The sequence below is a fragment of the Callospermophilus lateralis genome, chromosome 10 (genome assembly GCF_048772815.1).
Source record: "Callospermophilus lateralis isolate mCalLat2 chromosome 10, mCalLat2.hap1, whole genome shotgun sequence".
NCBI classification, from domain to species: Eukaryota; Metazoa; Chordata; class Mammalia; order Rodentia; family Sciuridae; genus Callospermophilus; species Callospermophilus lateralis.
Genome location: NC_135314.1, coordinates 58,897,262 through 59,041,440, shown reverse-complemented (window position 1 = coordinate 59,041,440; position 144,179 = coordinate 58,897,262). Strand labels below are relative to the sequence as shown.

The window sequence follows — 144,179 nt, the reverse complement described above, 5'->3', positions numbered from 1 at the left end:
CTTACAGAGGTTGTACCCTAACCTTTCAGTATCTACTTTCACTTAGTCCCTCTCGGTTTCCCTACCAGTTCCCCAGAGCATCTTCTTCAGTTCTCTCCTTTCCTAGGTTGCAAAGGGACCATTTTAAGACATTGCTATTTATGTCACCCTCTTAATCCAGTACTTGTTCCATTTGTGTCAATGCTCATCTCTTCTTTATGTAAGACTTTACTGCTTAAATGCATTGAGTAGATTCATATTTTAGTAATTCATTTTCATATCTCAGTCTGTGTAATTTGTAAATGGAACATACATCAAGAATAACACTTTGGGGGCTGGGGCCTCGGCTCAGTGATAGAGCACTTGCCTCGCATGTATGAGGCCCTGGGCTCGATCCTCAGCACCACATAAAGATAAATGAATAGGGGGCTGGGGTTGTGGCTCAAGGGCAGAGCACTTGCCTAGCAGGTGCAAGGCCCTGGTTCAATCTTCAGCACCACATAAAAATAAATAAAATAAAGATATTATGCCAAACTACCACTAAAAAATAAATATTGGGGCTGGGGATGTGGCTCAAGTGGTAGCGCGCTCGCCTGGCATGAGTGCGGCCCGGGTTCAATCCTCAGCACCACATACAAACAAAAAGATGTTGTGTCCACCGAAAACCAAAAAAATAAAAATAAAAAAATTTTCTCTCTCTCTCTAAAAAATAAATAAATAAATATTAAAAATATACATATATAAGTAAATAAATAGGGCTAGGGATATAGTTCAGTTGGTTGAGTGTTTGTTTGCCTAGCATGCACAAGGCCCTGGTTCAATCCCCAGCACCATCACCAAAAATAAATAAATAAATTAATTAATAAAATAAAGGCACTGTGTCCATCTACAACTAAAAAATACATGTTAAAAAAAAATAACAACACATTGGTTTTTCCATGACTAAAGGGAAGTAACAAATCAATCTGAATACAAAACTGTGAATCAATTGAAATGAAGATGGCGGGACTGAATACCTGTCTCCCCTCTTAAGTTCATGTGTTGAAGACTTAATCCCCAATGTGATGGTATTTGGAGGTGAAGCCTCTAAGAGGCAACTAGGTTAAGATGAGGTCATGAGAATGAGGCCTCCTTGTTGGAATGAATACCGTTCTGAAAAGAACAGGAAATCTGGATCTCAATCTGTGTGCAGTGTGTGTGCACTTGTGTGTGTGTGTGTGTGTGCATGCATTTGCAGACCAAGGAAAGGCTGTGCAAGAACATAATCAGAAGACCACCCTCACCAAGAATCAACTGTGCTAGACCCTAATACTGAACTTCCCAAAAGCCTCCAGAACTGTGAAAATTAAATTCATGGGATTTTGTTACAGCAACCCAAGCACACAGACTAAGACAGAGGGTCTGCCACTTTTTTTTTTTTTTTTTTTTTTAAATACCAGGGATTGAACCCAGGGTCACTTTACCACTGAGCCATTTCCTCAGCCCTATCTATTTATTTTTCCATATTTTTTTTTTTTTTGTAGTTGTAGATGGATAGAATACCTTTATTTTATTTACTTATCTGTTTTTTATATGGTGCTGAGGATCAAACCCAGGGCCTTACAGGTGCTAGGCAAACACTCTAACCACTGAGCTACAACCCCAGCCCTCAGCCCTTTTTTAAAGTATATTTTATTTAGAGAGAGGTTCTCACTAAATTGCTTAGGGCCTCGACAAGTTTCTGAGGCTGGCTTTGAACTCATGATCCTCTGCCTCAGCCCCCCAAGCTGCTGGGATTACAGGTGCCCACGGGTCCTCTGCAGCCTCATGTGCAGCTAAGAACAATGAGCCCCTAAGAGCCCTAGGCCACCCCACAGAGAGTTCTTTAAACATATGTAGAGAGTCAGAACCACACCACAGGCCAGGGAGGGAACTGGACTGCAGAAATATAAAGGATCACTGGGACTACATCCTGCTGGCTCACCACAGAACAAGCACAAGCACAATGGGGCACTCAGGGACATAAGAGTAGCTCTGGCTAGGACAGTCCCAGAAGTCTTTGTGGAACAGGAGAAATCTACACTGGACTTCTGATGGCTAAATAGGAATCTACCAGGCAGACAAGGATGGAAGAAAGGCATTCTCAAAAAAGAACACAATACAAGTAAAGGTTCAGAGGAAGTGTCTGGAGAACTCAAAGCACTTTGAAGGTCTGTAGGATGAAGATATGTGAGAAATATCACTGAGTGAGGTTTTTTTCTCTCAAATTTATTGTGTTCACTAAAACCAATTTACTATGCATTTAAGTTGAAAGTCAGGACATCAAAGAGAAATCAAAACACACATGACATTTAAGAATAAACACTAAAGATAACATTGAAAAACTTATTTCCTGCTCCTAGGCTCCATAACTTTTGGGTCAAAGAGATGTGACACCATAGAGGCGCGAGTGTGCCTGCATTTCTTCACTTACCCGTCTGTGAGAAGAACATGCCCAGGCTAGCCCACTGGTCTCAGGAGAAGGATGAAAGACCCATGAAGCCAGCCACCGCCCAAATCAACGAACTGTATTATTATATGCAACTGAGAGACTTTTGTGGTCGGAAAAGAAAATCGGGTATGTTCACATAATGGAATACCACACATCAGTGAGAATGAACAAACTATAACCACAAACACCCATGTAAAAAGATCTTACAAAAATTATGTTAAGCAACAGAAGTCACGCACAAAAGAGTACACATAACGTAGCACCTCCAATTTGTAAAGTTCAAAAACCGGAAAAATATCATGAATTGTGTTAGAATCTTGAAGCAAGTTTAGTGACTGAAAGAAGCATGGAAACTTTTGGAATTCTAAGAAGATTGCATTTCTTCAACTGGGAGTGGTAGTATATGCCTATAATCCCAACTACTCAAGAAGCTGAGGCAGGAGAATTGCAAGTTTGAGGCCAGCCTGGACAATTAAGCAAGGTCCTATCACAAAATAAGATTTGTAAAAAGGGCTGGGGGTAAGTCAGTGGCAGAGCACCCCTGGGTTCATTCACCAGTGATAGGGGACAGATAAGTGCAACTGATGGGAACATGAGGTTAAGGGAATAATTCTATAAAATGGGCCCACTCTGCTGACCTCCACATGCTTTCTTTTCCAAGAAACCTGCAGCCCTGCCTAGCTTAAGTAGACAGGATATGTCACATTCCTCAGCAAACTACCTGGTATCTGCAGGAGAAATGCAGGCCTGAAATAATGTTGATAAGAGGTATCCAAGTTACCCAGAAGGGGGAGATTTTTATGACCCTTTTCTTAGAAAAATTTATGGTTAAGAATCCAATTAGAACTAATCAGTATGGGTCAAGGTGACCTAGAGTTGTCATGGCAGCAAGGACTTAAAAGTCTGATATCATCCTGCTGACAGTCAAAAATCAAGAGGCAGACCCGGGCAGGAAGCTTCTCAGGGATCCCCAATAAAACTAGAGTGCAGGGGAGGCCCACTGTCCCTCTCCTCTCTGAGAGGACCCACTCTCTCCCTTGAAAGTGTCTCCTTTCCCTTTTCCTATCCCTTCAATAAACTCATGCCTGTTACTCTGAGTGACATGTCTGAAATCTTTCTGATTTGATTGCAAGGATTGGGGTTGGGGCCGGGGTATGTATTCACACTGCCTCAATTTCCTGGAAGGCCCAAACCTGTAACATTAGTATCAAGAAAGAAAAAAAGATTCAATTTCTTAAATTATATGCAGGTTACAGAGGTATCTTCATTTTGTGAAACTTAACCAAGTACACGTCTGTTTTTATACTTTTCTATATATCCTTTGGAGCTAAAATAAAAACGTACTTGTAAAAATGAAAAAAAAAGGAAACACTTACTGAGGTCTGGAGATAAATAAGGACAGTTGTCAAGTTCTGCTTTTTTCATGGAGGCTTCATTAGTCAGAGTTTCTTCCTTCCCCAAAGCTATGGCCTTAAAGTTAGCCATGAAATCCTTTGCTTTGGGAATCTCTTGAATAGCACCCACAAAGTAGTTACTGGTGGCCCATCCAACCACCGTCAGGCATAAGGTAAAAAGCAACAGTAACCGTAACTTGTAGGAAAGGTGGAAATGCAGGTTGAAGCCCATGTCTTCAATTTTATGAGTGATATGTATCTTTCTGCTTTGATCCAGATGAGGAAGCTTCAAGTGAAATTTTTCCGATCTGACTGCAAACTAAGGACAACAAAAGATGCAATGGCTGCTTCTGCCCATTAGTTCTGCTCCAATGATCTCTAAAAGGCAATCACAAAAGACATGTTGCTTTGAATGGAAATCCTATCCTGAAATGATTCACTTCAGCACAAACTAAACCCATCCCCAATGGACTTTGACTATAGTATCAGATTTTAGAGGTTTATAGAAGGCTTCAAACATCTAGACATTACTGGATTATTGCCTAGGCTGCCACCCAAGAAGAGAAGGCACATCCAGATGTTATACAGAACAAAATGGTAAAAGACAGAAGGGGGAATGGCATCATTTCTGAGCTGGGGACAGCCTAAATTACAGCCCAAGTGGCTCTCTTCCTTAGCTGCCCCTTCCTGGCACAGCCTTTTGGGTTCACAAAATGTTAAAACTTGTATGGAAACATATTTGGACCCTGTTAGATCTCCCAAAGTCTCCTGTGTTGAAGGCTTGATCCCCAATGTAGCAATGTTCAGAGGTGTGGCCTCTGGGAATTTCTCTAAATACAATGTTATAAATGGAACCTCTAATTTCATCGGTAGATGAAATGGATCAATGGATTCATATTCGATGACATTATTGGGTGATGGTAGAAACCTTGGGAGGTGGGGTCAGGTTGGAGGAGATGGGTAACTGGGGGCATGCCCTAAAACGCTATATCTTGTACCCAGCCCCCTTCCCCTCTCAATAACGCTCCCCTTGCCATAGCTACCCCCTGCTTCCCAGCGGCCATGAGGTGAGCAGCTTTCTTCAGGCCCAGCTAATAGTCTGCAGCCTCTGAAATTGTGAGCCAAAATAAATATTTCTTCTGTTAAGTTGATTTTCTCAGGTCTTTTGTCACAGAAACAGAAAGCTAATACAAACTCAATAAGAAAATAAAGAAAAATACCAATGTTCTTTTGCCTTGTGAGCTAGAAAAGCATGGCCCTTAACAATAGGAAATGAATGTTATATTCTCAATGAGACACTGGAATAGGGTGTAACCCTCAGTGTAGAGTTGCATCTAAGGCAAGAAACCTAAGGGAGTCTCAACACAGGAGGTCAATAAGAAAAACAGATAGAACTACAATGTGGTATTTTAGATCAGGGGTTTGGATTTAGACAGAAACTATAGCTCTACTACATATCAGCCACATAATCTCGGGTCAGTCACTTAACCAAGCCCCAGTTTCCTTCCCTGTAACATGGGGATCAAAATAAAGAAATCTATCTAGAAAAACTATTTGTATTACATATTCCCATGGTCTGGATGTGGTTTGCTCCCCAGGGTTCATGTGTTAGAAACATAATCCCCAGTGTGACAATCTCGAGAGACAATGGGACCTTCAAGAAGGAGAACCAGACAAGAGTTGGTGAGATCACTGGGGGCACTGCCCTTGGAAGGGATTAGGTAGTTCTCATGGGACCCATTTCTCTAAACACAATGTTATAAATGTACCTTGAAAGAGCATGTTTACTCAGGAAGTAATTAAAAAAGTATGGCCTGTGTTTAGGCCCTATGAAGGCATCACAAGAAGCAAATGGTGAAGACAATAACAGCTAATGAGAAGAGCCATTGATTTGTGCATTTACTGGTACCATCATACACTGTGGTTAAATCACTTGTATAAATTCTCCATTCAACCTTGAGATATAAGTTTGTCTTATTTTATAGATGAGAAAACAAAGGTTTGGAGAGAATAATTAACTTCCCTAAGACCACATAAACTAATTAAGGGATAACGCTGGGGCTCGAGCTCAGGTGCTCAGTTCCAAAGGCCGTGCTCCTGCCACATCCTGAATTCACACGGACACTTTCTCTATTCTCCCCTGATGTCGAGGTGGGCCCCATACATACAATATGCAAGTTCCAGCAGTGGTTCCCCCTACCTCTCCACATCCTCCTGTCCCTTTCCTTCGATCAGTCTGTTCAGATGCCTTCCTAGAGGTTTCTCTTCCCTGCAGATGACAGTAAGTCATTAGGTTCCTGGGACAAATCAGACAACTTCTTATGCACTTAATCACAGGAAGCTTAAATACAGGGTTGGTTTTTTTTTGTTTGTTTTGTTTTCTTTTTTTTAATATAAAAACTTCTTGAGTAATTTGGCCCCAGGAACATTGGTTTTCTAAGAGCTATTTATGGAGACACAGTTCCCTGAAAGAATCATTGAGTTGAAGGAATTTATGATCATACTGTTACTGTTTTAGTCAGCTTTTTCACTGCTGTGATAAAAGGACCCAACCAGACAACTGTAGAGGAGGAAAGGTCTATTTAGGGGCTCACAGTTTTGGAGGTCCCCATCCATAGACAACAGACTCCATTCCTTGGGGCTCAAGGTGAGGCAGGATCATTATGGCAGAAGAGTGTGGCAGAGGGAACCAGCTCACATGATGACCAGAAAGCAGAGAGAGAGGTCTCCACTGGACAGATACAAAATATATATCCCATAGCCACGCCCCCAATGAACCATTTTTCTCTAGCCATACCCCACCTGCATCCAGTTACCACTCAGTTCATCCCATCAGGGATTAATTCACTGACTGGGTTAAGGCTATAACCCAATCATTTCTCCTCCAAACCCTGCACTGTCTCACACAGGAGCTTTTGGGGGACACCACATCCAAACCATAACAGTTACTATCATGTTAAAAGCAAGAAGGACCATAAAGAACACAGCTCCCTCATTTTGTAGAGGGGGAGGCATGGCTTAGAGATTGAAAAACCTATCCTAGGCAAAGAGTGTATCAGAAATGTCTACACCTTTTACCCAATTTTGCTATGAACTAAAAACTGTTTAAAAAAAAAATTTTAAACCTACCCTAAAAGTAAAGAGCTATGAATAATCATAAATTAATATTGCTGAACTGCAGGCTATGAAATTTGTTCAAAAACAAGGAACTTACTCTAAAAGCAAGGAGTCATTATGGGCAATTGTGGATCCTACTTCTTGAGACTACATCTGACCCCAGTTAAGAATAATCAGCTACCTCTTTTTATAAGCCTAAGTGTCCTTCACGAAACTAAATGTATGAAAAGCCAGCATGAAGGAAGTTCAAGAGCGAGATTGCCTTGGTTCCTGTGAGTAAACAGAGGTGCAAAGACACTGTCTCCCCAGAGAGATCTCCACCCTCCTCCCCTGCTTATGGGCTAAGCCACTGGGGGTTACCACTCAGTATGTTTCCCTATTCATAAAATGAACTCTCACTACAAGCCCCAGAGCTATTTTCTATAAACGTGGCTGTATAACCAATGTGATCCTGCAATTTGTACATGTGGGAAAAATAAGAATTCATACCCCATTTGAATCAAATGTATGATATATGATATGTCAAGATCATTGTAATGTTTTGAGCAACTAATTAAAAAAAAAAAAAAAAACTGTCCCGAATGTCAGGGGGAATCATGACTGCAGAGAAAAAAATTCAGGCAATATAAGTTATTTTAGGGCAATACTCACCACCCTTTTCCTCTCTAGAAGTCTGCCCTAGAGTTAGTTGGAAATCATCCTTCTTTTGCATTTTTTTGTCTTTCCTTCCCTTAATTCAGGCAGTCTTTTCTGAGTGCCTGCTGTCTTTAAGCACAGGGTAGGTACCAAGAGGACAGAGAAGGAAGCAGAGCATAGTTTTTTGTGCTAACAGTTTACTTCAATCTTTTCCAGATCAATCCATTTGTTTTCTAACTATGACAGCCCCATTCCCACTTGAAAGCACAGGGAATACATGAAACAAGACTGAAAAAATATTGAGAAGTACTGAAGGTACCGTAGGAGACAGGAAGGACACCAAGCGTCAACTCCACAAATATTTACTAAGAACTCATGCATCAGTGCAAAAGGGTGTGGTCTTCATTCAGCAACTGAGAGCACTGAAACCAGCATTCCAATGTCTATATCAATCTCATCAGTCTGCAGATACAGGGTGTCTGAGTGGGCATGATGGTCCAGGCACATGGTACTATTCCCCTGAGACTCCCTGGGGCACCAGTGCTACTCCGTTTACCCTTGCAGAATTCCTGGGAGCTGATTATTTGCACATTCATTGTCCTACCTTCCTTAGGCCTCTGGTGTTCCCTGTCCCAATTATAGCTCCTTAGAAGGCTTCTGAGTGATCACTGCCTGATCCTTATGCACCCCTTGGGCGGTGGACAGGATAGATATGGTGACAGCTATTTACATGTACAAGTCACTATACTCAAAAGACTGAGCTCCAGAGGGCCCTAACTAGAAACATTTAAGCAATAAAATAATGGTGGCACTGTATTGTAGCCCAAGAATAAAATGACCATTCATGAGACAGTACTAATACAAATTATCACAAAATAAATGAACAGGAAAGAAAGAGCAGCTGTTCCTTACAGGAAACTTTCAGTTAATAAGGAAGTGGGAAATGGAAAAAAAAAATCATGATTAGGCAAACATCACAATAATAACTATTGCAAACTGCAGACAAGACTCACCAATGTGTACTAAGGTTAAAGGAAGAAATTTTGAGGATCAGCAGAATTTGCTTATTCATAAAGTATCTCTCTTGGCTATTAACTACAAAGGGAAAGGCAGTAACTCTGTAGTGGAGAAACCCAACAATGTCACCTTAAGGAAGTGACTGAGGTTAAAATCACCAGTGGCAATACTTACTAATCCCGTGAACTGGTAATATGTCACACCAAGCAGAGAATATCACTTCTGTAGTATTTATGCCAAAACACATGGCTTCATAACAAGCATAAGAAAACATCAAACAAATATTCCACAAAATAACTAACTGGCATTCTTCAAAAAAGGAAAAATTATGAAAGACAAGGAAAAAAATCAGGAATTATTTCAGATTGGAGGAGATGAAGGAGAATTAAAAACTAAATGTGATGTAGGATACTCAAGGGACTATGGAAACAAAACGAAAAGAAAAAAAAAAGACACTTGTAGCAAAACTGTTGAACTTAAAATAAAGTCTATTGTTTAGTTAACAGTAGTGATAAATGTACCATGGTTATGTAAGAGGTTAATAATAGAGAATAATAGAGGAAGCTAAGTGAACACTGTGTCATTTTCCCAACTTTTAAGTACATCTAAAATGAGTTAAAAATAAAAAGTTAAAGGAGAATAAAGTCTGAGACAGAGTATATCCCAAGTCAATATAAGGGAGTATATTAACTTAATTCTCCAAAGAGAATCACTGTTTTTTGTATTCCTCATGCCTCAAACCAACATGATACATAGCAGGTGCTCAATTTGATAAATAATGAATGATTTTCTAGGAAATGTTAGTTGAAATATATTAAGGACACACCACAATTCCAGCCTAACTACTAAAAGAGATGACATAGTTAAAAAAAAAAAAAAAAAAAAAAAGAGGGAGGCAGGATAAAGTTAAATAGAGAAAGAAAAATTAATGGATATAAAATTCCATCTTCAGAAAAAATTTTAAATTAAAAAGTTTCACCCCAATACTAGCTCACTTTGGTTTACAAACACCAACCCTTTTCAAAGGGTAGTGGACCCCATCTCTGATAAACGGCACTCTCTGTCTTGCTCACCACCTTCTGACCCTCTGCCACTGTGTATTCAAATAGCCAGGTCTGGGACTCAGGAAAATGCAATTTTAACAAGCTCCTCAGGTGAATCCCCTAGGCAGTAAAGTTTGAGAACTATTGAAATAAGAGAAAGGACCTGGAAATAGAGCCTTCAGAAATGTTAATTTTCCTATATGTGAGAAAACCAAGACAGGTGAAAATGAGATTGATAAAATTCATTGAAATAGCTTTTGATTCTGTCATTTGGGAAATAACCAGAGGGGTTGACCTTGCTAAAATAACCAGAAATGGAAAAGAATCTGAATATTAACAATGGGGATCTGATGTAATTAATTATAGCATATCCACATGATAGAATACATGTTTTCATTAAAATGGCATTTGAAAGTACTTAAGTATAGGGGAAAATGCTAAGTGGGGGGAAAAAGAATATAAAAATGTATATAAAGTACAATTCCAATTCTGTAATCTATGTAGGTACATGTCTTCTATATAAAAAAATGCCATAAAGAATCACTAGTAAGTCATCTCTCAGTTATGAATTAGGGAAACTTGTTTCTTCTGTAACTTCTAATTTACCAGGGTTTTTATGACAAAAACATTTTTTTTTTCTGATAAAATGACTACATAGTTTTTCTTTAAAAATGTATTTAAAGATAACACATTAGAGGGATCACGACTTTTAGTTACAAAAGCTTGACAGCAATTCATTCATATAACCTTTAAGAAAACCTATTCTAAATGGGCCCAACAAGTCCCAATCTCAAAGAAAAACCTCAAAGGCTTTCAGTAAATTCAATACTAGAGAACCCTGTGGTCTTGGCTTGAAATGCTTATTCTTAGGCTCTAGATTTTTTTTTATTTTATTATTACTTGTTTTTTTTTTTCAAAGGTCTAAGTTGGGGCCAAGAAATCTATATTTTTAAAAGGAACTCAATTCATGTCTGAGACATGAAGGCAACTTTGAGAAACCATTGTTCATTAATGGCTTTTTTAAAAAGACTAGAAAACAACAACTGACTTGTTTTGGATGTTCCCATTCTGAATAACATATCTTCAAAGAAATAATCAGTTCTCAAATTATTTGCAGGCACCTTTGAATAAAGCACATAATATCAATAGCTCAGCTTAAAGTAGATACTAAATACTTATATAATCCCAGAGCTGGTTTGATTGCCCTCCCTACTCATTCCCCCTCAGGCTACAGAAGTGGCAGTTCAAAATTTCTCTTTAAGAGATGTTTTCAATCAGAGCAAAGCTACAGACCCCTCTCAAAAATGCATATATCAGGGACACAGAGTTTCTGCAACTTTATGGAGTTTCCAGTGTCCACAAAATCTAAACCTGCTCTACAAGCTCAAATTCAAAAACTATACCCAAACAAGCACTATCCCCTTCCCCTAGGGAGACATTCCAGTACTTCTGGCCACGTTCCAGAACAGTCCTCCACGCCCTCTTTTGAATACCAATTTCTCAACATGAACCCTGAATCCTATTCATTCCAATCTAAGATTTCTTGACCTTCTTGTATCATCATGTTCTTTTCCTTAAAAAAAAAAAAAAAAAGTAGCTGATTAATGATTAATGTTTAAAGGAGAAAAACCACGTCTCCTCAGCTCTCCAATTTCCACCTTCTTCCAGCTGCCATTCATCAAACAGCCAGATCCACCCGTGCCCTCAAGCCTTGATGTCCTCATCCCTCACCCACTCTAGAACACTTTGCAACAGAGCGCACACCCACCCTCCTTAAGGCCTTCCCTTGGCATACATCCCCCTGGGCCTTACCCCACCCCCAAGCCTGGAGTCAACGTAACTTATCTAAAGGAAAACAGAACAGCAAGAGGCACCCATCAACAGATACCGAATAGAACCCGACTGAGGGCAGAGGTCTCTGAAATCCTTTAAAATCCACGTGACAAACCCTTCCAGAGAAAGATCAGAACTTCTGCGCCTCTCGAAGGCCCCCAGGCTGAGATCAGTTTCCCCGGGAAAACGATGAGGAGGGGGTTCCCAGGTGAACACGCCCGCAGGGGCAAGAAGTGCTGATCGGCGATCCAGGAATCGCGATGCGGAGCCGCTGGGGCAGCTCCCTGGGTCTTTCCCTACCGGGCAGCATCCCACCTACCCTCCCGGGCCCGTAGCAGGGGCTGTGCGCTGCGGAATGCCGTTACCTGAGCCTCAGCCTCGCGCCAGGCTTGGCCTCCGCAGGCCCCTTGTCCGGTCCGCTGCTCCGGTAGACGCCGGACAGCCCCAGCAAAGCCAGGCCGCGCGCCCGCCCAGACCGAGACTGGGGACAGACCCAGTCCGCCACCCAGCAGTCGCTGCTCTACACCCTTCTCTCCGGGATGGCGCGCCCCAGAGCCAGCGGAGGCCGCGCGTACTCACAGATGTAGCAGCCACAGCGAGCACAGCCCAGGGGAAAGGGGAGGTGGCAAGGACCAGCCCCGGGGACCGCCCTCCCTCGCGGGAGGCGGCTCCCGAGTGCGCGCTCCGCCTCCCGCCCGCTCGACCTTGGGGGCGGGTCTGCCCACTGTTTCGCGGGTCTGGCGCTCCACCCGCGGCCACGCGGACCCCACCAGGGCGCTGGAGAGAGCGAGGGGAGGGAAATGTCCATCTCGGCCCTGGGTGATCGTAGAACCTGTGTCATAGTGGAGTAAGAGCTGGGCTCCCCAAATTGCATTCCCGCAAATGTCCACAAAGCCCAAGGAAGGGGATTGGAACCTTCCCCCTTTACAGAGTAGGAAACTGACCTTTCGAGATTAATAAACTTGCCTTCTATCACCCTGACTGGTTTCGGCCCCCTCACCTGCGAATCTACCAAATTTCCGGGCTTTTCTCCTTTTGTAGGAATATTAATATTAAATGAATATGTGTTTTTAAATCCTAATTTCTTTTGTTATAGAAAACCAAAACAGAGTTATGTTTATACTAAAGATTTGAATGAAACATTATAGTGGGTTCTGCTTAAACAGATAGAAAAGCCAGCTAGATTCTCCGGGGCATCCTTCCTAAGCACCCCACCCCACCCCAAAAGAAAACTGGAAAAAATTAGTGCTGCGGTCAATGTACCTAAGCGGGAGCCCTGGGACTATACTGAGGCCTCGTGTCAATAGTAGCACTTGACCTGGATTTGTATTAAGAGACTACTTCAATAAAGCCAAGACCTCTGGAGAGCCTAAACCCAAATCCCTAAATTCTGGGCAAAAACAATATAAACTCCCTCTAGAGGGCGCATTCTCATAGAATCAAGCCAATTTTTTTTTTTTTTTTTAATTAATAAGCCCCAAAAGCCATACATGACTGACAGCAGAATTTATACCCAACTGATTTAGATCCCCCAAAGAAAGTGAGACAAACTGGATGTAACATAGTTTATTTGAGCAAAGAACGATTGACAAATCAGGCAACACTGAAGGAGTATGGTGCAACAGGAGGCAGAAATCGCTTTTTGTGATCCAGCTTAGGGGGGAGGGGTGGGGAGCGTTGATACACGCTTGTCATTCCAGCCACTGGGGTGACTGAGGTAGGAAGATCACAAGTTCAAGACAAGCCTCAGCAGCTCAGCAAGACCCTGTCTCAAAATGAAAAATAAAAAGGACCCAAGATGTAACTCAGTGGTAAAGCACTCCTGGGTCCTGTTCCCATAAACCAAAAAAAAAAAAAAGACTGGACTTAGAAATGGTACAGTTTCCCTTCCACTATTCCATTTGTCCCAGCAGCCACAGGGTAGGCCAGATTTAAGGAGAGGGAAACATACTCCTATAGCTCAGGGAGAAGAATGTCAAAGTATTTGATGTTGTTCTGAATCTATGCTACAGGTATTTATTTCTAATTTTCTCCATAATATCTTTACAGCATCTTTTTCTCAATCCAACAGCACACATAAAGAAGTCTCTGTCGTGGGTGGAAGTGTGCCCTCTCACCCCCAGTTCATAGGTCAAAGTCATAACCCCCAGTACCTCAGATGTGTCTATATTTGGAGATAAGACATTGAAAGAGGTAAGAAAATATAAATAGAGTCATCAATGTGGGACCTATTCCAATATGACGGGTGACTTTATAAGAAGAGAAGATTAGGACACAGACAACACTGGCAGAGGAAGACCATATGAGGGCACAGCAAGAAGGTGGCTGCCTACAAGCCAAGGTTGCCTTAGATGAAACCAAAGCTGTTAGACACCTTCAGCTTGTACTTCCAGCCTCCAGAATTGCCAGAAAATGTTTAAGTCATTTTGGTATTTTATTATGACAGCACTAACATACGAGTAGTCTCCTTTAATCCGAAACAGTTTGTCATCTTTTCTTGGCTTTCATGACACTGATGTTTTTTAAGACTACAGACCGATTCTTTCATAGAATGTTCCATTTGGACTTGTCTTATTCTCACAATTAAATTCCAGTTATGTATTTAACTATGATAAAAATGATGTTATATCCTCAGAACATGTGTGATGCCAGTTTGCATTATCAGTGACCTCTAGAAGCGTTCATGCTTGCAACCCTGAACCACCAGGTAAACATCTGACTACTCTGAGACTACCATATAGTAGAAAGTCCATGTTAGCCATGTGAAGAACCTAGGTGAAAAAGAAAAGGAGATGCCCCAGCCACTTCCCAACTATTTCAATAATTGCCCACTAAGAGTCATTCTAGCAGAAGTTCCAGATATCATGGAGTAGAGAAGAGCCTCCCCTGCTCTGCCATACCTGAGTCCTGACCACAGAATCAAGAGATTCAAGAATAAGAAATTATTTTAAGACTCTAAGTATGGCAGTCATTTGATATACTGCAATAGTTAATCAAAACACATCACATATTAGATAATAACAGTCTAGCCACATTAAATGTCTTAAATTTGATCATTGTATTGTGGCTGTATGAGAGAATGTCTTTTTCTTAGCAGTTATTTAATGATGAAGTGTCTTGATGGTTTAATTCATATGACAGAAATAGAAAGGACAAATGTAGGAAAATGTTAACAATTGGTGGAGCTAAAATGTACAGTTTGTTCATTGAGTAATTTTTGCAACTTTTCTAAGGAACGAAATTTTTCAAAACAAAAAAATTGAAAAGGAGAAAAAAAGACCAAATCTCAAAAGTTGTAAAAAACAGTAAATGGACATCCCCTTCTGGTTATGATTAAATAACAGAAACCACACTTACCATACCACACGTACCACAACTAAGGCATCTTTAAACACACATCATGTCACACACACACACACACACAATGTAGATCAGTTTACAAGACATTTGATATCAGGTAACAAAGGATGGTGGTGATCTTGGAGAGACAGGAAGCAAACAAGGTAAGTACAATTTTCCAGCTTACTACCTTGAGGGAGATTCCAAACTGCAGCAGAGGGAGAGAAAACTGAGGCAGAGTCTCAAAGGCTCCCTGGATTGAGGAGACAGATCCTAGATTCCAAAAGACCAAGACAGAGTTCCCAGGATAAAATAACAGAGAACAAATAATAGGTGGGACAAATAGCAAGATGATGTACTCAAACCTAACCATATCACTAATTACATTAATCTAAAAGGATATAAGATTCCCAATTAAAAGGTAGAGAATATTGGAGTTTTAAAAAAAGCAAAATACCACTATATTCTTTTTAAAAAATTACACTTCAAATATTAAGATTATATATCAAATAGGATTAAAGTAAAAGAATGGGAAAATATATACCATGTTAACACTAGAGGATGAAACTAAATGGTAGGGTACATGTTTAGCATCTGCAAGGGCCTGAGTTCAATCCCTAGCATCAAAAACAAAAAAACATAGCTCAGGAGCTGAGGCAAGAGGATGGCAAGTTCAAAGCCAGCCTCAGCAAAAGTGAGGTACTAAGCAACTCAGAGAAACACTGTCTTTAAATAAAATACAAAATAGGGCTGGGGATGTGGCTCAATGGTTGAGAGCCTCTGAGTTCAATCCCTGGTCCCCAAAAAACAAACAAACAAAAACAACAACAAAAGAAACTAGATTAGCGACTTCAAAATCGACAAAATAAATTTCAGAGTAAAGAAAAAGGAATAAAGAAGATCATTTTATAATAATAAAAGAAGGGATCATATATTAAGAGAAAATAATTCGGGGCTGGGGATGTGGCTCAAGCGGTAGCGTACTCGCCTGGCATGTGTGCTGCCCGAGTTCGATCCTCAGCACCACATACAAACAAAGATGTTGTGTCCACCAAAAACTAAAAAATAAATAAATAAATATTAAAATTCTCTCTCTCCCTCTCTCTCAAAAAAATAGAAAATAATTCAAACATTTATAAACCTAATAATAAGAAAGCCTCAATATATATGAAGTAAAAATTGTTAGAACTGTGAAAAGAAATGGACAAATCCATGATTATAGTCAATATTACAGATTGGATGTGAGGTCTCCCCAATAAACTCATTTGATAGACAATACAAGAATGTCCAAAGATGAAATGATCAGAGTATGAAAGTTGTAACCTGATCAGTGGACCTACCCATTTGATGTATTAATAAATTTGTATGAATTACTGGGTGGTAACTGTTGACAGGCAGGGTATGGCTGGAGGAAGCATGTCACTAGGGGTCAGCCCTTGGGGATTATTATCTTGTTCATACAATTTTTAAAAATCTGTGTCATTGACTCAGCGTATTTCGAATTGTCATTTGAATTTCATTTAGTTAGCAGTGAGAATGATGAACGCATTTTCATAAAATAAAGATGTCTTTGCATTTCCTTATCTATCATTATTCCTTCTTATATTTTGCCCATTCTACTATTGGTTTATCTGTCTCCCTAATAGGATTCATGGTATTATAAGTGGCATTTTAAAATTTAAATTCCAAATTGTTTATAATTAGTATGTAGAAATTCAATTCATTTTTATATAATGATCTTGTGCCTTATAATGTTGCCAAACTCACTTATTTTGATAGCTTTTTATCTTTATTTCATTGGAATTTCTACAGAGACAATAAACTAATAAAGACAGTTTTTTCTTCTCAATCTGGATTCCTTTTATCCTTTTAAAAAATAATTTTTTTTAGTTTGATATTATGATGCATTATGCTGATTGATTTTTAAATGTTAAAACTCTCATTTTTGGAATGAATCTTGCTTGGTCATAATGTAATTTCCCTTTTAATTTGTTAAATTTGCATTTAGAAAATTTGCATCTATGTACAATATTGAATATTGGATAGAAGCAGTGACAAAAGGCATCCTTGTCTTGTTCTTGTCTTAGTAGGAAAGCATTCAGATTTTCATCATGAGCATGAGGTTAGTTGGAGATTTTTCATAGATGCTTTTTATCAGATTGAAGAAATTCTTTCACATTCTTAGTTTTTTTGAGAATTTTTAGCAGGAATAGATACTGGATTTTGTTAAATGCATTTGCTTCTTTTGTGCTCCTTTGTATAGGAGCATGTATATAACATATATAGCATGTATCAGAGCATTTATCGTATTTAAGGATATTGGATTGGTATCCTATCTTCTGAGCCAAACACCCTCTATTCTGTAGCAAATAATATTTGCATAAGCATGAACTATTAGTCATAAACTAATTTATTTTAATTGTCAAATCAATCAACAGATAAAATGCACAAAACTATTTATACATACAGGAAAAAATGCAAATGTCATAAACCCTAACATAAATATAGAAACAAGAGAAATTGGTGGGCTGATTGGGAGACTGGGGTGGAAGTCAGCAGGCTGGAAAAGGTGAAGAGTAATTTGGGTGTGCTGTTTTCTCATACTGCCTTGTAGGGAATCAAGGGTTACTATCTGTTATAACTTGAGTATAGTGTGTCCCTGCCAAATCTCATACTGTGGCTTGGTCCCCAGTGCAGCAGTGTTGGAAGGTGTAGCCTAATGGGAGGAGTTTGGGTCATGGGAGACAGAGTCCTCATGAATGGATTGATGCCTTTCTGAGTGAGTTCTCATTCTCACAGGACTGGATTAATTCTCATGCAACTGAAGTAGTTACCGGGAGAGTAGATTGTTAGAAAGGAAGGCTGCATCTCCCCCGTTTTACTTCTTTCTCAGGAACTCCCTTGCCTTTTCTTTTTTCTGCCAGGAGTTGAAGCAGCATGGGGCCCTCACTGAATGCATCTACCCCATCTCCCGACTTCTCAGCTTCCAGAACCAAAAGCCAAATAAATCTCTTCTTTTTATACCCAGTCTCAGGTATTGTATTATAGCAACAGAAAGCTGACTATGACACTCTCTGTATTGATAGAGCAGGAATTCAAAGTTTAATCACCGCATTAAAATTTATAATTATAACCAAAAGGAAAGTAGAGAAAAAAATATAATTTACCAAACACATAAAGAGGGAAGGAACTGGAGAGGTAGTGTAAATGAGCTATATTTCTCATCATTCTTAGCATGGAGTTAATAGACACTAAATAGATAATTCCAAGAAACAGTGGTGTAAGCATAGGAATTAAAATTTTAGTGCTAACCATCAAAAGAATTAAAAACAAAGAGTCTGAAGCAGGAATCTACCTTTTTTCTTTTTCCATTTAATGCTATTTTGTTACTTTAAAAAATTTTAAGCTGAACACATATATTACTTTTAAAATAAATATTCCATTTTTAATTTTATCATTTTAGTTTTGTTTAATTTTAGGTTTGAGACACATGAGGAAAGTATAATGTGTCTATTTTTAAAGTTTTATGGTCTGAACATTTATGTTTTCCAGATAAAGCTAAACCACTTCACAGCCTGTCTCTGCATGGTGCTATTTTCCAAAGAAATACTAACCCACATCCAAAAATAACAAAAAGACAATTTAAATCTTCTCTGCAGTGTCATGAAAACATCAAAAGGGGATTCCATTCATAATACATAACAAAACCTCTTCAAACCTTTTTCTCTGACCCTCTTTCAATATCTCACACCATATGGTAGCTGGGCCCAAATATCTTTCCTCCCTTTCTCCAAAATTTTACAAAACACATCCCACACTGTCTCTACTCCTCTACTCTCCCCCGCCACCCTCCATCCCCCTCCCCGCCTATTTTCTTCACTCTCTTCACTCTCTGCCCCTTTAAATATAAATCAAACTGCTCCTGGTGCCCATTCCATCCCTTACTACAAAGATCCTTCTTCTTACTCTGAGAAATTTGGCTCAGTGTAATAGTATTTCTAAAGAGAAGCCAAATTTGAATTTTAAGAAAGTCTTTCCCAAATAGATAAGACATTATCTGCTGGAATCTAGTTGCAAAACCAGAAGTTTGCTACTCTAAGAATCTTAAAGATAGGCACTGGATTTTATTCGTCTTCTCATTCACTGAGCTAACAAAGCTCACACATATAGTGATGCTTCACACACCACATGCACATTGAAATTGTCATTTTGAATGCAGTTTTTATGAGAGAGGATGTGGAGAAAAGAGGAAGGAAATGAATGTTGACTGAGTTTCTACTATGGAACAGGCACTGTGCCTGTACTGTGATGATATATCACTGTACCTTCTTTTCTCTATCAATAATTCTTAAATGAAGCAAGAAAGGTACACGTGGAAGAATACATCAAATTTAAAAAGGCTGCTATGTGATATTATTATTCTCTACTGTATGTGTAAACACACATAACATAAAACATTCTTATACACTTGACACATATAAACTAAGATGCTTTTACCAAGAGGGATATGTCCAAAATACTGTCTGAACTTTAAGTGTTGGGATGGAGGAGAATGATAAAAATTGTGGGGGGAGTTATGTGTAGTACCTATGTGTATTTATTTTTTTCCATATTTTATTAGTGCATTACATTATACATAATGATGGAATTCATTGTTACATATTTGTTCATGCACACAATGTAACAACCTAATTTGGTCTCTATCGTCCCCCAGTATTTCCCCTTTCCCTCTTCACCTCTCATTTCCTTCTCCCTTTTCCCTGCTCTATTGGTCTCCCTTCTGTTTTCAAGAGATTCCTTTCTTTCATATATGTATTTGTAATGCATGCACATTTTAAAAAATGCCCACTAGATGGCAAACCCACATCTCAAATGTCAGTGAGATCCCTCTTCTGGAAGTCTGGGACACTTCAATAATGCAAACCAAATTCCTGAAAGGCCAAGGTATCCAGTTTAGGGAGTATGCAAATTAACTTTATGATGATGGTCTTACTAAACAACATATAGCAATAGAAGCTACACTTATAGCTCCATTTCTAGACTCTGCCATGATGTATTTTTCATGTAAAATAGCAGTTTATGCAGATAAGTTAAATTCCCTTACTATACTATTTTGATTTCATGTCTTGGATTCAAAACTAATCATAGGACTAAAGGGAGTGACAAGGCCAGGATCTGACTCCAAGTCACTCCCGAAGCTGGGCATCCAACCAGGATGTTTTCTACTTCTCAGCAAGGTGAGAGGGAAGGAGCCAAGGAAGAATGTCGTGTTTTTCCCTGAAGTTTCCCACCTTCCTTCCTGCCACCAACATCACTGACAGATTTAGCTGATACTGAGATGCTGAAAATTCTCTGTGGCTCCCCACTACAAGACCCGTCATGCACTTAACTCTCTAGCACACATGTATCTGGCTCCTCTCTCAGCACCAGCTAGATATGACACCACTCTCTCCCACACCCAGCCACACTAACTTGCGTTCCTTTCCCTGAGCAAGTCCCAGTCTCACATTCTTCTGAGTCTCTAGAGGAAAACCTTCTCCCCTAGATCTATAGGAGAAGATCCACTGAAGTCTCCATGAGGGTCACTTCCTCTGAGAGGCCCTCCCTGACTCTTCCAGCAACTGGATACTCTAACACATGCATCATGCTCCTTATCTCATAAGGTGCTTGGCTTTCTTGCCACTGGAGCAAGTGCTCCATGAGGACATGGATGGTGTCTTTCCAACTTTGTTTCCCCAAGGCACCAAACCCAAGGCACCAAACCTCTGTGTGCCTGACACACAGAGGATGCTCTGTAAATTTATTGGCCAAGTCAACGAAAAAAATCCCGAGTAAATAGACTTCATAGACTCAAAAGTCTCAGTGTTCAGGCCTTGGAATATTTAAGGAAGATAAGGGAGATAACTAACCAAATTTCTGGTTTGACTGCATCCTAAGTAATTACATCACAACAATTCTATTTTCTGGTAGGAGGAGATGGAGGAACAGGGGCCAGAGCCAGAGAGGCCTATTCAGGGAGGCTTCAGGGCTTACAGTGGTTTCACAGAACTTTCTTTCTCTGGAGTCCCCCAAAAAAGGTTTTGATGTCCTTCAAAAGGTAAAGTACAGTAGTCCCCACTTATCCAGTTACCTATGGTCAATTACAGTATTAAAATATTAAGTGGGAAATCCCAGAAATAAACAATTTGTAAGTTTAAGTAATTTTGTGTATTGTTATATGGTTGGCCTATTTTATGTTGTTAATCTGTTATTATTCTTAATTTATATATTAAACTTCATCATAGGTATGTGTGCATAAGAAAAACATGGTTTATATAAGGTTTGATATTTTCCACAATTTCAGGCAACAACTGGGGGGCTTGAAATATATCTCCTGTGGATAAGGGTGGGGAGCTACTGTCTATGGGAAGAAATCCTTGACCTCCGCATCTCACCATACTCTACAATTAGGTGAGTCCCTGGCTGTTTATGTAGCAATTCTCCTTGACCTCCATTGGAACTCCATGCTAAAATGAGCATTTTTTTTTTTTTTTGTACAAAATTGCTTAACATCCATACCAGTTGGAGATATAAGTATTTCCTTGGGGAAGGAGATACCAAGAGACTTCTGAGAAAACTTAGGCTGTTTCCAATTTGATCATTAAAAAAGCAGGTTCCAGTGCAGGACCAGGGGTGGTTCTTTTCCTTAATTATGTTGGCTGTACTAACTTGGTAGGGCTGCCATAACAAAACACCACAAACTGGATGGTTTAAACAATGACAATTTATTGTCTCACAGTTCTAGATTTTTGAAGTTCAAAGTCAAGGTGTCCACAGGTTGGTTTCTTCTAAGGGCTGTGAGAAAAATCCATTACATGCCTCTTCCCAAGATTCTGAGGGTTACTGGTAATCTTTGGTGGCTCTTATCATGTAGAAGAATCACTCCAATTGCCTCCTCTTCACATGATATTCTCCATGTATAAGTGTCTGTGTACATAATACCCCACTTTATATGACATTAGAAGCCTATTCATATTATATTTGAGGACTTTTCTATTCTGGATTGATAGCATCTTAACTAATTACATCACAACCATTCTAGTTCCCAAATAAGACTACTTTCTGAGGAATTAGGGTGTTATGGTTTCGATATGAGGCATTCCCTAAAAGCTCCTGTGTTGCTGTAGGAGACAAAATGATTAGATTAACATTAATGATTATCAAGCCATCTAATCAGTGGATTAATACATTTGATGGATTAATAATTTGAATGGATGACTGGGTGGTAACTGCAGGCATGGCTGGAGGAAGTGGATTTACTGGAGGTATGCCTTCAGGATTACACATTTTGTCCCTGGTTCCTTGTATTTCCTCTCTGCTTCACATCTGTCATGAGCTGAGTAACTTTCCTCAACCATGCCTTTCATCCATACTGTTCTGTTCTCACCTCAGGCCCAGAGCAATGGAGTCAGCAGACTATGGATTGAACCTCTGAAACTGTGAGCCTAAAGTAAACTTTTCCTCCTCTAAATTGTTCTTGCTGATAGTTTGGTCACAGTAAAGCAAAGCTTACTAACACAGAAATTGGTACCAGGAGTGAGGTCATTGCTGTGACTAACCTTATTATAGGATTCAGAAACTTTTGGGACTAGTTTGCAGGAAGAATTTGGAAAAGTTTGGAGAGGCAGGCTGAAGAAAACTTAGAATGTTGTAAGTAGAGCTTAATGAGCAATTCTGGTGGGAGTTCAGATAACCAGAGTGCTGAGAGGAATGTAGACAGTAAAGGCTGTGCTCATGAGGTTTCAGAAGGGAACAGACGCTCTATTGGATATTGGTCTACAGTCCATTCATGTTACACTCTGGCAAAGAACTTGTTTACATTTTCTGAGGCTGAATTTAAAGGTGATGTACTAATTAATTTGGCAGAGGAAATTTCAAGGCAGCACAGTGTTCAAGAATTGGCATGACAGCCTTTAGCAGCTTCTCGCTAGTTTTACTGTGATAATCAGGAACAAAGAGTGGAAAGGAAAGATTTGTGAAAACTTGCAGTTTCACCAGAGAATAAGCACATGTGAAATTGGGACCAAGGAAAGCATGTTTGCTGAAGAAATTACCTCCACTACAGAAGTTAAACACTTTGCACAAGACAATGGCAGGGTATCTCAGGAATTGGCAAGACCACACCTGTGGCAGGCTCAATGGTGTAAAAGTGAAAACTCATTTCAGAGACTATGTGGGTGCCCTGATCACACAGGGGTGTCTAGGAAGTTATTTCCCCAAGGATTCAATTTACTGTGCTCAGCCACTCCAGTACTCAGAGGTTGCTACATCTATGTGCCAATGGAGTCTGGCTACTGCTTGAGCAGGTGGCAGACCTTGGCATCATACCATGGTGCCAGTTCTGTAGGAATGAAGGATGCTGAAGTTGGGCTGTGTTGGAGGCCTCCACTGAAAATTCACAGGCCTGAGAATACAGGAAAAGTGTGGCAGGGTCAGAATCCTTGCATGCAGCCCCTAAGAGGGTGCTGCATAAGGCTGTAAAGGTGAAGCCAAAGCTGGAATGAAGGACTACCCGCCCCCCAGATTAAGAGATGTCAATAACATGGAGCATCTGCTGAGGAAAGCTGCTGATTCAGAAGCTTCATAGTTCAGAAGCCTACATGAGAGAGAAGTCATGTGGGCTGCAACTGGCAAGGCCATGGGGCAGGGCTGCACAAGCTCTTTGGAGCTCACATCTCATCACCATATACCCCAGAGGCTGGGCATGGAGTTATGGGACATAATGTTTACCTGGCTGGGTATCAGTCTTGCTTTTGTTTCATCCCTTCTTTCTTTACTCCTATCTCTCTCTTTTGGAATTGTAATGCTTATTCTGTGCCATCATATATTAACATGTAACATTTCTTTTTTCTTTTTGACTAACACATAGAGGTTAGGTCTACAGCATATGAATTTTTGGGCAACACAATCCAACCCATAACTTTGGCCATTTTTTCCTAAAGAAAAAATGGGGGGTGGCTATTCTTTGGCATATGTTTTGAAGATGGAGCAGAATGTTTGCATTAGAACTGTCTGGGAAATTTGGGAAGTCATTTTAAGAGTAAATACAGGTGTTTTTGTCAACTTTTAGGCTGCTGTGGCTAAAGGACCCGACCAGAGCAATTATAGAGGAGAAAAAGTTTATTAGGGGCTCATGGTTTTATGGTTTCAGTCCATTGACAGTTGGCTCCATTCCCTGTGGCTCAAGTGAGGCTGAAAATCATGGTGGAAGAGTGTGGCGGAGGGAAGTAATTCACATGATGATCAAAAAGCTGAGAGAAAGATCTCCACTTGCCAGATACAAATATATATACCCCAAAGCCATGGGCCAATGCCCTACCTCCTCCAGCCACACCCCAGCTGCCTTCAGTTACCACTCAACTAATCCCATCAGCTGATTAATTCACTGATTGGGTTAAGGCTCTTACAACCCAATCATTTCCCCTCTAAACCTTCTTGCATTGTATTACACATGAGCTTTTGATGGACGCCTCACATCCAAACTCTAACACAAGCTTGCTCCTGTTTTCTAGAATGTTTTAAACCATCCCAAGGTAGATACCAATTGAAGAAGTTCTACTAGATACATAGAATAAGAACTAAAACCTGTGGCTACTATAACTTATCAAGTTCCATGAAATCAGGGAGACCCTCCCATGAAATCAAATTAATGTGCAACATATGGATATAAATATGAACATGGACAAACAGCATAGATATAGAGACATACATATACATGTATATACACTACCCCCCACACACACATACACACATACACACACACCTTACTTTGAAAAGGCATACACATAAATCAGCTTTTTTGTGTATTTAATGAGCTTCTTTTAGAATCAATATGAAGAATTAAATATTTATGTATTGAGTATTGCAGAAAATAGAATGTTCCCTAAAATATATGTGGGATTTTTCAAGTGTGATTTTTGATTACAAACTACAATCCCTTCCCCACTATTCCCAAACCCCTCAACCTTGTAAATATACATCCCAGAAGTATAATGAAAAATAAAACTACATTATCCCACTAACAAATGTTCATAATTTTAGGGATGAATTCAAATATTAATGGTAACTTTTATCTGTAGCCTGTTATAACTCGTATCAATTTCTGTATACTATGTGGTAGGAATGAAAGCAGATCCTGGGATTGCAGAGATGTAAGAAGAGTGTGAGCCACGATTAAAACTAGTTCCCAAAGAAACACAGAAAGAAATGTACCTTTCATGTCAGGAAACTGATTAAGAAAAGGCAGTCTTACCCTCTCTCCAGATTCCAAGCACTTAAATGTTAAAACAAATCATCTCAAGCCATGTTGGAACTGGGAAAGTTATAAATAAATAAAAGAAAATTAAATAAACTTAAAGTCCTGTAAATGTGTTTTATGTCGGACAAGGAACCAGGATGGGGAAAAGAGACACCAGAAAGTTGGATAAAGACAGGAAGAAACAGAAGGTTTGCTCTGTGAGAAAGTAATAAAAATCACTCTTGTTTACCTATCCAGCACTTACCTAGGTGTAGGCCAAGTACTGGGCATTTTCATTAGCTTATTTAATCCTCACAGCAATGTTATGAGGTAGATATTATCACCCCTACCCAGATGGTGGTGATACTGAAGTTCAGAGAGGTTAAGTAATTTGCCTGACCAAGGTCATGGAGCAAATAATAGGCTGATCCAGAGGTGGAACCCAGGGCAGTCTGAGCCCACAGCCCACGTGCCTAGAGCCAGGAGGAGCAGGTGGGGATGCACAAGCTTACAACAAGTACCTCTATAGCACCTGAGTGTCACCGAAAGGACCGAATAGGAAAACCAGGTATGCAGGGGAAGACCAGAATGTAAGGGGAGGAGCATGCTGAGGCAGATTAAGGGGCATCAAGCCTAACAACAACTGTGTATTGGGAAAACAATTTTGCTCAAGAGGGCTATTTATAGGGATGTTTTTCCTCAGCACTCCCTCCCCCCATCTCCTCCCTTTTGTGTTAAAAGGCGCCTGGCAGATTGGTAAAGGGTTACAGGCAGTGTACAGGAAACTATGGAACACAATGAACGGGGCGGGGACAGATCCCCACCCACCTAAGAACATGGGTTGCTACAGCTTTCAGAGACCCTGGAGGGAGACAGATGGAGCTCGGATCCCAGCTCTGCTCCTTCCATGCCTGTCTTTCCCCAAGCCAGAAAAAGGGCAATGTGCCCAAATTGGAGCAGAACAGAATAAAAAGGGAAACAGAGGTGGAGTGAGGCCCAAGGTTATTGAAATAAGTCATTTTCTACCCTGGGGGTTCCCGTGTTCTGTAAGGAATGAAGGATTTTTTTACCCAAAGGCTGTATCCAGTTTGGGAACTTCAAGATACATGGGGGGTGGGGGGTGTTTGTCTCAAACCCAGCTGCTGACAAGGACCTCAGAACCTATTGCTGGGTCCTCAGAACAGACCCTGCCAAATTGCTTGAGGCTGCTGCCGAGGAGATCAGCCCCTACATCTTTCCTTCTGGGCCACAAAAATAGAGGCCTCAAGGCAAATTCAGGCTTAGAGCTAAAGGCTAGACCCTGTGGAGATTCAAATGTGGGTATAATAGTAATCTAACCCAGGGCACATTCTCCCTCTGGCCTTGTGACTCGAGGAAGGAAGGATCCTGCTGCTGTTTGGCAGTGTCCGGAGCCCATGGTGGAGTGGGACAAGGGGTTCTTGTGCAGCCTGGTGTGTTCATCATTTCTGAAACACTAAAGTCTCATTTAATGCCACAACTGTGCATATGGATCAAATGTCTTTATGGTATTTGTTTGTTTGTTTTTAAACACTGTGTTCTAAAGGACACAGTGTTTTAAAAAAAAAAAAAAAAAAAAAAAAAAAAACCTCTTATTTTTGAACAATACAGTATTCCACACACACAAAAACTAGAGTATAATTAAAATATTGGTGGGGAAATTTTTATTTCTCAATTTCAAATACTATGTTCAGATGTCTCATTTCATCTCTAGTCCTACCCTCTCAATTTCTACTTGGCCCTGTATTTTATACCATGAAAGGACATTTCCTTCTGAAGGTCTGATATGGTCCTTGATGTGTAGAGAACTATGTTTTATCTTTCTCCAAAAGATAGTTTTTACCCTTACCAGCTCCCAAACTTACAAAGCTGGAGTTGACTTGGACTTACAATCTCTCTGACATCTAGTCTTTCAAATGAAAGTCTGAGCTTTTAAATTAGGAGGTGGCAGATCAATCAGTTGATGTTTGTTATAGAAAGTAAGACTTCATTTGTAACCAAGTCTTTCCTTTCTAATTATGCTCTTACCCTCCACCCCTGTTACCCCCAAATGACTGACTGGTGGTAAATTAACTAATTTATGTTCTCAGGGAGTGAAGCAGTGCCTCCAGTTTTTTTTTCCCCTGACTAAGGCAGTTTTGCAGCTTCCAGGAACTGAAATGAACTGAAATACACAATGTGAGGGAGAGAGCAGGGAGGGAGAGATGAATAGATATTGCAATAATGATTTGGTCTGTTCTTCAACATTCAGGCTGGGAGTGGTCATTTAAAGTCCCCTCTCCTCCATTCTTATCACGGCACTGCTCTGCCCTTGGAAGCTCTTTTAGAAGCAATGCTGGCTTTCATAGTCACAGAGATGGTGGAGCAATGGGAGGTCAGTCAGTTGGGTCAGGGTGGGAGACTGATTACAGTTCCCATCCTTCTCTTCCATCAATTTGGCCTCTCCTCTACTTGGACTTACAATCTCTCTGACATCTGATTAGGGATTGGTAATGTGGAGCTCCACATTCCCCATACCGTCTAAGGAAAAGTGTTCAACGTCATTTGGACATTTAGAAGCAAAAATTTGCAGTAAACCTGGATTAGAAACACACATATAGGGAAATGCAACAACAGAGTCTGGGATACAAAACTTCCTGGAGCCTTTTTGTTTTAGTTACCCTCATCCTCTACTGGCTTCAGAACCTCAGGGTATTGATAGCTGGGCTGAGGTCAGGCTCAAGGCCTGTCTGAAAGACACACCACTGGCACACCACATCAAAGTAGATACCACACAAGCACCTTTAAAACAGGGGCAGCTGTGGAGGTAGGAATGGAGAGGAAGTGGGGGAAGAAATATATTCAGCAAGAAAATGAGGTAACACTCCAGCATCCTAGAACTTGATATTCAGAACACACTCATGGCAGCCCATGGCCAAGGAATCATATATGAACATTTAAACAAATTATTAGGAGATGGGGGAGAATGCTAAAATTGTTGATAGTCAAGTCTATTTTTATGGGCAAACAGGGTAAAAGAAAAGTTAAGATCATGAGTGATATTAAAACGTCCCAATACCTGCTTTGTGTCTTCTATATCTATTTATTTATAGCAAAGGTGATTGCTAGCTAGCGTTCTGGGTGATGAAGGGAGCAGATGGTACACTTCAATAGGCATCTGTCCTCAACAGGTAGAAATAAGAGGGATTGTAAGCAACCACAGAATTCTTCGGTGGTTTCTCCCTGTGAGAAAAGTGCTTTCCTAGCAAGTCTGCACCATGACAATCGGCTGAGGGCATAATTTACAGTATCACCAAATAGCTTATTTTTCCTTAAGTTAACATTCTTACGCTATCTCCATATAACCTTGAGCCCTAGGAAATCTGCAGCCTGGTGGAAAAACCCTTTGGAACCCAAATCTGAATTTTTTCCACAGTCCCATAGAAGAATCTCCTTAGAGTAAGAAAGGAAAAAGAGAAATGAGAAAAGCAAAAAATAAGAGGAAGAAGGAAAGAGAAAGAAAAGTAGAAAAAAGGTTTCTAGGAGAAAGGTGAAATTCAAATTTGGCATCTGTCACAGGTCATGCTCAACATTGAGAGGGGACGGGGAACAAATGGGAAGGAGCACACTTTCCAGATCCCTAAGTGAGGTTGTCACTGTGTGATTTTATTATCTGAATTAATAGGCTGTGAATTCCTCACATCATAATGATCAAGGGTTAACAAACAGAGATTTTAAAAACCCACCAGTGCACATTTCTAATAAAATTTGTTCAATCAGAATAGGCACAATGAACACCTTGCCAGGGATTCAACGTTATCTCCACCCTGAACCCTTAACAACTTGAACCAACTTATTGTGAAGCAGGGACCAAAAGATCTCTGGGGGTGTTCCAAGTTAAAAAAGCCTCTGATGTTGGAGTCCTTTGGGGAAATTCTAAATAAAGCATGGAAGAATCTGATGGCTGATAAGGTTGCTAACTAGCCTTATGAGTTCACACAGGGAGCCCCATTTCCCCACAAACTACATCTGCTTGATTCAGTGGTGGTTAAGGGAACCTTATAAATAGTTAAAGTTACACTGTGAAGTATTTTGATAATTACTTATAAGTCATTATTCCCATATTTAGCTAATTGACTTTGCTATGAGAAAGGCCATATTTAATAAAAATTTTATGGAATTAAAAGTTGGTTCACATTTCATAGCATCTGTTGATTTGTTAGTATTATTCTCTCAGTGTAAACCTCCTAATTTTGGTAACTGTGCTTCTTATGTAAAATTAATATTTGAGGAAGCTGGGTGAAGGGTAGATGGGAATTCTTTGATGATTTTTTGAAAAAAAAAAAGAATTATAAACTAAAATTATTTCAAAATGAAAAGGTAAAAGAATATTTTTAAAGATTTAAAATGAAATTCACAGGCCTTAACAATTTATCCATAATTTGTGCCCTGGGGGTCTAGACCCAGGAAAAAAGTGCCATTCTGCCTCTCTCTCTTGCTGACAAAGTGATGAAATCCATCGTGGGTCAGATGAAGTAATACATGCTAAAGTAAACTCCTAAACAAATGTTAATAGTGATAATTATAGTCTCATTACAAAATTATTCTCTATAAATAAAAGGAAGAACAAGCCATTATATCAAATGCCCTACTGGATATTTTCCAAGCAGCTCACAAAATGCTTAAACGTTGTTGCTGCCTTGGCAATAGGAAAGAGGATGGAAGGATTTCAGTGAGCAGTCATATAATAGCAGTGCTCCAGGAGGATGTGTCAGGCCTTCAATACAGAGGGCAGAAGAAGTGCTCAGCAAAACGCACTAGGAATTATTCTAGTAACTGAGGAGTGAATGATCATCACTGAGTAGGCCTGGAAAAGAAGAACCTCAGCTGAGAGGCATCTTGAAGGACTCATGGGCCTAGGCAGGACTAGTTTGGTGGTGGGGCAGAAGGAAAGCAATGAGTCAATGGTTACGTGGATATGTCTCACCATGATTACTGGGATGATGCTGGTATCACTGAGACAGAAAAATGGAAGAAAGAAGAGACCATACAGAGGGGCACAAACTCAAGTGACTGCAGAGGCCAGGCAGGTGTAAAGAGGGGAAGACAGGCAGCAGAGGCTGCAAAACTGGAAGGCTCATCTCTCTAAAGAGGGTAGCCCAAAGGGAGTTGTAACAACCTGGCATCACCAATCCTTGCCATATAGAAATGCACTTGTGGTGTAACCATATCTTCCATTTTTGGAAGAGAAAGCAAAAATCCAGATCACTTATGCAAAAATCTCTTAACTCTTTAGTGCTGACAATTTTTTTTTTTTTAAATTAAAACATGGGCTGCACCAAGACAAACACATCTGTAAGCCAGATTTGGTAGGTAACTATCAGGTTGTGAGCTGACATAGAGAAAAGGTCAGGGGTTAAAGTTGACAAACTGTCATGGTGATATATAAGTGACTGTAAAGGGATTCAGTAACTAAAATACTATACATAAAGCTCTTGCCAGCAATCTGAGCTGCGAGATTGTCTCTACCCTTCAAGCCTATATATGGATTTGTATTCATACAGGAAGTTTAATCTAATCCTCAAATAGTTAAATCACAAGAATTTGAGTGCTTACTGTGTGCTGAGGACACAGAAGTCAAGGAATTTCAAGTCCAACTGGAGAAGGAAAAACATGTCCTCCTAAAACAACTTGGGACAAATCATGAAACAATCTGGGAGAATGCTCTCTCTACAATTTGCTAAAATCTCAGAGGCCCCTTAAATCCCAGATTCTTTCCCCCCAAAGCACTTCCATTTAGCACACTTTGCAATAAATTTGCTCCTGCACGTGTGGGGTGTGTATGTGTGTGAATCTGTAACCAGAAATCGGATTTCTGGGGCAGTGGTAACAAAGCTGAAGCTACTCTAGCCCAAGGGTATCCTTACTTCAGGGTGGACTGGGGAGCCAGCTAGGCTTGGGGCACCGGGAGGGATGGAAGTGGCCAGCGCAGACCAGCTGGCTGTCAGGTAGGTCTCTCTGCTGGAGTCCTGGTCTTTGTTTCTGTCATTGCTCTTTCGGTGTTTGAGGCGGAGAAAGGCAGGCACCGAAATAGAAAGTGTCAGAGATAGGACGACGGTGAGGAGTACACTCAAGCAGAACTTTCTGAGAGCCCCATCCCGCACCCTCCGTGCAGAAGGCCAGGGCACCTCCTCCTGTCCTCTTCAAAGAGCTGTGTTGGAGGGGCAGGAAGCGGCGGCCGGGCTGCGGGTCCTCCTAGGAGAGCGGTGATTTCCTCTGGGCCGCCCCGAGCTATCTCTAAAGTCGCAGAGCGGCCCGCAGGAGAGCGCATTCTCTCCCCCAACCGGTACTCCTCAACCCACCCACCTACTTCCTCCAGCTCCGTACACACACGAGCACGGAGCTGCCAAAAATTTCCACCCTCCGCCCCCCTCCCTAGCTAACTTCCTTCCAGCGTTTCCTGAGCTGGATGATCCTAGGATTTGTAAGACAGGAAAAAAAGGAAGGCGTGAGGGCGGGCGAGGGAGACAGGATGCTTGTTTTTCGCTTTACCGAAGCCGTCTGAAGGCAAGACAGTGGGCCCAGGGCAGAGACACACAGCAGCTCCGGGGCGGTCTCCGCGCCCCTCGCCAAAGCCGCCTTCACCGCGCTCGCCATCTCTCCTGGACACTTCGGAAGGCGAAGAGGAGAGCTCGCCTTCCCTCTGAAGCCGAGGAAAAGCAGCCGAAGACATCGCAGGCGCCTGTGAAAGTCCCTGCGACTCCAAGTGAGGAAGTGACACTCCCAAGCGAGCCGGCCCGCAGCTGCCAGCTCTGCACGGCCTCCGGCACCGCGGCCCTGGAGGCGCGCGGGGTGGATTTCAGGCTCTGCTGGCTCGGCCGCGCTCCCCGCCGCGCCCCGGGCTCGCAACCCCTCGGGGTCCATGCCCAGCGCCCGCGGCCCACGTCCTTCGGTTCGCCCATGCGGACCCCCAGCGCCGCGCTGCAGCCAGTGATCTAACCCCGGAGACCATCGTCCGCGCGGTGCCTAGCAGAGAGAGGGAGAGACGGAGGGGCAGCCTCTTTGGGACTAACTCATGAAGAACAAGGGTGCCAAGCAGAAGCTGAAACGAAAGGGGGCCGCCAGTGCGTTTGGCTGTGACCTGACGGAGTATCTGGAAAGCTCAGGACAAGATGGTAAAGTGCCTTCGCCTTTCCCCCCCACCCCACCCCTTCTTTTTGTTTGAGAGGGGGATGGATTCTCTTGAGGTGTGTTCGATTCAGTTTACAAGTTAATGTGTTCCAGGCTTGTGCGTTGGCTGAACTTTTTTTTTTTCCTTTTAAAATAAGAACATACATGATTCTTAAGGTGCACAGCGCTGCCACCTCGACGTGCAGAAGCAGTGTCAGTTTGTCTCCTACGAGCCGTTCATGGGCGGCGCTGCTTCAAAGTTTAGCTGGCCACCTCTGGGGGGTGGGGGTGGGAGCCGAAGAGGTCCTGATCCTAAACTTGGGATGCAGGAAAGGAGGGATGAGGCGTAGACATGTGCCAGTGAACAGTGGGCTTCCCTGGGTGCGCAATCGTGACCCCCTTAACTGTCCCTCCTGGGCTCTCCGATTTCATCCTCTCACGTCCTTTTTTATTAATGTGCTAGAAGGCCCTGTGATGAGGGTGGGGGTTGGGATCCTGGCTGGGGGAGTGGTTGCACAAACATTTTCTGAATTTCTGAGCTGAAGCCAAATATATAGAACCTCCCCGCATCCTTTGCCCAGCTACCCAGACCCTTTACCTCCTCTGGCTTTCAAATTAGCATTTGGTGTGTCAGGCAAGAAGTGTGTTGTTGAAAAGGTCCAAGGGCCTCAATTTTAAAATAGGGTAAGCCAGAGAAAAGGAGAGTGTTTCATTTTTCAAGGTTAGCTTGATAAAAAGTGTGTGGGGTGGGGGAGAGCGTCCCTGCCACTAGAGACAATTTAAACATTTGTTGGGGGATGGAGAAAGAAAACAATCTAGATGTAATACAATTACAGCATTTGAAGTTAGACCTTTTTTTTTTTTTAATCATAGGAAAGTTGGGGAAATTAAGCATTAAATGACTCCTTTTGTCAGGTTGACTGGCCCTGCACTTACCCATGACAAAAAGGCCTGTGTTTGGAAGCTTCAGTGAGATTATAGCCCACTATAGAGGTGATGTGTTTATACATGGATATAACAAAGGAAAAACTTAAGGGCTGTGTAGCTGTGCAGAATAAATGCCTCCAGGAAAATAATCTCAGAAACTATTCAATTTGTCCATATCAAATATGCATCTCAAAAACAGAGCCGAGCTTTTGTTTCACTTCCCCTTTTTTTGAAGACTCAGCACCCCTAGTAATTTGCAGTGGTGTGATATTCCTGTGGTATTCCAGAGCTCAGAGTCTGCTGTGTCATTAGGACAAATGGCTTAGTATTTTAGAGCTCAGGGAACCACAGGTTTCAAAACTGCCTCTTTTGAAATTGAGGCATAACTGAGTCAATTCATTTAATTCTCACCAACAATTTGGAAAGGTCAATTTGAAATAGCAATCACTTGGATTGAGCTTTTTTTGAGTGTGAGGGAATGCCAAGCATGCATCTTAACCACTATGGTCAGAAGCTTAGAATGAAATGTTTCCCTCCACCTGTTTTTGCAGTGGCCTCAGGTTAACTTCCAGCTATGCTAGGAGCACCTTCCATCATATGGGTGTTATTCTGACCCTTCCTCCACAGCTGTAAGAGTTCATAAGGGGCCTTGCCAGCCTGGCCACTTCTTACAAAGTCATTGATCATCAGATGACCCTGAACCCCAGTGTTCTGTGCAGATACCTTGGAGATACTCTTATGTGGCTTTCTTTTTTTTTTTTCTTTCATCTGCTTTATATTTTGGGAAACATTTTTTGCTTCTGCATGTTTCGTTTAGGAAAAAAAAAAAAAAGGAAAGGAAAGAAAGCAAGCAAGCTACTGCTTAATGGTGGGGAGGGGGAGTCAAAGTCATACGCCAGTGCTTCCCACCATGGTGGGGAGGAAAGGAAGCCTGGAGAGGTAAGGTCACACAGTTAATCATGAAGGATGCAAAGGGTCCTGACCTGTTAGGCGCCTTTCCCCTCCCTGCCTTCTATGTCTAAGCCAACATTCTCTTCTAATGATTTTTTTCCCCCTAAATTGAAAGCAGACAGCTCTGCCACAGGATCAGCAAACTTTCAAGACTGAACATACCTGAACACAGTTCATCTTTGAAATGAAAGGCAACTGACCCACTTAATGATCCACATTATTGGGCTAGATGGAAATTAAGCATGCATAAAAGCAGTTTATATAAATGAGAGTAATTAGTATTTCCTCTACCCCACAGTTAACACTAGTTGGATAGTTTTATTTTTGGCTATTGTGTAGCATCAAGAAAGTCAGTTCTAGTTATTTTCTCTAAAATAATGTAGCCTCCTCATGGACTTCCCCAAAACTCTGCTCCCCAGGAGGAAAAGCTGAGTTAAGCACTGCCCCCCTCCCCACCAGAGAAGAAGAGCATCTCAGAATGTTGTGGTGACAATGAGGGTGATAACCAAAACCTAGGAAGCTGCAGAGGACCTTTAAGACTGACATCACTGTCATTGAACTTTGGAGGTCAAGGGCAGGGCAAGAGACCTGGTTAGAGGCAGAGAAAAATGGATTCAAGTTTGGGATCACAAAGGCAGACAGGAAGAACAGAGAGATGAGGAAATAGACAGCCCCTGTGCTTGCATGGGAAGGAAAGCGCCACACTGGAGTGGAGGATGAAGCTGGTGACAATTAGCTGTGCACAGGTCATCTCGATGTGAGGAAGCTACACCCCTGAGTGGGAATTCCAGGAAGACATAGGCTGAGCACAAAGATGATTCTCAGTCACTCCTGTAACTTCTCAAGGCCCTGCCCTGCTACTTGCAATTGGACAGATCTGACAGAACAGGGTATATGGGTGACAAATAGGTGTTCAGCTTAGAATGGATGCTACTCAGGGCCAGTTGTCACCCTTAATCTTTGTGAAACTGATGAAGAACAGAAACTCCTTCCATTAGAGGTGCACGCACACACACACACATCCATATCATGTATACAATTTCTACAGGCATCCACAGAGATGCCAGTTTTCGTCCCTACTCTGATCATCTCCCGCAGCTTATAGGCCTCGTGTGAAGGTACAATAGCCCCCTTCTTTTTTTTTTTTTTTTTTTTAAACAGTTCCAAGGATCAAACCCAGCACCTTGCACGTGCTAGGTAAGTATTCTACCACTGAACCACATCCCCAGCCCAGTCTAGTTTCCCCTTTTGACTACTTTTCTCCAGCCTAGTAAAAACACCCTAGCATGGCATGCAGTGGCTCCTGACGGACTGGGCCAGAGCCTCTTTCACTTCCCCTCCAGCACAGTGGCTGCTGCCCCTGGCCCCCAGCTCTCCCCTGGGAACCAGCTAACAACTTTCTCTTCCTGTCTGGGATAGAAGGAGATCACTCTTTGCTGCTGTTGCTGAAAAAGAGGACAGCTTTCTTTTTCTTCTTTTTGACCACTGACTCTGAAGACCTTTGCTTGCAGCTGTTTATGAAAAACCCATCATGCTGTCACTTGTGGTCCAGAAGTTGTGGGAGAGGCCGAGGTGTGTCCATAATCATTCCCTACCTCTCCCCGATGAACCCAGAGTTCTGGGTCTTCCAACAGAGCTTAGAAATGAAGGGCCAAGAGCCAGGGGACAAGTAAGAGAAGATTAGGAGGAAAAGTATCTTCTTCCCTTTGCTGGCTTCACTTTAAAGGCTGAGGACTTTCTCACTCTTCTGCGCCATCTTTGTTCATCTTACTCTGGTAGAAAGTGATATTATTCTGGCTTGGTGGCTCTCCACTCTGGCCTAGTGGATCTCTGTGATTACAGTCACCTGGAGGACTTTAAAAAAAAACAAAACAAAACAAAAAAAAACGTTGATTCCCAGGTCTCCTCTCAGACCTATTAAATCAGAATCTCTCCCACATAATTTTGATATGTAGCCAGGGTAGAGTACTGCTGCCTGCGGCATGTGGGTTTACAGACCTTTTTCTCTTGGAGAAGTAGCCTTGGCCATTTAATTGCTCCCTCTGAGTTTAATGAGAATTGTGAACCTTTTTATTTCTGAGGATTTTTTTCTCCTTCTTACCAGGTTGAAGAAAAATGTATATAAATATGTATATTTATATAGGGTACATATGTATTTGATTTGAGGGATGATAGAAGGTCCATAACAAGTAAATAAATAACCAGTACAATTGTAATCTTAAACTTGATGAAAGTAAGCTCTAGTATTTTAAAGAACAAGGCTAAAAGCCAGTGGGAACTTTTAAGATGTAGCCATACTCCATTTTTGATGGTAAACGAGTTCCTCACTTTGTTTATTCCTTTATTTTGCAAATATTTATGAAGACACTGTGCTAGATTCAGCAGGAAAGAAAGAAAGATGGGCTCCAGACTTAAGAAATTTAGTTTCAGGGATGTGAACAAATCTTCAGAAACTAATGTCCCAGTTAACTTTGAAGTTAACTGACTGAAGGGGAACCTGGAGGAGAAAATGGGAAAGCTTTGATCTCTGATTAAATAAATGAGATACTCAAACATAAACAGAAGCTAAGTCTCAGCACAGGAGGTAAATATTTTTTCTGTTCAAGATAAGATTTAAAGCTAAATAGAGAGCAAGGGCAAGGGTATTCTCTTTGGCTTAGTTGCTTCCTTCCCAGCTTCTTGGCTGGCACATCACTATCACACCTTCCCTGGCTAATTCCACATCCTTTGGGTCTCAGCTTCAGAAGATTCTGGAAACTTTCCCTGATCCGCCCTTGCTGTGGGCTCCTATTTCGACTGCTAGAACCTTACAACCTGGGATAGAATTCCAACTTTCCTTGTTCCCGGCTGAGTCACCCTGGGGCAAGTGACTTACCCCTCTGGCCTCAGTTTCCTCTCTTGTGCAATGGCAATAACAGCATGGATATGAAAATAAATGAGTCAGTATAGGAAAAGCACTTATCAGAGGGCATATTCATGATAAGCTATTATCATAACACCTGGACTTGCTCCAGCACATTCACCGTAACTGAAGCTCCACTGACAGAAGGAAAGGAGTTGGTTAGATCCCCTAAAAGGGAAGGGAAGGAGGATTACTTGCCCCACTAAATGCAGAGGCCAGTTCCTGCAGGGATTTCCCAGAGTAACTGCGAGGTGAACTATCAGTATACGGTAACAGAGAAGCAGAATGTCAACCCGAAACAAAAGCGCCCTCAGAAACCTGAGAGTTGCAGCCAGCGGGGACCAAAGGAGAAGTCAAGTCCTGGGTGGGAAGCTGAGAAGACAGAGCAGCAACTTAGGAGGCTTGAGCTTCCCTTTGGACTCCCAGAGTGGCATCGGAATTTCCAAGAGAGAAGGGTAAGACTTTCAGCCGGGAGCAAACTGGATCACCCTGAGGGCGGGCTGCAGCTGGCTGTGTAAGTCTGGATATGACAAACAGCCCACACAGAGAATAGAAATGGCTACTTCCACCTACCCACATGCCTCCCTCCTGCCCACTCTTTAGACCTCTGCCAAGAGCCCTTGACCACAGGGACAGCCTCGCCCTTCCTCCTCTCCGACCCACCCACCCTGGCAGCCACCCAGCGCCTTCCACCTTCCAGAGGCCCCAGCATAGGTGTTGCTAAAGAAGCTCAATCCCCTGTCACACAGCCCTGCCCTAAATCCAAGAGAGCCATGTCCTGGGCAGGGGAGAGGCAGGGGTAGGGAGCACTGCTTTTAAACTGGGGCAGAGAAAGGGAAATGTATTGAAAACAGAAGTCCTTTCCCTATAGATGATGCTGGAAGTGGCAGACAAACTCTCCAGTGTCATCAGAGCTGTAGTTGTTGATGCATTCTTTTTATGATCCTCCCCCCCCCCCACCGCCTTAATTCATCTGTAGGCTAGCCTGGGAATATTTTCTGTTGGGAAAGGAAAACATTCTGAATTCCAGAATTTGATTGATCCAGACAGTTCTGAAGCACTTGCTGGGGACGCTTCTCAGGAATCCCCTCGCTACAGAAAGATTTCCTGGGATTTTCCGGCTGTGTGTGTGGCTTTGCAGCAGTGGGTGGGGCTGAAAGTTCCAAAACTCAGTGTGGGCATGAGAACCGTTAACCAACACACACTTCGCCTCTAGATATGGGAGCTAAATATTTCTGGAACAAAATAGTGATACGACCATCTGATTGGGACTTCTGATTGCTCACTCCTTCCAGAAGAGACTACTCAGTCTGAGCTGCCTACCCAGGCTGGCCTCTGAATCTCAGGACTCCAGTTCTTCCCAGAACACTTTCCTTCAGACCAAACTTGTTGCCCAGGGTCAGGGAGCTTCCCCCGCCCGCAACAACACCATAAATTGCTTGTCATGTATTTAAGCCAAACTTAGCAGTTCCTCAATTATCCCCATCCTTCAAATTAATTGTCTTTTTGCTTAATGGTACATATCCCACCCAGTTTTATCTCTCTCTCTCTCTCTCTCTAAGTTTTATTGATTTTATTTTTTTAAATACATGACAGCAGAATGCATTACAATTCTTATTACACATATAGAGTACAATTTTTCATATCTTTGTATATAGACTCTGTTCACGCCAATTCATGCCTTTGTACACGTACTTTATGGAATGTAATGGACATCATTATCCAACATACATGCATGAAGACTCGAATTGGGTGTCAACATACTTTATATATAAACAGATATAAAAAATTGTGGTATATATGTGTAATAAGAATTGTAATCCCACCCAGTTCTCAAAGCTGTTTCTCCCCATGCCCCAGTGCAAATGCTGTGCTTGGATTGAACTGGTCTGGGTGTTTCTCCCCCGCAGGGCTAACCTCAGGTACCAATGGAGATAGGGTCACAGCCTGCTAAAGCACTACACCTCCTGTCCCTCTAATCTTCCCTCTAGGCTGCAATTTTAGCTAAGGCTTAAAATTAAAAAAAAAAAAAAAAACTAGGAGAAAAAAAGGCTGCCTGTAATTCAGAGGAAAAGAAATACTGGTGCTAGATTTCCCCCCCCCTGCTCTGAGCAAGTTTTGATAGAGAAAGATGAGACCATCAGGTTGCTGAATGGTTGAAGGGAAAGAGAGAAAGGGGTGGTCTCCTGGAGGACAGAAGGGAACCAGAAGTGAAGGCTGAGACCTACATCAGACCTTGGTGGTATTTTTATTGGTAGTAAGGGTGACTGTCTGTGTTGTTTTCCATGTGCCAGTCCTTTTCATACTTAGTAATATTTCTGACATCTTTAATCATTAGTGATTTTAATCCTCTTTTTAAAGAGGAGAAAATTGAGGTCCAAGAAATTAAATTAAATAATTTACCAAGATGATGGAAATAAGAGAGGCAGGATTTCAACCTAGATATGTCAGATTCCCAAGGCTACAGTTGTAGGCAGAAATTATATCTCCCAGAATAGCATATTTCTTAATTTGGAACTTACTGTTTTGCCCCCCCCCCCAAAAAAAAAAAAAAACCTATAAGACATTTTCTCCCTTTGCTTTGTTTTTCCCTAGCTTAGGCCCAGGACATAGTCATAATGACAATTGACATTTGCATAGCACTTTGTCCTCTGTAAGGTGCTTTGTGCACATATACACCTATGTATGCCACAAGCCTTCCAGTGTGTCTGGATCTCCTCTTCCTTCCAGGTCCCTCTCTGTCCACTGCAGCAGAGTCCTCCTTCCTTCTGGGAACACCCATGGCCTGAGGGTTAGCAACACCCAGTTTGATCTCCATTCTAATTGCTGTTCTCTTGCTGATAGACAATGTGAGTAAGTGAGTAGGTGGCAAGCTCCCCGGAAAGCAGATGGTACTAGGCAGCTCCCACCTATTTGGTTGCTCATGGTACCTTCAGGGGGAGCCTGTGGCAGACACTCAGCGGTTGATTGATTGACCCTCTTTCCTCCTTCAGGAAACCAGTGTCAGAGCCTTCTAGGAAACTCAGGACAGGGACCTTGCCTGGGTGCCTTGTTATCAGGAATACAAGATTTAGTGGTCCCGTGGGGTTGACATCTACTCCTGAATAGAAATCAACCCAGGACCTGCCCGGAACTCCCCAGAAACATTGCTTTCTCCTAGTGCCTCAACAGTCACTCCTTGGTATGAACCACATTCTTGGCTGGTCCCCAGAACCAACTGAGTCTTTGGGATCAAGTCTCAGGCATTCTTTGTTCTAGTTCAAGCTTGACTGATGCATGCCAGGCCCTGGTACCACGCCCATGATCTGATGCTGGCCCAGAATGACTTTGGCGGTCCCCTTCCCCACCACCTCCCAAAGGGAGAGGGTTGAATGTCTCCTTCCCCTGAAAAGTAGAGCACAGTTCTGTTACAGATGCTAAAAAATATTTTAACATGTAAGCTAGGATTCTGGCAAACCATAATAAAATTCATAGCTTTGGTGAAAGGTCATTGAAATACAGTGTGTGATGGTGCATCTTTCTTTCCCTGGCTTAATCAGAAACTATCTTGTATGAGACCTTCAATTCAAGGCAGCAGGCATGTAATGGACTCTAATGCATTAGACCCTGTTTGGTTTATAGAGATGTCCTGAAGTTGCTCTTGGCCTAGAAGTTTCATGAGATGAGAAAATAACTTAAAAAGTACCCAGAAGAATGAAACAAGGGTTCTGGCAGAGGTATAAGGAGGGACTGCTGATGTGAGGTTGCTGAGTGAAAGAGAACCATCAGAACAGGTTGATGGTAGTAGGGGAAATCAGTAAAATGATAAAACCAGCATCATCTGACTGTGAGGAGTGACAGGTGTGCAGAGAGAGGTGGTTGGTTTCCAGAAGCTGCATGGTTCTGCCTGATACTTGGAATTGGCCACTCCTTCTTGCATCCTGGGGAGGACCCTGAAACGGGAAGATTGCTGAGGGTGATTGCCTGTGGCCAGACTGGGAGTGCAGAAGACCATGGCTGGAATGAAAGAAGCCTGTTTTCAGTGATGGGAGTAAAACTACCCTCAGGAGAGAGGGCAGAGCAACTGATAATAACAAGAATGGCCACTGGTTTGGCTGGTTGTGTTAGTGTCTGTGTCCTGCCCCAGCACAGAAGAATAAGAAATTCACTTAAAAGGCAAAACTTTTAAAATAAGCTAACTGATCACCCTCATTTTGTTTCTTAATTATACCAAGCTGTATGGAATAAATGTCCAAACTCAACCTCTTCTCTTTGTATATGTGGAAAGTTCTGTTTTTTTCCCCCTATTTTATAAATGAGGACCAACTCAGAGAGGTTAAGTAACTTACCAAATGTCTCCCAGCCAGGAAGTGGGAGAAGCAGGACTCAGATGTCTATTCCCTTTCCATGGCTGCTCTGGACCAAAGTAGCCATGGCTATGCATCCCATAAAACAAGGTCTGATATGCAGAGCTCCATTTTGTTGTGAGTTGCCAGGGTGATAAGTTCAGTAGGATTTAGTAAACTTTAATATAAAACCTCTGGCAATAGCATTCTCAACCCTGGTTTTTGAAAGGAAAACATTTAGGTTCCAAATGGCAGCATTCGAAACAGAGAGCATGCCCTATTACCATAAGTAGCCCCTTCCACCACTTCTTTCCCATCTGTTTCCTGCATGCTGAGTATTATTGGGAAACAATGATGTCAACTCTTCCATATAAATCTACACCTCCCTGCCGGCCCCTCCCCTACAATGCATATTTTTGTTCCTCTTTCTGGCTTTTGTCTTGCTGTTCTGTTAGGGATGCACGCTTTTGGCGTCAATAGTTGGCTTTCTTTTTAATAAGTTTTAGCTATTTAAGCTTCACTGTAGCCTTCAAAGTGCACATGCTTATTTGGGTCCATATTTGGGAAATCCTTTGTCGTTTGGCTAATAGCTAGAGCATGGGCCTGGGGTTGATGGAGAGCAACCATTTTGCTTTCTGGAAAAGCAAAGTGAAACGCAAGTCTCTGAATCACACTCAGAGCTGTGGACGTAATACCTACTGGGGAGCCCTGAATGCTATAGTTGGCCTAGGCATAGAGCCTGGGCCTGGAGGTCAGGAAAATACACCCATGGCGTAATCTGCAAGAGGCCTGTATTTCCCCATCTGAACCTTGACTTTCAAATGGGGCCTGGTTTCTACAATCCCTTGTCATTGCTGTCCTTAAGACAATTTGGTTTCAAAATGGAAGGGAGGAGAATCTCTGAGGACAGTGTGGGTTTGAATTCTGGACCCAAGAATTCTAGACCACGCTTAAGCTTTTGGGCAATTATTCTCAAACTTTTCCTTTCAAAAACCAGGGTTGAGAATTACAATATAATTCTTACTTTTAAATTTAAATTTTAAAATTAAATATTAGTCAAATTTATTACACTCTTAGAAATACTTCTCAAATTCCATTTTGGACTCCTTAAAACCAAATGAACGTCTAATAGAATTTTTCAAAGGGTGTTTGCATAGGTCCTGCAGTGTCTGGGTCCATGGGGAACATGTGACTCTATGAGTGGGCTAGAGTTTATGAGGCTGTTAGCTGTGAAGTGCAGCTGCCTGTCAGGATTCTGACGTCTAGTCCCTCAAAGATTCAGCTTTCGTAAGTCTGGGTGAAAGGCCACATTTTTCAAAGATAATGCTCCAGGCTCAATAATGGCATCCTTGGGCTACTGATCTCACAGGGAGATACCTGGTCCTAGGTCATAGAAAAAGCAATTCTATAAAGCCACATGACTTTCTTTTCCTCATTGTACTTTTTATATTGCCCCAAATGTCAAAAGTTAACATGGATTTTTACTTTTTAAATCAGAAAAAGAAATCTTTTAGTATTTATTGTGGGAATAGGATGTTTTAATTTGCTGAATTTTTGATAGAGCCCCTCTCTTTCCCTCCTTATTTGGGAGGAAATAATAAACCAGTCTGTGAGTTTGCTTTCCTGCATTAATACATGCAGTATAGTGATGTTAGTTAAGCTGTCTCTGAGAAGCAGGTTAACAAGGTGGTTAAGCATATGGCTTTTTGCTGATAGACTGCCTGGGTTCAAATCCCATGTGCTAGGTCTGTGACCATGCACCAGTTACCACACCTCTCTGTGCCTCAGTTTTCTCCTCTGTAAAGGGGTTATGATGTCAATGGGACCTAGGGTCATTGTGAGGATCACAGGAGCTACTGCACTCCCTAGGGTTTCGACAACTTCCTGTAAGTGTTAACTGTGGTTGTGTTTTCCTTGGTGACTGGAAATCTTATCCTGCTTCAGCCTCGTTACTGGGAATGTGGTTCCTGAGCTGGGCCGCAGATGGGGAAGTTGTGAGAGCTGAGAGCAAGTGTTCCAAGGCCTCTCTGTGTTCCCAGGGCCTTTTTTCCCATTTCCTCCTCTTGCTCTTCTTTCATCTCCCTTATATACACAAAATTATTTATTTTATTTAATTGGATGGATTTTAAAAAAGCTAGTTTCAAGATTCTTATCTGTTGATAAATATGTCTGGGGTGGAACTGTGGCAAACTTTCTAAATTTTACCTTTTTTTTTTAGTCATCAGAAAAAGGAAAGAATCTAAAATAAAAAGGAGGAGGGGTCATGATAAAAGGCTATAACTGTAGTGACAGCTGTCCAGCCTTCTAATTTCCATCTGTATTTCAGGAAAATTATAAATCTAAAAATTGAGCCTATTTCCATCATTGAGCGAATGGTGTGAGGCCTAGGCAGATGCCATTTCATATATGCCTGGCTGTTTGCCCTTTGACTGAAGTGGACTGAATGAGGTCACTCTGGCTTGAGAGGAAACCTAAGTGTGAATACCTACAAACCGTGCTCAGTCCTGGGCTGTACAAACAGAAGCTGGGGGTGGGGGACAGATCAAGGATCCATTCTGTACTCTTCTGGGGGTCCTATTATATATATGAAATGGAGTGTTATATTTTTTCTCTGTGCTACATTTTAAGTTTGTACACAGAAATACATTTATGAAGGTGATCAAACTCGTGACAGGTTATAAAATGCTACAGATGATAAGTGCAGTTACTAAGAATGTTTAGCAGGCAGGGACTTGACCATGCTGCCCTCTCTGGGCTTTTGTATTTGTTGCCCATTGTGTTAGCTACTTCTTGCTGTCATAACAAGTCATCATAAATGTCATAGCTTCAAACAACACAAACTTACAGTTCTGTGAATTAGGCGTTCAACACAGGTCTCACCAAAGTTAAGGGGCCAGCAGGGGAGTGTTCTTTTCTAGAGGATCTAGGGGAGAATTTCCATGCCTTTCCCAACTTCCAGAAGCCACCCGCATTCCTTGGCTGGAGGCCCCCTTCCTCTAACTTCAAAGCCTGCAACACTGCAGGACTCCCACTATTCTCCCCAAGTCGCCTCTCCTACTTAGCACAGCTGAGAAAGGCTCTCCACTTTCAAGGACACGTGTGATTAGATTTGGCCCACCGCCAGTATACTAGCCCCATCTCAAGGTCCTTAATCAAATCACATCTTCCTGCAAAGTCACAGGACTCAGGGGATTAAGGTGTGGACATCTTTGAAGGGCATTATTTTCCTTACCTCCTTCCAGAAAGTTATCGCACTAAGTGGATTTACTTGGTAATCTTTCAGGTCTTCCCCAATCCAGAGAGTTGGTGAGTACGTTATTTTAATCCAATTTGGTACCCTATCAGAAATACTCCTAGTGTAGCTCAGTGGTAGAGCACTTGCCTACCATTCGCAGGGCCCTGGGTTCAATCCCCAGTACTACACGCCCCTCCTTACCAAAAAAAGGAGGCTGGAAATGTTCTTTAAATTCCCTTTTGGGCTCCTGGAAACAAAACAGACAAACAAAAGCCCTATAAAGTCTAGGTCTGTGGAGAACATGTCATTGTCCTGAGCAAAGTTTATAGATTACAAGCTGTTAAGGGCCACCTATTAGTATTACGTGTTCAGCCCCTTGGCTACTGAGGAAGCCACAGAAGAGCTGGAACCATGCTCTTATTTATTGAGAATCTGCCTCCTGCCAAGTCTTGTGCATATGTTAACTCATGTGTCTCTAAAAACAGCCTTAGGAGGCAGGTATTATTTTTTTAATTGGCACATAATAATTTTACATATTTTTGAGGTACAGTGTGACATTTCAACACATGCCTACAATGTGTAACAATCACATCAGGGTCACTGGCATATCTATCACTCAAACATTTATTTCTTTGTGTTACAAACATTCAAAATCCTCTCTACTAGGGTTTTTTTTTTTTTTTTTGAGATATGCAATTAATTGTCATCAACCATAGTTACCCTACTGTGCTACTGAACATCAGAGATTATTCCTCTTCACCAACTGCATCCCTGTATCCTTAAGCATCCTCTCTCCAACCCCCACCCTTTGCAGCCTCTGGTAAACACTGTTCTACTCTCTACTGCTCTGAGATCACCTTTTACAGCTTCCACATGTGATTATACAGCATCTGTCTTCCAAGCCTGACATATTTCACTCAACATAATCCTTCAAGCTCATTCGTGTTGCCACAAATGACAGGATTTTTTTCTTTTTATGGGTAAATGATATTCCGATATGTATATACCTCATTTTCTTATCCATTCATTTGTTTGATGACATCTAGGTCAATCCTACATCTTAACTATTTTGAATAGTGTTTCAATACACATGGCACTGTAGATGACCTCTTTGACATACTGATTTGCTTTTCTTTGGGTTTATCCCCAGTAGTGGAGTTGCTGGGTCATAAAATAATTTTATCTCTAGTTCTTTGAGGAAACTCTGTACTGTTTTCCATCGTGACTGTACTAATTTACGTTCCCACCAACAGTTTGAGTTCCCCTTTCTCTGCATTCTCACCAGCATTTAAAAATTTTTTGTCTGTTTGATAATAGCCATTCTAATTAGGGTGGGATGATATTCTCATTGTGATTTTGATTTGCATTGCCCTAATGATTAGTAATATTGAACATTTTTCACATGCTTTTGGCTCTTTGCACATTTTCTTTTATCAGTTCAGATCATTTGACTTTTCCCACCAAGAGGTGCTTTACCACCAAGAGAGCTACACCACCAGCACATTTTATTATATTATCTTGAGATAGGGTCCTGCTAAGCTGCCCAGGCTGTCTGTAAACTTGCCATTCTCCTGTATCAGCCTCCAGAGTTGCTGGGACTATAAGTGTGCACTGCCACTTCCATCTTGCCCATGTTTTAATCAGATTATTTGTTTTGCTTTGCTATTGAGTTTTTGGAGCACCTTGTACAATCTGAATATTAGTCCCTCGTCAGCTGAATAGTTTGCAAATGTTTCTATAGGTTCTCAATCCACTACCTTGATTGTTTCCTTTGCTAAGCAGAAGTTTTTTAGTTTGATGCAATTCCTTTTGTCAATTTTTACTTTTGTTGTCTATCTTTTGGGGTCCTATCCAAGAAACCTTGACTCAGATCAATGTTCTGAAGCACTTCCTCTATGTTTTCTTCTAGCTGTTTCATAATTTGGGGTTTTATATTAAGTCTTTGATCCATTGTTTTGTTTTGTTGGTTCTAGGGATTGAACCCAGGAGCACTTTACCACCGAGCAACATCCCCAGTCCTTTTTACAATTTTTTCTTTTGACACAGGAACTCTCTGAGTTACTTAGGGCCTTGCTAAATTGCTGAAGCTGGCTTTGAACTTGCAATCCTCCTGCCTCAGCCTCCCCAGACACTGGGATTACAGGCGTGCACCACTACGCCCAGCGTCTTTGATCCATTTTGAGTTGGTTTATGTATGTGGTGAGAGATGGGGATCTAGTTTCATTCTTTTGCATTTGGATATCCAGTTTTTCCAGCACTATTTAGTAAAGAGATTGCCCTTGCTTTAATGTATGTTCTTAGTGCCTTTATTGAAAATCAGTTGGCTATAAATATGTGGATTTATTTCTGGGACCAATATTCTATTCCATTGGTCTATGTGTCTGTTTTATGTCAAACATGCTGTTTGGGCTATAATAGCTTGGTAGTATGTTTTGAAGTCAAGGATTATGATCGGAAGCAGGTATTATTATTGCCTCTATTTTCCAGATGAGAAAATAGAGCCTTAGAGAGGTAAAGTGATATGCCTAAGACCACAATAACTGCTTACAATCAAGGTTCACCAGGCCCTGTCTTGTTCCACCTCACTCCATGATCCCTTCCTAACTTGCCCTGTAGTCAAGCAGAGGAGGCCCTCACTTGAGAGGCTAACAGAGAACAAGCCATAACAGTGGGTAACTTAGTACCCTGCTGCACAGGGAACCCAGGCTCGTTGGTCCTAAGTGGTCAAAGAACAGACTGATTGACTTAACCTGAAGGGCTTCCCGAAGAGTAATCCATGATAATGTGAAAACATTTCAGAGTCACCCAGTGGTATGCAAGAAAGAAGATCTGGATCCCAGAAAACATTCTTAACCAAGGGATTCACCCCACAGGGAGTTCTTGTCTTGGTGACAGGGTTTAGAAATCTACCAATGAGAGAGAGAGAGGGCCCTTTGAATTAGATAATGCCTTGTAAATGCTCACATACTTGGGAAGATTAAAGGCACTCTCCATTGGTTTTATCTTAGAAGGAATTAGTCTAATCAGCTTCTTCTTCCCAACACTAAATTGGAGTTAACTGAAGAAATTGGATTTTTAAAGCAGAAAAGAGAGTTTGGAAAGACAGACACTTAGATGAAGTGGGTGGGCTTGTAGCATGTTGGAATCCAACAAGGCAAAAAGTGATCAAATGCAAGGGTTCAGAGGGAACCTAGACTCCCCACCCTCTGCCTTTAGCTCCCAGACACTCTGTACATTTAATGCCAGTATTACCCCTCCATTGGTCACTTAGCCCTATTCCCAGTGTTTCCACCCAAATGTGGACCTTCATTACCTCTCACCTCTACTGTTTCCTAGGTTGTTTCCTCCCTTGATAGAAAGAAAATCAGTTCCTTGAAGACTGAGGTCATTCTCTGTTTTTACTGCACTAAGTGTCTGCAGGGCTGGTTCCAGAAGGAACCAGCTTCTAAAGGTTGCCCTATGCCTCTACTCGGGGCCACCCACCTTTCTTTCCTTGGCTTCTATTCTCCTATTGCTTTCTCTCCTTTGGTTGCTGATCTCCTGTCTCTCTAAGAAGGACTCGGTAGTTTCCATAGGGCCACTTAAATGATCCAAGGTAATCCATCTCAAAATCTTTAACTGATCACATCTGCAAAGTCCTCTTACCATATAAGGCAGCATCCACAGATTCCAGGAATAAGGATGTAAACCTCTTTGGGGGAGGAGAGCATTACTCAACCTACCGCAATTTTTTTCTCCTGTAGCACGAGACTGGCTTCATGATATCATTAACTTGAGCAAAGGGAATGGTATGGTGATTGTGGGAGTGCAGCATGAGATGGACATTAGAGGCCACCAACATCTACTAAGACACTGGATCCACTGGGACTCAGGGATGAACAGGCATTTTCTGACCTTGTGGGGGAATCACAATTCCATGCAAGAGATGAATACATCCTCAACCAATTTTCACACCAACCACAATAGGAAGTAGATGACATCATTTCTGATTCAGAGGAGTTGAATCTTATGAGTAGAAGGCAAGTGGTCTCTTCCTGAAGAGAAGATACCCCAGACAGAGGGAACAGCACACACAAAGGTGTAGAGATATAAAACAGTATGCAGGATCGCCATTCTCAGAAGAGAACAGGGTGAAGGTGCCTACCAGCCTGGACTATGTTTATGGGAATATGTGGCTGTTGAATGACCCTTTAAAATCTTTCAGGGAAGCCAGGCACAGGGTGGCATACCTGTTATCCCAGTGACTGAGAAGGCTGGCTGAGGCAGGAGGATTGCGAGTTCAAAGCCAGCATTAACGACTTAGCTAGGCCCTAAACAACTTATGGAGACCCTGCTATCTCAACAACAACAAACAAACAAACAAAATATTTCAGGGAAAAGAGGGGTGAAGACAAATGTGTCCATTGAAATTCCAGATTGATAAAGGAAGCGAAATCTCAAAACAGCTACATTTAAAAATATCGTGTCCTTTTTTTTTCTTTTTTTTTTTTTATTATTGCTGTTGAGAAAAAAACTGAAACTGGGTCAAGGAATAAATTTCTTCAGGTGGAGGGAGGTTGACATGCCCAGAGCAACTATAAACCAGAGCTTCAAAGTATGTCATTTATTTATAATCTTAGGAAATTTCATCTCATTCTGTTTTGTGGATGACAACCAGGAGGATGTTTAACATTTCCAATCCAAGGTTTATTTGAGGTGAAAAACTGTCATGTTCCTTTCCACCTGCTTCCTGGTCATGCTTCTAGTGCATCTCATCTCTTTCTTCCAGCTTTCTCTTTATCTTCGTCGTTCCTCCAATTTGAGAAGCCCCAGAGCAGATAGCCCCAGTTCTACTCCAAGGTCGCACTTGAACTTGGCCTTCTATCCTCCTATTCCACCAGGATGACTGTCCCCACCTTGGAGTAGGGTCATTTCCCACCCTTCCAGGTCCCTGTCTCTTGGGAAACCTCAGGGTCCTTTGGAGGTAGGCCTTCCAATCCAGTGCCTTCCCTGGCTCCACCAGATTCCAGAGTGCCAAGAACTAAAAGTAATTCAGCCTTTACTTCTCTAGCCAACCGGCCCTTAAACTATTATTCCCCCCCACACACCCCCCTGCCATATGACTGAAAAACAGTCCAGAAGGGAGCAAGCCAAGGTATGAGGAAAACCACAGCCTAACAGGCTGCTCCTAGGCTTGTGTCCATTCTGGACAATGGTCTTCTCCATTAACACCCTTACCAGAGTAGCTCCTTTGGATATAGTTTAAGTGTCCGCCAGAGGCTTGATCTCCAGGGAGGTCACACTGGGAGGTGATGGGTCCCTTAAGAGGTGGGGTCTAACAGCAAATCCTTACATCAGCTGGGACTTGCCTGGGTGCTCTGGCTTCCTGGTTCTCTATGTGGTTTGGTCTCTTGCTCCCAGTCTAACTTTTTCCTTTATGCTGTAAGGTCCCCACCAGAGCTGAGCCTGTGTCTACACCATGCCCTTGAACCTCCAAAAGTGTACAGCTCACTTTTTTCTTTGCAAGGCTAGCCTGCCTCAGCGCCATCAGTGACACAAAACTAATGCAGCTCTCCTGGCCACTCTTTGTGGATACTGAGAGGAATGTCAAGAGTCAAGAAAAAAATAATAAAATATGCAGCTTTAATGAGGAGTAAATACCTGCTGCAGGTGCAAGCCATCCTTTTTCTCTTGTAAAAGTACAAAAGTAACTGTAAAATAAATACCAAATAATATGGAGATTTGTGAAGTCCTGTCCACGTTATTATAGCTCCACAGGTCAATTATCTGTCAGGGATGATTCATCTAGACCAGTTCTGTCCAGCAGAACTTTCAGTGGTAGAAATGTGCTCTGTATGTGTCATCCAAGGTAGCAGTCACTAGCCACGTGTGACTCTTGAGCCCTTGATGTGGCAGTGCCACTGAGAAGCTGAACTTTTCATTTTAATTAAGTTGAATGTACATAGTCATATTTGGCTACTGGCTACTGCATTAGATAGCATAGACCTGCCTCTGTTCTTATACTAAAAAAATACACAGTGGGTAATTAAAGTCATATCACACGTTTTGCAACACTTTCTTCAAATAACAATAGATCCCCAAGAACTAGCTGTTTTTTGTAATTATAGCTGTAACTTATTCCTTTTAACTGCATGCTTGAATGAATTAAGTGTTATTTTTCTCTCTTAAATCAGCTATCACATTCCTGTGGTTGAAAATATAAGAGATGCTAAAAAGTATAGTTTAAAAATCTCCTTCACCTCCCTGACACCAGCCTTTCTGGTCCTCTCCCCAGAAGAAATTACTGCTAATTTTCTTGGAAATCTTTCCAAAGATACTTTGGATATATGCAAGAAAATAGACATACTTCCCTAGACACTTCTCTTATTGTCTAAATATTGATAAATTATCTTTTATTGACTATGTTATATGAGCCATGCATCATTCATTGGTAATTTCTATTATCTATAACTTACTGAATATTAATAGAACTTCCCCTTGCCTATGATGAGAGTAGAATTTGCTAGCTCACATATTTCTAATTATAGTTTAAATTTGTGTTCCAGTATTTTTAAAAAATATTTTTAGTTGTAGATGGACATGTTATCTTTTTTTTTTTTTTTTAATATGGTGCTGAGAATTGAACTCAGTACCTCACACATGCTAGGCAAGCATTCTACCACTGAGCCACAACCCCAGTTCCTGTGTTCCAGTATTGATGAGATGTTTTCTGGTCAATTAGTATTCTGTCAGCTGAGGTATTGGTCCTGGGTTAAGGTGGAGGCTGAGAGCAGCGTACAGTTAGAAGTTGTTTGGCCCACATGCTGGCATATCCATGGCATCTTGATCACTGTGATTATCCAGACCAACCTGGCATAGACCACAGGGATCCGGGCAGAGTGGAAAAGCAGGTGAATGGAAATGGCCTAAACTAGAGAAGTGTACAAAGCTGAACATCTCTGTCTTTGCAAAAACAACAGCTAGGATCTACCTTAAAGTAGAATCAGAAAACAGTTGTATTGGTAGATTCTTAAAGTGAGCAAAAGGAGAATGTCTTAATAAGAACTTGCCATCAGTGTCACTCATTAAACCTTTCAATGACTTCTCAGCATGCATAAGACAAATGTACTCCATTCGTACCAATAAAAAATAGTTATATTGGTAGATTCTTACAGTGAATGTGAAGGGTATACAGCTTCACACTCAGATACCTCCCCTTCCTGCAAGCTATTTTCCCTCATCCCTCTGAGGAAGGGTGAAGTGCCCTTTCTGTGTGCTCTGTTTTGCTCTGCACTTGTCCAACCCTGCTCTTATCACACTGACTGGATACAACACCCATCCCTCCATTCCATCCCTACCTTATCCTAGACTGCAGGTAATCCAGGTCAGCTCCATGAGCTCAGGAACTGTGTAACAGTGTCTAGAAAAATAGTTATAAATATATGTTGAATGAAAGACTGAGTCCAGGGAAGGGTCATATGGTCTCAGGTCTGTGATGACACAGAATGGAAGAGTATGTTCTATGTGGATATTTTGCACACGTGTTCATCTGTCACGTATTTATGTGCATCACTGTGGAAACTGTGGAGGTGCAGGAAAAACCCACTGATTTGAGGCTTCATTCTGCAAATAATTGTTATGTGGTCCTAGGCAAATCAACACTGATTTTGAATCTTGTTTTCTTCATCTAAAACTGAGGATCAAGAATTAGATAAGATAATGTGTGCAAGAGGCTTTAAAACAAAAAGCAAATTAAAGGCCCTAAAGGCTGTCAAGTATGCTATGAATTTGATGCCTCCGTATAGACATCACCCCCTGCTATACTGGCAGGAAGTCAGGAGAGCTGCTCTCCCTAACATAACTCTTCTATACAACCTTGTTCCCCCTCCCCCCAGCCCTGCCAGCTTCAGCCATCTGCTATCAGCAAAGTTTCTTCTGGGCTTCAAGTGCATCATCCAGGTGCACAGCTGGGGCTCCCCACGGGGGCCCCCTTTCACACAGGGCCAGGATTATCCAGTGCCAAGGCAAACACAGAGATAAGTGAACTAGAAGCTGATATGACATCTTAGAGATGAAAGAATATTAGAAAATCTCTATCCAAACTTCTTATTTAAACCATGGTGAACCTGAGGCCCTGGAGGGTAAAGTCATTTGCCTGAGAAGATGCAGCTGGCCGGTGGTGTTTTCTGGCTGCCTGTTCATGTTGGCCAGAAAAAAATAGGTAAGTGTCTCAGAACCATGTAGCATCAGGGATCCCTGAGAGGGAAGGAGGGAAGAGGATTTGTAAGACTACCTCACAGCTTGAAATGAATATCCTTTTTATACAGCTAGTTACACGCATGACATGGTGGTCACTGTTACGGCTCATATACTAAAATTGGAACAATACAGAAAAGATTAGCACGGCCCCTGTGCAAGGATAATATGCAAATTAGTGAAGCTTTCCATATTTTAAAATAAATAAATACATATATTTATGGCATAGAAAGATATCCAGAACACATTAAGTAAAAAGAGTCCACAGAACTGCCTGTACAGTATAATTCCACTTTAACTACATATAAAAGGAGGCCTGGAAGGGTTGATTCATAAGCATTAACCAATAGTTTTCTCTGAATAGATGCTTCTTTCTTTCTTCTGCATACACTGATATGTTCCTGTGTTGTTTGAAATTCTTTTTGTAATAAGGAACATGTATAATGGTTATACTTTGAGGAAACAAAGATTTTTCATTTTATCAAAGCATGCATATTCTCTCAATTAGTCCAACTCTCTTTACTCTGATTTTGTTCTCATCAAACAAATTTTATCGTCTGCAGCTTGCTCTCTCCAATGAGGCCTCCATCTATAAAAAGCCCAGACCTGATTTTGAACTCCTATTTTTAAAAAACTATTAAATTGCCATCTGACTCCACAAAATCATCCCCTTTAAATTTAGCTGGAGAAAACAGCTTCCCCCTCAGTGAATGTAGCAAATTTGGGTTCCAATTATGCCAAGGAGAAGACAAAACCATGGCTTGTGATGACCCCACAAAGAGCCCTCTTCCCTCCTCCTCACTCCCCTGAGGTCCGTCTTAAGCATCAGCCTGATCCTCAGTGCTTACAGCCTTGGTAAAGAAGCCTTAAAAACCTTTGGCAGTGCATCCTCAAATCTCTGACATGGAAAGAAAAAGAGCTTTGGTTTGAGATTGTGCAAAAGCATAGCCAGCTGTCTGCTCTGGCCAAGGGCCAGCTGCCGACATTGGTAAGACTTGCACTATACCAACAGAGAGTGTGAAACGAATTTCACTTGGTTTGAAAAGTGAGGTCCAAGTTAATAGGATAGGGAACCTGCCAAAATATTGGGGTAGGAGAGAAAGGCGTGTACCTGACCCTTAGCACGTTCTTTACCAGACCATCTCATATGTTCTTCAATATCCTCTGAAGTAGATGAGGCAGGTAATTATTAGATCTACAATATAATGAGGTCACTGATGTCCCCCAAGGATAGAGAACTGGTAACACTAAATCTGTGACCTTTATTGACCATCGCATAGGATGGAAGGTCTGTGTACACACCGTGCATATTTAAAGCTCTGGACAGGAATCAGAAAACTCATGTTAGTCATAAGTGACCTTGAGGGAGTCTTTTCGTATTTCTCAGCTTTCATTTCCTTATCTTTGAAATGGGAGAGTGATATCTATCCAGCTCGTCTCAGGGGGTGGGGCTCTGAAAAGATAATGAGCACAAAAATGGCTGGGCTTTGAAAATAGTGCTTAGTTAAAGGAATATCAAGTATGATCAGTTTTTCAGTGCCGCACAGAGGGAAGCTTTTGAGAATAATTTTCTCTGTTTAAAAATGTTATCTTTTGTCAGAATAAACTGAACATGGCCCACAGCAATCCAATAAGCCCCAGCAATTTGGTTAGGAAGCCAAATCTATTTTCAAAGCCCCTGTCCTACTTAAGGTAAACTCAGCTCTGAAGATAAGTAATCGGGTTTCTAGGAAGGAGAGGAATCCCTGCTGGCTGTCTCTTCTCTCTGAAATCCCTGAGTTGGAGTGGACTTGATTTAGGAGCTCTTGACAAAATGGTTGCTAGGGGGCCCAGACTTTAATACTAAGAAATTGGTTTTGCCTGATTATTTTAAGGCATATTTATGTACCAATAACCTTAAATCTGTGCTATGCTATTCCCATAGCTAGGGTCTTAGAGAAGCCTTGGAGCCTAGGGTTCTATCCCCTGCTTCCGGAGAGCTCTGCTTCTTCAGTGCTGTTGGTTTTAATGCTTTGGATGACATTAATCTGAACAAAGGATTTTATGTTCAAAAAGATAAGTTTGAAAACCTGTGCTGCTCAAGTCTTCAGATCAGCAAACCTTTTTTTGTCTGAGGGTTACACCTGCCTAACCATGCACCTCCCAATCCCTCATGCCTTTGCTCTGCCTGGCCTCACCAATACCTCCTTTCTCAGATTGGCCACCTTTGGGCTTACCAGAACCCTTCCGCTGGGCAGTGCCTGTGGTTTGTTTTGGGTAAGACGTTTCGCAAAAACCCTGCAGCATATACACACACAGTTATTTGGCAAAAACGGGTCAGCCCTGATGTGTAATGTATCGCTTTATGCTTTCCATGATACATAAAGTTTTTGTTATCAATAGAAACAGTAAAGAAATAAGGCAGGACTATAAAACTGACATGAATACCACTGCTGTAGATTTCTGTGAATAGTTAGCCCTCCTGCCATCATGGATAAAAACGTTTCTCAGGTGAACACCAGCAACATCTGCTACTACAGATGCATCCTAATTAACGCGGGAGGAAAGGAAAGAAGAAAAGAAAGGAAGGAGGTTAGGAAGGAAGAATGGGGATCGGAAGCTGATACAGAGGAATATAACATAACGTTAGGATTTGGGAAGCGGTCAGCTAGGTGGAAGTCCTGCCCTTTGTAACGACGTTTGGTGTGACATGGAGTAAGATTCTTCTCTGAGCCTCAGTTTCTTTATCTGTAACATGAGGACAAAAACGTTAGCTCGATAGACCTCATTGGGATATTGAGAGGACCAGTTGAAAGTGGGCAGGGGAAAGGGGCTTGCAGATTTCAGTTGGGAGGGCATTACTGTTCCCAGCTGAAGGCTCTGTTGTCGTTTCCTTCACTGTTTTCTGAACAGATGGTCTGAAGGATTAGGGTCTTTCCCTCTTTCAATTTAATTTTGGAGCTTTGAACCTAAACCCAGCTGTTTCTACCGTTTCAAATGCTAGGTCTCAAAGGTTTTTCACTAAGTGAAAATTCAGTCAAAATACATTGTCCCCCTTAGAACTCTTGAATGTGTGGCAAGAATGACTTCAAGATGACATTGTTGACAGAAGAGTTATACTCTGATCTCTTCTGGAAACATCACACAATAACTTGAGTTTTGTCTTCTGTATAACTTTTTACTCCACAAATGCAGGAGTAAGAAGTACTTTGTCCTCATTTTAGGAAACTAAGGAAATATTTTACTTTCTTATCAAGTAATTTAGCCCAGTTTCATGGAACTAAAGAATTGACAGTTCTCCTCTTGACTGGTATAGAAATTTACAAATGATAGACTGAAGTTGCATATTTTACTTAGACTTTCTCTTTAAGATAACTAGGAATTTTTTTTTACCTTTGCATACTTCTATTAGAATACTGTAAAAGTCTTTCTTATAATTAGTTTAGAGTTAGACATTCAAATCTATGAAAACTCAAAAACTAAGTTCTGCTAGTGAGGAATGCAGTAATAATTTAAATATTTCTGGGACATTTTTGAGAAGTGGTAAAAACAAGCTAAACTACATTCCAGCATTAGATGGACATCCATCTCTTAGTCCAACGACCTGTGCATTTTTTTTCATGTACAGGTCAGATTGCTCCCAAAAAATGCCTTTTCAAAATAAGCACCGCTGCTGGTCTAATCTATCTTGGGACTCATTGTTAAGAATTCTTCCCTTCTGCTGCCTTCTTTGGGGCAATACCAAACAAACATTAACAACTGTGGAGCAGATGTTCTGAAGAGAGAGGATTCCAAAGCTGGGCTCAAACATATTCCCAATCAGAACGAGACGCCAGCCACAGAGATTAATCTTCTGGTATGGGTGTTATGAGATAAAAGCCCCTTCTGGATTTCATCACATATTTTTTAAAAAGTAGTCTTTAAAGAGCTGGTTGTGGTGTCTTTTCTTTCTTTCAGGACAAGGTCAGACAATTCTATTTTGTGAGACCAAGTGTCATAGAAATGCTTGTGTTGGTGTTATAATTTTAGGCAAAGTAAATAGCTGTGCTTTTTGTTCTGCTATTATAATTTTTAAATAAGATGATTTGTCTGCTACCTTCTTTGATTTGATTGTGGAAATAAGGTATTAAGGAATCACATTGTAGCACAAGACATCTTAAGAAGATAACCTTTCTCTGTATCCCATGAATTGTGGAATATCAAGTAAGACCGTTCTCATCCTCCCTCTTGGCTCCAACACAAAGTCATACCTCACCTAAATATTGTGCTCCTTTATCTTCATTTAACCAATAAGTATTAGGAGGAAGCCTAACATTTTCCTAGTGCTGACACATCCTGTCTCCTGGCTGTAGTAGCCTTTTCTTTCAAAAGCTTGAAAAGAACCCTGGGTGGGCAAGGTGCTGTAGTGCACACCTGTAATCCCAGCAGTTTAGGAGGCTGAGGCAGGAGGATGGAAAGTTCAATGCCAGCCTCAGCAATTAGTGAGGCCCTAAGCAACTTAGTGAGACCCTGACTCAAAATAAAATATAAAAAGGGATGGGGATGTGGCTCAGTGGTTAAATGAACCTGGGTTCAATCCACAGTATCGTAAGAAAAATTAATTTAAAAAAACAAACAAACAAACAAACAAAACCCTGTGTAGGTGGCCCTGCCCCCTCTAATCTCTTCCAGTGACTGGAAAAGAGGTTATGAGGTTAAGGAGACTGGACAGAGACGGTGTTAGAGATCTAGAGTGTTGATAGAAGAAGGCCATGAATCCAGGAAGGTCCAAAGTTTCCCATTTCATCCCCCATGAAAGGGTACAACTTTCAATAAGTGGGAGAGGGAAAGTGATAAAAAGCCCACATATGGTGAGATCAGCAAAAGAGGTGAGTCAGCAAGGCATCTCCCTTGGCAGGGGGAAAAAGGAGGGAAATTGAACTATAGAGACGTCCATAAGCCCAGACAGGACTTTCTGTAGATGGCTTGGTAAATTTTATATCCACCATCCAGAAAATCCTAGATTTCATTCCCAGAACAAGATCTTTGTCTTCTAACACAACACAGGTCCTCAATAGAATTCACACTCCATCCATTTCTCAAAGTACAGTTGTAGTGTTAGGTTACTCAGAGGATACTGCTGTGTTCTCCACTCTACTGGACCCTCATACAAGACTGGAAAATTCTCAAGTGGGGAAAACCTTGCTAATTAGTATATGTTCTCTACTGCTCATAAGGATCTTCAGGGGCACACAGCATGCTTCTGCAAAGGAAGAACAGGCCCAAGATATGGGGGCCACATGATTTTCAGGCCTCTTCCAACCCCCAGTGAACATAATCATCATCTTGATTGGGTTGGGATAAAAATCTTAGTGTCAGCCAGATGCAGTGGGGCACGCCTGTGATCCCAGCATCTCGGGAGGCTGAGACAGGAGGATCACCAGTTCAAAGCCAACCTCAGCAACTTAGTGAGGCTCTAAGCAACTCAGCAAGACCCTGTCTCTAGATAAAATATTTAAAAGGGCTGGGGATGTAGCTCAGTGGTAAAGTGCCCCTGGGTTCAATCTGTGGTAACCCCCCACTCCCCACCCCCCCCAAAAAAATCTTAGTATCAACAATGTCAGGCCAAATGTGAGCATGTTCAATTCATTTTCCACACTTACCTTTAAGATTAATAATCTGATAATTACAATATACTTATTGTGAAGATTTTTTTAGGCCTATAAATCCTAGCAACTTAGGAGACTGAGGCAAGAGAATCATAAGTCTGAAGCCAGCCTGGGCAATTTAAGGAGAACATGTCTCAAAATAAAATGAAAAGGACTAAAGATGAGTCACAGTGGCACAATGCTTGCTTAGCATGTACAAGGACCCGGGTTCTAACACCAGTACCACACACACACAAAAAAGAAAAAAACGTTTTTTCATGATGCTGTTACCTTACCCTTTACACCCTTATCTCCTTAAGTTCATGTTTCTTAATGTGTTCTTTGCCATTAAAAGTTCCATTCCAATCTTCTTCATGTCTACCCATGATTCAGTGTGACCTTGCCAATCAGGAATCAGCTTCCATTTCATCATCTCCTTTTTTATGTATTCTAGAGGGCAGATATCTTTTCCTCTTCTGGCCTACTCCTGGCTTGCCCTTCCCTTTCATTAATATCTTGTGAACATAAAATTTTACCCATCCCTTTAACTTCCAGGTACCCTTTTTTATTATAAAAAATTGTCCAGTTAATGGAAAAATTGCTTAGTTACATTTTCTTTCTTCTTTTATGCAGGCCTGGTGACTTCCAGCAGTTATTTATTTTTATGAACAATTTTTAAAATCGGTGTTTTAATATTTTAATTAATAATACATGCTTATCCTTAGTGTAGAGAAGCTGGAATATATATGTCAGAGAGAGAAAAAACATTTGAGTGTAATTCTATCACTCAAAGATGTAATGTTTTGGTAAATTTTCTTCCAGGGTTTTTTTTTTTTTTTTTCTTTTCTATGTGTATTTTCTACACAGTGTATTTAATATAATATATAATTTTGTATCTCACTTATTTCCCATTACAACCTAAGTCTATATTTGTTATCAAATCTTATAACAAATATAAATATCTTATCAAAACATTAAGGCCCTGTAATGTTTTATCATATAAATGTACCAGTTTATTGACCCCTCTGATATAAGACATTTATATTTATAATTCCTCTAATATCACAAGGAAGATCATAGTGAATATTTTGAGTCATATGAATCTTTTATTATAATAATTCTTTGGAGTAGCTTCTGGGACATAAAATTACTGGATTAAAAGGTGTATTATTAGTCAGGACTCTATTGATTGGGCTGAAGCAACTCAAACTAACATGAAAAGAAAAGGGGTTGATGATTATTAATATAATGAGGCTGGCAAAGCAAAGATGGGAGTCGGGTTTAGGGAGCTGGGACCAGAGACTGGAACTTTGACTTTTCTTTGTCTCTACAAATAGCATTTATCATGGAGACAAATGAAACTAGAGATAATGCAAAATAGAGTCAGTGCCTAATCTACAGAGACAACTGCTGTACCATGTTCTTCATCTTTATCTCCTCTTTAAGAGCCAAGATTTTGCTTATGAACTTGCCTTGCCTGATAGGAGCTTTCGCCCCCATTCCTCCTCGCGGCCCTTCCCTCAGAGCGCCAAGCTGGGCTCCCCGTGGGTGTGTGTGAGCTGTCCATGGGAACCCCCAGCAGGCCCCCACCCACGGCCCCGTCTTTGTTCCCACTCCTACAGTTCTGCCCAGCGATCTCCCACCCCAGCCTCCCAGGCGGGTGTTGAGAGGCCAACATTGAGGACAAAGGAATCTCTGATGGAGAAAGGGCTGGCTGGGAAGCGGAGGTGGGCGGGGGTTCTTTGGCCAAGGGCTCTTTTCACTCCGTTCCCTTCAAAAGCCCTCTTTGCTCCGAGGCCGTCCTGAGCCAGCTCCTCCTGTCGTTTGCTTGTTGACCTGGCTTCAAGTCAGGCCCTGCGAGGCTCCGAGTCAGGGGTGAGGGGAGAAGGGGACTTGCGCCCAACGATGCCCGAACCTCCTCCAGGTCCCGTTCCCAGACCCGCGCTGCGCTCCCGTGGCCTGTCTCCCGGGTGGGGACAACAAGTGCCCTTCCTTAACCTGCCCTGGGGTCTAGCTGAGCGCTCGCCCCGTCAGTCCCCAAGGGAGGCCACGTTAAGTTCGGACAACGTCAATGCCACATTCCAAAGAAAAAGGACCCCGCGCATCGCGACTTCCTCTCGCGCCACTCCGCCCACCGGTTTCTGATCCCCTTCTCGGCGTTGGGGACAGACACGCTGCGGTGGTGGGAAAGCCCTCGCGCCCCCGCGTGTCGCGGCTGCTTCCCGGCACGCCCTCTGGGACGTGTGAGTCACTGGGCGCCTGTGGAGAGGTGCTCGAGCCTGGCGGAGCCGGCATCGCTGCACAGCGCAGGGGTCCGGGGAGTGGGGAAGCCCCGGGGCCGCCAGAGGCCCTGCCTGTCGCCACATCAAGGACACAGGAGCGCGCGTGCGCCTCTCAAGCCCAGGACCTGGGTACAGGCCTGGCCCAGTCTTAGCAAGAAGGAAGAAAGTGCAGCAAAAGTGATAGTTCTTAAATTTTATTTTATTTCGCTTTCGTTTCTGTTTACCCCATCCAGGAGGAGGGGAAACCTGTCAAGTAACTGTAAAGGAAGAAAGGGGTGGGGGCGGGGGAGGGGGACACTTCATGACCTAAGGATATTGTTTTCATTGCTCCACAGGACAGAGCTGTGAACTGAGAGAGGGAGGCCAAAGGAAACGCCCGAGGTGGGGGACCCTGGGAGCTGGGGCTGGGGGCTAGGCCCTGGAGCTCACCAGCTGAGTCGCCTTGGGCAGCGCCTCTGAGCTTCAGGTTCTCAAGGCAAAATGAACAGCATCTTTAAAAACAAATGTTTGCTTCACTTTTGTGGCTCACTTCCTTTAAAAAGTAGGCAGGGATTCCTTTCATTGTCAAAGTCTTTACCTACAGTAAGATTTCTGTCTCCCCTCCTTGCATCTAAGTTGTATTTCTAGTTTATGCTCAAGCTGTTGACACTGTTTCCTCACTTCCTCTCCTCCTCTTTCCCTATCCCTCCTGTGAAATGGGAGGGAGGGTCCCTTCAGAGACTGAGGATACAGTCAGCCTGAAAGAGAAAAGTTAGCTGGAGGACTCCACCACTGTGAGATTTCTTTCTTCAGTTAGGATAGGTGGGGCTCCCGCCATCCTGCTTAATGACAAGGAATGAAATTTCCTTAAAGTCTGGTAGCCTAGCATTCAGTTATCTGTAGTTGTTTGCAATCCTAGGCAAAATTACTACTGTAGCTCTGTCCTCTCTTCTTTCTTTCCACTTTTTAGAATAGACTCTTATTTTTGGCCCCCGCCTGATCTCCAGGATCCCAAACATTGTCAGCTCACTTTAAACCCTCCCAGTCCTCTAGCATAGTGGCTCACAAATGCAGACCCATAGGAAAGGTAGGGCCATGTTATATATTTATCTGGTTATATTATCACAATTTTAAGGTTATAATTGTCCTTTCCTGAAAAGGACACTCCTTCATGCTGAGACCCGTGTTCTTCGTAGATTTATTTATTTTGAACTGTCCATTCTCTCATGAAATGAAGGTAGTTGTCATTGCTGTTGGTTGATTCCTTTCTCAGAAAAATTAAATGAGCCATTCTATGTGGATCCCCCAAAGCTTTTAAACCTGATCTGTGGAATCCAAAAGATGAGTACAGTTGCTCCACTCAACATCTGGTTCTTGTTGCCCCTCCCAAGGACATTTGTATCTATTTCTTAAAAAATAAATAAAAACCTGCCAGAAGAGAGCCTCAAAGAAATTTTAAGGATAGATGAAGGGAAAAAATGATTGGGCAGAGGAAACATACTTTATTTTCTCAATTTCTTGGTCTAGATTAAGGCAACAGAATTGTATCTATTCTTAGTTTCTAGTACTTAACATTGAGCATGACTTTTTTTATTTTGTGTTACTGGGGTTTGAACCAGGGGCGCTTTACCACTCAGCTACTTCTCCAGTCTTTTTTTATTTTGAGATAGGCCCTCACTAAGTTGCTGAGGATGGTTTGGAACTTTCAGTTCTCCTACCTCAACATCCCAAGTCACTGGGATTACAGGTGGGTATCACCAAGCCCAGTTTGAGCATGACTTTTAATGGACTATCCTTTTTAGTAAATTAAGAGCTTATTTTGAATAAGCCAGCGTTATTCAGTCTTTTTAGTGTGCAGATCAACAGAATGGCTAAATGAGAATGCTATACTTTTCCTTAAAAGATGAAAATTAGACCATGGGGGTAGGTGATAATTACTACTCCTCACTTTGGTAATAGCATAGTGTGGACTTTCATCTTAAATGAGGCCTCATTGGTTAGTGTAAAATTTAAATATCCTCAAGTCACAGAATCACTACCATCTAGTAATGGAGGGTGCAGCAAGTTGTGACTTTTTTGAGTCACATGTCAGCACAGATGCTACACAAGCTCTAGTCCTTCCTTTCGGTTGCTAAGACAAAAGTTTGCTTGGATTTGGAAAATAAGAGAAATTAAAATTTTTAAGTTTGAAATGAGTATCTTAGGACAACTGGACAGGAATCCATCCCAGCCTTCAGGCCCATGAATACTCTACTATTTTAAGAATGCTTTCACATGTGATCTCTGTTCATCTTCTCAAGACCCTGTGACTCCAGGAGGCAGACTGGAAAGATACTGTTGTTGCCCCTTTACAGAGAAGGTATTTAAGGCTTGCCCAAGGCCTTTCCAGAGGCCATATGCTGAGCTGGGAGTCTGCTCTGAGCTCACCTCCTCCCTCTGTCCCTGCTACCATCCTTTATTTTGTGAAGGCCTTGATAAGGCTGAGCCCAGAGCCTTGAGCCAGGAGAGGAGGGTGGAGTGGAAGGGAGATCAGCTTCTCCTGGTGCCATAGACCTAAGAATTCACCTCAAGGGGAAAAAAAGACTTGGCTTAAAGACAGGCTGTTGGACAGCTATGGCAGGTAGGGCAGGGAGAAGGATTTGAAGGAAATGAGAGAGGAGCTACTAGTAATTTTCAAACTGTGCTATCGTGTTAGAATCACCTGGGAAATTTTGAAAAAGTCTTGATTGCCATCTCATACTCGCATGGATTAAATTGGAATCTCAGAAGTAGAACAAGGTAAAGGAATTTTGAAAAGATCCCCTGGGTTTTATGATAAATGACCACATTTGGAAAAAAAAAAACCAGTTTCTCAGCTCTCAATGTTCACCTTGAATCACCTGTGGATCTTGTTGAAATTCAGGTTCTATCTAGTGTTGTCGGTTGGGAGGAAGCCTGCTAACTTGTTGAATCAGAAAAAGAAAATACTGGGTGCTGGGTGGTCAGGAAAAGCTTCACGAAAGAGGACAAGTTTGGGTGGGCTTCAAGGTCATATAAAAAAATTTGCCCCCAATACGAGGGATTAAATCCAGAGAGTTCTGCCACTAAGCTACATCCACAGCTCTTTTTATTTTATTTTGAGACATGTCTTGTTAAGTTGTCCAGGCTGTGATATTCCTGCCTCAGCTTCCCAAGTAACTAGGATTACAGTCATGCACCACCACTGCTGCCTGAGGTTGTATAAAATCCAATGCAAAAATGTGGGAAGAGCATTCTAGCCTGGGTGGTGGCACAGTCAGAGCCCAGGACGTCGGGGCATGCCAGGAGTGTTTCAGAGGACAATGGCTGTTTCAGTATAACTAAAGGGGAGAAGTTTTTCAGTGATCTGATCGGCCCAATTTAGCACTTGGCAGTTAACTGCCTATTGTTTGGGGTACAGATGTGTTCTTTCCTCTGCAAGATCCTGATGTTCAGAGGCCAGTGTTTTAGTGCATCTGACATGATGCTAAGCACTCAGCAGGGATTCAGAACGCAGCTGAGGGTTTGCATTTGCATCTGCTGTCCCCTCTGCCTGCTAGGTTCTGGCACTTTAGAGTCCCTGTCACCTTCTTAGTGAAGCTCCCACTATTTAATATTTAAAGGGACTTCACCTCCCTATTTAAATAGCAACACCCTCTTTCACTTCCCCTGTGTCTTCCACACACTTATTCCTGCTATAATCTTCTCTTGAGAGCTCGTCACCATCTCATATTTTTATCTTGTATATATTTCTCTTTATTATTATTTTCTTTTGAAGAAGGGTTTTCCTAAATTGCCCAGGTGAGTTGGGAAATTGTGATCCTCCTGCCTTGGCCTCCCACATTGCTGGAATTATAGTTGTATAGGTGTTTACCACTGCACATGACTCCTTTTTTCCCCCTATATTGGGTTTTGATTAAACCACTGATCCAATCTTTTTTTATTATTATTATTTTTTAATTTGAGACAGGATCTTGCTAAATTGCCCAGGCTGGCCTCAACTTTGTGATCCTGCCTCAGCTTCCCCAGTAGCTGGGGATTATAGGCATGTACCACCCCGTTATCTGTATGGTTTACACATGCATATGTATATGTATTTTTTTAATCTTGTTACTGCCTGTTTCCTCCATTAAAAGGCACCCCACATAATAAGAGAGGATTTGTTTATACTGTTCGTTGCTATTTTCCCAGTGCCTAGAACAATTTCAGACACTCCACAAACATTTGTTGAATGAATAAGTGAACTGAATTGAATGCATATACAGCTGGTGTTGCCAGCACAAGGGAATTCACCATTTAGAGGCAGGAGAAAAACAAAAACAAAAACAATCCATCTTGCTACTGTCCTATTGGAGAAGTGGAAAATATAACAGGATTTGGTCATTAGGTAGAAAAAATTTGAACTAAATTTGTAAAAGTAAATTACTCTCACCATGGACCAGAGATTTGCTTTTCAGTGCCCTCATGTTAGAAATCCAAGAAAAACATGAGCAATCAAAGAGATCATGTATCTAAAATTGCTGCTTGCATCAATGGCACACACTTATAATCCTGGCTACTTGGGAGGCTGAGGCAGGAGAGTTGCAGGTTTGAGGCCAGCTTTGGCAATTTAGCAAGACCCTGTCTCAAAATAAAGACCCTGTCTCAAAATAAAAAATAACAAGGGCTGGGGATGTAGCTGAGTGGTAAAGTGCCCCTGGGATTAATTCCTAGTACTACAAATAAAATAAATAAAAAATAAGATAAATTACTTCCAAAAAAATCATAAAACCATTGATGATTAGCTTAATATTGAAGTATTGTTAAATATAATTATGACTGGAGTGATAGGAAAGAGTAAAGTTCATGGCGTATAGCAGATTAGGTGCAAATGAAATCATAAGAAGGAGAAAACAAAATCTGAGAGGATATTTATGATGGTGAATTAACTAGTGGATTGTGGAATTTGGTGCTGGAAGTCATAATGCCTGACTCTCCTCTGTCACACAAACACCCAGTCCTGCCTCTGCTCCAGGGATGGGAAGCTCATTACCTCACAAAACAGAATATTCTATCTGAGAACAGTCTCATGTATTGGAGAGTTCTTCTTTCTATTGAGCAGTGAACAATATCATTAGTACTATTTCTAGGGTTATTTATTACCCACCACACATTTGAAATTTTGAAGATACACCTTTTCCTTCCTGCCTTCCCATCCTAATCCAAGCTCATGGCCCAAAACTCCAACTCTTCTTAGAGCAAAATAACCTCCGTTCCTGAGTTTTTCTGCAAAGGAAAATTTTCTGCATATTTTTTCTGCATTGGTTTAGGGTCCACTCACCTTCAAAGTTAGATCTCCTGATCACTTCAGACTCCTATGACATTCCAGGTTCCCTGTGCCCCTCTTTAACTGTATCCCCAAGAATGAGCATAATGCTCCAGGTGTGGACGAAGGAGTGTGGGATGGTATTCACCTTCCTCTTTCTAGATGCTTTACTTCTGTTAATGCAGCCTGGGATACATCAATGTCTTTGTCAGCCACTTTACATTTGAGACATAGAGTGCTTCCTGAGCTTTAGGGCTGGGTTATACCCTCAGAGATGAAAAAGTGATACTTAAAACTCAATTCACATTATATAGCAATGAAAATATAAAATATTAATAAGATATTTTAAATTTGAATGCATATTCTTATCTATACTAATTATCATAAAGATAAGTTTTGGGAAAAGACAGTGCTAGGTGAGAAAATTATTTCTGCTCCTTTCTAGTTAAGCAGCCATGCTTTCTGCAGCTTTGATTTCATTTATTAAAGGGGATAATAATACCCATGTTCCAGGATTGTTAGAGAAAAGAAATGAAACCATATAAGTAGGTATCTAGCGTATTTGTAGATAGTTTAAATTATAAGTCCCAGAAAAATCATCATCATTATGATGATTCCAGAACTACCTATCAATTAAATCATCCATGTTTGGACATCATAACATGATCATATAGGCACCTCATATACTCTGGAAGAGATTTAAAAACCCTACAGCAGCCGAGTGTGGTGGTGCATGCCTATAATCCTAGCGATTCCGGAGGCTGAGGCAGGAGGGTTACAAGTTCAAAACCAGTCTCAGGAACTTAGTGAGGCCCTGAGAAACTTAGTGAGATCTTGTCTCAAAATAAAAAATGTGATTCAGTGATTAAGCACCCGTAGGTTCAGTTCCCAGTACAAAAAAAAAAAAAAAAAAAAAATTAAAAAAACCCTACAGCAAGACAGTCTGTCTGAGAATATAAGCAAGTCCAGCATGCCCAGTCTGCAGAGGCTCCCCTAAACTCTGGGGTCCCTGCTACCTTTGTGCCTTTCAGATCATGGAGACAGATGGTCGCCAAGTTTGTCTTTCTTCACTGTTTAGCCACATGTCACCACAGCCTGCATCAACTCACTGGGATTACCTGATGTGCCATTGCATGACCAGAACCACATGCATGAGGTGCACAGGCACCTCCTAGACCTCCTGTATAGAGGGCCCTTGCAGCCTTAAAAGGGGTCATTCTGGAGTCACTGAAGCAAAACTAGAAAATTAAGAATATTTATCGCAATGGGCCTGTCCTTTCTTTTTAGGTCTGCAGAAGTTCTGGTCTCTTTGCAGTTCTTTCCCCTCCTTGTCCAGGCCCAGAACCCAGCAGCTATCTGCACCCTCCTTCCCCAGGGTCTCTGGGGACAAAGGCCTCTCACAGTGTTTTCCCACCCCCATCCAACTGTATCCAAGGCTACCATGGGGGAACTTGGGAACAGGACTTGGCCTTCAGACAGAGGATGCCCTGCGTGCCCGCTTACAGAGCTGGCGCTCATTCCCCTGTGCCCATGAAAGGACAGACTGTTCTGTGACTGAACCATGAGCATATTGAGTGGTGCGTCCATAGTGTCCTCACCGGAGCACTATCCAAGCCTCATTGTGTGAGTCCTCGGTGGTGCTGAGGAAGGGGGTCAATGAAAACCCTGTCTGGGTAAACAGATGAAGACACTGAGGGAGTCAAAGAGGAGAAGAGAAGGAGGCTGTGTCTATACAGAGTAGCTTTTCCGCTGCCATTCAGGACTCAGTGAGCCAGTCGCTTCATAAAACCAGGGGTGTGGTAGATATTTCCATGCAGTCGTCTGATTGTTAGAACTGATCTCATCTCTTCTGTCAGTACTGTGCTGAGGGCCTTCAGGGAACGAGCAAGCCACATTAGAAGGGAGGAGGTATACACAGGGAAAATGTCGGAGGTGGAATTTGCAGATTTACCCTTGTACCTCTCCAAATCTTCAGTGGATCAAGACATGGACTCCAGGCTACCCAGAGCAGCAGAGTCCTGGAGGGTAGTATGGCTAGTTCTAATCTTTGCCAAGAGGGCGATGCTCTCTGCCTGCTGCCTTACTAGGAATGACTATGCCTCTTACTTTCCATGCCAGTGGATGATAATCCCGTGACCCCGTGTGAGCACCCAGTGGTCTGTGTTGCCGTGGCCAGAAAATAGGGCAGGATGTGCCTGCCTTTGCTGGCATGAGACCCAGGACTCCTCACCCCTGCCCCTATGGCTTTTTAGGGTGGTTTTATGGTTGTTGACAGTGTGGATGTTTTCTTTTCATCATCAAATATGATCTTAAGTCACAGAATTCAGAAAACTGGATTCTAGGCCTAATTTAATGATGATCCTTGAGCAAATCACCCCTCTTGGAATCCCAGCTTACTTGTGGACACAATGGGGAAGGTGGAGATGGTCTTCAGGTGTCCGACAGCAAGAGCATCCCGTGGTTCTGAAGGGAGGATACTTGATTTTCTCTCTTTTGTCTTTTACCCACAACACTTAGAAGTCATTACTAAATGGACTCTGAAATGCTTTAAATAGGTTTTTGTGTACAAATATTATGCACAGAAACATCTCTGTGCTCTGTGTGTGCAATATATTTATAAAATATGTGCCTTTGAAAGCATTAAAAATAATTTCAACTGTGAAACTCTGGCCTGACCAGGGCACTTTAAAACTGCCCTCCTCCTCAATGGCTCCTTCAGATCCACCACGCTGCACATTCCTCAGGACGTGGCATGGCTGCTGGTGGGAGTAAGGTTGTTTATAATTTTTCAGATTAAAATGTCATTGGGTGCCCCTCTAAAACTGCTGACATGTTTTAAATGTCCTCTTCTGATGGTCTGCCCAGGGTCAAACAAGTCGAAGGATGTTTGGCTAGGACCATGGGGTCTGCGAATCTGTCTTTAGCCCCAGGGGCACCAGGATGAATAATTGGACATTGTTTCTGCCCTGAATCAGATTGCTGTAGCGCTCCATGCTTGAGATGAGATCTCTAATGTAATCGACACGGTTGTGTTTGCAGGGAAAAGAGGATCAGAATCCGTCCTTCAGTCAGTTTCCTTCTGTGTGACTGTAGGGTACTGCAGTTTTACGCAAATACGTTCTGAACTGTAGAACAATTTTAGAGAAAAGAATAAAATGGAAGGGGTTAGGTGAGATGATATTAACATTTTTTAGAGTTTAAATTTGAAAGTACCTTAAATTTTGGACAAAACTATTAAATGGAACCCTGATTCCATGTTGGATTTTAAGGGAGAGTCAGAGAAGGTATACATTCACTGACCTGGGAACTTATAAATATTCATTAATTCTATACAGGAATGAAAACTGTCATAAGCATTCTTAATATAATGACATTAGGAAAACAACTTTAGCCATGTACCCATGGCATATGCCTGTAATCTCAGCAACTCTGAGGGCAAGTTCAAAGCTGGCCTGGGCAACCTAATGAGACCCTGTCTCAAAACTTTAAAAATGAGCTGGGGATGTAGCCCAGTGGTAGAGCACCAGTACCTCACAAAGAAAAGCAAACAAACAAACAAAAACTCCTTTAATGCTCTAAATTAGCTATGTCTTCTGATTTTTATGTCTTCAGGAATAATTACCTTGAATAACCATTGTGAAAAACTTGAGATTTATAAAATATGATTCAATAAGGACAAAACAATTTTAACAGGATTATGAAAAACAGGGCTCTATTAAGGTTTAATTGATTCAGAAGGAAACTTATAGGGCAGCTAATCTTATCCAGTGCAGGAATCCTAGATCTGGGGACTCCACCGCCTTCTGCACCATTGACTGCAGGGACTATATGCTCGTCACCTCGTGAGACAGCCTGTTCTCCAGGGGGAAAAGCTGCATTTGATTGAGAGTGCTTTTGATTATTGTACCCCTGTCATTGCTGTCTTTGGAGTCACTGAGAATACATCTTCACCTGCTTCTGCTTGAAACCCTTCAGTATTTGAAAATAATTATCTCTTTGCCTTTAGCTTTTCTCTTTTCCAGATTAAATTCCCCCGCCTTTCAATCCTGCTCCAAATGAGATAGTCTTTAGCTTCTCTGGCCTCTTCTTGATCCTCCTTTGAAGTCTCTGTATTTTAAGATGAGCTTCTATGAGCTGCAGGCAATGCTCCAGATTTGTCTAATTGAAATAGAACACACAGGGATATCTCTCTCTCTCTCTCTCTCTCTCTCTCTCTCTCTCTCTCTCTCTCTCTCTCTCTCTCTCTCTCAAACACACACAACACTCACACACTTCCAGGCCCTCTATTCTTTCATGTGGTGTGACTGCATGCGTCTTTTTGGCAGCCTTGACCCCACTACTCTCTCCCATGGACAAGTAGCAGGCAATTACCATGGTCTTTGTCACTGACTTCCTGGCAATGCTAGACAGACAGTGATAATGAGAACCTCCCCTCCCCCGCCCATGCTAAGCACTGTACTTGACCTCTGGTGGCCTACTAGGTATCAACCTACTAGGTAGATTCTGTGCCTCCACTTTCCAGCTAAGAGCCCCAAGACTCAGTGAGGCTAACTAACTTGCCTAAATTCATATAGAAGCAGCCAGGGCCCTGGATAGGAGCCGGAGCTTTTTCTATAATCTACACTGCCCTGATCAAAGGCACTCTTTGGTCCACATGTTGGAAATACCAGACCAAAATAGCCCAACCCAGTCTTTCTGGTTCAAACCAGGAGTATTTGTTAGAAAGAATAATCATCCTTCCTTGAGGGACCAGTGAATTTTCATTAATATTACTATATCACTATGAGCCTGTCATCGATGTATCTATCCCCACCTTTGGGGAATTTATTTATGTTTTCTAGCTGTTGCAAGTTTCTGAAAGAAGGAAGAGTTATCAACTCCCATGAACATATCTCCCACAGTATAAAAGAGCATTTCTTAATATTTTATGTTATCTGGAGTCTGATCTACTGGGATGTGTGCATTCCGTTACCCTTACCATATTCTTTTTTAAATGCAATATCATTTTCTAAGTGTTTTCTTAATATAAACGACAGATGCTTACTTTAGAAACTACTTCTACTTCCTTATTATATTGGAGCTACGTCTAGCTTGTATTGCTGGCCACTTCATGGTCTTTGTCATGCTTGCGTCCTATCCTCCCTTCTTATCTTCACATGTGATCATCTGCACTGACAAGTGAGAAAATGAGTTTGGGAGGTGAGGGGACTTCTCCCATGACTCAAAGCAAGAAGAGGCAGAAGCAGGATAGAACCTAGCTCTGCCCCATTGTTCCCTCCTTTCTGTCAGGATGCCTTTTGTTTTAGGAGGACTTTTGACCATTACTTTTGACCATTGTCATTCATGACGAGTGTCTTAACTTTGTGAGAAATCAAGTACCCTGGAGTAAAATCGAAATAAGCTTCCAATTCTGCTTTATTGAACGTGGCAAATCCACACTATTGGGTGGAGGAAGCAATGCCTGGGAGATTTAAATGGCGCTGTCCCCCTCCTGCGTGGTCCTTGTTATCACCAACAGTCTTGTCAGAGTCCCTGGTCCATCCTGGCACCTGTGCACAGCGTCATAGAGGGTGAGACCTGGACATACCCTAGACAGTGCTTCAATGCCTTTAAAGAAGAGGAAGGATGGAGCCTGGGCCCTGTGCGGAGACTGCTGCCCAAGCGCAGTGAGGCTCATCGCCCTTCCTGCTGACCTCTTCGCCAGTGTCCCTGACACTTCGTCTCCCAGCTCCCTCTCACCTCCTGTTTGGCTTGCCGTCTTGGCCCCCTCTCAGCCTCCACCCTGCCCTGTGGCCAGGCTCCTTGGCAGGACTCCTGGATGACCAGACACTTGCGTGACTGCTGGTCTCTTTGGCTGGGCTCCCTCAACCCTCTAAGCTCTCTTCCTGGCTTCAGAACCTCAATGGGAACCCAGATGCTGCTTCTGGAAACATCCAAACAGTAGCTCTCAGCTCCATGGTACTGACAAAGGCCAGATTTCCCTGTGATTTGGGAGCTCCAGCCTTGGAGCATAGTGGTCCTCTTAAAGTCACAACTCCTGGCCCCTGCCAGCCAGGTGGGACGACCCTGTAATTTATCATCCATTTGGGCCACCTTACAAGTGGAAGGAAGTGCTACAAATAATTTCACCTATACACTGGGAATAAACAAGGACTATCCTGGGCAATAAGGAAATATTTCCAGGTTGTAGTCAGCCTGATTCCCCCACCTCCATTTAAACAATAGCAACATTCCACATATATCTCAGGCTGGCTCCTCACCATCACTGCATTAGGCACTTTATAAACATGTGTTCTTCATTTAATTCTTAGAATAACCTCATTTGTATAATGTGGCCTGCATCTTACAGAGGAGAAAACTGAGGGTCAGAGAGGTTAAGTAATTTGCATGATAGGATGGATTTTGCGTGTTCATAACGTAAAGAAATGATATATGTCTGAGGTGACAGATAATGCCAGGCACCTTAATGTGATCATTTCATGTAATATATATGTATTGGAACACCACATTACATCCATAATTATGTACAAATGCTATGTGCCTATTTAAAAAAAAAACAGATTTCAAACAAGAAAAAAACAATTAATATTTATTGAGAAGTTTCTGATTCCCAGGCACTGAAGTGAACCAAATAAATGATAATGGAACTCATTCTACGAATAAACCTTTCATCTAGATTAGAAAATGTAAATTTGCTTGAAGTAACATCTAACAAGCAGTGGTCCCAAGTATAACCCCGAAGACTTTGTCCTCTCTTTGAGCTCTGACCAGAATGATAAAATGGAACCAATGAAAACAAAACCCTCAGTGGGGAGACAATAGAGACAGCCCTCAAATTAAAAATTAGTTTTGCTTCAGAAGAACACTTGTATGTTGATTGCCTGGAATTTGAAATTCATTTTCCCATGGTGGAAAAAAAAAAAAAAAACAAAGGTCTAAAATAGTGGTTAGGTTTCAAGCCCAACCAACAGAAGTCTTTGTAGACTATAATTTCATTGTGGTCAACTGCTCTGTGTAATACCAGACTAGAATGGGAAGCAGAAACCATAGGTTTCTATCTTAGTTCTCTCACTTACTGGCTGAGTGACTTCAGACAAGTTACTTAACCTCTCCAAACCTCAGTCTTATCAAAATGGAGATGATATCTAGCCCTGAAAAATTGGCAAGAATCACAGACGATGATCAATGTACATAAAAGTCCTTTAAAAATAGTACTTGTCCACACTGTGGGAACTGACACACTGGGAATAAACAAGGACTATCACTGAGGATAACGGGATGTAAATTAATGTCATTGATAGGACACAAGTCAGGTCTCTAAGCTCAGTGGGAAATAAGAAGATGGGTGACCACGACAGGGCAGAGTTGGAATCTTAGGGGTAATGTGTTCTCCCCAGGTTGGGCCGGCAGGTGAGAGGAAGAGATGGGTATTGGGGAGGAGAATTCATAGGCTCCCACAGGGATGGGGTCCCTGTCAGGAGAAGGGGCAACATGACAGCCATGCTGCAGTAGGGGTCTGGACTCCAAGGAGCAAGATATTGGCCTGTGGCCGGAGGGTGAGGTAACCCCAGGTCTCCACAGCCATAGCAACAGGAACTCTTACTGCTTTGGGGTTGAGAAGAATGGCAGGCATTTCTGTGTATGGGGGTGCTCCCAGTTCATGAGTACAGGGCTGGCTGTGTTGCTGACAGCCACTCGGCAAATGGGCGTCAGGAGCCAGCCGAGAGCACAAGACATCCGATCCTGACTTAATGAAGTTTAAAAAGAGGGATTTTTGACTAAAACATCTATCAATGATCACTTAACCATTTAAAAAGTTTTATTTCATTTTTAATGGCTCCTGGCCCCCCAATAGTAGGGTGTCATCTCTTTTTTATTTAAAATTTATTGTCAAGTCTCAGGGTGAACCCAAGTACTATATATATCTATTAAGCTCTAATATAAATAAATACAATTTATTATAAGTCTCAAATTAGACTTTTCTCTGCACATAAGCAATTTCTATCAGCCAACTAGATAAACTGGGGTGTAGACTCACATTGGACGTGTCAACAGTTGTGTACCAAGATGCAGCATCTGGGAAGGGTCACCCTGCGTACCTGAAATAAGGGACACATTGCCTGCAGAGAAGTTAAAAATGAAGCCAACCAGGAGCAGGTCTGGTATTCTTAATCACCATGCACCAGTAATCTAACAATAACCTTGACAGAATACTCCTAGTCCCTCAATTTTTTTTTTTTAAACTTTGTGTTTTGGTTTTTTTGTGTGTGTGGTGCTGGAGATCAAACCCAGGTCTTCATGCATGCTAGGAAAGTGCTCTACTGTGGAGCCACACTCCCCGTCTTCCCCTATAATCTTTTGTTGGTCTAAGTTCTAAACAATTGTAGTGTTTACACTTATTGGGTTTTTAAAAATATTTTATTTTAGTGTTGATAGACCTTTATTCACTTATTTATATGTGGTGCTGAGAATTGAACCCAGTGCCTCACACATGCTAAGCAAGTGCTGTACCACTGAGCCACAACCCCAGTCCCTACTGATATTATTTAAAAACAGAAACAATCAAACAAACAAACAACAAGTTTTAAACTGGTGATGCAGGCCTGTAATCCCAGCTACTCTGGAGGGGTGGTGAGGGTGGTGGAGAGGGTTGTGGCAGGAGGATGGAAAGTTCAAAGCTAGCCTGAGCAATTTAGTGTGACCCTAAATATATGGTATCTTAAAATCTGTACAAATGTAAATAAAATATAAATTAAAGGGCTGAAGGTGTAGCTCAGTGGTAGAGCACTTGCCTGGCATACACAAAGCCCTGGGTTCAATCCCTAATACAACCATAAACCATTTTAGAATATTTTATCATCCTATAAAAAAGCCCGGCTCTAACTAACGATCTGCTTCCCATTCCTCTACATCCCCACTTACTTCCCAGCCCTAGGCAACCACTAATCTACTTTCTATCTTTGTAGATTTGCCTGTTCTGAACATTTCATATGAATGGAATCATACAATATCTTTTTGAAGATATATCAGTACTTAAGTCCTTTAATTGCTGAATAACATTCCACTATATGAATATACTATAATATAGTTATCCATTCATCATTTGATGGACATTTGAGTTGTTTCTGTTTTGTGAATATTATGAGTAAACACTTCTATTAATATTTGGTTATGAGTTTGTGTGTAGAAGTATGAGATTTTTGTTTTGTTTTGCAATGCTGGGGATGAAACCCAGGGCCTCACACATGCTAGGCAAGTTCTACCACTGAGCTATATATCCCCATTCCCAAACACATGCTTTTATTTCTCTTGAATATATGTACATAGAAGTAGAATTGCTGATTTATATGGTGACTCTGTGTTAACATTTTGAAGTACTATGAATTGTAATACACACACACACACACACACACACACACACACACATATATGTATACACACACACTTAGTATATTGGCATATTTTTATTTGTCCTTTAATAACAAATTAGTATATATCTAGTTATTTATCCTTCAATAAACATTGTCTTCTATATGGACATTACTTGGTGAATTCCTACTTGGAAAGCCAGCTCCCAACATATGTAAACTCAACAATAAGTATTTATCTTAACAACATGCTTATACTGGTTTGAATTGTTTGACCTCATGTCAGGTGCATTTTCAATCTCTGGTATTAATAGTCTTCATTTAAACAGTTATCAAAAATAGTACAATGATCACAATCAGGGAGAATCAGAACGAATATCATTATGTGAGCACTTGAGGTTTTTATTTATGTTTAAAATTTAAAACAATGAAACAAAGCAAATGAAAGATATATTTTTATTTTTATAAGTACAAATTTTAGTTCATGCTGAATATTGTTCCAGATTTGCCTATCTTTTAAATATAACTTCATTCTTTGTAAATGAATTGTTTTAAAACTAAAAAACAAAATTTAAAACAATGTCAATTTTTACTATACATATTATGCACTTATTACTGGGCTAAATGCTGTCCTGTAGAGGAGGATAGCATTAAAAATGACCTGCTTCAGGGGATTGGGGTTGTGGCTCAGTGGTAGAGTGCTTGCCTAGCATGCATGAGGCACTAGGTTCTATCCCAGCACCACATAAAAATAGAAACAAACAAAATAAAGGTATTGTGTACATCTACAACTAAAAAAAAAAAAAAAAAAAAAAAAAAAAAAAAAAAAAAAGACCTGCTCTGGATGTCAGATATGCTAGGCCTGCTACTGTGTATAAACATGTACAAGACGGCTATGTTATCTGGGGATTATTTCTTGCATTGAGTAAGCTTGAATGTGGAGAAGATCAAAATAGTTGGACGGTTTGGGAGGTATTCCTGGCTAGGTTACAAGTTTAGGGAAAGAAAGGTCCAGAATCATGAATTATCTAGGTATATTAAGACTGAATGAGAAATGTAAGTTTGGAGAATTTGAACAAGAGGGTAAATCTGGGCATGGGTCTGGAGGAGAAAGCAATTTGAGATTGCCTAACAAGAGGGTTTAGGAGGGCTTAAGCTTCCTTTTTTTTTTTTTTTTTTGGCAACCCTAGGCAGGCTGAGTGGGGACAATAGAAGACCACACTCCAAAAGGTGAGTTATAAGATTGGTCAGGAAATTTAGGCATTAACAAATATTTCCTCCAGGGTGACAGTTACAGGAATGAAGAAGGAACAAATCAAAAAAATCTTATAAACTCAACATAGGAAAGATCAGTTTTCCCCTAAATTGACCTACTGGTTTAATGCAATTCCTCTCAAAGTCCCAGCAAGGTTACTTTTGAAAACATAGATAAGCTTATTCCAAAATTTATATGGAAAGGCACAGGCCTCTAATTAGAACAATCTTAGGAAAGAAAAACAAAGTGGGAAAAATCACTCTTCCTAATTTTAAGGCCTAGCTTAATACATATGTAGCTTCAATATAAAAACAGTGTAATATTAGAGGATGGATACATGAATCAATGGAATAGAATAGAAAACCCAGAAATAGCTCCCACTCAGGTACAGACAGCTGACTTTTAACAATGGTGCATAAGCAATGCAAGGAGGAAAGATCTCCTTTCTAAGAAATGGTGCTGGAGCAACTAGAAAGCCACAGTTCAAAAAAATTGAAATTTGGCATAGACCCTATGCCTATTTAAAAAGTTAACTCAAAAATGGTCAAACACTTAAACGTAAAATGCAAAACTCTTAGAAAAAAAATTAAAGAGAATCTTTGGAATCTTGGAATTTTAGACTTGACATCAAAAGCATGATCTACAAACAGAAACATTGATAAAGTGAACCTCATAAAACTAAAACTTGCTCTACAAGAGACTCTGATAAGAGATGAAAAGACAGAGAGGGAGAAAATATGTGCAAATCAAGTATATGGCAAAGGACTAGTATACAGAATACATAAAGAACTTTCAAACCTCAGCAGTTAAAAAAAAAAAAAAAAAAAAAAAACAATCCAATTAGAAAGTGAGCTAAAAACACAAGCAGACATTTCATCAAAGAGAGTATACAGATGGAAAGCACATGAAAAGATGTTCACCATCATTAGCCACTAGGGAAATGCAAATTAAAACCACAATGAGATACATGTCTTATAGTCTTTTCTGGTTTGGCTAAACTGTATGTTCATCTTACGAGTGTCTGGTGTGTAGAAATTAATACTTTATCCATTAACAGAGCCTAACTGACCCCACTGGCTTTCTCTCAAAGTGACTTATTCTCTTCTTGTTTTATGAAAATTAACTACCCTAGAGGGATTCCAAAATTTGGAGATTCATGAAGGTCTTCAAAGATATCTCTTCCAAACCTACTTCTACTTCCAGTAGGATTTAGTGACTAATTAGATACAGGAGAAACTTTAGTGATCTTGAAAACAGGTGCAGTTTGACCCGGTTAGCAGTCACGTCAGCTACACAGGGTAGACAGAGCCTGGGCCACTTCCCAGCTGTGTGACGTGACAAAGAAACTATTTCTTTGATATTCAGTTTCCTCCTCTGAAAATGAGAATAATTCTTACCTCACAGGGCATTGTGAGGATCAGACCAGACACCATGGATATGAGATACCCAGCCTACTGATGAATGTGGTTGTAGATGCTCTTTCCGCACACAAGCCAAGGCTGCAGTCTCCAGGAGGAATTGAAATGAATCTCTTCCTGGACCAGTTTAATTTTGTCGACCATATGGCCAAGAATATCTGAGACAATCCCAGATTTATTATTTTGCCTTGCTTTTCTCATAAGTATGCTAATGCTTCTTGGAGCAATTTTTTTTTTCAAAGCACAAGATCACTTTTACAATACCCTGTTTCTTTCCTTGGTTGCTCAGTTGGCCAGAAGAGCTGCTCTAATGTCTGCATGAGCTTTCCTTATGGGTTGGCATGGGAGATATCACAGGATTTCTTTCCTCACCAGAGCCTGGCAGAACCTGTGCAGAGCAGGTGCCTAAAAATATCTGTTGAATGAAAAAAGGCATGAGTCTTTTTTTTTTTTTTTTTAGAGAGAGAGACAGAGAGAGAGAATTTCAATATTTATTTTTTAGTTATTGGTGGACACAACATCTTTGTTTGTATGTGGTGCTGAGGATTGAACCTGGGCCACAAGCATGCCAGGTGAGCGCGCTACTGCTTGAGCCACATCCTCAGCCCCAAGGCATGAGTCTTGATACTTAGAGGGGCACAAAGTTTTGAGTAAAAAGGCTATATACATGATTCAGGAAGATATTTGGAATCAAGGGTGTCAGGAAGTCAGAGAAGCAGGATACATTCAAATAGCATTTGAAGAGACTGGAATTGGACAATTACTAACCAAGAAGCTCCTGTATACTAGGCACAGTGAACAGTATGCTGTGCTGGTAAGGATTCACTGGGGAAAGGAACAGAAATAGCAAGGATATGGGTCAGTTTAGATCAAGGCAGAATAAGACATGGAAAAGAGAGTCAGCATCCAACTCTGGAATCCTGCAGAAGCTGCAAGGAGAAGACATCCATGGTTTTCTTAAGCTGCATTGTTGTTGCTGATGCTGATGGTGATAATAGCAAACCTGTACATAGTGCTTTTTATACATGATCACAGTCCTTAGCGCTCCACTTACCGTGCAATCAACTAAGCAACTGTGTGAAGTGGCTGCTTATACTCCCCATTTGACAGACAAAGATACTAGGGCACTAAGAGATTAAGAAACTTACTCAAGGTCACACAGCTGGGAAGAAGAAAATCGCCTCAAACTTGGCATTGTTAATCCTGATAATGTGGTTCTAAGGAAGACAGGGAGTTCTGTCTTCTCTGAGAACAACATGACTCTGCTTTGAGAACAGCATGGCTCCTATCTTTTTAATATATTCCAATGAGTAACTGGATTTTGTAGGGCTACATGAGGAAAAGATCCATCACTGATATTATGAAACAACCAGAAATCTGTAGGCAAGATGTTCCTGTTGCCTCTCAGGGTTCTCCCAGAGGTCCTCTCACTTTCTGACATGAAACTAGGAGTTCTGAACACCCTCAGAATGTTGACTGAAACTACCCCCAGAACTGACGTCACAGCTTGTGTCCAACCTGATCCCCACCAATTTTTTCTTAAGATAGTGGTTGTTTTACTTTTTTTATTTTATTCATTGTCACGTTCCTCAAAGAAAAGTTTCTCTCTGTTTCACATTTGGCATCCTGTGACTCGGTGTGTGCATGCGTGTGGGTAGGCGTGACAGAATGTGTGCCATGACTCTATGGGCTTTGAAAGAGTAATTGTAAACTGGGCTTTGAGGATTTCTGTTAATAAGCCCTGCATCTTCATCCAGTTCTAGCAATGCTCGGCTAAAAACAGACTGAGGTCATTCATGTATAAATGGAAACACACCAAGAAAAAAAATTAATACCAAATGTACAGCAAGATCAAAAGAAGAAATAAATTTCTCAATGGAATACTGGGAGCTATGCAGAGACCACTGGTTACTGCTACTTCACATAAAACCGGAGGTCAGAGCATGTCTTAGGAAAGTTCTTCAAAAGGCAAGAACCAGCCAGAGGCAGTGATTTGAGAATCCCACAAGGATGATTCTCACAAAGCCAGCTGAATCCTGAATTACGCAGGGAATACATTCCCCCCAAACGCTGTAAGAAATGCAGAAAATAACTAGGAGTGTCAAGGTCTATTGAACTCAGAATCTACAACCAAAACATTTTCATTTAAAAACAATTGCACAAAATGTTGTAATGAAATTAGTAGCCAGGAAATACTTGATCACAAATTACTTTGGTGAATTTTCAAATTAAAAAACATTGAGGTACATCATAATAAATTATTCTCTTGATTATTGTCAAGTGAGTCTACAGAAGTAAATGTGGCTCTTTAGGTCTAGCTATATTCATTTATATATTTACACAGTTAATCATGCATTCATTCAGGAAATATTTATTGAGCACCTAGTAGGTGCTGGGGTGGATTGTGAAAAAGGAGTAGAAGAGTAGGTGGAGTGGGATTGGAAGATAGACTCAGTTTAAAGAATGTTCTACCAGTTACAATTGAATAATACTCAGTAAGGAGGTAAAGCTCTCTCAGCCTCTGATTTCCATCTGTAGAATGTGGATGGTTATGATTGCCTTGCAGAGTTGTCTGGATTTAATAAAGTTACACACACACACACACACACACACACACACACACACACACACACAGTTAGCCCATACCTGGCACACCATGAATATTCTAAGGAAAAGGGAAGATGGTACTCCAAAACTTTATATTCCTTCACCTTTAGATAGGTTGACATCTCAGTGCTCCCTTGTCTAAAAGAGTGCTCTAAAGATACCCCCCACCCATCCACATATTCATATGATCAAAAATATGCCCAAGAAGAAGGGCCACCAGGAGTGGGTGACATGCAGGAGCAGACTTAGAAACCTAGGACACCCATGGAAAGGGGAGGTCTTGTTAGGATGTCAAGGCTGCCTTAATTCTTGCTTTCACTTTTCTCCTAGACACTGGGTTGGGGAACAGTTTCCCCTATCTCCAGAAGAAGGGGAGCCCACAGGCATCTCTGGACATCCCGAAACCTCTGGCCCCATGAGCAGTGTAGCTTCCTGACACGTCTGCACTTAGGGCGTCCCACCCTGTACTCGGTTACTCCTCCGGTTGAGGGAGCAAAATTGTGAGAGGTGTCCCATGGATAGGCCTGGGGTTGGCCTCTAGGGCAAATAGGAGTCAGGGAAGCTAGGTGGTTATGATTCTGTGAGGATGAGGCTTAGGGGAAACACTGCAGCCAAGAGTGGAAAAGAGACTCAAAAACTGGGCTGCCACCCATAACAAATAGGGATGCAAGATGCTCAACCAAATTTGAATTTCAGATGAACAGCAAACCATTTTAACATAAGTTCTATGCAATATTGGGGATATACTTGTACAAAAAAATTATTCATTGTTCATCTGAAATCCAGATTTAACTGAGTGTCCTGTAGTTTATTGGTCAGCCCTATTCAAGGAATGAAGGGAACATCCTCCATTGCCTTAGTGCTTGTGAGACTAGATGGGACATAGCATCTCCAGACAGTCCACCAATCTGTGGTCCTACATGTGCACCCCTATATGACGAGAGCCTGTAGCCCAATCCCTTTGGGTAGACATGGAGACAGATGTGCAGGGCATGGTGCTGGGTGCTAGGAACACAAAGAGGTATAAAACTGGCCAGGACATAAGGACCCCCTTCTTAATAGAGGACCAAGGTTAATGGAACAATAATCACAATAAAAATAACAGTGCCAATTGTCCATATTATTGGGAGCTCATTGAGACACTATTTCAAGCACCTTACAAAAATCTCACAATGATCCTATAAGGTCCATTTTATTATTAACTCCAGTTTACAAATAGGGAAAGTAACCATTTAATTTTCCACCCCAAATAAGGAATGTTTTAAAGTAAAAGGGAGCCTCTGTCCACAGTAACAGAGTAACACAGTGAACTGGACCTGCCCCATAAGGGGTGATAGTATTCTATTTGCAGAAGACTGGAGGGAGGAGCTTGGAATCTGGGCATGGTGACTCAGAATTAGTCCCCCTAGCCAGGAACAGTAAAGGAGATTTGTTTACATAAACTTCCTCCCATCAGATGCAAAGCTACGTGGAGGTGGGCCCTCCTGTTTTGCTTGATGCTGTGTGCTTGGTACCCTAGCACCCAGTTCAATGGGAGCCAAAAATATCTGATAAACAGATGAATCTGGGAAGCCTTTGAGGAGAGGGGTTATATGAGCATGGTTTGATTAATACAAGGGGACCTGGGCAGGATCCCCTTCTCCCTTGATCTGTCCCTCTTCCTGGGTGCCTGAGGTAGGGTAGGTAAGAGGACACTACCAAGTGGACATATCTCGGGCTTGCCAAGCTAAATGCTGGGACATAAACAAGGGGAAGTCTGCATGCCAACTAAGTCACAAAGGACTGTCAGCCCTTGCCCAGCTCTTCTACTTGGACACTCAGGTGCCAGATCCTGCACATTGAGAACGGTCACATCGCCTAGGGCCTGGCTGACCAGTTGACTGCCTTCCTGTTGGGCCCTGTAGCACCAGGGGTGGTCCATTCTCCCTATAGAACTGATCCCCAGGGAAGTCCCTCAGATCTCCTCAGCCAGCTCAGGCCTGCTTCCCTCTGTGTTCCCAAGACAGCCCCTAGCTTGAGGCCACCCCCTCCCAACTTGGACCACACCCTACGGCCTACTACTTTCATCTCCCTTCAGTAAATTTAAGCCCTGGACAATCCATTGCAAGCCTACACCCTCTTTAAACAGGAATCATGAGATCCTTAAAACAATAAACAAACCCCTCCCCCTTGTGGAGGATCAGCTACTTGCTTTTTAAGAAGAGAGCAAATTTATAGCAAGGGAGAGACAGAGCCTGGCAGCCGACTCCTTCTGGCTCCTCTCTCTAGAAGATGTCATTAAACTTGATGACTCCTGCCCCATGGCTGCAGAACGAACAAGAGAGGGCTCTCCCTGATGTTTTTGCTCTACCCGCAATTTAACTACATGTAATTGAACTAACTAGCCTATAAGCTGAGGTCATGGGCAGTGTCTTGTAAATATAAGATACTTCTTTGAATCCTTAAAGTCTGGCACAGTGTTTTACATGTAGGGTTACAATAAATATAATTAATTTGCTTTGACCACTAAGGGTGTGTCTAAGCTTAAATACCCTAAATTACTTCTGACATAAAAGAGTTAGTCTGGGGCAAAAGAAGTCTACCAGATAGTTAAGCCCTAATCCTGAAATTGAGAAAGAAAGGATATCTGAGTCACTTTTCAAATTACTCCTGCTCCTTCTTTTCAGTCTCTCAGCAGTTCTAAGGCTTTGCTACCATTGAGCAGTGAACTTGGGTAGGTCTCTGAGCTTCATGGGGCCTCAATTTTCTGGCACTGAGTCAAGCAGGTTCAAAAAGATGGTCTGAGGTCACTTGCCAAGTCTCACATGCCAGGATTCTGGCTGACCAATAAATGCAAAGTAGGAATAAGCATGGAGTAGATACTTGGGGGTGGGGATGGGTAGCTGGAAAGGTGAAAATAAATATGGATTTAGGAAGGGGAAAAAAGCACTGGAGACAAAGAAAAACCAGATAGGCACCCCCAAGGCTTATTCCACCTTTGCTAAGATGATGACACTGTCACTCCTACAGTGTTCAGGTGGGTGATGCCAGTGCAGTTAGGCCTAGCCTTTCCTTTTCACCATTCATCCAAGTGTGTTCTCTGCATTGTTCCTGGGACTGCTCAAGGCCTGGGGAAATACTGGACTGTAAACAAAGGTCACGGTAGTATTTTATAGTTGAAGATTACAGGATAGAGGAAAGGCAGATTTAAAAAAAAAAAAAAAAAAAAAAAAAAACCTCAATTAAGCCTTAACTGTGTACAAGTTGCTTTGAGACTAGAAACAGGTATTCCCCCATCTCCCTAAATAGCCTCACTAGGAAGGCTTCCCAGAGGAAGGGACCTATTCCTAGAAGGTCTCTCTGCTTCTAATCCTGACAGATCTTTTCAAAATCAACTGTCTTGCCATCCTTTCCTGCATGGACGCTTTGCAGTGGCCTCCTGTGCAGAAGCTGGAGCAATCGCCCTGCACAGCTTCCAGGACAGCCTGTTGAATTTCCCGAATGCCCTGAGGCACCTCTGACCCCTTCCCTGACCCCTTCTGCTACCTTACAGAGAAAAGGGATCAGAACCTGAGCCTCATCTTGTGAAAGCTTTCCATTCCTGATCTCAGGAAGTGCCCACAAATAGGACAGTAATCAAATTTGACAGAAAGGAAATCTCAATCACTTTTCAAATTACACACCATGTTTTCTGTCTCCAACTCTAGAACTTTGCCACCATCAAGCTGGTGGAGGTCCCTGAGCTTCTGGGGCCTCTATTTTCTGCATTGAGTCAAGCAGGTTCAACAAGATGATCAACCCTGGGTCCCTTCCAAGTCACAATCTGTGCAATCTTCAGAGTTGGACCTTAATTCTAAAAATATCTGGTGAAAATTGCTTCTGAGGACAGTGTTAAGAGCAAATTTAATAACAGGGGAAGAGGCACAGAGGTTGCAGGTTCAGGCAATTGCAGTGCCCAACCTCTGAATGAATGCAGGTCATGTGAGAGGACATTGCAAAAGTACTAAGTATTCTCTGCAAAATTCAGGGTGAAAGCTTGAATATCATCTGTATGTAGTCTGCAGAAGCCTCTTTTTGTTGGAATATGTCAGAGATCGAGGGAGAAAGGGAGGAGGTGAGTGTTAGTCTCCAGGGTACTCTATGCCTTCTCCCTCCATTGTGTTCCCTGAGGCTGCAAAACAGAAACTAGAAATTAGAATATAGTGATTTGGACCATAATTGAGTTTGCAGACACGTAGACAATGCAGCAGAGCATGGAGTCACCTCTTTTGGTGACTTATTCTGTTTGAAGTTTCAGGAGAGGTCCTAAGGAGGCTTCTCTTAGCTGGATCCTGAAGAATAGGAGACAAACATCTCCTGAGCCCATTTCAATGTGGGGAAGGAGGATGCCAAGGAGTGAAGGGTGGTCTTCAGGAAACTATGAGGAGCTGGATGGGACTACAGAGGGTGGTGTTGGGGGAGAGAGATCATAGAGAACTCAGCCTTCCCTGTTACTATCAAATGTAGCCAGATCTGTATTTTCAAAAGCTTACTGTGGAGACATGGGTTAAAGAGTCCCAACACAGTGGTACTGTCCCTCCTCCCTGACCCCACACCTTCATTCTTCATAAGTTCCTCCCAATTTTTTTTTTTTTTTAAAAACTATTTAGAGGATCACTCTCAGAGTTCCTCCAAGGGTACTCCTGAGAATTTGCAGGGGAATCTTCTGAAATTTTCACTTTTGGTAAACTTCTGGGGGGCCCTTTTACACACCCAAATAGGAGATCCTCTAGGAGCTCGTTTCTGGGCAGCAATTTTGACTGTTGGGAATGGCCCCCTGTGCAAGCTCGGCGTCCCTTGCTGAATTCTGTGGCTGTAAATACATAGTCTTGAACAGGAACACCAAAGAGGTTTCAGTGCTATGGGGCGGGGGTGGGGTGAGATTTGATGATTAATTTTTTTCTTTTGGTCCAATTTTTTTCCTACAAAGAACATGCAGTTCTTCCTCAATAATAATTTTTAAACAAAAATTCTTTAAAATAAATGTAAGAGCACCCCGTCTCTATGAGCCCTGAACAATCTCGCAGAAGAAATGAGTTGCCTGAAAAGGGTTACATATTGCAGGGAAGCTCCGTTGTTTTCGGCAGGAAAAAGAGGCCTTGTAACAACAGGAAGCTCTGGGAGGCCTCAGTACCAAGGCTTCCAAGCAAAGCGGTTCTGGAAACAATGGCTGCCCATGGCTGGGGAATATTGGGCAGGAAATAAAGGATGCTGGGGTGGGGGTGGGGGTGCAGCGAGGAGCTGATAAGCAGTACCTGGCTGTTCTTCACATAGATTTAGTGTGCCAACGATGAAGTCGTGGAGTCTTTTTTTTTTTTTTTTAATGCTCCCCATTTCCCATCAGCAAAATTGATTTTAGAAAATATAGAAATGAGAAGAAGTCATGTGGAAATCATTAGGAAGCAATACCACCCAGGAAACAGCAGGTACAACAAACAAGAAAAGGGAACAGTCATATCAGTGCAGGGAGGGGAAGGAGGAGCTTCAGAGGAACTAAGAACAGCTAAGTCTCAGAAGGAGTCCAGCCTTCATAAAAATAAAAATAGTGTTGGGGTTAATGGGAACCAGCTAAACCAAAGGAGACAAGTGAAAACCTTCTGAGACTGAAAGTTATATTTTATTTAATTGATATGTCTGTTCATATGGATGGTGTAAATTGGGGAATCATAAATAATACAAAGGGAGGGGGGCTAAAAAATTACCCTAATGTTTTGTCCTGAAAACCTAGATGTAAACCAGAACCAGTATAAGTAAGGATCTGAACATTTGCAAGTAAAAATCAAATCTGACTTCTTCATTTCTAATCCAACTTCTCCCAGCTTCATCCAGACAGATCCGGGGATGTTAGACCCAGAACGGACATTAGCAATCGCTTAGACCCAGAACTTGCTCCTAGCTCTGATGAAAGTCAGGCTGGCATTGATTGGCTCGGGACACCCAGCTGTTTCATATTGCTGTAACTAATGCGTACCCAGCACCTAGTTCCTGAGAGATTCCTGGTGTAATCCAGAGAGGAGGAGAAATACTCTCCTCAAAGGTCTAAAATCTAATACCTGTAGAACAGGACCGGAACCCAGGTTTCTTCATGCCTTATCTAAGTCCTTCTACCTCATCAAATTGCTTTTAGTCATGAAATCACCTCTGTTTTCTGCAGCTTTGAGGTCTTCCCCATCCTTGGTTGGTTCCCCTCGCATGGGGGTTATTCTTACAAAATACACTGGAAAGTACATGAACTTGGGATTCAGATAGACTTGTAATTATCCCCCAGCTCTGCCGCTAGCTGCGAATCTTCTAACCTCACTGAATCTTGGTTTCTTGTCCAGAAAACAGGGATGGTCATGTGTACACCTTGAGTTGTAAGAATTAAATAAAATAATGGTGGTTAAGTATGGGTTTCCACAGAGCAGTTAGACAGTCCATCCCCTCAAGGCGTGTGGAAATAACAGGTGGGCTGGACATACTCAGAGGAGAAACAATTCACATTGTCCTCATTCCTAAGATGACTGGTGTTGGTGAAGCATACAGTTCCAGAACCAGGTTTATTTTTCTTGCTTGAGTCTTGTTAACCCACTCGGATGACAACCCCTGTACCTCTGGGACTCTTTCTGGAGGTGAATGTAGTCATCTTTTCTACCCATTACAGCTGAAGGCCCCCACCCAGTGGCATCCCAAGGAGCAGGTGTAAGAAAACTGTCATTCAGTAAATAAGCTCTTGATGGAGTGATTTAAGCTCACTATGCTCTATGTTATGCAGCTCAATCAAGGATTCAGTTGACTTTAAATGATTTGTTGTTGCTCACAGGATAAGCCTGGGAATGTGCTGGGGAGTTGACAGATCTCTCCATCCTCCACAAGGATGCCCCTGGAGTGAAGGATGGCCACCCTAAAATTCCTCTGAGAACAAAGGATGGATGGACCAAAAAAGTCTTTATAAATTACACAAAGCCTGGCAGCCCTCATTTTCAGCAACAGGACAAGAATCCTATGTGCCCAGTTTGTGTGCATGGTGAATTAGGCTCGCTCGGTGCCCCAGGCCACATGGGGGAACAGGTGGAGGTGCCTTACTGGTTTTCCTTGCCTGCAGCTTCATCACACCTTGCCCTTTCTCTCTACTTTGCATGGTCCTTCCTCACAGCCCCAGCCACCCCTACCCCAGACACATATACCCAGATGCACCCTGTGAGTGTCCCTCCCTGGCTGTTCCCCTAGGCTTATTAACCCATGTGTGGTCCAAGAAACTTCCACCACCCTCAACCCATCAGAAAGGCACTTACCTTTCCTAAAGAAATTTTAGGCAGCAGCTAAAAAAGAGGCAGCCTCCTTACTTTCCTTTTCAACATTAAGAGGTCCTCTCTACTGGCGCTAGAGGGTCATCTTCTTTCTTGTTTTTGGAGAGATGTGTTTGTGGCAAATCTTTCCCTCCTGATTACTCCCCTGCACCCCTTTTCAAAGGCCTGTTCCTTGAAGGGAAGAACTCTGGAGTTGACCCTGATGAGGTTGCTGAAGGTCTGGATTGGATGTTACTCTTTGAGCAATGGAGAGCCATTAAGTATTTTAGAGAAGGGGAACCTCATCATTGAAAGATGTTCTGGCAGTAGACATCAAAATTAAATGCAATCTTTTCATCTGAAAAATCCCCCAATTTATACTTTTCTCCCACCAGAGGAATTCACCACATTATTTCTTATAATCCCAACTTCTTTATACCATTCTCTGTTCTTCCTGCCACGAGGAAGTGAGTGACACTTAGTGCTTATTTTATGCCAAGTGCCTAATGGAGCAATTTGCATGCACTGTATGTGTGCTGCATCCCATCCCATCCTGTCATCTCCAGTTGTCCCCGTGCACCACAATCAGAGTTCTTGTGCATCACCTCACCACATTACAAGCCCTCGAGTGTGAGGGTCCTGTCCCCACACTCTCACATGGTCCCTCTCATGCAGTTAGTGTTCTATAAATGCACACAATTTCCTAAAATCTCCACCTGACTTCCCCCACCATGTTGTAATCTTTTTCAAAGAACTTTCTTCATATTCTTTCACCTGTCTAGGGCCCTTAACATATTTTGCTTGATATTTTCATCCTGGCCAATTTACTTAATACCTCTGAACTTTAGTTTTCTCATTTGCCTAACAGGGATAAATATTTCCATCCTAAGTTGCTTGTGAGCATTGCACTGGGTACAACTAATGGATGCAAAGTGGATAACTCCAGATGGGCACCTAGTAGCTACCCAGTAATCATCTGTTCCCAGCTCCACTCCTTGAGCACAAAGCTCTTATTCTACATTTTGTCCTTCCTATATCTGCTTTGGCAGAAGGAAAATCACTGTTATCAGAAAGAGGTCACGTTGGCTGGGTGTGGTGATGCACGCCTGTAATTCCAGTGACTTGGGAGGCTGAGGCAGGAAGAATGCAAGTTTAAAGCCAGCCTCAGCAACTTAGCAAGAACCTATCTCAAAATAAAAAGGGCTGAGGATGTAGCTAAGTGTTAAAGTGACCCCTGGTTTAACCTCAGGTATCACAAAATAAAAGAAAAAAGAAAGAGGCCACCTTGAGAGCAGAGACCCAAGGGCCCCTGCAGGGATGAGAGACAGAGTGTGGACCAAATGAGGACCTAGACAGTGACTTGACCTGGCATCTGAAGCTGAAAGTGAGGAGAGAAGGGAACCCAGGTTGCCCCTGGCCCCTGAGCCTGGGGAATAACCCTCAGGGTGCAATCAGCCATCTGGAGCTGGAGCTGGGCCTTACAGTGCAACAGAGCTAGTGCTGGCCACCCCGGCCAACAGGTCAGGCAAACACTTCTGTTTAGTTAGTGGTAATTACCTTAACAGGGTCTTAGAAAGGCCTTATGCAAATATTTAGAAATTTCCTCACTGATTTCAGAAACCCCTTTGACTTCTTTAATAAAGCCTGTTTTTCAAATATCTGATTTTTAAAAAATACTTACTATATCCTATCACAGAATATTCAGAAAACCAAAATGAAAACTACAGAAAAATAAAAATGATTTATTTGCCATCGCCCAGCAAATAAAATAACCTTTCAGTGTATGTTACTTTTCGTCATTTAATGTGTGGGGAAAGATGATTCAAAATAATCACTCTGTGCTCTTTTTATGTGTGTATCTTTCTTCATTTTTGATCCATATATATTCTTTTGTAACTTTTTCAAAAGTCACTTTTAGGTGGATATTAACCACAAGCTGTTGAACACCTACTGGAGAGCCTGCAATGGTAGAATATCAAGCCTTTGGGGAGTCCAGGGCAAGGGACCTACCAGCTGTCCTCAGATCACACCTCCATACTGGGCTTCCCACTCACAGGAGCTGCCCTCTGAGGAGGAGGCCTTGAGCCAGGGCAGGTAGAGCAGGCTTGCTATATTCCTCAGCGCTGTGGTATCATTGGAGAAGCCTGGGCTCCTGAGTCCAGCAGAGCTGGGTTGCATTTGGCAGCTGTGTGACGTGGGGCAACTCACCCACTCTCTCTAAGAATCCGCTTTCCCATTTTCAAAGTGCAGATGTTCTCACCTGGTTCGTGGTTGGCTATGACTGTAGAATATAGAGAGCCGTGAAACAAGAAAACAAGCAAGCAGAGCCACCTGAACAGTGCCTGATGGTTCTAAGTGGTTTCAGTGGAGCAGAGAAAACCTGCCTGAAGAAAATGGTCAATCTCCTGTTCGGCAAGACAGTTTGTTTAAAAATCTTTTTAAAAATGTGTTCTAATTAGTTATTCATGACAGCAGAATGTATTTTGACACCTTACCCATATATGGAGTATAACTTCTCATTCTTCTGGTGGTACATGATGTAGAGGTACACAGGTGGTGTAATCATATATGCACAGAGGGTAATAATGTCTGATTCATTTTACTATCCTTCTTACCCCCAGACCCCCCTCCTTTCTCTTCACTCCCCTCTACCTAATCCAGAGTACCTCTTTTCTTCCCTAGTCACCCCCCTTATTGTGAATTAGCATCCACATATCAGAAAAAAAAAAATTGGCCTTTAGTTCCTTGGGACTGGCTTATTTCACTTAGCATGATATTCTCCAGTTCCAACCATTTACTGGCAAATGCCATAATTTCATTCTTATTTATAACTGAATAATATTCCACTGTGTATCTATACCACCATTTCTTTATCCATTCATCTATTGAAGAGCACGTAAGTTGGTTCCATAGGTTAGCTATTGTGAATTGTGCTGATGTGGCTACATCACTACTTGGGGTATAAACCTAGGAACTGGATAGCTGGGTCAAATGGTGGATCCATTGCAAGATTTCTGAGGAATCTCCATACTGCTTTTCATGGTGGTTGCATCAAATTTGCAGTTCCACCAGCAATGTACAAGTGTCCCTTTTCCTCCAGATCCTCACCAATATTTTTTATTGCTTGTATTACTGATAATTGCTATTCTGAATGTGAGATGGAAATTTCAGTGTAGTTCTGATTTGCATTTCTCTAATGGCTAGAGATGTTGAGCATTTTTTTTTTTTTTTTTTTGGAGGGGGAAGGGGTAACGGGGACTGAACTCAGGGGCACTGGACCACTAAGCCACATCCCCAGCACTATTTTGTATTTTATTAGAGACAGGGTCTCACTAAGTTGCTTAGCACCTCTCTAAATTGACTGGCTTTGAACTCATGATCTTCCTGCCTCCGCCTCCCAAGCCGCTGGGATTACAGGTGTGCACCACAGTGCCCCGCTGAGATATTGAACATTTTTTTCATATATTTGTTGATTGATTATATTTCTTCTTCTATGAAGCATCTGTTCAGTTCCTTAGGCCACATATTGATTGGGTTATTTGGTTTTTTTTTTTTTTTTTTTGATGTTCAGTTTTTTGAGTTCTTTATATATTCTGGAGATTAATGCTGTATCTGATGTGTGTGTGGTTAAGATTTTCTCCCATTCTGTAGGCTCAGTCTTCACATTATTGATTGTTTCCTTTGCTGTGAAGAGGCTTCTTAGTTTGATTCCATCCTGTTTGTTGATTCTTGATTTTCCTTCTCGGCAAGACAATCTGAGTGCTTGTGTTTTCAAGGCTATTCTAGATGAGTAAGACACAAAGCTGTCCAAGGAGCTCACAGCTCAGTAACAGAGAAAACAAGAAAAAGGTGACATCTTGCAACTAGTACTGAACACAGAGTAGGTTTGCAGTAGATTTTTTTGGAATTGAATTTATGAAAAATTTTTAGAAAAAGTAACATTCGTATAGGTCAAAATTCAAAAGTACAAAAGAATATACAGTGAGAAGTGGGGCTATTACCCTGGAGGTAACTGAATTTATTACTTTCGTTTTTATTCTTCCACAGATATTGAATGCATATACAAACAAATGTTTATACCTATTCTTTTATTCTCTTTTTAAAAAAATATGCTAGAGATGTTGAACTTTTTTTTTTTTTTTTTTTTTTTTTGGAGGGGAAGGGGTAACGGGGATTGAACTCAAAGGTATGCTAGCATACCTTTGTGTTGGTCTGCAGGGAAGACTGGTATCACCTCTGGACAGCAATTTGACACTGTCTATCAAAATGACAAATACATATCCTTTGGCCCAGTGGTTCCTCTTCTAGGAATTTGTTCCGCAAAGATCTTGTAGTATATCTTTATGCTTAACAATATATTTTGAAAACTGTTCTATGTCAATACATGAAAGTTCTCTCATTCTTTTTAATGACTATTCCACCGTATTATGAATGTCTATCATCTCTACTAATGTTCCATCATTTATATTAGTGATTTTCTATTAATGGACAATCTTGTGCTATTATAAATGCTGCAATGAGTAATCTTGTATATATGTTACTTAACACATATATGAGAACATCTGTAGGATGAATTCCTAGAGGAGGAACCAGTGGGTCAAAGGCTGTATGAAAGTGTCACTTGGATAGATATCGTCAAATTGCCCTCCAGAGATAGTAACCCTCTCCCCTGCTACCAGCGATGCATGGCAGTGCTTGTTTTCCCATAGTCTTGTCAGCCCATTCTGTTATCAAACTTATGTATTTCTGCCAGTCTGAGAAGTGAGAAATAATATCTGTGTAGCTTTAATTTGCAGTCGAATTGAATGTAGACATTTCTACAGGGAGAAGGCACCAGAGAGATGCACACATGGAGGAAGGAGAAACTAGCTGTGCCTGAGGAAGGCTTTGGAGAGAAGTTGAAAACCAGTGGGAGGAGGTTTCCAGCAGAGAACAAACAAAGGGCTCAGGCTGGGGAAAATCCCCTGAGAGCCAGGGAAGTGGGAGCCCCGAGTATGTTCAGGAAGTGGCAGTTGTTGAGTGTGGCTAGAGCACAGCCCTCCTGGGTGGGGTGAGAGGGAGAAAGAGCTCAATGGCCAGGGCTAAGCAGCAAGATGGAGAGTGGCCAGACAGTGGAAGAACTCAGCTTCCTGCTACAGTCAGACTTGATTCTCTTCAGTGGTGAACCATGGGAGGTGTTTAGGCAGGAGAACAACAACCAAACCTCTGCTTTCAAAAGATAAAATATAGTCTCTGCTGTAGGAACTCAAGAGGAAACATCCCCCCAAAATGAATTTGAAAGTGAAATAAGAGTAAACCAATTGCTTTGATCCCTATGGGGAAAACGAAGGAAGTATTAACATTCCTCACTCCTTTCTTCCTTCTCTCCTGGGAGAAGGTTATAATTGAGCTCTTTTTGGATGACTTCTATCTAGCGATTCTCAGAGTGGTTCCAGAAATGTTCTGAGCTGGATAATGGCTTAGTATTACCAAAGATAATGCTTTTGAATTTATATGTTTTGATCAATAAAAATAAAGAACAGTTGCATTACATATAGTATCATTTTCTGTATGTGAACAATGAACCAAAGGATATAGACTGTCTACATCACAAACCAACTTTTCTCCTGATACCAAAACATAAGTAACAACAATAACAAAAGTGGATAAATGGGTCCTCACTAAAATTTAAAACTTCTGTGTCTCAAAGAAGACCAGAAACATGTACAAAGTTTTTTTTTTTGTCAATGAAAAATGAAATAAAATTTTTAAAAAGCATAAAAGCCACCCACAGCATAGGAGAAAATATTTGCCAATCATGTATCTAATAAGGGTCTCATATCCAGAATATATAAAAAAAACTCTTACAAATCAACAAAAAGACAAGTAACTCAAATAAAAATGGACAAAGGATCTGAATAGACATTCTCCAAAGAAGATATACAAATGGCCAATAAGCACATGAAAAAATGTTTAACATCATTAGTCATTAAAGAAATGCAAATCAAAACCACAGTAAATACCAATTCACACCCACCAGGATGACTATAGTAAAAATAATTTTAAAAAAAGACAAGGAGTGTTGACAAGGATATGGAGAAATTGGGACCCTCAAATATTGGCTGGTAGGAATGTAAAATGGCACAGCCGCTTTAGAGAACAATTTGGCAGGACCTCAAAAGTTATACAGAGTTATCATGTGACCCAGTTATTCTACATCTGGATATATGGCCAAGAAAATTGGAAACATATGTCCACACAACCACTTGCATGTGAAAGGTTCATAGCAGTATTATTAATAACAGCCCAAACATGGAAACAACTCAAATGGACCAACTGATGAATGGGTACCAAAATGAGGATATTATTTGGAATATTATTCAGCTACAAAAATGAGTGAAGTACTGACACAAGCTATGGCCTTGACACATGGACGGCCTTAGAAAACGTTATGCCAAGTAAAAGAAACCCGTCAGGAGGGCCACATATTCAAGATTCTGTTTGTATGAAATGTCTAGAACAGGCAAATCCACAGAAACAAAAAGTTGATCAGGGGCTGCAGAAAAGGAAGAATCGGTAGGAGCCAATAATGGGTATTTGGTTTCTTTTTGGGGTGAAGAAAATGTTCTGGAATTAGTGTGACAGTAGCTTAGCTTGTAAATATACTAAAAAACACTTAGTGGTACTCTTTAAGAGGGTGAATTTTATTACATTGAACTTAAATCTCAAAATTTTTTCATTACTGGATTGAACCCAGAAACATTCTTCCACTGAGCTATACCCTAGCCCCTTTTAAATTTTCATTTTGAGACAGAGTCTGCTAAGTTACCCAAGCTGGTCTCAAACTTGAAATCCTCCTGCCTTAGCTTCCCAAGTCCCTGGGATTACAGGCATGGAACATAGCACCCAGCCATCTCAATTTAAAGAAAAATTTTTCTCCAAGAAGGGCTGGCTAAAGCCCCAACGTATTTAATTTTTTTTCCTTACAAAATAAAAAGTGATTCTTTGTTTTTGTTATTCATACAGAAAATATTATACTGTACTTTGTTAAATAAATACCAGAAATTTTCAAGATTCTCTTTAATTCCCTATTAGGCCAAGAGAGAAAGAGTAGAAAGAAGTTAAAGGAGACTCAGAGGGGAAATTGGACCATGACCTGGAGGCAGGAAAAGCCATTGGGGAAGGAGCATGGGATGATGAGACAGAGGAAGAGGGACAGGGAAAAGAGAAGGACTTTAAATCTTTTTTGCATCTCTTGGAAAAATGCCAAAGAGAGGACTCAACAACACTGCTTAAAATCCCACCCCGCTCACATACACGTTGCAATAGGTTCTCAAAGATCTCTTCCCTGTGAAGAGCCTCCTCTCCCCACTCCAGAGCCTCTCCCCTTAGGTATCATTATTCTTCACCCACAAGTGGCTCTTGGTCCTTTCCATTACCTCAAACAAATTAATGACCATATTCATCATGCTTCAAAGTCCCCTCGGACCCCTTCCTCATCCCTAGCTCTTCCTCTTCTCTGCTTTCTCTTACTACAACCTAGTTTGCAATTTCTCCAATTTTATATAAACAGAATCACACAGCCTATGTTCTTTTACGGACTGGTTTCTGTCACTCAGCCTGATGTCTTCGAGATACACCTTGTAATTGCTGAATGGTATTCCATTGTATATGTGCACCATAGAATTCACTTTGAAGGTCAGGAATATAAGACCCAGAGAAGGGATGAAATCTGATGAATGTGAAGAAAATCCAGAATGGGGCCAGGCCAGTTGGGGAAGGTGCCTACTTCCCTAAAACAAAAATTTGGTTTAATGCAGTATGAAAGAATGTGGCCATATGACCACATAAATGACTAAATAAAATGATGCTTGTTCCAATCTCTGTCTCCAGTTCTGACCAACTCCCAGACACACAGGGAACTGAGACAACTTACAGAAGCATAACTTCTGGGGAGAGGGGGACTCAGAAATGATTTGACTATTGGCCTTTTCTGCACCAAACCCTTGAAGAAGTTAGGAATTGAAGAGAGTGTCCTAAACTATTAATAAGTTTAGGGTTAGATCAAATGAGACAAAGGACTTTATAATGTTTCATAAACCGTAAAGCCTAAATCAAAGGTAAGATTTTTTTCCTTTCCATCAGGAATCACCTCAAGATGTATTTTATGCTCAGATTAAAATTTAACTTTTAAGATCACTGATCCAGGAAAAACTAAACAAAACCAAAAAGTGGGGAGTAGTTAGAGAACCATCAGTGAAGCAATTCAAAGAGATTATAATATTATTTTATAATCAGCAACTGCGCGTACCTCTGTAGGAGGAGACAAAGTTCTTTGGGTCCAGGATAAATCCCACAGAAGTAACTCTGTGACTCCAACCTACAGTGTCACTCCTTCCCATGCCCAAATTGACAATGGAACTTTCTTTCCATCTATAACTACTCAGCTATTTTGTAACAAGCTTCTATCCTGTTTCAGAATCCTCTGGTGTCCTCAATCTGGTTGGACATTGGAAACAAAGTCTAAAGAATTCTGAGACTTTGAGACAAAACTTCTAGTACCCTCTGCAATACCCTTCTCTAGTACTATCTTTAGACTCTTGCTGTCTAAAGTGTGGGCTGCAGATTGACAGTACCCACATCACCTGGGAATATGTTAGAAATGCAAATATTCAACATTCCCTCCACCCAATTTCCTACTGAATTGGCATATGCATGTTAATAAGATCCCCTAGGTATTGTGCATGTACATCAAAGTATGAGAAGCTCCTGTCTAAATGTGATTCTTCAACTTTCAAGTGCGTCAGGATCCCTAGAGGATGTCTTGGCTGGGCTGGGAAGACCTAACCCGGGAAGCACAGTCTGAGAACCACTGCTGTAGTTGATTTCACAGAGATGAAATGAATCCTTTCCCATTGCGAACGTGATGGAGAATCCCTATACCTTCCAACTCAGCCCAAATGAGAATCCAGGAAAGCTAGCACTCCACAGGGCCTCTTCCCTTGGGTTGTTTTGCTGCTGCCACCTGCTCAAACAGAGCTGTAGACAAGAGGTTCTAGGGCCTCTGTACCAAAGCCAGAGTAAATGGAATGTGTTTTTCCCCACCTTTAAAACAAACAGAGCCTGAATTGCTGGTGCTGAGAGGTAGAATACCAGGAGGTCCCTTTCTGAGGACAGGCTAGGACAAGTTGATGACACTGTACTGCCCCTTTTCTAGGATGTTCTTTATAAAGACTCCAAGGCTTTTGTTTGAGTCCTACTTGTGAATGCTCAGAGTTCTTAAGTTCGCTGGTGCTCTGCACAGCACAACAGCCATATACTCAATACAAACTACAAGTGTAGAAGCTGGGGATTAGCTCAGTGGCAAAGAGGTTGCCCAGCACATGAGGTCCTGGGTGTGATTCTCAGCACCACAAAACAATGACAAAAAAGGAAAAAATCCCAAATGAAACAAATCCGTAAGTTCAAATGCCCCAGGCCAAGCATGACACCCATACCCCAATTTAAAATCTGTATATTTGATTCCTACTGCCTTTGTGCTGCAAAGATATGCCTAAGTGTGCAGAAAAGAAATCCTGAAGAAGCAAAATTGTTCTCAAATAGAAATGTTTACAAAACATTGGGTCCAGGATAAATCCCAAAGAATTGAGATGAGGTTTGACTGGCATAAGCCCACTGGATGGAGAAGGCAAGCTCTGTTTTCACAAAGAAAACCAAATTATAAATTTGTATCCTAGATAAGCTACACATATAAATAGTAGTTGTCACTACTATTTTTGTAAGCTTTTTAAATATACTTTATTTTTAGCTTCTTATATGCCAGGGTCTTTGCTAAATGTTCACAAGTATCATTTCAGTCCTAGCTATGAGTTGGTATCACTATTATCTGCATATTGCAGATGTGGGAATTAAGAAACAGAATCATTATACATTTTGTCAAAGGTTAGAAAGGTAGTTTGGCCCCCAAATGTGCTCTCTCAGCCGTAGACCACATGAGGCCAGTTACAGAAGAGCATGGTATGGTGGAATGGGGAGAGAGTCGTCATTATTATGCACAGGAGGGTTTTTTGTTGTTGCTGTTTTTTTTTTTTTTTTTTTTTTTTTTTTTTTTTTTTTTTTGTGTGTGTGTGTGTGTGTGTTCTTTTAAGCATGGGAACTCTTTCTTTATTTGCATGAGGGTAGGAGACAAAAATCTTATCAAGAGCCCTATTTTCTAAGATACATCCAATCGTAGCTCTTTCAATAATTCCAATCCCAGGTCCACTCCCTGACCGCTTTGCACCTGGGTTAACTGAGAATCTTCTCCCCAGTTTCAGTCATGGAGGATAGGCTAGGATCAAAACATGGGTGTGTCCCCCAAAGGGAATGGCTCTGGGCACATACAGCCTTTGAGGGATGGACTGAATACTTTAAGTATGATGAACACTACTGAGCACCTAGAAGCACATGGGAGGGGAACTTGGAAAGTGCTATAATAGGGAATTCAGGTAGAATGCAGAATCTGAACACCTGGTGTCTACCCACACAAAGGTCCAGTCCACTTTGGAATTGTGTGTACGTGTGAACCTGTGCAATAAGCATTAGTGAATTAGTATTAGTTTAATTTAAGGAAATAATGGATTGGATATGTGTTGAGGATATAAATATAGTGTTTACCCAGGCCTTAGCTTACGGGGCCTGCATCAGCTCTAGGCCTCCAGGAAGCACTGAAGACTTACTCTGAGGCTTGGATTGTTCCCCAACAAACCACTATTCCATGCTCTCTCACAGGGGGAACTCAGATGGTCCTGTCCAGGGACCCAGGTGGCAAATGACTGGCTGCTCTCTCTGTACATCTGAAAGGACTGTGTCTGCTTTCTGCGTCACCAAACTGGCTGAGTTCCCCAAGGTCAGCCTTGAGGAGAGAATTGCATTGCCAGGCTCATCTGTTAGGGCTGTAAACCTCAAGAGTGGCAGGCATCCAAGAGGCCATGTCAGTCCCTTTCATGTGGTCCACTTAAGTCAATGACTAGAAGGAAGAGGCAGGGGTTCTCACCTTTAAAAGGACATTTTAGCACTTTAATCTTTAAATCACATTTGCCATTAGGGCAGATTTTCTTCCAGTCATTTTTCCTTCGCAATTTTTCCTTTTCGTTTTTTCTTCTTTCCTTTTTTTTTTTTTTTTTTAAAAATAAATAACTGAATTCGGTATATATTCAATTTTGTTCTTATTTGTCTTTTATATTTTATAAGTATATAAGCATTTTTCTTCCCAGTGTGAACTGCTTTTCATAATCAACTAGTAATGGTGAGTGAGTTAAGTAAATTTATCTGTCTTGGTTCCTTTGTGTGTAAAATAAGGGAGTGGTTCTTCAATTTTAGGTTGCATCAGAATTACCCACAAGTAACTCTGCTTATTAAAACTTAGACTTCGGGCCCCACCCTCAGAATTTGAATCAATAAGTTAGGGGTGGAGCCAGAGATCTGTATATCCAACAAGTGCCCAGGGGATAATGATGACGGTGGCCAGGAAACCACATCAGTGGTCACTGGTAGAGAACCAGTATAATGAGGAGATTGAGTTGTGGAATTTCCAAAATCACCTCTCACATCAGATATCTAAATTATTGCGTATTTTTCATATTCTTAAAATGCATGAGTGTTCTAGGCTTGGTCAAAATTCTATGATTTTTTGAAAGAGAAAAGGAATCTCACCTACCACTTGTAAGTAATTACTTCCATTTGTAGCTTATGTGAGTTCCATACTTATTCTTCTTTGAAGAGACAAGGATTTTTAAAAGGATATCCATAAAAGACAGTCAGATTGACATCTAATACTTTATTGTTTTTTTCCTTTTCTTTTACATAGTTCCATATGTGTTGAAGAGCTGTGCGGAGTTTATAGAGACTCACGGCATTGTAGATGGAATCTACCGGCTTTCGGGAGTCACCTCAAACATACAACGGCTAAGGTAAACAAAAAGAAAGCCCCAGAATTCTCCCATAATCCTCCCTCTGTCCATACCTCTGTTGGCAGTTCTTGGGAGTACGAAAAACCTGAAGGAATGGTGGAACAGTGGTGGTGGCCAGAGATCAAATGGGACTGCTTTCAGTTGCCCAGTGTTCTTAATCTTAAGGAAGAAGCTCCCCAGCCTGAGAAAATTCTTTTCAGCAATAGGTTCTGGAATTTTTAATCTGTTTCTTTGTCTTGAGCAAGGTTTAGTCTTAGGCAGTTTTGATAACTCCAATGGTCTGAATGACAAGTTAGGAAAACGTGGTGATGTACTACCATTCCCTTGCCTACCCAGAAACTCGGGTAGATCGGATCTCCTTAGGTAGTGTTCAGAGCTGGGGGATGACTGTGTTTTCCAGTTAGCACACATTTGATATTTCACTGGGTCCAGAAATCAGAAGCCTGCATGATTGTTCATTTCTTTGATACTGGTATTTTAAAAATTACTAATGGATAAACCATTTCTAATTCTATGGGCATATCCTAAACATTTAAAAGAAATTTCTATCACATTAAGAGGGCAAAAGCCTTTTAACACAACAGAGATATATGTGTAGAGTATATGTAGCATATGTACGCAGTACATATAAAGTATATACTTTTCTATGACTAAAGCAATAGGTTTATGTATTTTGCATAATATTTTTAATACCAAAACAAATTCATTTGGTGGTTATTTTTAAATACTTATAACATGTTCTTTAGTTATGTTCTTATAATATGTTCTTTAGTTATGTTGACTTTTAAAACCATAAAAACATTCTTATTATAAAAATAATGTGTAAATGAATAGGTTATGAAGATAATTCAGCTCTCTTCTTCTTCCTCCTATTTGGTTTCTGTCCCTCCTTTCCAAACCTCACTTAAAATTAAATTTTATCAAAGGAAGAAAACATCCTTTTTATTCCTGGGAAAACAAGGACTCTTAAGAAAAATAATTTGTTGATTACAGCCGTGAATTTTAATGACTATACCTGTTTACATCATTCCACTCATGTGCCATTTTTTAGATTTATTTAAAAAGACAAGTACTTTTTTTCCTTCATGGTGCTAAAGATTGAACCCAGGAATTCCCATATGCTGGGCGAGTGCTCTCCCACTAAGCCACACCTCCAGCTTCTAACAGCAGGTAGTTCTTTTTTTTTTTTTTTTCTGGTACCAGGGATTAAACTCAAGGGGCACTCAACCGCTGAACCACATCCCCAGCCCTATCTTGTATTTTATTTAGAGACAGGGTCTCACTAAGTTGCCTAACACCTTGTGATTGATGAGGCTAGCTTTGAACTCGAGATCCTCCTGCCTCAGCCTCCCAAGCTACTGGGATTACAGGCATATACCACTGTACCCAGCAGGTAGTTCTTAATGGTTTACTCTTAGCTCTGAAGTGCATTACCCACTATTGGTGTTCTGGAAAGACATTTTGGTGGTGACAAATTCTTCTTCATTTAAGAACTGGCCTTAGCTTTAACAAGAGAAATTTGGGGGCTAAATAAATAAGCTCTACATTATTCTCCCTATGTTTTCTTAGAACATACACCTATGAATCCATGAAGCCATGGTGCAGCTCTCCTTTCAAGGCCCCATTGCTTGCTTTCAGTTCCTGACAGCATCAGAGATTCCCTTGCCCTTTTCAAGGGACAGAACTGCAATATAGAATGTGCAGTGGGTTGTTTTGAAAATGCTGGTTCTGAGAGTCCTGTTGACTTTATCACTCCCTTACTGACCAAGTGAACACTCTCAAGAAGCCTAACTTCTATATGGAAGATCATCATTTTTAAACCAATTTTTAACTTCTAGCTACATATTATTCGAGGCAGTCTATTCATGTAACCTTTTCAGGAGATGTTTTCTGATTGTAAATCAGGTCTAGAATCAGATGGTGTTCCCAGACATCCCACTGTGGACTGTTTAAGATATTTATAAGCTCATCTATACCATGGGAATCACCATCAGGCAGCCTCAAAGGTTCCATTGAGCATCAACGAGATAGTTGATTAAGTTGTTTGTGACATCAGCCTATGGAGATGAGTGATAATGAACTGACTGATCCACCCTGGTTTTGGTCTCTTATAAAGAAAGGGAATTTCATTTGAGCAATGTTTTGGAAAAATACTGAAATCTCAATAGGCCCTTTTGGCAAACTGTTTTCATATTTCCCCATGCTAATAACTGAGATTGCGGATAGAATGCCACAGGTAATCCACTTGTAAATGAGCTTTTTACGTCTTTCCAATCACAGCAGATTTTGCAAGGAAGAGTCACACCTGAAGTTGAAGCCTTCCCATGACTTCCTTGGGCCTGGAGTAGATTCAAGGTCAAAAATACAGTTGGATTACATTGTAGGCTCTTTTTACCCCTCAGCTGCCAAGCAGTTGCTGACATGGAACACATGTTCCCTGGGATTGTTATGTCTCCGTCTGTGTTGTTTCAGGCAAGAGTTTGGCTCAGATCAATGTCCAGATCTGACAAGGGAAGTGTACCTCCAGGACATCCACTGTGTGGGCTCCCTCTGCAAGCTCTACTTCAGGGAGCTGCCCAATCCCCTCCTGACTTATGAGCTCTATGGGAAATTCACGGTGAGTGTTTGGATTTCCATCATGGTTGCCGGGTGGGATGCATGAAAGGGCTAAGGAGAGTTTCAGCACTAAAATAACAATAATAGTACTCACCAGCTGGCTGACATTATCTTAGCATGGTGATGGAAGTTGGATGGTATGGTAAGGAACGTAAGGCAGTGGAACTGTCCGCTAAATGTTTCTTTCTTGAATTTTCAGAATCGTGTTGTTTGTTTTAAGAGCTGAATTAAATTATCTCCATGTTTATTCAACTGATGGGCCTCATTGTATAGGGAGGAAACTGAGAACCAGAGAAGAGAGGTGGCTGGCCCAAGGTCACTCAGCAGAGGCAGGACAGGAACCTGAGACCCCTGATGCTAGGCAATGCACTGCTTGTTCATTTCCATCAGGCTATTCCTTCTGTTTCTTGGGGGGGTTGGAGAAAGAGGTGAGTAGGTAGGGAAGGGAGCGAGAACAAACAAAACTCAAGAGGATAGGTCAGAAAGCTGGGAAGAGAAAAGAAACTGAGAATAGTAGTCCAGAGGAAGCACAGGAAAGGTCAGTTTATGGGGTTGGTGGGCAGGATGAATGGATAAGAGCAAAACTCCTATCAAGTAGCTATATGGTCACCAAATTGGACACCCATGGGCAAGTTAAAAAGAGAATAAATGCTTAAAGAATGTCTGCAGAAATATCATTAAAAATAGGGCTTGAACATTGTGTTGCATGAGTAGAAGTATAGAGTGGGCAGAATTGGATTTACCCAAGGTTGGTGTTCCGCTAGCAAAAGAGGGGAGAGGGAGACTTGAGAATTTACCAGGGCACCATTGACACAACTGACCATAGGATTTAGTCTGGACAGGAAGAGAAGCAAGAGTATAAGGTGATGAGTAACACTAAAGAAGTAGATCAAAGGATTCTTCATCTCAGTAGGTCAATGGAGTGATGGAGAAGGGGAGTCACAGGGAGAAGTTTGAAACTGAAAATATGGAGGAGTTGTAGTTATTGGTAAGGACCAGATCTAGGTTCTAATAATGAGAGAGGATCATGCTCATAGCCCCTGTAATTAACATCTTTTTAAAATATTTTTTTTCATGGTACTGGGGATTGAAACCAGGTCCTTATACATACTAGGCAAGCACTCTACCACTGAGCCATCCACCAGTCCTTTGTATCTTTTTATTTTTATTTTTATTTTTGAGACAGGTTCTCACCAAGTGGCCAGGCTGGCCTTGAGCTTGTGATCCTCCTCCCTCAGCCTCCCTAATTGCTGGGATTACAGGCGTGTGCCACCATCAGGTTCTGTGGTTTATTTATTTTGAGCATATGAAAAGTTCTTTCATTTTAAATGATAAAGGAATAAAAAAATGCTACTTCTTTTTTAAAAATTTGTTCTACTTATTTGTACCTGACAGCAGAATGCATTTGAATTCAGCGTACAGAAATGGAGCACAACATTTCAATTCTCTGGTTGTGCACAGTGTAGAGATACAGCATTCCCGCAATCATACACGTACCTAGGGTAATTGACCATCTCATTCCATCATCTTTCCTACCTCATAACCCCTCTCCACCCTCTCCTCTGCCCAATCTAAAGTTCCTCCATTCTTCCTATGCTCCCTGCCCCATCATAATCAGAGAAAACATATGGCTTTGTTTTTGGAGGGATTGACTTACTTTGCTTAGCACAATATTCTCCAACTCCATCCATTTACCTGAAAATGCCATTATTTTATTCTATTTTTATTTTAAGAATAATGCCATTTCTTAAAATCAGGCTTGGGTCTTTAAATGTGTACTTAAAAGTTTTCATTGATACTAGGAAATATTCATGATAATAAATTCAAACAGACCCAGATACACAGCTTTAATTTTAAGAAGAATCAAAAGAAAGGATGCTTAAAAGACCGACACATTTATTTTAGTGATGGGATCATACATCATTTTTCTTGCTTCTCTACACATTAACTTTCCTAATTTTATCCACTAAAAAGACATTAATGTTTTGATGAAAAAAAAAAAAAACCAACTCACACATGCAAAAAAAAAAAACAAACTTAGGTGTAAACATTGACCACTACAGAAGTCAACACATACATTTGGTTGTAGAGTTGTCATAGTAGACAATTTGAGAAATGGAAGAAAGTAAAAAGGAACCCTTGGTCTTTCCTTAAGGACCAAAGACTACAGTGTTAACATGTTCTGAGTGTTTCCTTCAGTCTTTTGTTCTTTGCATAGTGTTTTTGTTGTGTTAAGTTTTTCCAGATCAAAATAAAAGTGTGTTTTAAAAAAGTAATAATCCTAGCAGCTCGGGAGCCTGATATAAGAGGATCACGAGTTCAAAGCCAGTCTCATCAATGGTAGGGCACTAAGCAACTCAATGAGGCCCTGTCTCTAAATAAAATACAAAATAGGGGTGGGGATGTGGTTCAGTGTTTGAGTGCCCCTGAGTTCAATACTCAGTACAAAAAAAAAAAAAAAGTTAATATAAAGGAAATATAAAGGATAAGGTATAAATCACCTGTGGAAATGCCACACTCAAGTATATCTGCCATCTTCTCTTTCACTCTTTAGTACGGGTGTGGTGCTCTCTTTCTCTCTCTTTCTCTCTCTCTCTCTCTCTCTCTCTCTCTCTCTCATACACACACACACACACACACACACACACACACACACTTTTTCTTTTCAATACAATATATTCCTGTTTTGGGACATTTTCATTTCAACAATGTGACAAGCTTTTCATGTTAATAAATGTAAAGAGACACTATTGTCACAGAGAATTCTTTCACATGGGCCATGGTTTCTTTCTTTCTTTCTTTCTTTCTTTTTTTAACTAGGGCTTGAAACCAGGGTTTCTTAACCACTGAGCTCCTTTTTTGTATTTTATTTAGAGACAGGGTCTTACTGAGTTACTTAGGCCTCTCTATGTCGATGAGGCTGGCTTTGAACTTGTGATCCTTCTGAGGTACATGATTTCTGAAACCAGTCTCCCACTGATGGACATTTAGGTTTTGGTTTCTCAATACCTTGCTTTTATTAAGACTGTTATAATAAACATTTATGCACATTTATATTTTTGTCTATTTGCACCCTTAGGGGGGAAAAAATCATTGAAGCAGACTAGCTGAGTAAAAAGTTCTTACTTAAAATTCTCTTACCTATTTTCAAACTGTCCTCCAGAGAAACAGGAATGTGCTTTCCTTGCAGCTTTGCCAATACTGGATATTTTCCATTTATTAAATTGTTCGCCAATCTGAATCAACTAAAAACAATACCTTATTGCTATTTTAATTGTAAGACTCCATTGTTTTCTACATATTTGTGATCCTCTTGTCAGTATAATAGTATCATCTTTGAATGTGATAGAATATCATCATGTAAATGAATCAAGTGAGTCTAATTTCTCCTAAATGCTATCTATTCTATTGTAGTCAGAGGTTGATAGGAATTCTTATCTAGAAACTTTAGAAATATGTTTCTTCTTAGGTCTTATCTACAGGCTAAGAACAAAACGCACATTTCTCTCTCCTTGTTCCCTTCCCTGATAGGACTGGTCATTTTGTTCTCTCACAGCAATTGACATATACAAAAGCAACATTTTGTCAACTTGTCTTCAAATTTGAAGAAAATGACATTGTACTTAAGCAGTGTATTGACACTAAAAAATAAAATAGGAATGTTTTGTTACAAATTCTACAACCTAGCAAAGTTAACCATGTTGCAGAATTTATCATTTAATAGATTTCTTTGATCACAGTAATGAAGATAATATAAACAACCTTCAGGGATATGAAAATAGCTGTGTTACATTGTTGTGCATTCTCACAATAATTTATTTAAATCTACTTGCTCAGCTGAAGTCAAAGAAGAGAATGGAATGAGAGAATTAGAAAAAAAATTGGTGGAATAATAATAATGATAATAGCTGATATTTGTTGAGTGCTTACTATATCATAAACTCATTATAAGTATTATTTCATTTAATCCTTAAAATAACTCTATGAAGTAGATTTTATTGTCTGTTGTATAGATGAGTAAACTGAGGCTCAGTGAGATTTGTCTGGGTGGTACAAGTGGTAAGTGGGGGTAAAGATTAAAATTGTCTCAGAATCTCATGCCACTTATAAGCAGTGATCACTTGAGTAGGTAGTAAATAAACAATGCCTATGTATTATAACATAAATAACATAATAAAAGAAGTACTGAAGGAAGAGTTCCATAAACAGTGTTAGGATAATTGCTGTTGGAGAGGAGGAAATTAAATTGAATTCTTACCATTTAGCAGATTTCAGGGTACAGAAGAATAACAATTAAAGCAAAGGAAAAAAATCACAAAGACAAATTTAACCAACTAAACTATTTGTACATTATTTTTTCTACATTAAAAAACACAGTAAATATCAGGACATGTAACCTAGTGGTAGATCACTTCCCTAGCATGTGTGAGGCCCTGGGTTCAATCCCCAGTACTGCAAATAATGATAATAATAATAATTATTATTATTATTATTTAAGAAAAATTCATTAGTAAAATTAAAAAGCAAGTGGCTAACTATAAAAACTATTTATAATAAAATGACAAAAGAGATTAATATTCCTTATATAGAACTCCTACTTATCAATGTGGAGAGAAAAATCACATAACACTCCTCTAAACAAAGAAGCAAAGAATTTTCACAATTCATAGAAAAAGAAAATTATTTTAAAATTGTTGATTATTAGGAAAATATATTGCTTATTTTTAAAAATTTTTAAACATTATCATTTCATGCTGGTAAGCTCATAATAAGACTGACTCTTTATAGTTTTTTACTGGAAATATAAACTTGATTAACACTCCAGAAAGTCATTAGAAATTACTGTCAAAGTTCCTAAAATGTTCATATTCTTTAATCCAATAAGTCTACAATTAGGACTCTATAATAAAGTAATAATCAGGTGTATACACAAATAACTGATTTCTAAATATTTTTATTGCAATGGTATATACAATATCCAATTTTTTATTGTATTTACAAGATAGAAGTTGGATATAATAAATAATAAATCTATTTTTTAAACTGTGTAGCCAAGAAAAGTTATATTTTTTTATGAATGTTTATTAGTCACAACAGAAAGTTAAATGGGGGCAGGAATCAGTATATGAAACTAAATAGGAAATGATTCCAGTGTTCATATTTGGTGCTGAGAGGCCTGGAACAGACCACTTCTTTTATGCTTCCTATATAAGTAGGTGGATTGTGGTTATTTCTGAGTAGTGCAATAAAGGGTGATTTTTATTTTTTGCAAATTTCATATTTTAGTTTTTAGTACATTATTAGTGCCCTGTGGTTGCTGTAATGAAGTACCACAAATCAAGTGACTGAACAGAAATTCATTCTCTCACAGTTCTGGAGGCCAGATGTCTGAAATAAATTTCACCAGGCTGAACCTGAAGTTTGAGCAGGGCTGGTGCTCCCTCCAGAGGATCCAGAGAAAAATTCACTCCTTGCTTTTCCCAGCTTCTGGTAGCTGTTGGTTGACATTCCTTGGCTGGCGGCCACATCACTCCCATCTCTGCCTCCAGGGTCACATTGCCTTTTCTTCTCACTGTGTCAATCTCCCTCTGCATCTCGTTCATAGGATTCCTAAACTGCTTTTAGGGATCACTCAGATGTCTAGAATAATCTCCCTGCGCAAGGTCCTTACCTTAATCACACCTGAAGGACTCTTTGTCCAAATACTGTAACATTTCCATGCTCCAGGGATTAGGACCTTGTATCCTTGGGGTTATTATTCAACCTACCACATTACGCTTTATTTTTATCAGAAAAAAAAGTACACCATTCATTTTAGGAAAAAAAAAAAAATCAGTTTTGTTCAGATCAATTAAGCTAAAATTCTTACACCCAAAGTAGAAAAATTTGCTGATTTGGAGTTTTTAGGGAAGGTACTATAATTACATATTTATATTGAAATCATTTCTTTATGTATCAGTTTCACTCATTAAATGTAAGCTTCCTGAGGACACAAACTATTTTATTAGTTAGTGTGTTTCTTTTCCTTGTTCTTCAGCTACTGGAAAATGTGGTAACTATTACTTAGTAAATGTTTGCTGGTAGGTTGCTGTTGACCTACACACATCATCTAAATGAAGAGGCAGACAAGTAGTGCCTGAGCTTAAGATGGTTGCAAAGGGGCCAATGGCCACTTTTTACACTGAAAGTCCCATATCAGCAGAAATCCTTCAACAGGCAAACCAGGATGATTGGTCACCCAGCCAGGAGCCCAAAGTCCAGGGAAGCCACCTCAGCAAGGCTGGTACTCATCCTGGTGGAAAGTGGTCCTAAGATGATACTGACCTGGAAGTGTGGCCCAAATGTAGCTGCTTGGTGCTTTCAAGCACAATGCAAAATATTAATGTAATCACTTATTTTATTCAAAAAATGTTTATTGCTCACCTACTATATACAACTGGCAGGCATAGTTCTAGGGGCTGGAGATTTAATGATGAGAAAGACAGATACTATTCTTACTTTAGTGAAACTTACATTTTAATGACAAAAAAAGATGATAAACACATGTAGGGTATAGAGTTATAATGAGAATTATTGATAAGTACTATGAAGAAAAATAACACAGTGTGGGGGAAAGGACAGTGTTTTAGGATAATCAGAGGTCTGTCTATGAGGTGACATTTGAACAGAGACAATGAAGCAAGGGAACAGATTTCGCAAGTATCTGGGGGAAGAGGGTAGCAAGAAGAATCAGTAGGTGCAAAGGCCCTTGGCTTGGTCCATGCCAAGCTTGAGGGAACATGCAGAGCCAGTGTGGGCCAGCGCTTAGCCAGCAAAGTGAAGGTGATGGGAGACTCGGAAGAGAAACTCACAGATGGCTAGATCACTTGCTTGCTTCCACAGATATGCCAAAGTCACATGCAAAAGACCCATGAAGGACATACAGTAGTTACCTCTGGAGACTGAGGGTCTGCAGTTGGAAGGAAAACTAACTTTCCTCTATTTATCTTTTCAGATATTTTGTTTTGTTTTTATCTTGCATACGAATGTCCTTTTTTTAAAAAAAAATCTAATAATTTAAAACAATAAAGAGGATTTATAACAATATTTAAATAATTAATTAAACTTGAAGTTGCAGCTAGGTACAGCAGGAAGGGAGAGCTCCTGGTTGGTTGTGTTGAGTCACCATGGATAGCAGTAGGGCTTTCCAGGCAGCAGAGCTGTGGTAGCAGTGGTAGCTTTGGGGAAAGAGAACCCTGAGTAAGGGCCCTACCACCAGGACCAGATCCCAGCCTTTTCCCAAGTCCTCAAAGAGCAGGAAGCTGGTCTTGTTAAAACCGATTGGGAAAGAACTAATAGATTCAGTTAAGATTGAGCCTTTTGCCAGATTGGTCTGGCTAATGTGGAGTGAAGTCCTCTCTTTTGGAAGACTGAGGGGGTTGAACTCGGGGGTGCTTTATCACTGAACTACCTCCCAACCCTTTTTATTTTGAGACAGAGTCTCACTAAGTTGCTGAGGCTGGAGAACTTGTGGTCTTCCTTCCTCAGCCTCCCCAGTAGCTGGGACTATGGGCAGTACCACCTTGCCAGGCCTGAGTGAAGTTCTCCTAGAGGCCAAAAAAAAAAAAAAAAAAAGAAGGTCAGAATTTTAACACCTCTTCCCTAGTTTCAATGACAGTTGTGCCATCCTGACAGGGGAAAGTAAAGAAACTAAAAATCAATGTACAGTGACCTGACCCTTCCAAGAGAAAAACAAGGATCTAGAGAGCTTCTAGACAGGATTCGGGTGGAATGAGGAGAGGCTGAGAATGATGAAATAAACACCAATCCCAAGTGAGACCTGCAGGCATCAGCGTAAGCCTGTGCTCCATCTAGGAGACTAAGGATGACTAACAGCTTCCTAAACATTAAAGGAACTTTCCATGAGGACTGATAACTTGACCTGCACCTTTATTCCCCAGACACATTTTTTTTAAAGGGGAGTGGTGCAAAGCTTTGCAGAGCTCCATCCTGTCGGTGCAGAGGAAGGAGGGAGGCCTCCCAGCCCTCCCTGCAGGCACCACAGAACTAGGAAGGTCCACAGGCATTCGGCAGCCCCTCCCTTCCCTGAAGCCGCTCCCTTTTGCCCTACCTGTGAGGTTCTCCCTAACTGGAGTTGGTCCACTCCACAATCCTATTTTCTGAGAAACAACTCCTAGGAAGAGAAGGGAATTTCCTGGAGGCCCCATCCTTGCCCCTGGCCCTCCATACTTCAGATCTTACAGAGCAAGGCCTGCAGCTGTGATCTCTCTTGGGCTGGCAGACCAGCAGGAGGTTGGGACCCCTGAGACTGTTAATGCTCCTGGCCCCACATTTCTCCCCATCTCTGCTGAGGAAAAGAGAGCTCAAGTTTTCCCTGTAGAGAATTCTGACTGCCTTTTAAAATGGTGGGCTTCTGTATATATGTGTGACTTGGATTAAATAAAAAGGGTAAACTAGAAAAAACTTGGTGGACAAAACCCTGACATGATGTCCCCATGTAAGGTTCACCTATAATGTGCCAAGCACTGTTCTGTAAATGGGGACTTACCACATTCCTGCATTTAGAGAGCTTTCCTTCTATCAGAGGAGACTGACTTACTGATAACCCCATTAGATAAGTATATTGGACTTAGTAAGAGAAAGTGAGAGGGTTGGGGGTGTCCTGGCTGGGACAGGACTCCTCTAAGTCAGGCTAGAACATAGAGGTGTGGCTCAGAATAGGGCACGGCAAACAGAGTAAGTAAAGTTAGTTCCTTCCACACTTAATGAGAAATGAGTGCCTAAAAACTACAGTTGGGAGTGTGAATATCAGCCAGGAAATGATAGCCAAAGACTGAATGGAGATAAATAATACATGAAAATTATTTGTTAGAATCTCAGTTTTGGTTGTATTGCAGTAGTTATTTATTAAATTAAAGAATGCATTTTATTATTATACCTGGCATTATATTTGTCTTAGCTTTTTCACTGCTGTGACTAAAGGACCTGGCCAGAATAATTGTAGGGGAGGAAAAAGTTTATTTGGGGGTTCACAGATTCAGAGATCTTAGTCCACAGAAAGCCGGCTCCATTCTTTGAGGCTCAGGGTAAGACTGAACATCATGGCTGGAGAGTGTGGTGGGAGGAAGCAGCTCACATCATGATCAGAAGGCAAAGAGAGATTTTCTACTCTTTAGATAAAAAATATATACCCCAAGTCCCACCTTCTCCAGCCACACCCCATCACTTCAGTGACCACTGTTAATCTCTCTCAGGGGATTAATTCACTGATTGGGTTAAGACTTATAACCCAATCATTTATCCTCTGAACCTTCTTGCATTGTGTCACACATGAGCTTTTGGGGTAAACCTCACATCCAAACCACAATAGTATGCAAACATAAAATAAGTGTGTGACACCAAAAGGAAATATTAGATTGCATCAGCCATATAGATGCCTGTGAATTCAAGATCAAGGTGCGGGTGGGAGTGGTTGGGTGGTACAGTGCTTGCCAAGCATGAGCCAGACCCTGGATTCAATCCCAGTGCTACAAAATAAATATGAAAATAAAAGATCAAGAGCCCCTTTTAAAGAACATATTCGTTTAGGTAGGGTTACTCAGGCATTTACATATGAGGGAAAAAACATGGAATGGTAGCTGAAGAGTTGTACATTTTTAATATACATAAGTTACACATCCGTTAAAAAAAAAAAGTGATTGCCATTGCCTTGGACTCAGGGAGCACACCCAGGCCTGCAGTTCATGAGCACTCACACTCTGCCCTGAGAGGCTCTTGAGCCCAGGCACAGACTAGACAGATTCTCAGGACAGGGACACAGGGCTGGGATTAGGGGACTCTAGCCAGAACTTCCTGCCTGGTACAGCAACTCTGGCAGGTAAGAGATGAGCAAGGGCCGGCCTGTAAGCACACTGTTTTCATGCTATTACAGTCTCCCCTCCTCTGGGCTGATGGAGGAGCAGAATACCGATGCAGAAAGTAACCAGAAAGCAAGTTGAGGCAAGGCCACCAGGTCTCAGGGACAAAGCTCTTATCCCTGCTGAGGAAGGCACGTCTCTCCTGCTTCTTGGCTTCCAGCATAGACAGCAGTTGAGGACTCAAGGTCGTGGAATAATGACAGGCTAGGTGTGGAGAGGCCTGTGCTCCTGTGGAGACAGCAGGCTCAACTTCTCACTCTGTCTCTGATCTCTCTGAATGCGAGTGAGTCTCTGAGAGTCTGCTTGGATTCAAGGAGCACACCCAGTCCTGCAGATCCTTACACTTCCTTACCCACACACCAACAGCCATCTGAAGACACTCAGAGACCCAAACAGCCCACCCGTTGCCAAGTGCATGCACTATGAGATGCTTCATAATGGGAACCCTCAGAAATTGTAGTTGGTTGGTTGGTTTCCTAGAAAAGCATGCCCTTAGGAAGGGGGGTCTGCCCTCCAAGCATGGTTTTGACCCTGGAATCCGGGGATTGAGTAATAACGGCTCAGGCCAGTAGGTGTTCATGTTCCTGAGCACTCACTGGGTGACTTCATGTTCCTCTCCACAGGAGGCAGTGTCATATTGCCCAGAGGAAGGCCAACTGGCCAGAATCCAAAATATTATCCAGGAGCTCCCCCCATCCCATTATAGGTAAGAATCCTTGGTGAAAGAAATATGTAGACTCTTAGTGTGGTATATGGTAGGGTGGCATGATAAATGGGAGCAAATTCAGTGGACAATGGTCTCCTGGGGGCATCAGGAAATGAGTGGGTAGGTCACTGTTATCAAATTGGGTTGGTACCAGACCAGGGTCATTGTAGTGAAGAGCAGCCTGTCTCCCAAGTCACTAGCAGGGCACTCATCAAGAGTCCCACGGGAAGTCATTCTGATCACAGAGTCAGTGACATCTTTGGTTCTCACCTAGATTTATAGCATGACCAGAAGATGGAAACCCAGATGGCTCTTCAGCGGGGATGACTGTGGCTCTGGAGCCCTAGGCTGACTGAGCTCTATACTGCTCATCAGTACTGGTCCTTACATCATCTCCCTCCTTTGGCTCCAGTCTCACAGCTTAGCCCCAATTTCACCCCCTTTCCCAGGGTTCCCCACCCCTGCCCATCTTATACAAGGGGGCAGATTTTGATGTGGTGTAAGAAAGAATTTCCTAGCAGTCACATGTTGTTCATCCATGAGATGAGTTTCCTAACAAGTACCAACTTATCTGTACCTGGAAGAATTTTTAAAAGAGAGTGGGCTCTTCAGTGAGAACCTATTTGAAGACTGTGGGGAGGCTATCCTGAAGGGTCTTAGAAGAGCAAATGGTCACCAAGACTCCTCAGCCATGGGATCTGTGATTCCCTGGTTCTGTCTCTAGCTGGTGCTCCGTGGGACTCAGCTGGCTTCTAAGAAGACTGATCCCTGTCCCCACCCCAGGCCAAGGTGCCATGGCCCAGAAATTTACTTCCAACAAGCCTTCAAAATTCATAAGATAGAAGTAGAGTCTCTTAAATCCAAACTTGGAAATTATCACCAGATTTCAGGCTTCACACAGGCCCTGTGGTTTTGTGCTTTGTCAAAAAAAATATATATATATATATATATATTACAGGACCTTGGAATACCTGATTCGACACCTGGCCCACATCGCCTCCTTCAGCAGCAAGACCAACATGCATGCCAGGAACCTGGCCCTGGTGTGGGCACCAAACCTCCTCAGGTAAACACCACACCCTCACCTTCACCCCACCCTGGTGGGCTCAGAGCCCATCAAAGCAAATGAAACCTGGATTCTTCAAAATTGAATCTCTTTGAAACAAACTAGTAGCTTAGTAATCTGTTGGTGATTTTAATCACCTAAACTGTTTGGCTGCTGACTTGGAAACTCTGGGTTCCAAAGGCATTTGTTAGATCGAGGTGTGGCTAAAGTTATAGATCTGTATGTTACAGTTTCTTGAAAAGGCCTTTGTTTTCTCTAGGTTCATTGGCTTTTTCTTGGCTTTGGTTGGGGTACAACTTGCTATAATTTGAATCAACTGCTTCACGTGACTTTGCAAAAGATGACCTGCTCCACGGGACTAATGGGTGGAGGTGGGAAGGGATCCCATATGTTTATGGGATAGTGTTAATAGTCTTGTAGTGTATAATTCCAGATAACTGTTTTAAGTTTCAGTGGGTTGGGTTTTACAGCCTTTGGAAAGACCCTTTGATCAGTCTTAAAAGTTAAAATATTCTAAAAGTGACTTAGGAGATGATGCCTGTGTAAAAGGCCCACTGGCTCTCCTGACTGCTTCAGGTTGTAAGGCAGATTCAGTCAGTAAATATGTTTCTTCCACGGTTCAGGTCTAAAGAAATCGAGGCCACTGGTTGCAATGGAGATGCAGCCTTCCTTGCAGTCCGGGTCCAGCAAGTGGTGATTGAGTTTATATTGAATCATGTGGATCAAATCTTCAGCAACGATGCTCCTGCGTCTCTGGAGAATGATGGTAATGACTCCTCCTGGCATCTATCCCATCTATCCCACCAGCCTATCCTTTCTTGCCTTAGTTATGGGGCCTAATAATAAGTGAGGGTGAGCTTGGTTTTAGCTGTGTGTGTGCGCACACACACACACACACACACTGGCCACTGCTTGTCATTGTCTGGCGATCCTGCATATATACATGTATAGGTGTGCAGTGAAAATATGATGTGTTTGCCTGTGGCTTTAGCTTGGTTTTAGCTGTGTGTGTGTGTCTGTGTGTGTGTGTGTGTATGCACGCACACACACACACACTGGCCACTGTCTGTCATTGTCTGGCGATCCTGCATATATACATGTATAGGTGTGCAGTGAAAATATGATGTGTTTACCTGTGGCTTTAGCACGTTTTTGATTGGTTGAACACATAACCTACCCCATGAATGTGGTGTGGTGGACTAGAACTAGAAAAACGTTCCATTGGTTTAGTGAGTTCTTAAACTCTTGGTCATCAAAAAAGGCACGGGCAACATTTTTCTCCTTGATGATTTACTTTCACTGTGATGTTTCTGAAGAACCATATGCCATTGCCGTGAAGTCTTAAGTGAATGAGTTAAGAGGCAGTAGGCTCACACCCACATGCATATTCAGAATGTATTTCCTGAGTGCTTCATTCATTTTACCTTGTACCAGGCAGTAAGCATACAAAACTGAATATGTGTGCTAATGGGCATCTCATGATACAATGAACGCTAGGAGTGAATTGGCTTATGCTGCTTAAACTCCTGCAAACCTGATTTGTAAAAACTGTAAATTCATTTGATCAAAATGCCTGGTTTTCTTGATTCCTCATTTGTGAATGAAACTGCTTTTCCAGCATTGGTGTACATCAGAGATACCTGATGGGCTTGTTAAAACATGGATTACTGGACCAGAGTTTCTAGTCCAATCACCTATAGTGCAACAGATAATGTACATTTCTAACAAGTTTCCAGGTGATGCTGACACTACTGGTCAGTGGTGTTTGAGACCCATGTCTGCAAAATATTTGTTAACTGATTAAAACATTTTTCCCATTCAGTTAGTATATTTAGGGAAACCTGAATAATCTATTGCAATTGACTCAACTGAGAGAGTTTGGGTACCAATCTAGGTCTTCCTGGCTCCAAAAACCTGTTTTAGTATGTATAGGGCATGTTTTGAACCATCAGTAAATGTTAGTTCCTTCCCTCCTCAGTCTTCACTGTTAACTTAATAGCTTACGAAGGCTGCAGACAGAATATGATGTGCATAACATCCCAAGAAAAAACAGGGGCATTCTCCTCACCAGGCAATACATACGTGTCATCTAACAGAGACATCTAGGAAATTAAATTTATGCAATGCTCCAGTTTTGTGGATCAGAATCCAATACCTTTATTTTATAGATGAGAATACTGAGGTCAGAGAGATTGTGATAGCTCCAAGATTTATTAAAAAATAGTGTGCACTGAGTACCACCTATATAGCAGGCAGTGTCCTAGGCTCTGGGGACAAATCAGTGCACAAAATAACAAAGTAGCTTCCTTGCACATAACTATGATTTGAGCAGCAAGACAGCAATATATCTTATAAATAAATATATTATCACTTTTAAAAAATAAATAAATATATTATCACTTCAAAGAAAACAAGTAAGAGGAAAATAGATCACAGTAATGCAATGGTTAGTGACTTTGGGGAGTTATTTTGGCCGTAGCCTCTGAGAAAGTGATCCTTGAACTGAAACCTGAATGATACAGGGAAATCAACCAAGTGAGGATCTAGGGGATAAATGTTCCAAAGACAGAGAACAGAGAGCGGAAAGAGCACAAATCGCAAGCTCTGCTGTGAATTATGAAGTTAGATGGCTGTTACACATCTCAGCAGAGATGATGAGCAGGCCAGAACTGAGGCAGATGTGGCTACTGAATCTCAGCCTCCCACCCTGCCGTCCACATTCTTCCCATTGTCCCAGTTGCTCCCAAAGTGATGTAAGTCAATATATAATTAATGAAAATGAAAATCTAGAATCTATCAACAAATACCAGAAGTGAATTAAATTTAAACATTTTCACCCTCCTTTAGGTTAAGTTGGAAAACTGGGTTAAACTCAGAAACTTTCTGAAATATTTTCAGGATCACAGGATGTATTTAACCACAGCCCTGCAGAATGGCTGCTGTGCTTATCTTCCTGGCAACACCGCACTGTCACTTACTGTTCCCATTTTCTACCGGTCCTTTTCAGTGTCTTCATTTCCTTCCACTAGAGTGAGTCATGCTCTGCAAAGAGAAATGGTGTCATCATCCAACTTGTCTGCAAGTCTCTTCACACCTTCAGAAGCCACAGAAAGCTGGCAAAGTCACCAAAGGCTAAATAGAAGCAAACTTTGGCTTCTTTTTAACCTAGATCAGGATTTCTCAACCTCAGTTTTACTGATATTTGGTGCCAGATAATTCTTGTTGTGGGTTGCTGTTCTGTGCAATTTGTGGTGTTCAGTAGCTTCTGACATCTACCTACTAGATGCCGGTAGCCATCTTGCACACATTCATGACGATCAAAATGTCTCCAGACATTAACCTTTGCTGGGGTTATGCAACCCCCCTGCCCCAATAACCACTGATTTAGAAAAGCGATAACCCTATATATCATTGATTGTCATCATCAATTCCAGTCCTGAGACAAATACCACAAAATAGGAAAGCGTTAGCTACACACACACTAGAAGACAACTGGGAGGTACGTAAAGAGCTATATCTCTCTTAGAAGCGTGGTGTGTAAAATGTGCTTTTCCTATAGGGATAGACACCTAGGTGATCCAGGGGAACTAGAGGCTCAAGCCTTCGACTGTCTCAGAGTGGTTGTTCTCCAGCACTAGGGAGGATGGGCAGGCAGGCTCCTGTCTTACCCTTGCTGAGTCAGGCCACCTCTGTGGCTGGACAGACATATCCACCTCACCAAAGCACTAGGCAGAGGTTTCAGGAGTAAAGACCCACACTTTCTACTGTAGATCATAGTCATGGCTCAACATATATTTGTTGAATGAATGAATGAGTGGTCCCTCCAAATAGTACAGAAAATGAAGCTATTTCCTGAGGGCCCTGTTTGCCCTGTAACTAGTCTGGCTAGAAGATTTGCAAGTTTTCTGTGTGCAGCCTCAGCCCCAGGTCCCATCAGGCCCAAGAGAAGCCAGAATTAGCACTCAGCCCCTTGGCGTGAGGTCAGAATTGAGGAGCTATGGATGGTAAATCTGGCTGGACATGCATGGGCCTCCTCCCAGACTGAGCTCCTCTTTTTCCTTTATAGAAAACCGGCCCATCATAAAGAGCCTGACGCTGCCAGCCCTGTCCTTGCCCATGAAGTTGGTAAGCCTGGAGGAAGCTCAGGCCCGCAACCTGGCTACCGACCATCCTGCCCGGAAGGAAAGGAGGGAGAACAGCCTGCCTGAGATTGTGCCTCCCATGGGCACCCTCTTCCACACCGTCCTGGAGCTACCAGACAACAAGCAAGTGGCATTCTTTTAAAATTCTGGGGATGCAGAGCGGAGGGAGACAGAGGAGGAGAGGTAGTCTCGGGGTCTTGATGGAATTGTGTGGGGGGGTGCTGTCTAGTGGGTGTGTAAAGAAAACTTGCAGAAGAGAAAGGAGCTGTCTCCACAGCTCACTCTCCCCAGGGGTGATGCCGTCCATCACTCATTGTCCCAGAGTTACTGAGATCCCCGGTGTCCCACAAAGACCCCAAGCACCACGACGGGAGTGGGGTCGTAGGAGGAGAATCTTGTCATGTGTCAAACTAAATCCTTTACTCCTTAGATAAAATAGGCTTGTGGTTACAAGAGGAAGTTTACTAAAAAAGAAAAACTTGACCCCTCGGCTTGGTCTCCATACCCACATGACATTATAAGAGGCACAGAGGAAGAATCCAAGACAGAGGCCAAGTTGACAAAGGGGCCACTGTAAGCTGAACAGCATGCCTGAGCTTTTCTGGGGAGAAACCCCTGTTTCCTTCAGTGAGTGGATCATGCCCTCCTGGAACTGAGCCCACTCACCTCTCCCTAAATCAGTGGGGAATGAGACTCCCTCCCAGGAATCAGGAAGATGAATGCCTTGGAAGGAACATTAAGTACATTTTCTCTGTCTTTCAGTCAAAGCTGGGGTAAACTCCAAAGAATGGCACCTATTAAAATACACCCCAAGGTCAAGTGCTTGGGAAAAAAAAAAAGTAAGCCAAGTGCAGAACTACCCACCAACATTACAGACCTGTCTTGGATTATTATAAAGACATACTAAGGGTGTGGTGGTACATGCCTGTGATTCTACCTACTTGGGAGGTTGAGGCAGGAGAATCTCTAGTTCAAGGCCATCCTTAGCAATTTAGCAAGATCTGGTCTCAAAATAAAAAGATTTGGGGATGTAGCTCAGTGTTAGAGCACTCCTGGGTTCAATCCCCAGAACCAGGGGTGGTGGGGTGGAGGGATGGGATGGGAATTGGTATCTTTGAAGAGCCAGGGCTACACTCTTACCTGAGTTCCTATCAGAATTCAGAACTGTGTGGTTACTGATGACCTGAATCTCCCGATCTGTGCCTCTGTTTTCTACCAACCCTGCCTCTAACTGATGGCTTTGTCTCTGGCCCTGGAAAAAAGGGTCTTTGCTCTGACTCTTGAAAGCTTAGCTCAGTCACCGAGGGCATCTCCAGACAGTGTGAAAGTCAGGCTCAACTTGAATTTTAGAGGGGAATTTCCTAAAATATCAGAACCATTCACAACTAAGACGATTGAAATCTTTCTCAATTTGACAGTCTCCTTGAAATGACAAGTTAAATTAACTTATTATGGCTTGACATTTTTAGGAGAAAGCTTTCCAGTAAATCAAAGAAGTGGAAATCTATATTTAACCTGGGACGTTCTGGATCAGACTCCAAATCAAAGCTGAGTAGAAATGGGAGTGTATTTGTGAGAGGACAGAGGCTCTCAGGTAAGAAAGGCCCTGAAAGAAAAACTTATAAATTAATCAGGGGGACCTTTTGTTTATATATATATATATATATATTTTTTTTCTGACTTAAAATAAATTGCACACAAAGAACCTATATATCCTCCATGCAGCTTCCTCCAGTACTAACATCTTACATAAATGTAATACAGTTATCAAAGCCAAGCACTAAGCTGCTTGTCTGAGGAGCCCCAAAGCAGCAGAGTTGGGATTCAAACCCTGATCTGTCTGAATGCAGAATGACCTCAATGGCTATAGTCCTGGGGCTCTGCTCAGCTTCTGACCCCCCACCTTTTTTTTTCTTAGCAAGATTTGACCTCAGAGAAATACTTTCCATCCCACTCAGCTCTCTAAAAAGAGATGATGTTTGGGAACATGTCTAGCTTAGTCTGTTTTCTGTTGCTATAGGAAAATACCTGAGACTGGGTGATTTATAAAGAACACAGTTCTTTATTTTGGCTCACTGTTTTAGAGGTTAGAAAGTCCAAGCATGGTGCTGGTATCTGCTTGACTTCTGGTGAAAGCTTCATTTTGCTTTACTCATGGTGGAAAGTGGAATGTAAGCAAGTGAGTGCAGAAGAACTAAAAGGGGGCCAAACTCTTGCAAATTGCTAATCCCTTCCTGGGAGAAAGGCATTGATTCATTCATGAGGGCACTTTCTCCATGACCTGGACACCTCCCACTAGGTCCTGCCTCACAACACTGCTGTACTGAGGAATTAAGATTCCAACATATGAACTTGGGGCAGGGGGTGCACTCAAACCATAGCATGGAATAAGTTTTTACTCATTTAAGCCTGGAATAAGTTTTTACTCGTTTAAGCCGCACTTTTCCAAAACCCTGCTGTGGGAGCTTACAAAGATATGTAGAACACACCAGGTATATAACAGGTGCTCAAAGCAAGTTTGGTTTGGTTGAAATCTGTCCCAGCATGAGTTGGTGGATGAGTTTGTTGGAGAAACAACCACGCTACAGACTTCAAGGAACAAATCTGCATCTGGGGAGAAAAGTGTTGCTCCTTCCCCACTTCCCACCCTGGCCCTCTCACCCGTTGTACCAAATTTCTGGGTGCTGATAGACTTGACTACAGCCAAGAATTCTGCTGCTAGCCTGCCAATTAGGAGGGGTTACCTGGGACCCATGGATACTATTCGTACAATTAAATTAGGTTCAGGACTCCTCATTTGCTAATAATTATTTAACAAAATTGCAAAATTTTTTTTTCTCTGTAAAATATTAATAAAATTTTGATTTATCAATGTTCCTTATTTGTAAGCCCAGTTTGATTAAGAAAGTAGGAACTTCTAGAGTGAACTGGGAGAATGTTTTCTGAGGAGATAAACATAAAAGCTTGAAAATTTTTTCTAAAAGAATTTGTGTGCCCATAATCTGACCTACTGTTGTGAATGCTTCCTCTTAATATGCATTCCTCAGGAATATTTTTTCTTTTGTCTTTAGTGGAGAAGGCTACTATCCGACCAGCTAAAAGCATGGACTCGCTGTGTTCAGTGCCTGTGGAAGGTGAGTTTGTACACTTAGTTTCTAAGCTGGGGATCACAAATGGGAGATTGGAGCTCACCCCGGGCTTAAGTTGCCAGGCTGCTCCTCTGTGGTTGTGATCGCACAGAAGCACCCAGTCCTCCAAACTCAAGGGCTTCACCTGGCTCTTGCTGTAACATCCTCTACTCTATCACCCAGCTAGACCTAAAGAGCCTTCCTTTTTCTCTAGATTCCTCTAGCCATAAGGGAGAACACAGGCACTTTTCATTCAAACCTGAACCAGATAAAGGGTCAACACCTGAAAAGTAAGGCAGAAGCAGCTCAGGCAGAAAGAAGAGCCAAGTATTGATTGGTTCATGCCTCATGGCTTTACGCCTAGATGGTTGTCTTGAATTTGAGTATTTCTGTAGGCATGAGTTTCATAATGCTTGCCAAGTCATGATTCTGAATTGGCAGAATCATTCATTCATTCATTATTTACCAGTAAACATGGAGCAAGTACCTGCTGTACGTCAGGTGTGTGCAGTTTGCACATGATTTCCTTTTTGTGGATAGATATGTGAACAGTTACTGTGGGAGACCAACTTTACACTTGACTGGGTTACACTCCCCGCTGGGTGCTGAGGCGCTCAGTCACAGAAATGTGGCAGAGCTTTTCCCACCCTTCTTGGGCTCGAGGGTCCGTGTCTCGTGCATGGGCATGTCTTGCTACAGCCCCATGGGTGAAGCTACACTCACCTGATCCTTTGTAATGTAACCCCTTGCCCTGTTTAGGGTAGAATCTTCCATGGAAGTGCCTTGTGTGTGCCCCCTTCTCTTACTGTGCCCTTGGGTGTGGCCTACCCAGGTGTCAGTCAACCTGCTGACAGTGGACATCATGAAGATAGACTCAGCCCCCTGAAACCTGACCCCTTGCCTCATTCGAATAGCTTCTCCTCAATAAAAGGGGTCAGTGTGTGCTCTCGCTCTCTCTCTTTCTTCGAACCCTTAAGGTCAGAGGAGCTGTCACAGTGATCCCAAAGAAAAAAGGTATTTGTGTCTCTTGTGTGCTTATTTTTCACAGTCCAGTTAGCCCAGTTCAACTGGAGTGACCCCTGAGCCTTTTAGTCTCGAGAACAGAAACCCGGCAAGTTACACATGAGGTGACATGCATCACCAAAATGACATGAAACTATATCTGTTCTCACAGCTCTAGCCTTAAGGACTGACTTGCCTCTCTCCCTCTCTTCTATTTTTTTTTTTTTTTTAAGGAAACCAACAAGCCCAATTACAAACTACAAGACAAGGGGCTTCCCTGGCAGCAGACTCTCAACCTACTATACATTTGTCCCATGATTTTCCAATGCCTTTAATGAAAGACATTTTTCTCTTTGATAAATGAGGCAACATGAGAATCAGGAAATACTCAAAACAGCTTTTTTTTAAATATATTTTTTAGTTGTCAGTGGACCTTTATTTTATTTATTTACATGTGGTGCTGAGAATCAAACCTAGTGCTTCACACATGCCAAGCAAGCCCTCCACCACTGAGCCAAAACCCCAGCCCCATAAAACAGCTTAAAAAAAAAATCTAAACCTGAAAATTCTCAGTGAGATCTTTTTAAATGGTGTTGACACTTTTAGCATTTTCTTTTGTTTATATTCATCCATTTGCTTTGGTTTTGAAACCTCTTAGGAAAGTTCTTGCAGGATTTAATATATCATCATCTGCTGCAAATGATGATGAGTCTGTCTCCTCACATGTTAAAGGGGATGATTACATTTCCTTTCCAGTGTGGTCATAAGAATTTTAAACATAAAATTATGCAAGATACTCAGCATTGTGCTTGTTATCAATTTAGAAATCATGTCCCAGAGCCCTGGAAACTCACATGTCATCTCAGCTTATTTAGTCCCCATGTGGACTTTCCTTTGCCTTCACTACTTTTTTTTATTTTATTAGTTGTTCAAAACATTACATAGCTCTTGACATATCATATTTCATACATTTGATTCAAGTGGGTTATGAACTCCCATTCCCCCCACCCCCCATACAGATTGCAGAATTACATCGGTTACACATCCACAAGAACTTGCTCCTCACAACTGTGCTTTCTAACATTTAGTTAATTTACATTTCTAGCTTCTCAGCCTCTGAATCAACCGGAAGAAGCCCAGGGAAAGGGGGAAAGGTCTAGCTGAGAACAGCATTGGTTTCCTTGCTGGGAAATCAAACCCCTGTCTGGGTCCATCTGCCAGAGAACACATGCAATAATAAGTTTGGAAGTTTTTAAATAAAACAAGATTGTTATTTTGCCCTTTTTGTCTTCTTCCTTTTGAGCAAACATCATTCTGCCACCTCCCTCTATTTTTTCCCCCCACAATCTACATTTAATGCAACTGCTGCTTTGGAGACTGAGGGATGGACTTATTAAAATCAGAAACCGAATAGAAAAAAAAACTGTTAAAATTTTAATGGCATAATAAAAAGGCTAGTATGCCTTAAAAATTCTACATTTAATGCTTGGTAGCAGTCTTAAAAATGGCCTGCTTATGGAAGCTGCTCTCCTTGCAGAGTTTGGAATTGAGAGTATAGCACAGCAGCAAATGGACCTTTCAAAGGATGGTGCCAAAATTCTGTGCATATGAGAAAATGCACGCCTATAATCCCAGCGGCTTGGGAGGCTGAGGCAGGAGGACTGTGAGTTCAAGGCCAGCCTCAGCAACTTAGCAAGACCCTGTCTCAAAAAAAAAAGGTGGGGGTTGTGGCGGGGGATGTGGCTTAGTGGTTAAGCGCCCCTGGGTTCAATCCCCAGCACGTGGAGGGGAAGGGGTGCAGTGCTTGCTCCCTTTGCCAACTGAATGTCAAGTACTCAGTTTCATCCAGATAGTGTGCCCTTACTAGGTTGCTACACCTTTCCAGAACTCAACGGTGATGTGCCTGCTCTTACCGGAAGGCCTGAAGCGGTGTGTGTACCCAGGCTGCTGACCACCTGCCTGTTCTTTTTCACTAGGAAAAGAAACCAAAGGAAATTTCAACCGAACAGTCACCACCGGTGGATTTTTCATTCCAGCCACGAAAATGCACTCCACCAGCACTGGCAGCTCCTGTGACCTCAGCAAGCAGGAGGGTGAATGGGGCCAGGAGGGGATGCCCGCGGGCGCAGAGGGGGGCTTTGATGTGAGCAGCGACCGAAGCCAACTTCAGTGCACTCAGATCCGTCCCCCACCGGAGCAACTGAAGGTGTTCCGGCCCATCGAGGATCCAGAGAGCGAGCAAATAGCCCCAAAGATGCTGGGTATGTTTTATACCTCGAGCGACAGCCCTAGCAAGTCCGTCTTCACCAGCAGCCTCTTCCAGATGGAGCACTCGCCGCGTCACCAGCGCAAGGCGCTGAACATCTCCGAGCCCTTTGCGGTGTCGGTGCCGCTCCGCGTGTCCGCGGTAATCAGCACCAACAGCACCCCGTGCAGAACACCCCCAAAGGAGTTGCAGTCTCTCTCCAGCCTAGAAGAGTTTTCTTTCCAGGGGTCAGAGAGCGGAGGTTGGCCAGAAGAGGAGAAACCACTGGGAACCGAGACTTCTACAGGTAAAACAGGGGAGAGAGGGAGATTTCCCGGCAAGAGAGAAAAATTAGCCTTGATTTTTTTTTTTTTTTTTTTTAAGTTTGCAAGGCAATGAGGTCAAGTGGTTGGGATTGTGAGCTCTAGAGCCAGACTGCCTGAATACAAATCCAGGCTCTGCCATTTCTCTGTGCCTTGGATTCTTCATGTGTAAAATGGGAATGATGATGTTAATAATTGTACCTTCTCTAGAACAGTTGTAAATATACATTAATACTTGCAAAGTTCTTAGAACAGCAACTACCCAATAAATGTTACTTATTATTTTATTTGCTCATAGTGAGAAGGCAGCAGAAAAAGTTCACAGAACGGAATGCTGAGCTACAAAGCTGGAATTGGGGATTTAGCTCTCCCAGACTCATCCTCTCCTCATCCATCCATCCCTCATATCTATAGAAAACATGGCCAGTAAACCCAGCCTGGAGAAAAAGCATCTTTTCCTCAATTTCCTTATCTCAAATGCAGGGAGGATTCTGATTGGGTCTAGTTGAGTCCCAGGCCCAACCTTGCACCAATCACTGTTGCTATGTTAATAGGTTGTAAAATGGGCCAGATTTGAGTCTCCAGGCTGAGTGGAGTAAGGACAGCCCAACTTGAGCCACCTGAAATGGAAGTAGACGGAATCAGAAAGGAAAGGATGGCAGACAGTCAAACCATCATGTGTTCTGTGACTTAAAAATGATTCTATTTCAGTTAACATTAGATAACTTTTTTCAGCACCTACTGTGTGGTCAGCTGTTTTCTCTGGTGTTCCACGTGTATCATCTCACATAGTCTCACAACAATCATTTGAGGTACAGGGAGTTAATATTCCCAATAGCTTAAAGAGGAATTAAGAGATTTTCCCAAAAACTCATAGCAAGGAAGTGGAAAAACTAGGATTTGAATCTAGATTTTTAAAAACAAACAAATACTTCATGCTCTTTGGGACTCTCCCATGCTCTCTCCATGCATGTTTATTGTGGGTTGTGGAGTTAAAGATCATTGAAACATAGTCCCTTTTCCCTCATGAGCTGAAAACTAAGAAGGGAAGCAAACTGCACTGAAGGATCAGCCGGTAGAAGTCACAGAAGAGTCTACTCCAGCTTCTTGAAGTGAGGGAGCGCTTAGGTACTTGAAATATAAAGAAGTGTTCAGGAAGGCTGCATGGGTACAAAGGAGATGCAGTCCTCTCAGGAGGGCTCCAGGGACATGTAGAAGAGGTGACATTTGGGCTAGGTGTTCATAAATGGGTAGAATTTCTCCATGCAGAAAAGATGAGAAAGGGCATTTGGGGCTGAGAGGCAACTGAATACTGTGGGATTGTATAGGATTTGGACCCTAACTGGGCTGATTCAGATCCCAGCTTTACTGCATTGGGGCAGTGTGACAATGGCAGTTGGTTGATATCTCTGAACCTGTTGTCCATCTGCAAAGCAGGGTGGCTCCTATCTCAAGGGTTGTGGCAAGGTCTGAATGAGAAGATGTCCATAAAATACCTGTCCATGGTCCAGTTCATAGAAGATGCTCAATAAGTATTAATCATCTTTTCCTCCCTTGCACTTCAGGATGGGGCACAGATGAGCAAAGACTCAGAGGCATCAAGTGATATCTTGTCTGGAGAATGGTCTATGGGCTGGTGTGGGTCGAGCAGGATGAGGCGGGAAAGGGAGGAAGACAGGGTTTCCAAAAACTTTTGTGAAATTGATTATTGTCTTCAAACAAGAGGGTATTGGGGTCCAATGGGTTTTTTGGACACAGTCTGCTATATTTTCTCCCGTCTCTTTCTGAAAATAAGAATATCAAATCAGCATTCGATTTGGTCTGAGGGAGATAGTAATGTGGACTCCAGCCTGCTTCCCTGCCTGTGACCAGTGGCATTTGGGAATGAGCGACCCTATAGGAGGCAGCCAGGTAGGTCTGCAGGAAGATGCTAGAAGGTTCAGGGACAACAAATCCTCTCACCCGTCTCTGTGATGGAGTTAGGTCAATTTAAATTTCCTATCTTCTTCCATGATTATTCCCAATGAAAAATTTCAACTTCATTAGTAAAATATTTTTCTTTCTTTTGATTAGTAGCAGTGGGTAAAAAGGAAAAAAAATTTAAAGATGATTTTCCAGGTTATTTTAGTCATTCTTGTCAAGCTAACTCTCCTATTCTGAGCCAAAATAAGTGAAATTCTAATGATACCCAAAAGGTAAGAGATATAATAAGTATTGCACTTTAGCTGAAGTGTTGATAATTAAGTAATTAATTACTCCAAGTGAAAAAACTCAAGGACTAATTAGTGTCTTCATAATAATTGATTATCTGACTTTTACATGATTCAAGGCTATGTCCTGTTAACCTCATACTCAGCTGGGGGCAGGAGCCACAACAAACTTATCCTTCTGAAGTAAATGTGAAGCTATGGACTGGGCTTAAAAGGTACAACAAACTCTCTACAACTTCTTCTAGAAATGCTCATTAGTGGAAGGTCAGAGTAACCATATGGCTTTAAGAAATCTTGATAAACAAAAGTCCAGAATTTTCCTAAGAGCTATTAGGAGTTGCCTCATTCCTTTACTGAAGAACTTATAATAGAATTTTTTATATAGTTATATTTTGGTGCATCTGATTCTACCTATGAACATGGTTTTGCTGTATTCTTTCAACCAGGAGAAAGCTTCTATCATAAACCCATGGTTCTATCAGTTAAGATAGGTTAACGTAGAAGCCAGACATAGAAAACCTGAAACAATGGCTCAAAAAAGATAAGCAATTTGTTTCTATCATATGCACAGTTCCAGAGGTGGGTGGCTGTGCTCCTAGAAATCATGGGGGCGGGAGTCCCAGGCTCTCCAACAGTGCCCAAGAATGTTGTCCTGGTCTGCATTGGTCAGGATGGGGGACTATCACCACAACATCCACATTCCCAGCATGGGATGGGGAGGAGAAGAGGAAGCCTAGTAACTTCCCCTCAAGGGTGTAACCCAGAAGTTCCACACATCACTTCCTCTCAACCCCATCTGCCCAAATTTACTCAACATAGTCAGGAGAAGCTGGGGAATGTTGTTACTGGCTGCATAGCCATGTGTCTAGCTGAAATGTGGGCGGTGGGGAAGGTTCTAGTTCTAAATAAAAAAGAGAATGGATATTGAGGAAGGAGCAGTTCATAGTCTCTGTCTCTCTTGTCGCTATTTGGTGCATAATTTTTCCCCTGCTGGGAACCCTTTTGAGCTATGAAGAGTCTTTTGTAACTTTGAAATATCTGCCAAATTTGTCAGTCAACAACAATTTGTTGGACTCATAGGTCCTTAGTAGGCAATTTCTAGGCATAAATCCTGCCTCTTTTCTGAGAAACTTACCCTGGGATGAAAGCCAAGAACACTTGCAAAGATAATGGTGTCTGATGCCTGTATACCACAGAGATAAAAACACCCAGTGCTGAAGGAGGTGGAAGGAAGAAGAGATTGCCTGGGAATCCTCACAAGAGGTGTGTTAGATCTGTGTCTTGAAGGATTGCTTAAGTTCCAATCCTAGGGAGGACCAGAGCACAGGATTACAAGGCCTCTCAGGGGCAGTGATAGGAAAAGGGTGGACATGTGGTTGGGCCAGAGTAAAGAGGTCATTGTATGTCCTAATGGAGACCCAGGGTTGTCAGTGGGTTGTCAGCAGGGAAGGGAGGGATATGAACAAGTTCACATTTAGTATAGGCCCTTCCTCCATGCCTCACACACAAATCCATAAAAATGGTCACAGTCAATGAACAGAAGACACTGAGCTTTACAAAAAGAGATATTGACAAACTCTTTCAATTAATAGACCTCAGTAGAATGCTAAAAATATCTTTTAAAAAATTACTGATGCATTTACCCTTTTACCCCAAAGACTTACTTTCAAGAGTTTATCCTAAATAAATAGCCGCACAAGTACAAAGTAATGTATGGGTGTTGGCATAATTTGTCATGATCTCAAAAGACTGGAAATGAGCTAGATGCTCATCATGAGGAGATAGATTGAATAACTGATTGCATTGAGTTCTGGAGAGGCCCTAGGTTTGTGGACCCTGTAACATATTTCTTCAAAGTCCTGTGCATCTGTGGGGGACAGGTCCTGGACACCAAAAGTGTCCCCCTCAAGTGTCTGCCTTGTGTTTCTAGTTTTCTGCCTTGGGACTTTTTCTGAAGGTAGGATCTCAGCCCTTGCTTGGGACTGTCTAGAGTATGGAGAATCAACTGGGGCAGCTCTCAACTGATACAAGCCAGAAATCAGTGGATAAATGACCAATGCTTGCACCCTTTGGAGGGATAAACAGCTCCTCACAGGGGTATCAGGAATTCAGTCCCAATCGCTCATAATGGTAACCAGCTCAATGACATCATCTTTATTGACTTTTTCTCCATCCCTGTCTCATCCCTTCACTCCTTTTTCCTGGCACCACCTTCCAAGTAAGCTACCACTAGCCAAGGGGAGCCCAAACTAGGTGTATAGGGGCTATACATCACATCCTAACAGTCAATCTCCCTGTATACTAATGTGCTATGGACTTCAAGATAAGTCATTACATGAAAAAATAGCGCATACCATATTTTGTGTAATAAGGGTGGGGAATGAAAATATTTATAGATACAAATATCTGTGTAAATGTAAAAAAATAAATATGGCAGAAAAAAAAACAAAAAGGAATAAAAATGGCCATAAACAGAAAGGATAGTGGGAATGTGGAACAGGATGGAAGGAACAGGAATGAAAGAAAAAAATTTTATATAGTTTTAATATTTGAACTCTGAATGTTTTACATACTTAGAGATTAGACTAAATTTCAAGAAATAAGCCTCTAAATGATGCCCAAAAGAAAATAGCACTAAGGTCAATTGAAAGCACTGTTAGTACACATATGGATGCTGTCACTAGGTCTAGCTTAGCTGCAAAGATGGCAAAATGGTGCGGCACTTTGGAGTTAAGTCACCAAATTAACAAATAGTCATGAGAAGAGTTTTCTCTTAACTGACCAACTTTTCTACAGATACTGCATGTCAGACACTACACTGCATTATCTATTAAACCCTTATATTGGCCCAGGCAGAGTGTATCACAAAGCCCTTGGACCAAGATTGTAAAATTTATTGAGAAATCAGAATTTAAAACCAGGTTTCTTTAATTTTACTGTAAATAATAACACTTATTAAGGACCTACGGTGTGCTAAGTGCACCCTAGGTGCATTGCTTAGTCTTTATTCCACACCAGTGGAATAAAAACAGTCTTCTGCAGTGAAATTGGTCCTTCTTTCATGCAAGGCAACAGGGGCCAAATTTGAGGTCTGTCTCCCTTCTCCTTGTCTTAGGAGATCAGAGCTTCATACTCGAATTGACTGTAGCTGTCAACCATAGCTATTAGATCTCTATGCTGCTTGGAGTGAACAGCAGATTTTTGTGGTCTTGGGCACCCAGCTTGACTTCTCAGGGCTTGAGTATTTATTTGTGCAGTAGAAGAATAGGCTCGAGCGGTGTTCCTCAACTTCAGCACCACTGACATTTGCTCTGGGTGGTCTTTGTTGTAGGGGGCTATATACATCAGAGGATATTTATTTAACAGCATCCTTGGCTTCCCCTCTCCCGACATTGTAACAACCCAAAATGTCTCCAGATGTTGTCAGTGTCCATAGAAGGCAGCAAGGGGAAGCGGGGAGGGGGATAAAATGGCTCCTGATTGAGAACTGCTGGACTAGATGATCTTTTGGGTTCCTCCCATCCCTAACAGTCTGTGTCTCTGGGACCTGAGGCCAGGACATTGTCAGGAGAAAAAAGAATGTACGTGGCAGTGAGCTGGGTGGATTCTCCCTGCCCTCACCCCATCTTGTGAAGCAGGCCAGGAAGCAGGGCGGTGGCTGTGCTTGGAGCAGCCTCTCTTGAAGTTTTTGAACTAATCACTCACATCCTCATTGCAGCTTCTATCACTAAGAAGGCAGCTCTGGAAGATGCCCCACCAGGACCTGAAGGCCTGGGGACAGTGGAATGCAACCAAAGCCTTTCCCTGGAGCCAGGTACCCAGACGGAGGAGAAGAAGACCTCGGAAATCTCCCTGGGCTCTCAAAATTTAAGGGAATTAGAGAAGAGGATGAATCCGGAGAAGGCGGTTGAGGAAAGGCGAGAGGCTGAGGATGTGGAGACCAACGCTCTGCAGGAGTGCCCCGGGATCAGAACAGAAGCCATGTTTCTCCATGAGATGGTAAAGTGGGCGCACTGCCTCCTCACTACTCTATGTAGAGTCGTCCTCTTTTTGCTGAGGACTCTTGGTACAATTTAAAGGAGATTTAAAAAAAAATATTTTAAATTTTTTTTTTTTTTTTTTTTTTTTTTTGGCCAAAGGAACTTTAAGAGACCCACTTCTAATCAGGCTTGGAATTTTTTCGCAGTGGACTTTTCAGAGATTCTGGAGTAATGGAAAGGAACCATCCAGCTCAGGTTTCCTAGAACAGACTCAATTCTAAATATCTCTGACTTGGGATTAACATAAACCAGTGACCTGTCATTGAAATATAATAGCACTCAATCACAGAAGCAGCACAAAACCTGCTTGTCATATCCCAGGCCCAAATAGAATGATCATTTACATGATCCAGCCCTCATCTCCCAGACAGCCTGTATGGGCTGTTCTCTAGGCTTATTTCTAAAATCTGAGAGATTTCCAGGATCAATCCCTTCCTCCTGTGGCTTCTGGAGAAGTAAAAATATGATGTCAGAATTGACAGAACCTTGTTCACTTGGTAGAGGTGAAATTTTCCAAGCAGGTTTTTGTAAGATGTCCTTACATAAGAAGGAGCAAGGCTTCCTGAAATGCCCAGGGAAGAGTCCTGCATCTGGGAGGCATCTCTGTGAGCAAAGCAGTGTGCCAAAGGAGAAAAGGAAGCTCATTGCCTTTTAACTTGCATCTAGGACATGCATAAGGGGACTATGTACTGGAAGTCAGGGCAGAGCTGGGTGCCGTGGTGGCTTCAGGAAGCCTAAGTGAGGGTTCCTATAAGAGGTGTTGGCATTTGTTGAAGGGGAAGGATGAATGGGGATTGAATTCTTATGAGAAGGTCCCAGGTGTGAGTTGCTTTAAGAAGCAGATAAAGTTAGTACTGGAAGAACTAGGGTAAACTCAAGGGAACGAGTAAAGATGTATTAAACACCCACTTTGTGACAGGTGCTCTGCTGAGCACTGGAATAACTTCATGAACCAAACGGTCACTGCCTTCTTAGGGCTGACAGCCTAGTGGAGAAAGGTAATTTTCAGGGTGAAGTGGAAGTTTGAAGTGCAGTGGGGAATATGATACAAAGACCTAAGCTAGTCATAGGGGGAATGTCACCAGGGTGAGGGAGAGCTTCCCTGAAGAGTAGATATGTAGGTCGAGAACCTCACCTAGAAGAAAACGGTAGAGAGTGCAATAGGAAGGGAGAGACTTCCAGGCAGAAAGAGCAAGATGTGTGGTGGATCTAGGGTGGGAGAGCCTGAAACATTCATGGAATTGGAACAAGGCCAGGATAGCTGGAGAAAGTAAAACTCAAGTGGAAGCAGGAGCCACATTGGGCAGTACTGTGTGGAAGGGCTTGGGGATCAGTGTAAGGGCAATGGAAAAGTATATGATATGTTCCGAGTTTTGTTCTTAATGGGTTAGTCTGTTCTTTGAGGAGGAGACAGGCAAGAGAGAAGGCAGGGAAGTCAGTTATGAAGCTAGTATGTATGTGGCAAACCAAGCAAGGTTAGAAGGTAGCTAGATTGTGTGTGTGTTGGTGATGGGGGTGGGGGTGGTATCTGGGGATAGAAGTGGAAGGAGTCCAAAGCTACTTGAAAGGTAGAATGACCAGGAATTGGTGAAGGATTGGATATGGAGTGAGGAGGAAGAAGAGACAAAGACATCACCTAGGTTTTTGCTCTGGGGAAAAATTTCCATCGTGGTCCTTGTACTGAAATAGCAGAAAGTGGAGTACAGGGGAGTCTAAACTTATTGATTCCTTGAGGAAAGTAAAGAGATAAGAAAAAGGCCCGCCCTGCTCTGAAGAGATGCAGTTTAGTAGGGAAAATAGAACTGTGCACAAATCATATAGAAGAGTAGAGTCAGATTACTTTTGACCAAATAAGAGTTATCTGAAAGAAATAACTCAAAACAATGAATCAATTTCAATGCAACACAATCTTTATTGAGCAGCCACTCAACAGTATATAAGGACCATTTGACCTTGAGGAATCAAACACCAATAAACACAATCCCTGACCTCAAGGAGCTCACAGTCCATTGGAAATAAAACAAGCATAAAAGGAACTGGACTATAAAACAGCATGTGATTGGAGCCAGGTGAGAAGGTATGCCAGGTGGCAGAGATCAGATTTCTCAGAAAGGCCTGCACCCCCACCGGATGGAGATGCTCCTTCTCCCTGGGACACAATTAGGCCCTGAGACAAGAAACTAAAGACACTGAAGTTTGTTTTCCTGGCCCTCCCTCCATCCTTTTTCTTTCTGCAGCTTTGGGCTTTATGTAGGGAAAGGGAGTTGAGAAGGACAAAGGGAAGCTGGACTTAAGGGGAAACAAGGACAGTAAACAAGATGGCACAGGAGGCAGTCCAACAACCACAGGAAATACCCCGATCATGTTAACAGTGGGTGTCTGTGAATAGTAGGAATATGACATTTTGCTATTTTTGTATTCTTCTTTGTTTTAATATGTATTTAAAAGTCTTTTTGTGTGTAATACGTATTTCTTCAGTAATAAGCAAAAGAATTATACTTATGTATTTGGAAAGCTGGTGTCAGGGTAAGAATTAATATTTTCACTTAATTGGAAAAATTTCATTCTATCTTCTAGTAAATCTAAGGTTAAATGAGACCAGGTTTAAGGTTTTTATTTTATTTTGTTTCCTTTAAAGCAACGGTACACAGGGATTAAACACTTCTGTTCTGGTGTAGGCAGGGCTGGATTTCAACCCTGGTCTGCTACTCTGTGATTTAGGGAATTTGCTTAATCTATTTGAACATAGGCCTCCTCATTTATGTAATGGGAATATAGCAGAGTTTATCTCCTATGGTTCTGGGAAAATTAAACAAGAAGATAAAAGTATTTTATGGCACACGGTAAGCAATCAAGCATCCGCAGTTATTACTGATTATGCATCTCTTATGTGCTGGGTAGCTCAGGCAGAGAACTGTCCCGTCCTTCACTATCACCGAAAACAAGGCAGATGACAATGCTCAGAGTCCTTAATTCTAAGGAACTAATAAGTTTCTTGATGTTTTTCAGGATGAAGATGATCTGGCTAATGCCCTGATATGGCCAGAGATTCAACAGGAGCTTAAAATCATTGAATCTGAGGAGGAACTCGCGTCATTGCCACCGTCTGTTCAGAAGATAAGCCTAATTCTGCCCAGTTTTGAGTCAAGTCCAGGGCCCTTTGCTTCCCCAGAGCCTCCAGGGAGTGTCTCTCTTGCCTCCGCCCCCTCTCCAGTCTCCGCCCCCCAGGAGGAGGGGACTAAGGGCTCAACCAATCAGAGTACAATGGATGCTGCCACGGCAGCCAATAGAGATAAGCCAGAGTCAACCAGCGTCCACAGATCCGAGTCTGGGCTGCGTCCAGACCGTGCTACTCTGGCTCCTCTAGAAATAATTCCTTTTGAGGAGGCGTCTCCACCGGCAAGGACTGATGCAGGACGCCCCGGGAATCTCTCTCCTCCGCTTCCTCCCGCTCCTCCCCCTCCAACTCCTCTGGAGGAGGCGCCAGGAATCCTGCTGTCAAAGGGAGGTGTTGAGAGAGAAGATCCATCCAGGAATTTGAGGACAAATCCTTATATAGAGCAGCCGGGGTCCAAAGATAGCCCTGGGATCTCTAGTCTCTGTCCGGGAGAGGAGGCCACTCCAAGGCAAAGTGAAAAACAAACTTCAAAGAACGCTGCTCCACAGGGGGAAGTCCTTGGTTTTCCAAGCCCAACAAAGGAGGTTGAGATCTCCCCACATGGAGAGGGGGATGTAGCCCAATCAGTACAGGAGCCTTCAGACTGTGATGAAGATGACACTGTGACAGACATTGCTCAGCACGTCCTGGAGATGGTGGAGCCCTGGGAGGAACCCCAATGGGTGACAAGCCCTCTTCACTCTCCCACACTGAAAGAAGTTCAGGAGACCCAGGTGCAGGGCCCGCAGAGCCACCGATTGGAGAAGAGGCTTTCTCACAGGCCCAGCCTTCGCCAGAGCCACTCTCTGGATAGCAAAACTACCATTACGAGTCCGTGGACTCTTGAGGTCACCCCATCCAGCAGCTGTGCTAATCTTGAAACAGAGAGAAATTTTGATCCTCAGGCAGCCAGGAGAGAGATTACTAGATGGGATGAGAAAGCCCTGAAGAGCTTCAGAGAGTTCTCTGACTTGAAAGGGGAAGAGATTCTTCCCAGCCAGAAGGGACCAGGTAGTGTTCAGTCTAAGCCAGCAGCAATCAGCCCAGTCACCCCCGTAGAGGGAAAGGAGCTGGGGCCGCTTCTTGGGCAGAGCAACCAGATTAAGCAAGCTGGTGTTCCTGGGCTAGAAAATAGCAAGGAGAGTTCACCTAGGGTTCAGGATAGCACCTCACCTGAAGAAGACCCCCCAAAGTTACAGCTAAAGAGCACTGAGTGTAGCCCCTCAAAAGGGAAAAACCGGCCTTCTTCCCTCAACTTGGACTCTGCCATTCCCATTACTGACCTCTTCCGGCTTGAGAATGGGGCTTCATTTAGTTCACCTGGAATGCAGCTCTGTGAATCAGGAGACCCCAAGTTCACCTGGATGACCTCATCTCACTGTAAAGCAGATTCCTGGAAAGATTACTCCCAGGATACCCAGGACCTGGACCTTGTTGCTCATGCCCTGACAGGCCGTCGTAACTCAGCTCCCGTGAGTGTGTCAGCTGTGAGAACCTCCTTCATGGTCAAAATGTGTCAGGCCAGGGCAGTGCCAGTCATCCCACCTAAGATTCAGTATACACAGATCCCACAGCCCCTGCCCTCTCAGAGCACAGGGGAGAGTGTGGCTCAGCCTCTGGAGAGGAGCCAAGAGGAATCTAGCTCAACTAGTGGGACCTCTCAGAAATCTGCCAAAGGTGATTCTCCCTCCTCCCTGGAAAGCCCAAGGGAAGAGAAACCAAAGCAAGATACAGGAGCCATAGCATCCTCACGAATGGATACCACTGCATCCTGCATTTGTGAGGGACCCACCCTTTCTCCAGAATCAGACTTATCTAATCTCCTCTCCACCCAAGACGCAGTAGTGCAATGCAGAAAACGCACATCAGAGACAGAGCCATCTGGGGACAACCTTCTTTCCTCAAAAATAGAGCGACCATCTGGGGGTTCTAAGCCTTTCCATAGGTCAAGGCCAGGAAGACCTCAGAGCCTAATCTTATTCAGTCCTCCTTTCCCCATCATGGACCACCTGCCTCCCTCATCCACAGTTACAGATTCCAAGGTCCTGCTGTCTCCTATCAGAAGTCCCACTCAGACAGTTTCCCCTGGCCTTCTTTGTGGGGAGTTGGCAGAAAACACATGGGTCACACCAGAAGGGGTTACACTTAGGAATAAAATGACCATCCCTAAGAATGGCCAAAGACTAGAGACCTCAACCAGCTGTTTTTACCAGCCCCAGCGGAGATCAGTAATTCTGGATGGAAGAAGTGGGAGGCAAATAGAATGATCAGTTCAGTTGCTGGTGTCTGGAAAAAACATCTGATTCATCTGGAAATTATTACAGGGCCGACTTGCCATTTTCCAGCACAGATTATCTAACTTTGGACTTATTTTGGCCCCTTTCTTCTCTTTTTTCAGCCTTTTGACTATTCACTAATTAATCCTTTTACCAGAAGAGTGTCAAGGAAAGGACCAAAAGGTGAAATTTAGATAAGTCTGTATGATCAAGTGGGAAAGCTTAGGTAAGGAAAGAGGGAATTCTTGCTTCCAATGAAATTTGGGATCTCATATGTAAGCTGCATTACTCCCCTACTACCATAACCTATTACTGTTGAGAGCTGGCTATAGTAATTGTCTTTTGCAAAAAAGAAAAATACTTTGCAGGTGTTGGAAAATGCTATTGAGATTTGAAGGCCTTCTCTTTATTTCATGCTTTTTACTGTTCTTTAAAGCATGTGTTCTTAAACCATTTCTAATAAGCTTTGAAAAAGTGAACTATCCAAAATAGAAGCAGATTTGGAAATGCAAACTAATGTGCATTTAGATATCCAAGTGGGTAAACTCACCCATGCTCTTTCCCTGGAATCCCTGCAGATCTGTCCAAGATGACTCCATATACCAGCATAGAAAATCAGAATCTATAAGTCAGGAGCAAACCCTGAGACTGGCACAAACTACACACTTTCTGGTGCATTTCATTTGGGACCCTACTTGCCACTGTTCTGAACTCTGATTTATAAATCCAGAAGCTGGCCAAGTGAGGACTGAGCTGAGGATTTTCTTAATGAAATGAATCAAAATTTTCATGTATGCAGTTGTGAAGTGAAGGTATCATCTTCCTTTACAATATCAGGGTGTAAGCAACCAATGTCATCATAGAGAAAAGCCCCACATAAAGCCTACACTGTGAACTTAATGTATTTAAGTTGGTGGGCAGGAAACACTTCTGGCTCAGCCTTACTCTTCTTCCACACTGGGCTGGGCCCAGCAGTACAGGAAGGGAGGCAAGGAGGGATCCTAGCAGAGTGGACATCACTACCACTCACTCCCCTCCTTGAAAATGTATTTCATTTTAGACAGTGGGTCCCTTCTTTTTCCCTCTCCCTATATTGTTCCAGATTTGAGGCATGTGTCTCCCTTCCATAATTCTCTTCATCCACCATCTACCTAAGGCCCTCAAACTTGCTCTTCCTTCTGTCTGGATGCAAGCAGAAGCAATAAACCAGTCTGATTTTCTTTCAGTTGTTTGGAATTTTTCATGGTTCTTTGCATTTCAGATGGAGGAAGGAGAACTAATATACATGCTGGTAGAATTTTGGTTCTCCCCTCCAAAAAAAAGGCTTCACAGGGCACCCTTTCTCAGATTCAAGCCTCACTGAATTCTATCCAGAAGCTCAGTTATTGCAGAGGTTTCTCTGAAGGCTAGCAGTGCCTCTGGGCAGAACCCATAGCCAAGGCTACAATTGGTCTGGGCTGGGGCTGAGTTGAATTTACCTTCTCCAATGAGAAACTGGAAGCTGATGCCTTGCCACTGATCGCTCTCTTTTTTTTTCTCTCTCTCTCTCACCCCTTCTCTCCCTGACAAATCTGAGAGTTTTGAAATCTTTCCTGTGCCTTTTAAGCCAGGTCTGTGGCAAGGGTAACTTTAAGTCAGCTAATGAGCTCTGCTTTCAGAGAATGCTGAGATGAGTGAGAAAAAAGAGCCATCAAAGGGGGCTTCAGTGAGTGCTTTTGCTTTCTCTCTGGGTGAGCAAGACATGGGACCAATAGTTAGTGAGATATCAACTTATAAGAAAAGTCCTAGAACATAGCATTTTACTCTAGGCAAGCAAGGTGAAGAAACATGGTGGTGAAAGATGAGAGAGGCCATGTCCCATAAATAAGAAAAGCACATTCCTACCTTATAAAGAAATATGGCAGATAAACTGTATCTGTTCCGGTGTACTTCTGGTATCTATGCTTTGATAAGGACCAAATTCTAGGCATTGAGAGGGAAAGAATTGCACTTCACCAACCATCAGAACTCTGAGCCAAGTAATGAAATATTTAAACTACTTTATGGTTGTTTTAAATTTTTATTTGTAACACTTACAGGATATATTTTTATTTGGGGATAGACTGCGAAGCCATCCTTTACATATTAACAATTGACTTTAATTGTAAGGGTTGAGATGCCTATGTTAGATTTATAAAATGGCTGCCATGTTCCTCTTACTGGCATTTCATTTATTGGATCACCTTCAGGTGCATGGGTATATGGACGTCACCCATGCAACACAACTGGCAGCTGTCTGGAGATATTCCCTACTGCAAGCTTGTCTAATCAGGTAATTCCAGAAGAGCTTGGAGGCAGACTTTCTGTGTCCTGCTGCTCCTCCTTAACTATCTCACATCCTGTCAAGGTCAGAAACATATTCATAAATTCCTGTGGGCTGGGCTAGCCTAGTGTTGATGAAATTCCATTTCATGGCAAAGAAAACTCGTAATTTTCTCCCAAAGGTTCCCAAAATGCCCTGGTATTACCTATTGGACCACCCACATGGGCTCTGAAAAATGAACTCCCTAAAAATGGCTGGTTGGGAATCAGATTGCCTGTTTCCGAGTAGGGGAGGGGCAGGTCAAGTACTGCAGTTTTCAGGAAGATCTGCCTGGTTCCCTGGAAAGGGCTACAGAATCAAACTCTTCAACTATCAATCCTCAAAATGAGGGTGACTGATTTTAAATGTTGATTTTGAAGTGAAATGCATGCATGTTTTCTTTCAGTATTAATGACTGCTTAAGAAAATAATGACCCATTTGTAAATTGCAAAATGGCCCTTCCAGGCGGTGGGGGCAGCTGCTGCTGCTGCTGCTTTTTTTTTTCCAAAGTGGACTAGAGAGAGGGAATATGGTTTTAATTCTCTGCTTCACTTGGAATTTGAAGCAACTTGACCAAGAACCTCATCAAGACACTCTTAACCTAATCTAAGTCTTAAACTTCAAAATATTATCCAGGTCAAAATTCAGGATTTTGCAGACATTAAAAATATAGTGTCATCCTCAACAAATATTTGTTAAGAGTTAACAACAGTGCAGTGGGTACCCTGGTACTTCTAAAGTTTTGAGGAGTCAAATGAAGAAGGGAGGATGATATTAAATGAAGCAGCCCATAAACAACCAAGAGCAAGGTTGAAAACCATTAACTGCCAAACAAAGGCAAAAAATGGGGGGAAATATAGCAACTAGCATATTTCAATAGGATTGTTAATCGTATTCAAGTGACCTACTGATGTTACACAATTAAACATAATTGTAAATCCAGTAGACCATACCAGTGAGACAATGAGCTGTTGACAACTTTGCTTTGATTTAAACAAGTTAGAGAATGGCCCAGACATAGTGACATGTGCCTGCAATCCCAGCAACTCAGGAGGTTAAGGCAGGAAGAGCACAAGTTTGAGGCCAGTTTGGCCAATTTAGCAAGATCCTATTTCAAAAAATAAAAAGGGATGAGGTCAGTGTAGCTCAGGGATATAGGGTGCCCCTAGGGTCAATCCCCAGTATTGCAAAAAAAAAAAAAAAAAAAGAGAGAGAGAGAGAGAGAAAATTAAGAGTGGCAAGCAACTGAGGTTTTCTTCTGGTCCTGATTGGTCCAGTTGTGAAGTTCTGTTGAATCTCTGCAAATAAGGTGAGATCCTTATTCCACACTTTTTAAGAAGAGATTTCAAAGACTTAATTCACTGCAAAGCAAGTTAACTCCTTCTGACGAAGTCAGAGGCCCAAGATAAACTGTTCATAAGATTCATTTGTCTGGGATTGGAGTGAGAGAAGTTCAGAGTAGGTTCAATTCCCACTTAGAATTAATTAGAACCACATCCTATCATGGCTGGTCCTATCTGATGATAACATGAATCTTGGAGTTTAAATGCTGCCAAGAGTATGATTTTAGGCACTTGGAGGCCAGCTCAAAATGTGGAATGACAAACAATGTGTCCTCTTTTACCCATACCTTTCTTAGCAAAATAAGGCCAGAAGAGGGAGTAAATGCCTGTGCAGGCATGGAGAGCAGGGGAGCCAGATAGAACAAACCTGGGAGCCACACTGGTCAACTGGCACACAGTAGATCGTTTAGTAGCCTTTAAGTATGTGAGCAATGCAGGGCTGACTTCTCCAACTCAGTGAAGAAGGACACAGCTAAGTGGAAGAAGTTCACCAAGTCCATCGCCATGTTTCACCGGACGAATCACATTGCTTTGCATTAACTTAATGCCATTGTACTTTCTGGCTTATAATTCTGCAAAGTAAAGCACTTTTCCAAAGGAGTCCATTAGAAAGCTACATGAGCACAGCTGTTTTTTGAGCTCTACAAATGTTTCCAAAGATATAATCAAAATGTGTTTCTATTCATTAAAAAGTATAAATATTAAACCTATTCATAGACTTTTAAGTGTAATTAAAAGTTTTGTTATGCTTTAAAATGTACTCTAATAAATGATATAATGCTTATGATGGAACTATGAGCTAGAGGAAGACCTGGGTCACCAAAAATCAATAATCAGAAAAGTAAATTCTACCCATCAGACTCATTGTTCCGGTTTGTTGTGTTTGATGTCATTTTTTGTTATTTCAAGTTCTGGTCTTAACAGCCAAAGTCCTGATGAGTTGCTTCAGTAGATTTTTCTTGTTTTTACTATTTTAATAATTCAATTTCACACTCTTACTCTTGCATTCACAGTCACATCACCCAAATACCCAATACAGTTGATGATATAATGAAAGATAGAAATAAGAAAAGCTTATTGCTTCTCAAAACTTCAGAGTTTAAAGAGTCACATGGGTCATGGCACAGACATGAACTCAATTTTCCTATTACTTTAGTAAGTCAAGGAGGACTATTCTTTTATTTGAATGATGTTAATGATGCTTAGGGGACAGGAAGCAAGTATGTTCTCTTAGCATATGTTATCACAGAAAAGGTGGTATTCAGGGAGCAGGGAGAATAATCACACAACCTAGTTTCTTCACTGAATGTCAGTGCCACTTCCTGGTCTTCAATAAAACTCTTTGAGGACACTTCTTTCCCTGCACAAAAGGCTACATTTTCCACATCAACAAACTAATACAAACGTTTGGAAGTTTACCCAATTTCTCACTATTGCTTCTGCACCTTTGCTTCTTCCCTTCTTATACAAACGAAAACAAACCCGTGTTACCAAATTTATGGATCCACCTATTTTCACTTTTACATTCTTTGTGGCCATGATGCAGTCCATGTTCTAGCTTTCTCAACCTTTTTTTTTTTAATCGAATTTTTTTTTTTAATATTTATTTTTTAGTTCTCGGCAGACACAACATCTTTGTTTGTATGTGGTGCTGAGGATCGAACCCGGGCCACACGCATGACAGGCGAGAGCGCTACGGCTTGAGCCACATCCCCAGCCCCTTTTAATCAAATTTAAAAAAAATATTTTAAAGTTGTTGATGAACCTTTATCTTATTTATTTGTATGTGGTGCTGAGAATTGAACCCAGTGCCTCATGCATGCCAGGCAAGTGCTCTATCACTGAGCCACGACCCAGCCCCCTAGCTTTCTCAATCTTTAATACCAGGCTCCCCTTTTCCTTCTACCTTGTATCCCACCATCGTCCTGGATGACTTTGATGTACTAAAGAAAAACTCACTTAATACCCTTGCTACAATTTTTTTTTACAACTTTTTACATCTATTGTTTTGACCTTTTGCTTCATGAACTCAATCTTCCTATTACTTGAACAAGTCAAGGAGGACTATTCTTTTATTTGAATGATGTTAATGATGCTTAGGGGACAGGAAGCAAATATAATCTCTCCTGGCATATGTTGTCACAGAAAAGGTGGTATTCAGGGAGCAGGGAGAAAATCCATCAACCTTCAGCATCTGCTTCATTCTCATTCATTCCTCTAGACCAACACAAAAATTACATCAGATTGTTTCACAGCCCAGAACTTTGTGATCCTAAATTCCCACTTCCCACCAAGGGTGTATGTAGTTCAGCAGCAGAGCATTTACCTAGCATGTGAGAGGCCGAGTTCCATCCCCATCACCACAAAAACAAACAAGAAACAAACAAACAAAAAAATCTTGCTACTTTATTCCTTTCATTTATACAACTTACCAATGCCTTGCCCACTCCTACTCTGACAGCACACTCATCAGACTTCATATTTCTTCCCTTAACCTTTCTAGATCTTCAGGTGCATCATCTCAACTCTTCCCGCCAAGACCATCAACTCCCTTAACAAAAAGTCCTTTAGCTATACCTGCTTGGCAAACTTCCCATGAGGGATCTGGGATTTTACCACCCACCTTCTCTGCTCTTTACTGTGTCTGTGGATTAGAGCAGAGAAAATAATGAAATCACAGTGTGAAAGCCTTTCAATATTTATGGTCCCCTACCCCAGGAATGACCTAATTCCCCAAACCCTCTATTCTTACCCTCTCCTACATGACTTGTCCCTCCAAAGGATTCCTTCACAAGTTCATGATATCAGATGTCTTTCTTCAATTTCCCACTGTTATTTCCCCTTAGTCATATATGTATGCACCTAAGCTCTCTTTACTTTAGAGGAAGTGCTGTCCCTCTTCCCAAAGCTCCTATGCCTCAGTATCCTCCCATTATTCTCTCCTATATATTCAGCCTCTCCTTTGGACTTATGTCCTTCAACACAGACGCATACTAAAATCTCTTCTATCTTAAATATCTTCCTCAATTTTATCACCTGTATCCATGTTCCTTGAAACTTCCTCAACCTTCAGCATCTGCTTCATTCTCATTTATTCCTCTAGACCAATACAAACATGACTTTCACATTCATTTCTCCACTAAATCTGTGTGTGCTACTGAGGATTGAACTCAGGGCCCTGCACTTAGCTAGTTAAGTGCTCTACCACTGAGCTACATCCACATCTCATTCCATTAAAGTTTATCTTGCTAAAGTCACCAATAGTCTAATAACCAAACCCAACAGTCACTTCTCAAACTCTCAACTTTCCTGTTACTTGATATTGTTGATCACTCCTTTTTTGAAGCTCTTCCTAATTTGCCTCCTTTCTTGGCCATCTATTTTTTATTCTTGTTCACTTGAAATCTTCTTCTATCCTTAAATATTATTCATCAGAAATCTGTCCTTCCTTCTCTTCACTTCACATTCTTTCTCTAGACCATCTTATTTAGGCCTAAGGCTGCTTCTACCACTCAACACACTGATGAGCCATTCTCGTCCTTTTCTCTTGCATGGACTTCTGAAATGGCTGGCTAACTGTTCTCCTTGAGTTAAGTCTCAGTGACATTGCCCGCATTCTCCAAATCTATCATATATACTATTGCCAAAGTCATCTAAAGATAGTGGTTTTCAAACCCTAGTACAATTCAAAATTACCTAGAAAGACCACTAGGCTCTACCTAGAAATTCCAACTCAAGTTGATTTAGAGGTTGAAATTCTCCATTCCAATCAAATTCCCAATTAGGT

The 144,179-nt window shown here is 41.7% G+C and overlaps 2 protein-coding genes and 1 non-coding gene across 8 annotated transcripts in view; 2 read left to right on the top strand and 1 right to left on the bottom strand.

Moving 5' to 3' along the window:
• B4galt4 (beta-1,4-galactosyltransferase 4) overlaps nt 1-12,093 on the bottom strand; it is a 26,696-nt gene extending 14,603 nt beyond the window's left edge. The window contains exons 1-4 of one of the 6 annotated variants that reach the window (XM_076868232.2): nt 11,855-12,093; nt 11,205-11,229; nt 6,044-6,112; nt 3,826-4,221 (exon numbers count right to left, since the gene is read on the bottom strand). In XM_076868232.2, coding sequence (XP_076724347.1) covers nt 3,826-4,075 — 250 coding nt within the window. In that variant the 5' untranslated portion in view covers nt 4,076-4,221; nt 6,044-6,112; nt 11,205-11,229; nt 11,855-12,093. Of the gene's footprint in view, nt 1-3,825; nt 4,222-6,043; nt 6,113-6,437; nt 6,969-7,611; nt 8,717-11,204; nt 11,230-11,854 lie in introns of those variants that run through there. The other 5 variants (XM_076868231.2, XM_076868235.2, XM_076868233.2 and 2 more) reach the window with 5 other exon arrangements.
• Nucleotides 12,094-31,481: 19,388 nt separating this feature from the next.
• Nucleotides 31,482-141,252, top strand: Arhgap31 (Rho GTPase activating protein 31). The gene is made up of 12 exons (XM_076868005.2): nt 31,482-32,276; nt 99,777-99,879; nt 102,352-102,496; nt 113,036-113,118; nt 114,077-114,184; nt 114,808-114,950; nt 118,251-118,449; nt 119,796-119,920; nt 121,398-121,460; nt 124,433-125,008; nt 130,953-131,233; nt 134,284-141,252. Exons 1-12 carry the CDS (start codon nt 32,177-32,179, stop codon nt 136,696-136,698), a joined length of 4,341 nt encoding a protein of 1,446 aa, XP_076724120.2. The 5' UTR covers nt 31,482-32,176; the 3' UTR covers nt 136,699-141,252.
• LOC143409102 (U6 spliceosomal RNA) lies at nt 52,938-53,044 on the top strand. The gene has a single exon (XR_013092609.1). It is a non-coding gene; the product is annotated as a U6 spliceosomal RNA (small nuclear RNA).
• Nucleotides 141,253-144,179: the final 2,927 nt, after the last annotated feature.

Excerpts from the sequence above, each read along its gene's own strand:
- Arhgap31 (XM_076868005.2), top strand. The coding sequence starts at position 32,177 with ATGAAGAACAAGGGTGCCAAGCAGAAGCTGAAACGAAAGGGGGCCGCC. Across the intron at positions 114,185-114,807 it reads TGGGCACCAAACCTCCTCAG|GTCTAAAGAAATCGAGGCCA; the intron begins GTAAACACCACA and ends TCCACGGTTCAG. Across the intron at positions 125,009-130,952 it reads GGGAACCGAGACTTCTACAG|CTTCTATCACTAAGAAGGCA; the intron begins GTAAAACAGGGG and ends TCCTCATTGCAG.